Source organism: Ammospiza nelsoni, chromosome 4 (genome assembly GCF_027579445.1).
Source record: "Ammospiza nelsoni isolate bAmmNel1 chromosome 4, bAmmNel1.pri, whole genome shotgun sequence".
Taxonomy (NCBI): Eukaryota; Metazoa; Chordata; class Aves; order Passeriformes; family Passerellidae; genus Ammospiza; species Ammospiza nelsoni.
In genome coordinates this window covers 55,185,969-55,330,147 of record NC_080636.1, presented here as the reverse complement: position 1 = coordinate 55,330,147, position 144,179 = coordinate 55,185,969, and the positions used below count along the sequence as shown (strand labels likewise).

Here is a 144,179-nt window from a genome sequence, read left to right as displayed (position 1 = left end):
AGAACTTTCAAGCAATCCCATACATACATTTTCTGAATAATATTTTTTTGTATAATGTCACATTTACAACTACATTTGCTTATAAAGGTATAGATGGTCCATTGCATCCAAAACTAGGAAAAGAAGGGATTAAATATAACAAGATCAGTGCCTAGATCTGGTTGGTGCTCTGCCAGCACTTACTCTAGATTCTTAACAAAATACAAGCTATTAAAAGATATTTATTTAAAGTACACACTCACCTTACTTAAATCACATTACAATTAGACATAAGTTGCCTTGAAAAGATTAATAAAGGTGAAAAAAGATAATGTTTCTCTAGTTTGCCTCTGTAGGCCTAGATGATACCAAGATGCTTTAGAAAGAACCAAGCACTCGAGCTAAATAATAACTGGTGAGGTATTGATTTGATCAAAATCTGCATGCACTAAATGAAACTTCATCCTTCAGAACAAATACCTATGTCCTTACTGGTTTGTTTTTCTTCATTTTAATTTTCTAAGAGTAATAAAGATCTTGGGGTAGGGCATTTCCTTTGGATTAATGACTGGCTGGGGTTAATGGCCAGGATGTTCCTTGGGCCATCAACTTCTCTCAGACGGTCATTAATCCCCAGGAAATGCTCTGTGCCTCAATCATTATTGCTTAATTTCAGTGCAAACAAACTACTGTGGCAGACAGCGTGCTGTATGCTATCCCTTAAACACAAGCAACACAGATTCACTTCATTTTATCAATTGTTTACTGTATGGGCTATTTTCTGTAGCAGGAGGAAATCACAGATCTTTTGACTGTTCTATGAAATCTGTTGCTTGCCCTCATGATCATTTGATAGACTGGACTATTTCTGCATGAGTTATTCTGTTTGTCACTTACATTGTCATTGCTATTAGCTAAGAGCAAGAAGGCCATTGCTCACTTCATTTCCAGGCAAAACTCAAATAAATGCCCTAAATACTATTTGCAAAACATATTTTCCACTGACAGTGTTACCTACCCAAGCATGCACATCATCTTAAGTATGAGGTTATTAAATTTTACAGGATACCCTCATTTGACACATCTTGACATTTACTGTACAATTTCAGGCGTGCCACAGAGTTATTAAATTATCAACAGTAAAATATAACATGGACTTTCTCCAGGCTTGTGCTATACAAATATTTACTAGAGCACAGAACTTTGTTATATTTCTCTAGTCTACTTGATAATCCCCTGATTAGACATCCACATGCTTGGTGGAGCCAAAGAAAAACTGTAAATGGTCAAAGGCGATGCAGCATATTTGTTTTTAAAGGCTAATTTTACAATAGTTTGACTTCAGAAAACTATTTAATCAAACTGGCCAACTTCATTGATTTCTCAGCTTTGGGACTAAAACAAAAGGATTCAAAGAAGCTATTAGTGGTAACTGAAAGCCACCTTTACTAAAGCTTTAAGAGCCAAAAACTTTAGGAATTTGGGTATTGCTAACTAATTGGGGCACTTTTCTTCTGCCTTTTATGTGGAAAACTTCAAAATACAGACAATGCTAACTGCTTATGTTCAAAAGCATTTATGCTTTTCCAAACTTTCACTCTTAAGTCAAATTCCAGTATAACAATGATATTATGATAAAATAAGTGGAATGACATTAGTAGAATAAATCGAATTTAAATTTCAAGGACCTGGTGTATTCTTCACAGTTAAATGCATTTACCATGTGTTAAATTTCTCTGTGGTATGAAAAGTGTTCACTACATTTTTCCTGTAGTTATTCACAGCCTTACACTGTTCTGCTACAAACCTCAGTGATTTTTTCTCTGAATCCAAGAGAGGATTTAGCTGTGAAGATAGCAATAGAGATGGTTGGGTTATAAAAATTATTATTTATTTTAAATCATCACTATCTTGACTGGGAAGAGCTTGTACTACAAAACCTGAACAGATATCTAGGCTGCATTTCCAAACACGTTCACCCACCTCACATAAGCAAGCTGAGTTCCAGGAAAAATGCAGGAAGCTGAATTAGTACATTTTATCACTACTGCTCTGATAAAAAAGTTCAAGCCCTAGTTTAAACCCTGATGGTTTGCAGCATGTCCATTAAAAGCCTGGGCTGAAGTACTGCTAACAAACTTGAGTTGGAGGCAGTGAGGCAGGGAGGCCTCCTGCAGAATCTGTTTTGACAATGCCCTGACCATTTCCCCTGACAAGGTTGGCTTTTATATGGGCCTGCAGTTTAGGAGGTTGTTCCAGGCAATTCTGTTATTCCACATGTTAACACATAGAGGAGAAAAATATCCCCACAAAGGGTCGCCTTGTTTTTTCAGACTACAATGTAGAAACAGGAACCCACACTTCTAAATAAAAATAGTTTGATATGTACTGTGTTGAAGAAGGTCATTAGTCAAAAAGGTATGACAGAGCTCAAAGCAATGAGCTTTGGTAAGTACACAAAAAAAAAAAGGAAAGAAGTACACAACAGGCTGAAAAAAAAGCACCAACTATATTTCAGATCTAAATATGGCATTTTAATCTAAAAAATATGAACAATTGGTTGAGTGAAGTCACCCAGGTCATTCTATCCATACAGATGTCAGGTATTGAAAAACACTATTGCACTTTGATTCTCTGAACAAGAATTTCCAGTCTTTTCCTGCATGGTTTTGCTTTCAAGTATAAGCAGACCATGTTCATTAAAACCAGATGTTACTGTCTCTTTGCTCCACTTCAGTTATCAATATCATGTTTGAAAGATTCAAAACATTTTAATAAAAATTTAACTGTGTTTGTGATCACATCAGGCAAGGCTGGGTTAAGATGCCAAATACCATAGGCCTTCTTGCAAAGAGAAAAGCAAAAACTAAATAATTCAAACTGTACTCCCCCTTCTTTTTTAACACAGTTTTAAAATTACTTGTGCATTCCAGAACAAAACCCAAAACAAATAAAAATATCATCAAACCCAAACTAAAGCTAAAACCCTAGGTAATAAGAAAGCATATGTCATCTGATAGCACACCCTGCAGACTTTCTGTCAGCCGGATGAACCACCAGCCATGCTTTTCCCCTGTTTTCTTCTATTATGGAGGCTTCAGAGGAGGAAAATACAGAATACATCTACTTAGACTTTCCTTTTTCTTCAGTGGTAAATGCTATTCTAAGGGGATCTATTCTCTGCTTCCTGCATGGTACTCAAATAGCTGAAATGGAGGTGGTCCAGAAAAATCACATCTTCACAGCATGAATGCTCAGTTTGCAGCTCAAGCTCATTTTCATATTGTGAGATCTACTGGGCTCCAGGGCTTATGCAAAGGTCAGAAAGCATTGCTCTAATTTGGGTTATTATCATTATGGGAGCTTTTAATGGATTAGTGTTGAACATTTCCCTTGTTTGGGCAGATACACAGAGCATGGTTCTTGGCTGTGCTTTGAGCTGCTTCATTTCCATCTCTGCATTTCTCAGATTTCTTAGCATTTACCAGGTAACAGCTACAGTATTATTCTCAAGCACTTAATTGCTGGCAGTTGTTAGATATGGCTCCACAGCCTGTGCAGACCCCACTACCTTTTGATTTATGGATTTTTCTTCTCTTTGTTGTTTCTCTACCAAGCACATTTTCTTCCTTCTAATTGTGTTACAGATTCCTATAAAAAGAACAACAAGAACGGCTCCTCCATTTTTTTTCACATGTAATTTTTCTTTTCATTATGAAATACCTGTATTTGCAAGAAGCTACTGTCCTCCATGAGAACCTTGTTCCAGACCCAGAATCACTGGATCTGTCCTACTTCATTGTGAACACTTGTTTCCATTACAGAACAGCTCCTGAAGAAGAGAGTCTTGGCACAAGTGATAACAGCTGACACCAGTGAATTAAGCAGTAAAAATACTTGTTTAAGCCAGGACAGAATTTAATTCCAGAACTGGAAGAAAAAAAAAAAAAAAACAAAAACAGGACTAGGATGGCATCAAGGCATATTCATGTGGGAAGACTTGAAAATATGTCCTAGAAGTTGATTTTTCCTATGGAATGTCTATTTCACTTCCCACTCCTACAATAATACACAATGGATCTTGCAGTGAGGTTATGAGTAGTTGTATATTCCAATAACAGGTGATTCATTGTTCTTTTTATTTTCTTTGCCTAGTTTTAAAACAAAGCAATTTTATGCAATAAGGATAAATACGTAGTGATGCAAGGTAGTGATGTAAATTTACAGATCTTTCCTATGAGAAAGGTGTAATTGCCTTAAAATTATCTCATTTCGAAAAAGTACATTATTTTGAAAGCATAAGTTAGGAAACTTCCCTTGGAGAGGTCCAAAGATACTTTATATATTCATATGTTTCATATTTCAATATATTTAAATGCATATACATCAAAATGAAAAAGAATACAATGCATCTCTTAAACAAGAAGTACATTCTGCAGGTGTCATTTTAGACAATTCATTTTGAAATCATCAAGTGCCCCACATTCTCAAAAAAGAACTGAAAAATATAACCCCGATAGATTACAAAACTTCACTCATGAGCACTGTTAACTCACAGATTTCTATTTCACAAGTCACAATTCTGCTTAGTAATGTAGTTCTACCCCCAAATCACTTCTACCTACCAAACCACAGCTAAATGCTATAAAACCAGCAGCATTCTGTCTGCAAAGCTGCAAATTGCAGGTTCCACTGTGATTATGAATCAGATGAAACACACCTGGTGTGACTGCAAACATGTAAAGAAGTACTGTGTAGTACTACCTCTATGTTTTGTTCTTATCCACACTAAAAAATGACTGGGAACCTTGAGTAGGAGGACTCTGAGATATTGTACATTTTCATTTTCCCAGCCATGACATCCTTTTTCCAGCTGGAAGTTTTGCCTGGGCACACAAAGTGGACTCTGATGATTTGTCAGAGATTTACAGACAGCCAGAAGAGAAATGAAGCCTTACCTGTGGACTTGGTCTCTACAAACTCTCTGGTATCTACACATGCAGCTGATCCAATACAAATGGGCCTCACTGGGCTTTCCACATGTTCACTACTCAACACCTGTGCAAAGATTTCCCTTCAGAAAGAGTCAGACAGAAGTATTCAAAATCTTGGAAATCTTGTTTAGATTTAAACTCCAATGATTCTGAGAGAAGTGATCCCTGAGAGTGGGAATTTTAACCTTGGATAACTATATTGTTCTTTTTTTTCTGTGAGAGGTTTCCAGTCTCTCACAGGGTAAAGAGAAATAAATACTATTAAACCTACCTCATTCAAATGGAGCAAATAAGAAATAGGCATAGATGTTCCCCTTTGGATAAAGGCTTTCCATAGCTAATGGCTGCTAGTGAAATCTATTTGTCCATCAGGAACACCAAGGATCACTGGATGCTTCCTAACCACAGAATGGAGATCAGTATTTTCTAATGTCAGAACGACATAATAAATTCTCATTTATCCAGGAGGTTCTGATGGCTAGGCATGACTTTTTGAGGGATTTTCTTTGGATGAAAGTGAGAATTCTGAAAATAGAAGGCATTTTGTCTCACATGTCATGCCTTCAGGGTGTGGCCGCTCTTACTTGGAAAGCTTCACCTCCTAGATTAACTGAGATGATTTATGTAGCACAGAAGACAGTTGTCTAAATAAGAGAGAGGAAGGAAAATGACGTTGTAGGGCCACCATGATGGTTAAAAGAGTGGCCAAATTCAAACAAACTATCATACAAATTTTCCTGTTTATCAAGTAAAACCTGAGGTAGTCACATTCTGTCTGCCCAGAGAACCTCATTTTAAGGCTTCTTTTCTGCTGGTTTTTGGTGGGCTTAGAACTTTACCTACAAGGTCCTCAGGCATTCTGTGCTGCTATTTGTATCTCCTCAGATCACATGCTATATGTATTTGAAACATAAGGAATGCCAAAAGAGTCCTGCAAAGGAATATTTTCTGTAACAAGTACCCCAGGTACTACTCTCTGTATCCTTCTATTTATCCTTCTGTAGCATGATGTTGTCTTTGAGGAAGGGTCTTGAAACTGTGCATAACAGGTCATATCTGACACTTGTGCATCACAACACATTAGTAATTGTAGTGCACAAAGGAACCTGGCAGTTATGCTGGCCCTTGAAATCCTTGTGCATTTTAAAAAAATAAACTGTTGAATTGTCTGTACTGACAATTGAGGAGTCAAATGGAATTTTAAAAGCTCAAGGAATTTACTTTTCTGGGTTTACTTCTTGTCTAAGGGCCAACTCACTATATGTAGTAGGATGAATTACTAAAAGCACAAGTAAAATATGACACGTCCCCGGAAATGCTTCTTTAATTTCCTCGCACTGTCACCACTGGCATGTGTAAGTAAAAGCTCAACTATCAATAAAATGGCTAAAATTGCTAGACAGCAACAGATTAGTAAAAAATTAAGTGATGAGGCTGGGATTTCTTGACACTCCATTTAAAGCCTTTCCTTGTCACATGTCATGAAGCATCTGCTACACTGCATGGTGCTAAGTGGAGGCTAATGACCCCTTAGGTCCCCTGGCAAGTTCTCCTTGACAACAAAGTGTAAATGGCTTGCTAATACAGCCAACCCCCATTGAAATGAACCTTCCAAAGCCAACAAGGAGTACTGGGGTCTTCTTTAGCATGGCATCTCATGTCTCTGAGGCTGTAGTGAAGGTCCTAAGTTAGTAGAAAAATGTTTTAGGTAAGCTTTACAGGTGAGCAGTAAGTTCTGAGTTCCGTGGTTGGCTGTAAGACTGCTTGTGGGGGCAGCACATCTTGAATAATGTACACAGGAAGGTGAATCAGAAGGAGAAAATTTTTCCAAATTAAAAAGCAGAGAAGGTATACCTAAAAAAAAAAATCATCTGAATGCTATGAAAGAAAGTAAAACCTAGCCTATTTTAATTTGTACAGAGAAATCAAATGCCAAAAGAAACCTAGAAAATAACAGAGATACAAAACCTAGAATTTACATAGATGCTTTTGAATTTCCTTAAATATAAATATTAGGACACTGAGATGATTTTTTAGGGACCAAAAAGAAAATAAATAACTTAATTAGTCATTGAATGGAAAAATCAGCAGCAGGGCTTCTGACTTAATTTCAGATCTTCCATTATCTGGCTCTTTACTTCAGTTTTGTTATTTCTTAAATGAGAATGCAAAAATTAAATTATAAAGGAAATTTTACAGCTTATCCTTTGTATTATAATTTAAAGTTGAAACCCTCTAATATAAAGGCTATTAATGCAGAAGGTAATTTCCTTTATTGAACAGTTTATAGAGGTATCACATTGTCCATGGCCCCCAGTAAAAGCAAGACTGACAAACATACTCCTCTGGGTGAGTCCAGAGGAGGATCACTAAACTGATCTGGAGCACATGATGCAGCAGAAGAGGCTGAGAGTTGAATCTGTGAAGCCAAGTCTTAGGGTTTCTCTTGTTCAGCTATCTAAATGCCAGTCAGGGTATTTGCAGAAATGCAGAGTAAAATAAAAAAAATAAAATCTTAATCACGTACAAGTCAAAAAACATTAAAAAGAAGACAGCTATGCAGTGAACAAGTTGCTTAGAGAGGCCGTGAAATGTCCATTCTTGGAAGTACTCGAAGTTTTACTAGGCAAGGCACAGAGCAAGCTGACACAACATGGAAGCTGGCCCTCCTTAGAGCAGGGGACGGGACCAGACAACAATCAGATCTAAAAATGCATTAGAATTTAATATCAATGTACATGTATATCTATGTATATCTATATACATGTACGTTGATATTAAATTTTCATGCATGTTTCAACAGAATTTTATTGGCCAAAAATCCCCCTCAAGCCATGAAATAAACCTCACTTTAAGTGATTCAGCATAATATACATTGCTGTTATGATCAGTGATGAAACTCTTACATTGTCATTAACTACCATGAAAGACAACCCAGCAATTATTACCCTTCCTCTTTCCTAAGACCTTAAAGTGTCCTTTAAGGTATTATAGTTACCACCATATTATGGTTAAATTATAAGCAGACATGGGCTTAAATTAGAACTTCAGAGACCCCTCTGAACTTGTGAAAAGCAGGATCCAGAGTGAAACTTTGAAACCCTTAGCTTTTAAGACTCTGAATTTAGGAGGAGCTTATTCTGCCTAAAAGAAATGGTTTGTCCAGCAGGAAGCACAGGAGAATGAGATCTTGGCTCTGTTAAAATTACAGGAATTTTTTTGCAGTGAAATTAAAATTTCCTCAGTTTGTATATTTTGTAGTCTCAAAGTTTGTTCACTTCATTCCATCATCTTTTTGATGCAAATAAGCAAGGCACACAGAAGCTATCTTTGGAAAATGTCTCATGGTCTCTTTAAGATTTTTCAAAGATTCTGCCTTAAATCTCTGGGGACATTTATAAAATAGGTTTATAAAAATATACGCGATCACAAATTATTTTAGTCTTGACAAGAGCATATGAGTTTAAAGAACATGAGTCATAAAGACAAAACTTCAATCAGTTAGAAGAATCCAATAGAGGAATCCCATTAGCTTGCATGTGACTTTACTTGACTTTGAAAGAAGTATTTCCAGCAGAAAAATAGTAAACATTAATAGAAAAGTGTTCCCTTCTCCATGTTAAAGCAACATAATCTTCAGTGGAACGCTGAGGACTCTTTAAAGTAAAAAGAATTGCATCTCACAGTTCAACAAAACTGTGAAGTGTAGGCATCACTTCTGGAAGGTGTTTATATCAAGCAGACGTGGGAGAATAAATACAAAAAAAAGTTGGGGCTTCTGTTGATAAATTTCTATTTCTTCAACAAAAAACTGATGCCAAGCAGGATATTGCACAGAACTATAAATGAAACATCAGCTCAATGGTTTGTTGTAATGGCTCATTCTTTAAAAGACAAAAAAAAAGAAAAATTAAGAGTCTCTCTCTCCTGAGCAAATTTGTATTATCTTTGTGGCCTTCATGCAACTACTGGAAAACATAACTGTGCATGTGTTTGGTTGTTTGGTGTCACTGTCACCACATAGATCTACAGATTGTTTGGCTCAAATTTAGTGTGGAATATTACAGTATTCACTATCATATTTAGTGTACAAGGCAGTATTAGGTTTTTTTATATTTGAAAGAATCCTCTTCACTTTATAAAATTGATATTAACACTACCTGGGTTTTTTTCTGGGCAAGATGGTAAGATAGGTGGAACATAAACTCTTTTAAAAACTAATATAAATATTTTGGATTTATTGCTTTATTTCAGCCTACAGCCTGATTTCCTCGGTTTCTAAATCCTTGATTAGAACATAATTTAAAATGTCTTGAAAGTGGCAGGTTTCTGAACCTGTTCCTAAAATTGGTTTCAATGAGTCCACACTCTTGAATCTGCCAACAGCAGACAGGATTGAAAAAGATCCAATTCTCTGTTCCTAAAAGATGAGACATAAGGAAATAGCCCTAGATTTTTTACTATAGCACTATAAATTACACTCATAATTTAAATGGAAAATACTTTCTCTGAAATTAAAGACCAGCAAAAATCCCAGAAAAATGGAGTAGGAGGTAATTAACCCACTATCAAAAAGATGGAATGCATTTGAATGTTTGTGCTGTCTCACGGGTTTGAATCAAATACCTACATGCCAGCATTCCCTTTGGCTCCCAGCTGACACACAGAAAACAGCCAGTCTCTGCAAAATGGCAGGGCAGCCTGCTGAAGATTCAGCCTAGGAGGTGACAAACCCCTCTGAATGAGAATCAGCAGTCAGCCTCCCAAATGATTGCTGATGACTCTCTGGTGTAACATGCTACCTTTCCCCAGGGGCAGTCAGGTGGTATCACATTCCTGAAGCCAGAATCTTACTGCTATTTTGCACAGCAACAACAGAATGGACCCTGAAATCTCAAAAGAGGCACTCTGTGAAAGTGGGAAGTCCCACTGTCTTCAGCATTACTTGAGTTAACCAAGAAAAACAAAACACAGATGTAGAGTCAAATGCATGTACAGATGCAGACAGAGCAGTACCCATTGTGATCTATGGCTTGGCAGTGGTGACTCCTGCTGCTGTGAATCTTTTTCCTTTCCCATGAGAGCTGTTGAATCAATATTAGCTAAAAAACATCCACAACCTGCATTAAGTGTGTGTGTAGCATGTGTTGGGTGTGTGCGTAGTTATTTCTTAACTGTAGGAATTATCAGTATAGTCTCTTTTAAGTAAACAACTCCACACTCACACAGGAACGTGATATCTGGCATTTACAGAATCTTTCTTAAAAAATGGCAAAAAGAGAAACTTCCTGTTTCTTTAAATCCATAGGATCTCTCATGCCTTATCTGCAAATTCCTAAGTATATTTTACATAGTTACCTTGGACTGTTTCCTTTGGAAGTGAGAGGAACTAAGGTGCTCACACCAAAAGGAATTCAGCACTACTGTGGCCTTTCCAGAGTATTTTACTGTGTGGTTTAACAAAAAGCTTCAACGTCTTTTACATCTGGTTACTGTGTTTAGGACACAACATAAGGAGATGGACCACACTCCTAAAGGCAAAGTAAAGATATTTAGTGATGAGATTGATATAACAGCTCTGTGTGGCATGTTTGCTAAGAAACCACATCCCTTTGCTTTCTAATTCTTTGGTATTTTTTTTTAAGCTTTCATTGCTCAAAATTTTATAATTGAGATATTTTCTTGAGCTCTTTGGTATCTTTTATTGAGACATGGAGAAAAACTAAGCCATCTCACTCACTAACAGCAGAAGGTACACAGACCCAAAGTTTATCTCTGTGTTGCACAACATAAACTGTAACCTACCTTCAACATGGCATAAGACTAAAGGCAAGTTAGCTGAGTTTTCAGCTGCTGGTTCATTGTGGTCTCTCTTGGAATACTGCGTGGAAAACGCCTACAACATTTTTAACTTGCCATGGTATCAGCGATTTTCATGGGTTTTAACACTAAAGACTTCAATGGAGACCCTTATGGTGGCTTTGAACAGTAATAAATCCTGATGAAATATCTCCCACCCCTGCAGACTACCTTAATCTCTTTCAGGCATGTAGTGGATAACCTCCAGGAAGATCAGCACTCTGCTGGGATACCAGGAAAAGGGGAGAAAACCTGTGGAAGACAGTCCAGCTGAGAGATAAAACTCACCAACTTTCTTTGAAAATTATCTTAGTACACAAATCAAATGAGAATATTTTAAACACTGGCTTGTCCTATGCAAAACAAATGTCCACTTTCTGTGCCAAAGAATGAAAAGTTTGCAATCAAGACTTACCCCACATTTGAATGGGATGCTCCATCTGAAGAAAGAAATCACAATTTCTTGTAATTGGGATAAAAAGGGAAAAAGCTTCTTTAAGCAGGTAATAAAAGAATCATACAGCTTTTCATTATTTTAATGCTACTAAAAAACTGTTATTCTTTGAATACTTTCAAATTATTGCTTCCCACAAAAGCCTCAACTCTTTTTTTAAATTAGTACAGAAGCAAAGCTGACTTGCCTCTTGTTGGGAACTTCTCTAGCAGAAACCTCAAACTTAAAATTTAGATACAGAGAGCATTAAATTAGAAACTTATTTCTTGTATACAGTGGAAAGATCCTGTAGTAATTTATAAAATATGCCAGCAACTAGACTGAAATGGCTCTTCACTGCCTACTGTTCATCTTGTCCCTTTTGCCTCTCATGAATAAATACCTCAATAAATTAGAAGATAGGATGATGAAGCTCAGCTTTAAAATAAAAAAGCTTTCTAGCAATGAAGTTGTCAGGCATTTGCACATCATTGTCAGAGAATAGCAGCAGAACTATTAGGGAAGCAGTGCTCTAAGGAATGTGCAGGATCATCAGTGGCAGTATTCAACTGCATTAATTCCACAGCACATTCTTCTTGAAGAGATACTCACACCACAGTGCATACTTTTTAGAATGATATTCAGAAGATAGCAGGCAATAATGATTGAATAATATCTCAATGCCCATGCTCCATCATCCCAAAACTCTCACTGTGATATTTAGTTCATAAACTGTCTATGGAAAGCTTACAGGTGAAGTAACCTGAACTTTATCAATCAAAGATAAAGATTTCATGCTGGCAATTAGTGCCTGAATTGTAGAAACATCTTTCAAATTCCCCTCTTACAGAAATTCCATGAACCATAGAAGCTATCAGGTGGGTTTTGCTGCTGTAAGGCAGCTCTCCATTACTGGAGACTAACAAGTTTGTTTGGATAAAAGAAAAATGCTAAAACCCTAGCATTACCTGGACTGGGGCTTCAAAATATGTGCAATGCCAATTATTCTTTCACCTCAAAGCTGAGTGAAAACCAAATTTTATTTCCAAACTTTCAAAGAGTTTCGTTAGCTGAAACCAACAAGCAAAAAATCACACTTCTCCACATTCTGATCTCAGTTGGAAGTGGAAGTATCAAATTTCTGGAAAAGAGACTATCTCAGTGATATTTCTGACATGTCTGAAGGCAGAATACTCATGAAACACCCTGATGCAGGAATTACAGAGCAAAAGGTTAGGAGTTCAAATAAGCAAACTTTTTTTCCCTTTGCAACTTTGGAATTACTAGAACAGCCAAAACTATGCTGTTATTCTGTGAGCAATTTTCTCTGTATTAAGAGTAATATAGTAATCAATAATAAAAACAGGAGTTAAAAGTGGCACATGGATGCAATGGGAGTGACTTATTGGCTGCAAATCCCTGGTGTTCTATAGCAAATATAAATATATTATCAATAATTGACAGCTATTTTATATATAAGGAGCATTCTCATTAGCAACTTAGCTTCTTCGTTAAATCAGTTTAGGAAATATGAAATTTAACCACAATTAGTGCCTACAACTTGTAATGCATTGCTGAAAGTTTCCCATCATTGGCTACTACCATTTACATTTTAAAATTAAAAAAATGTGATGAATCTTGTAGTGGATCAGAGCTATGGTCCATCTTACCCTGGGATCCTGAAAAATAGCAACAGGAGATGCTGACTGGGGAGAATACACAAGCCTGATCTTTATCCAGAGTCATCCCTGTTCTCCAACAATCAACATTTCCAGATTAGGGATGTTAAAGAGTACCTCTGTCTATTTTGTTTAGTGTCTGTTTATGGACTGGATGTTCATGAATTCTTTTAAACCCTTTTGAACCCATTTATACTGTCTCCACAGTCTTCTGTCAAAGTGCACACAAAAATTAGCTATCTGCCTTGTAGAAAGGAATTATCCATTTTAAATGGATCTCCTGTTAGTTTCAACAAATGACTTCCAACTGTAGAAGTACCATGTTAGGAGCTAATTAACATTTTGCATTCATTTTACCTATCACCTTCATGTCTTTGCAAACTTTTATCATAATCATTTCCAGCTATCTGTTTAAAACATAGTATTTCAGTTGCTCTTCATAAGGCAGATTTTTCATCTTCATTACCTTTTAAGTCGCCCTCCTCTCTGCTTTTCACCTCCACTCTGCCTTTGAAACACAAAAGTCAGAAGTACACACAGTACTCAGCACGTGAGCACATCAGGGTTTTTACACTTAGGCTCTGTCCTGTTCTCAGGACCATTCCTGATAATGCCAGCAATTTGGCTTTTTTTGGCTGTTGCTGCACACTGTGAGGGTGATTTCAGGGAACTCTCAGTTACGATCATGGATTCCCTTCCTTTAGATGCAATTGCCAGTTCTGATGAAGCTTCATGAAAGCTTTACTGAATGCCTACCATATTGCATTTTAAATGACACAGTTCCTCAGGACTCAGAACTCAGATCTGCCTAGGATCCATGAACATGCACTTGCCTAAGAAATCCTATGCCAACCTTCTTAGTGGGTTGGATATTTCAAGAGTGATCTCTGTGGAGGCTTGCAAAGAACAGTGCTGCAAGACAAACATTTTTAGAACAATACTCAGCATCTGCTCCCTTCTGTGCCTCTCTCTGAGACAGGTAGGCTACAGACAGCTGCTTCTGTTTGCTCTCTCATATTCATGGGCTACTTGAGACAGAGATAGGAGCAGAGCCCGACAGAGAGCATAAGTGTTTTGTGCCAAATGGAGTGTTTTGCACCAGAGGGAAATGTGGGATCAGGAGTCTAACAAGTCCAAAAGGGTAAGCAAAGAGTTTGTGGCTGAAAGCAGCACGATATGTCAGCGAGAGAGAACAGCAGTCTTGCTGGCACTGCTGCTGGCCAGAGCCCTAATCTGTAAATCACTGTGCAGCCAACACGTCAAAAAAGTTTGGCCACCCTGGTGTACAGGCATCAGGCAGAAAAACAACCTACTGTGCAAACCTCCAGCAACAACCCAGGCCAGTGTGCAAAACACTGGCAGTCCTAGGAAGAGGAAAAGCAAAATGGCCAAAGTCCAATTGCTTTTAATCAAGAGGCCACAAGTGAAAAGATCCTGTCCTACAATCTTAAAAGAGAAAAAAAAGCCTTAAGAATATAGTCTGCAAATTTCCTCATCTCCATTTGGGAAAGCACTCTAGAATTTTTGGCACTAAGATGAGAAGTCAGTAGCAATTTAACTAAAATGTCAAATGTTACTGCCAAGTGTTGGTAGCTATTTCAAGATATAAATCCAGGTTGCCCTGAAAGCCTAAACTGCTACCTTCTTCCCCACTATCATCACTAGTATTTTATGGTAATCATTTAATCATGCCAGAGAGGTTCAGATTTCTAAACAAAACTAGAGATCTAAAAATTTAAAAGTCTCCTCCACTCCTGTGCGTGTAGTCAGGCCAAGTTATGTTCTGTGACTCATCACATCTGGACGCAGCACACAAGGGGGGCGCAATCTCCTAAGAGGACTAGTGAGTTCCCATGGGCAAGAATTCAGCACACCTCAATAAGGCAAATGCCCTAAAGAATCACACAGAGAGATAAACATTACATAGAATCAGTCAAGACTTCTTTTTTCCTACTCTCCTTTCTCCTCTCCTTACATAAATTTTGGTTTCCTAATTGAGAATGCCCATGCACTTAAACAACAATTTCTCAGGGAAACATACTGAGTGCTCACCAGGAAGTTAAATCCTGACCAGGCAGAATTTTCCAGCAAAATCTAAGGTCAGAAACCTCAAATTTGCACTAAGACAGGATATGGAACACACAGATTCAAACCACTGATTTAATCTGAAGCGAGAACATACAACTTCCTCATGAGGGGAAGGGCAGGGGCAGGCACTGATCTCTTCTCTGTGGTGACCACTGACAGGACCTCAAAGGATGGTCTGGAGTTGTGCCAGGGGAGATTGAGGCTGCATAGCAGAAAAGGGTGGTTGGGTACTGAACAGGCTCCCCAGGGAAGTGGTCACAGCACTAGCCTGACAGAGTTCGAGAAGTATTTGGAAAATGCTCTCAGGCACAGGGTGTGACTCCTGGGGTGTCCTGTACAGGGCCAGGAGTTGGACTGGATGATTCTTGTGAGTCCCTTCCAACTCAGAATATTCTGTCATTCCTGATAACGTAGACTTCCCAGAAGAACCACCTAACTACTCGGACATCAAATCAGTCCTTCCCAACAAAATTAGTATCTGTTGGGAAAAACCTCCAGCTTATTAGGACACAGGAAAAAACTCAAACAAAACTATGGTCTAGTAGCATGAAAGTTGGTTTTGGTGGAAAATACACCAAATAAACTCATGTTTTCATTGAGAAAATGACTCAAACTTCCTGTCAGAGGTCTACTCAAGAACTGGTTTGGTACACATCACTCTCCTGTCCTCATTCAAAAATACATACTGAAAGCTTCTGTTTATGTTATTTACTATAAAAATACTTGACACTACTAATAACAATATTTTTTGGATAATTTCAATATTGGGTTGCTGAACCTGTTTACCAGCAGTAGTAAATCCCATGCCTACCAAAGAAAACAATCTTTACTGCAGGTTTGCAATAAAGGAAACAGAAAGAAACAGTGGGGAAATACTGACATGAAATACCAAGTAATTGCTAACTTGTTTCTCATGGATGATCTTTCTGGAAATTGAATTTGGCTCTGACAGTTTCTTCTCTCATATATACTTGTTAATCTTTATTAATATACCTCCAGTAACCTCAAGAGACAATGACTTTGAGAAAGCTAGAAAGATGGCCTAGTATTACATGATTTGCAAAAAAATAATTTACATCTACTACTGTGACTTAGGCACAGTTATTTTTTTGTTGCCAGGCACGTATTAGTTGAATTTGTGCCATTTAAAGAAGTCAATGCAAACCTTCAAGAATCAGGATAAAAAGATTAAACCTTTATTACTGGGTTACAGTACTGCTGACTTGATTACTGTTCTTATACTTGTCTGCTTATGAAGTTATTTATAAAGTTATAGTACTTCTTCTTTGAGATACTGGATATTTACAAGTAAATCCCTTAATTGGCTGCTGAAGCAAAAGTTCTGAAATTTAACCTTATAAGAAACAAAGTAATCCTATAGCTTGAGATTGAATAATCGTAAGAAATCTGCATTAGATGCTCCATTTTTACAAAGCTTCAATGTAAATGTGTGGTTAAAAGAATTATATTTCAGCACCACCAGCCTCCAAATTTGTCCTTGTTATAGGTTTTTGTTATGTTCCCTCTCATGGGTGAATTCTGTTTTCTCTTTTAACAGATGACTGCCCAGGGAAATGGCAAGGACAAATCTAGCTCACCTCTTCCCAGCAGATAAGGAAAAGGTAAACACCATTACACCACCATAACGGGCATCCACTGCTAATCTGTAAATGAGATGAGAACCTAAGACAAACACTAAAAGCCAGATGGTCAAGCAGCAATATTTTAATAGTCAGATTTCAGGCTTTCTAAAATGTATGTGTCATCAAGGTCAGAGCAAGCACACACCTGCCTCACAGTACCAGCATCCCAACAAATACTTTTGGAACTTGGTTCAAAAAATCCTGAAAAGTTCTGTTATTCAAAGCTAGTAGGCATGAATAATACTGAGTGAATGTAATTGTTAGGACAGACCTTTTTTCCATGCCAGCTGACCAAGATTTATTAAGGTAGGTTCATGCTGGCATAAAAATACTCTAAAAATATCAAATAAATAATATTTTTTGAAAAACTTGTAAGACCCCAACATTTTGGCTAATATGCAAGCGTGCATAAATGAGTCAGACCCCGTTTTCTCCCTGAGGAGATATTACTTTAACTTAATTGAAAGCTACAGCAGAAATGCCATGAGGCTATGTCATTTTGCTCAATTTCAATATAAAGAAAGTGATATTTTAAATTAAGGAGCTGAGTTTTCAAATAATTTATCACATAGTGTTTTTATAAACACTGAAATTTGGAAAAGGCCTTCTCACTGAGAATTCTAATCCATTGTAGTAAAGCACAGAATTGAAAATGTATCACTGGTGCTCCATTATTTTCATCTAATTTGGAAAAAAGACATTGAAAAATTCAGAATTTCTCTGGTATAATCTCCTCTTTCTTAGTCACCTCTAAATAAATCTTAAATTAAAACACTACCAGGCAGAAATTACCACTGCCAATTATTTATCAGGGCATGGATTGAACCATAAATTTTAAGCAAGACAGATACCAATATAAGTTACCAATTCTGCAAAACTTCTATTTGAATAATATTAAATAGAACTATTAATTTTAAAAAATAGGAAATTTTTTGTGCATCCAAAGTCTACACCTGAGTCTAAATGGAGTCATTAATGGGTCTTTTTGGCGACAATTCTATTTCTTTTAGTAGTTGCATCAGAATTTAGCTTCATTTTTACTATGCTGGACCAAGAGTTTAATAAATGAAGCCTACCACTAGGCTTTATTTGTCTGCACTATCAGCTGCATCCAAATGGAGCCCTGCTCCAGGGCAGGATTTAGCACCTGTCTCCAACACCTTTATGCCTCTGTACATCTACTATTTCCCAAAGGAATTTAATCATCTTAATGATATTAATGAAAGGGACTCCACTACATTATCATAAAGGCTTTAGCAGACCACTGGGGCCTCGCGCAGACTGCACAATGGGACATATAAAAGATTACCTTGTAATGAGAATTTGGACTAATGCTACATACAGCAATATTAGTGGGCAGCAACTTGCACATTTGGACCCAATATGTACATCTTCCTTCTGGAAACTGTCAATATCCCTGGCTAAACAACAAGAACTGTCACAGGCTTTTCCTACAAAGTGGTCGTACGGCTTCTGGATTGTTACAAAAAAAAAAAAAAAACAGTTTATGTTTCTCCAAAAAGAGTTTTGGAATAATCTAAAACCTCTGGTACTGCTTCCTGCCTGTTTTCAGTCATTTCCTTCTCTCTCTCCCTCAGTCATTCACCCTTGACATTCTTTCCTTCCCTTACAGCTGCCATAAGCAGTTGTCTTTTTTCCTCTAGTTTTCCCTGAAAAAGACTGTTGCTTTCACCAAAACTGAAGAATGCAACTGCCAGACCAACCTGTTTCTTCAGAGCTGGAAATCTTGTTTAATAATCTTTGGAAAATAAGGCAAAACAGTGAATGATGAAAATCAGCTGTTGGTTATTTCCATTCTGCTAAGACTAGAGTTTGGGCTAGTACCCCATCAGTTTGTACATTTCTCCCCATTTAGAAGTGAGTCAGAGTATGGTCCAGCAGAAAACATTGTGGACATTTGCTGCTCAGACTAAATGACATTGTTTTTTAATGGTGATCTTCTTCCATACTTAACACTTCTCTTCCCTCCACAGAAGCTACTGCAAAATGAATTATTCAGCCTCTTTATCCACAAACTTAAGATTCACATCTTCCACCATTTCTTGTGGTTTGATGTGTTGTGGGGTTTTTTCCTGTTTTTTTCAGGTTAAAAATTTGTCTTGAATACTTACTGCCAGCAAAAGCAAAAATCATATGCTAACTTACAAAAAGGTTATTGACTGCACTATGAATATTATAAGCTTACCTTAAAATAAGTATGAGAACAGACAGCACTCTAAAAATGGCAGTAGAGGACCCATTGCATAATTTAGACATAACTCCAAATATAGCACCATGGTCAAGTTTGTAAAATGTTCTATTCAGAAGAGCCATGTGAACTTTCATAGTATAAGATGCTGTTTTTAGCACGTAATTATTATAAAATACACAATCTTTGAAAATAAAGTTTTGATCAAAATGAATGTCTTTCTGGCTCTCAAGTCATCTAGCTGACTGTAAAATGGTATCTTTTAAGGGGTACATTAGTTGTGTGGAAGCTTAGCTAAGAGACTGCAACTAATTTCTACCCTGCTTTAATAAAGTTTTAACAAAAGAAGTGCTTAGTTCCCACACTGTTTCTACAGTGAATATAGTCCAAACATTTCCCTCCCTGAGCCTTGTCTTTCTTAGCAAACACACAGCAGTGGCTACAAAGCATAAATCAAAGTCTAAGTTCTCTTCTGGGTTTGCCTGCTTGATGTGTTCATTGCTAGACCAACCACTTTTATCCCTCCTCTTCTCGTTTAGAGTTTTGCCTACTTACCTTGACAAGATATTAACACAGAAGTTCTTTTACCCCATCCATTAAAACAGTAGTCCTCGTTGGTCTAGTGGAGCTTGCAAAACCACTTTCATCTCTGCATAGGCTCCTAAGAACACTTAGTATTCCTCAAATAATAATCTCTTTGTATTATTAAGCCTGTTTGATTGATTGCCCAGTGTTGATACTCAGTATTTTATGGTATATTGTGTGGCCTGTCACAAAATCTGTTACTTGTCAACAAGTAGGCCACCAGCAGCAGCATGCCAAATGTTGTGGAATGACAAACATAATTACACATGGTGTTCTGAAATGCATCTCGCAGCTCCAGTATGGAGCAGGATTACCCATTTACTCAGTACTCTGAGAAAAGCACAGCGACAGAAACGCAGGGAAGGAATCTGGGAAGATCTTCAACTCAGAACATCAAAGGGAAGCCCATTACAGTTTATATATAATACTTACAATCACACTAAGATAAGCCAAGAACCAGCTGGCACCCATGTGGTAAGGCATTTAATATTAAAGCATGCCCAGCTACCCATTACCGCACCAACATGCTGAGATTCTGCAGAGGGAACAGCAGAGAGCAAGGGGAAAGGAGAAGGGTGTATGAACAGTGGATGGAAAGCACATTGCTTTCAGCTAGGAGAAAGATGAAGCACATTAAAGAAACAAATTGTGTGGGCAGACAAAGACATGATGAAGGAGAAGGAATATCAAAAGCACAAAAGGAGGAGCAATAAGAGGTCATAAAACCAAGTGAGTCAGATGCAGAGGTTCAAGCTATTGGGGAAACCCAGAGGAGCGACTGGAATGTGCTTAATATATTCCATGTGAATATATGTCTGCCAGCTCCCTTTCACCATCCTCTGTTTCCCACAGCCCACCACACTTCTCCTGTGGAAGAACCTGCTTTGAAAGGCCTCAGATGGAGGACTTCCCACACACCCTATGTGGCTCTTCCAACATACCCCATGCATAACTCACTTCACATATTCTAGGGCCTCTTTACAGAATCTGGGATGAAGAAACAAAAATATTTAAAAAGAGGGAAAGTTGAACATATGTTTCAGTGAAGTCCAATAACTCCTGTAAACAAGTACTGTGTGTACTATTTCAAAACTATTGTCCTATGAAAACCCTTAAATTGGAAATATCTGGAACGCAACAGTAATGGGATCTGTTCCCTCTGGCCCGTATAATCCTTCCTAGCTCACACCACCCACTCAATTTAATGTTGCTCTGTCATAAAATTGGCAAAAGTAGATGCAGAGGTCAAGATAATATATTGCTAGAAGATTGTTTGAATCACATTTCTTATTCAAGCGTCTAATTTCCTAATAAATATCCTAGTGATCTGTGGTTTTGACTCTTGCATGTGGTTCTATGAATACTAAAAAGAAATTGTCAAGTGTACAGTGAAGACTGGGTGGGCAATAATGAGTGATAATAGATCTAATGGCAATCAGGAACTAGCTGGAACACTCTCTTCATTCCTGGGTTTTCCTCATATTTGAGGTTTTAGAAGTGCAGATACTTTCAGTATGTACATTGCTCTGGGTTGTTGTAGGGGTCCATTAAAAGGCTTTTGGGTTTTTCCTAATGACCACCAACCACTGCTGTTCTGTATTTTGCTGGATGAGAGATGTGGTCCCAAAAGGGGAAGCATACAGTGCTCAAATCCAGTACCTGAATTTCAATCCTTCTAGGTAACTTTAACATCTTTTTTACTCTCTTTGAGTTGTTTCTTTGGATCTAACTTAGTTTTCACAACTCCTGTTGTGAAAGCTTGGTGGCAGTTGGTACTACATTATTTGAATGAAAGGAACCTTGGATAAGGTTGGATAATTTGGATAATCACAATGAAGAAATAACCTGTCATGATACACCATGGCATTTCAACTTCATGACATGGGACAGCATCCAGACAGTACAGAGTCAACATTTAATATTGGTATAATTAGAGAGGAAAAGGAAGAGAACACCATAGTGTTGATTGAAAGTCAAAAAACCCAACCAATCTCTTGGTAATGATAATTTAACCTCTTTCCAACTAAATTTATGAAAAATTACTGTGATCTATCTTATGGAGTTTTTTTCCCCACACAGAAACAGCACAATATATAACACATTATTTCTGGTAAACAGTCCCTTACTGACATGTCATTTCACTTCCATTGCTCTTTCAATCACAGCTAGCACGCCTACCTTCTTAAATGTTGTTTTTTGACCAGATTTCCCTTAAAAATTATGTGGAAAAAAAATTAGAGTTCGTGTCCAAAGCAGTCAGTACTGCAGATTGAGTGCTAAAGATTGTATTCAGTGATGGCATGAAATAATTGTTTTCGATTGCTGAGGCATAGATCCAGACATCTCCCTTTTTTCCCAGTAGTTTGATACAGAGCTGAAGACTGCAAAATACTTTCATCAAAACTCAATAAACACATTAATTCAATTACACAAGTAGACTTAAAGCAGAAGATTGGAGGAAATCAGAATGTTCTTAAGAAAAAGCAAGGAAGATTGTAATGTGAATATTTTTCGTGTTATGTCATAGGTCTTGCCTCACAACCCTACTGAAATTAGTTGCAATGAACTGCACAAACATCTAAAGAAAAGCAGGGCCTGGTCTCTTTAATCACATCCACTTCTGAAAACTGATGGGTTTCACAAATGTGACCGTAAACTTAAAATAGATTACTGTGTCTGTCATGCTCCCTGCAATTGCTGCAACCAAGGACAGCAGTCTTTGCAAGGACAGATGCAGCACTTTGAAGAGATCATCCTGGCAGGCCTCCAGCTACAGCTGCCTTTCCCTCTACACTGAAAATCTCCCCACCCCATGGTATCTCCTGGTTATGTGCTTTTCTGGCAACTTAAATCCACATATTTGTTGTAAAACTGTTGTCACGTTACTGATTTTAAATTGCTGTGTCAGCTTTGTGAGATTATTTGCAGCTCCACAGCAAATAATGTCACAAAGTACAAGTGAGATGCGAGATACATTGTCCCTGAACCTGAAGAACTGTAAGCACAAGGCAAATAAAAATAGAGTTCCTCATGACAGGATTTTTCTTTGCAAAATTACATTACACTGCAGTTCTGCAGAGACAACAGTGACAGTGGCTCCATTTCAGTTATACCTAAAATTGGGGTATAAGGGTAAGCCTTGTGTACAAGCTGTACACTTTATAAACAGTTGAATTAAAACAGGCTGTATCACAGTATAAATACCTCAAAACCAGACTACATCTAAACTATCCAAATTCCAAATCTAAGTACATCAGCATTGCCTTAGAAGCATGTTCTCTTAAGGAAGCAAACATAGGCTTGACTTTAGTGGCATCAGTGGAGCTACTCACACCCCCAAGGTGGTGCCTCACTAAATGGCCTTGGCCAGTGCTGAAGAGAGAACCTTGGGTATTTCTGTAGGAAATATTAATGTAGGAGTTAGTAGTAGTTTTAATTCTGAACTTTGATCTCTTTGGTTGAAATGCACTGTTGAAATCCATGTAGTCCAGTGCCTGATGTATGAAATTCTAGAAGTAAAAGTATTATGGTATTTGCAAGTCATGTGCTTCTTTCCTGTTTCATTCACCAATGCATCTCTGTTTTATACTTGATTTGAAATATCTCAGGTAAAGAATATGTCTAGCAGTTTGAAAAAAGATTAGCATCCTACATGTAGAAGCAGAAGCCCACGCTATTATTCTTTTAAGTAATAATTTGAAATTTCATTACTTTTCTAAGTGTTCGGTGATACAAAACACACAGTTCTTAGTGTGAATTTTGCTAAACTCAGGAATTTAAAAAATAACTGAGAAGTATTTCAAAATTTAGTTAAAAAGAAATCATTCTTGATGAAACAGTAGTCTAAATCCTATAAAAAAAGGCAAAACTTCCATTATATTCAGTAGTGGTGTAAAAGTCAAATGATTGGGCTTTACTGATACCTTAAAAACTGATGTTTTTAAGTATACTTTCCTAGAGAAATACCATAGGGTAGTGAAATCAGAAACTTCTGATTTCTGAGAGTATTTTTGCTTTATCTCTCAATTGGCCTGGATATAGAATTGCATCAATGCTACACCTCTGTTCTGTAAATATTTTCGAACCTCTTTTATAAACAATTGTTTTATACCAACAGAATATTACCTTAGAGCTGACAATTAGTAAAGCCCATTAGAGTGTCTCACACCATGCCTGTCATATCCTACTGTCCTTTCTTCCCCCAAAACAATTACTTTTCATATGCTCTATGTACGTTTAAATAGCTTTTTGGAGCATGGCCCAAAAATTAATAAACCTGAACTCCATCCAGGCAAAACTCCAGAACCAGAACCCTTCCAGTTGCTCCCTGTTTCTCCTTCATGAGAGGCTAGGTGCTGCTCTTTTATCTGCTCAGATTTGTTTCATAAAGAAAAAATGGGCATTGAAACATTTTTGTCTCACATGCTCCCATTATTTGGAGAAAGGCAGCAAAGGGTAATTGATGCTGGAACAGCAGATATGGCCTTTGTAAATTAAGCCCAGTATATTACTTTCTTATTTGAAACCCAACAGTGTATTGCTTGCTGTTTTCTTTAATTCAATAGATGTATGAGCATTTGAGAGAAAGTATTCCCCAGTATAAGATAAATTTGCATAATCCAGAGACATGACATAATCACAGAATGACAGAATTTTCAAGACTGGAAGAGACCTATAATAATCTACATGATGGCTTTAGAATGGCATTCTGCTTTTCTCCTTCATACTTAAACTCAGTAGTAGAGCCACAGGCAAAAAGGCAATCACTGTATTCAGTAGCCAGGATTTCGGCAGGACTGTATAATTTTGTTCTGTATCTCTCTTCTGAGATGGAAAACCAGGAATAAAATGAGACAAAAATGGAAGAATAGTATGATGTCCAGGACTTCCTACAGGATGAAAAGTCAGTGCAAAGGCTAGGAAAGGTACATGGCCACATGGGAAAAGACTGCAGATCCAAGAATATAAAGATGAAAATTTGAAAAAAAAAAAAAAAAGAGAACCCTTATTTTCCTGTCAAAAGAGAAACAAATATTGTTTGGACAAATATTCATTCTCCAATTAAGTCAGGTGTTGAAAAATTAAATTTTAATCCTGATTCAGCAAAATTGTTAACTTTGAATGCCTGTACAAATTATTCATCAACATTTACTAAATATGTGATTAACTGAATATATGACTAGAATTAAACCTCACACATATTAATGGGGGACACTACAAATCTCAGCAAAGAGTAATTAATTAAACTGGCAACATATCAATATGCAGAAATAAAAACAAAATTCCCATTACTGATTATGTCACAGATGGAAAATTTTGCCCAGCAATGACACCTTAATTAATACCACTGTCAGCTGCAAAAGGTCATCTATTTTCATCTGCAATAGCAGCATTGTACAAATTATGGTTGGCAGACTGGTATCTCCTTAATCAAAATAAAACATAAAGTGATCCTTAGTGGACCAACTGCAGCTGTCCAATCATAATAAACAAAATTCCTTAGTTGATTTCTTTTTCTCTATCTATGTTTTCTTCACCTTTTCAAGAAATTAAATGGATATAACAGAGATGAAGGAAAAGACATTTTAGGCTGATTTGTGTATGTGTTGGATTATCTCAGATACACAGCTAAATCTGGGTGTTAGCCTGAAAACTGTGCAGTGTCAATTTCAAAATAAATAATGGTAATGGTATTTTCAGGATCAGCTATTTTTTTTCTTTCATGTTCATTGCCAAAACATTTAGAGGACCCTGTTGTACTTGTAAGGTGGTGAAAAGATTTACCTCTACACATCTGTTATTTCTAGAGAACCTACTGCCTGTTGCTTGAGAGCACCGAATGCAAACATTAATATAATTAACCTTGATGCTGCTAGGATGTGAAAAAGAGCATTAAGCAAGGCACTTAAAATAATGGCATTACTGACTAAATACTGAGTTTGATATGTTTACAGTAATTTGCCCTGCAGAAAGAGGAAATAAAGCATGTGTTTTTTCCAATCCAAATTTGCTTGCACTAAAACCCTAAAGCCTTAGTAACACAGTAGCAGTTTACTGAGATATCAGACTCAGACAGTATTTACTAAATACCACATAAACATTTAGTACCAAGCATACAACAAAACACAAAAAATCCTGCCTCTAAGGTGTGATGTCTGGTCTACTGTAATCCAATAAGTGATAATAACAAGCCTTTGACAGCCATCACAAATGTGTTATTGCATTATGAACGGCATTTATCTCACCAAACTCTAGTAACTGCATCTGGTCTAAACACACAAGCAAAGCTCCATTTCTAGCAGATTCAGAGAGACAGGCACTTACAAACTATGATTTATCCTACCACAGTTTGAGATCCTAGATAAGACTATCATTAAACTTAAAACACGGGCAAAATTTTGATTCAATCTGGCCCCAACTTAAGCAGAATTAAATCAGTGTAATTGAGAATAGAAAGAATGCCTATGGAATATTTGCTAGGTTTAAGAGTTTTGCATTTATCCTGTACCTTCTTTCAAGACAGTCTCCAGCCACAGTTTGTCACTTTAGAGTTGTTCCATAAACTTTTGGTTATTATTCACAGCTAAGAAGTAATGACTAAATTAATGTCATAGCAGATCTGCTTTTAAAACTCTCAGGCAGAGAAAAGTTTTATTGCAGGTCTCACTTTAATCCTCCTTCTCAGAAGCTGCTGGCTTTTAAGCATTTTGATCTTTTCCTCAGCATCAGCTTCCCAGTAGTCCTGTGTCTAGCATCCTTAATTGGTCAGTCTCAAATGTTCTTAAAGTCCTTTCCTGAAGCCTCCAATACAGATCAGTAAAATGTCCCTTTGAGTAGAAACTCTAAGCAGCCATTCCTCAACCAAATAGTGAGTCAGACAAATATTCATTCCACAGTGATTCCTAGCAACCAGCAGGCCCTTTACAGAATTTTTGGAAGATAAATACCAACAACAAGCTTCATTTTCCACAACCTATATAAGAAATATTAGTAACTCATCATTTTACCTTACAGTTTTCTCACCTTGCTTTCTAATGCACTTTGGTTTAATTCCAGATACTCTGCAATGTATTGGTTGAGGAGCTGCATGTCAATAACACAGTTTGCTAAAGATCAGCCAGAACTAAGAAAAAAAGGATGATACATTAAAAAGAACCTGAAGTAATGATGCAGCAGACCTAAATTCCAATCCTAGCTTCATACCTGATTTGCTAGATGGTCCTTGTTTCTTGGCTCCCTCTTTCACAACTTGTTTGGAGTTCTGTACCATGCCTTAAACAAAGAACACCAGTTTAACGGGCTATGCAGCTTTTCTACTGTGCCCAAGACTGCATCCCAAGTCACACAGTGTAAACAGGCCACAAAAATGAGTGGTACAAGCTACAAAGTGAGGCAGCAGTCACTGGAAGAGATTGGTACTGTCACAATTGATCTATTGCCTGAAGGCAAGGAAATTTCCCAAAGGGAAGCTGCTAAAGGAAGAACCATCAAGGTGAGGTAATTCCATAGGACTGATTAAGCCAGTGGAAAGAGTGCTGAACTCAATGTATTTCTCCATACATTCATAAAATTCCACAAACACAGACTTTGCAGGGTTAGGTAACGTCTGTTCAAGCCAATGATTCTCAGTCATTTCAGATGTGCAACATACTTCAAATAAGATTAAAATGCTAAGGCATCGTTATGCTAATTTAATGGTTTTCTATCAGAAAGTATCTTACGTAAAAGCAAATTAGCCTTCTCTAGTTTTCATAAAGACTGTAGAAAAAGCTAAAAAAAACACACATGAAGTTCATGGCTTTATGTCTGATGATCTTCTCCATCTAAAAGGCTCCTTTCATAGTAGTAATTCAAAAAGTATACCCAAAATATCCACAATTTCTTCTGCATGAAGATCTCCCAGAAGCTTCTGCTACTTGTTTCACAGCATTTTGGTAACTTATTTTCTTGATTATTTTTTCCAATTAAAATCTGTATTGACACTAGAAGTGTGAGTGCTTTCATGGATAACACTCTTCATTATTATTTATTTTTTCTCTTAAATATACTCCTTAAAAGAAGATCTAATTAAACAATTGAAGATACATAATGATCTGTTGATGAAAGTATATGAAGACAAAGGATTTTATATTTCAGTTGCTGTTGTCCTCATGAAGGAGAAAATATTGGTGATATAATCCCTTAGGTGGTTTTAGAAAGGCTGAATCCTAGGAGGCCTTTTACAGTACTGTTCAATTCCATAGTGATAAAACAAGTACTTTTAAAAATATGAGAGAAGTTTTTTGGGGGGGGGGAAAAGAGATAAATTCAACAATTACCTCTACATCCTGCTCCTGTAAATGTTTGATCTACAAATATTTTCTTTATACCAACCACAGTAAGAGTATTTGTGAGAGAACTTCATTGGCCTCAAAGAAGCTGATGTCAGGGTGGAGGTGATGCTAGATGTTTGGGAGGGGAAAACAAGATTCCATTGCACTTGAGCATGACCTAGTGGCTGGTTCATTGAGTGGCATTTATGGTAGCAACAGAAAAGACTACTCATCTGCTCAGGGCAATTAATGTGTGCAGCAGCTCACTGAGGATTGGATAAAGGGAAAAAAGAGTGGCTAGGAAGGAGGTATGTAAATGAAAGACCCGTGGTCCTACACAAATTGGCCAGTTGGGACTCATGTGTCTGGTACTTGGACCAACCAAGTAGTCTATTTTGTGACTAAACAAAATGCGCAAGCAGATTTGCACGGAGGATCAAAATCTGTAAACTTTCTCATTCTTTCCAAAGTATTTAGTATAAAGCCTATTTAAACTATATAAAGGCTTAGTAGCTCACAGTTAGTATCACCATTAAACCAGAGGTTGGCATATTTATTATTTAAATGGAGATTCCAGTTAGACAGCAAGTAAAAAAATCTGCTAGTAAAATAAATGGTAGAAGAGTACATAATCTATATTGTTTACATGTTCAAATCATATCTATAGTTTGTCGAGGAAGACTGTACACTTGCTCTTTAGACTTATTAAATAGCTTCCTCAAAGTCAGCCAAACTGTTATTTAACTTGAGTATCCTGGCTAAACTATGTGGTAAAGGAAGCAACTGACATTATTGCCTATTCAAGAGTTACTGACGCTAGTTACATTATAAAAATTTGTTGTGATTGCCTTCAATTTGAAAAACATTAGTTTGCCTTAACCATGAAATATCCCACTCTAATATACTCTATATATTCAAGGCAATAAAATACAAAGCTGTTTGACCTGTACTAGTCAAACTAAAATGGTAAATTGAAATATGTGTTATGTTTTCATTATCAATTTTTAGCTAAATCCCTTGAAATGTAAAACAAACTCATGTTACTGAAGCTGAAACAACTTTAATACTGCTGTGTCAACAGAATCTGGATGCTTCTTGATGATGACTGACAGATAAAGATAAATATGTATAAAATATTATAACCCTTCATCCTCTTTATCCACGTCCTATGTCATCAAACAGGCTTTTGCACCTCTCTATGTTAATGGTCAAAACACTTAAGGCTTGCAATCATAAAAAAATTACTTACATGTGCATCGCATCGAGCTACATAATTGCTCTTGCTACTCCCTGATGGTCATTCAACCACAAAACATTCATCCTGCTATCCAGATCTGATCCATACTAAAGATGAAAGTCTTGGCTCTGATCTACACTTTCATTCGTTCTGCTGTCTTCTCCCCTAATATATCAAGAGGATTCAAAAAAAGGTATAAATTTAACAGTTCAGTCACACTTGTCTATGTTTCAGCAAGATACAGCTTGCCCTCATGATGACCCTTAGTTTAAAAATTTAGAAGCAAAGGGAGTAGGTATATAATTATGCTTGTAAATCATTAAAGCTAGGACCTATTACTTAGACTGTGAAATCAGATTTTAGTCTCAAAATTTTCTCTCAGGCTGCCAAAAACCACTTCACATAAAACCAGAAAATATACCATTTCAGTGATTGGTATATTCCTTTCTGAATAAACACGTATCTCTTTAAGAAGAACAGAATACATTGGGAGTGAGTAAATATATTCCAAAAAGAACTAAAATAACATTGTCTTTGGTCCTGATTCCTGAATGGGACATATTGAAAAGTCCAGGGGAAAAAAGTCAGGGACTATGTCATCTCCTGTTTAACTAATGAAAAATTATTCTTAGTTGAGATAATTCGTCATAACGCCACCCTACAGAGTTCATAAGCCAAATTTATATGCAGCCTTCTTGGATGAGCAAACTGCACAAGGCTACTTACTGTAGACAGGCTGCAAATAACATCAACCAAGGGAAAGGCAAGCCTACTGCACAAAGCCACATAGGAAAGAGGAGAAACCTCCACAACAGGAAGTTGTGGAGCTGCCTGTGGGGTGGAAAGCACATGGAACTAAGCTCCCTGCCACCCACACACTCAAATTTTACTGGAAGCAGGTACAGTATCTTGTATGATTTCCTTCTCTGTCAGTGCTTCAGTAACTTTCCTGCACAGGCCTGCATGCATAAAGAACCTACTCTGTTAATTGGCTTAGGGGAGGAAGAGAAAGAGAGGAATGTTTTGTGGTAGGGAATACCCCTACCTCCCTCCCTCCTTTCCCAGCTATCATTTTGTTTTGGTTGGATTTGTTATAATGAAATGGCCAATATTCTCCTGCACAGAACATCCACAACTATGTAATTGTCAAGCCTCTTCAGGTTTCGTATGAACAGAATTAGGCAGAACAAGTAAATCCATCTCAGAAAAGTAACCCCTGGATAGCTGTAGTGACAGACCAATATTTTCATAATTCAAATGACATCTAGTCATTACATAACAGTTTCTAAGGAGGGAGACACCTACACCTGTGTTACTTTCATATTTTTGCCCAGCACCTTCAGATTTTTAAAGCCCACATTCACTTGGTCTTCGATCCCACGTGTAATTTGCAGCTGGTGGCAGGAATTAAAGCCCACACAGTGCTTTTGCTTGTGCTGGACCGCCCACATCTGCAGCAAGACCCAGCCTTTCAACACCTTTTCCACACTTCTCACCAGAAGACAGACAAGTTCTTCTGCAGTAGAACTAAATAACTGCAAAAGAACCCCAGCATATCATCACAAAATTGAAGAGTTGTGTGGACTACACAAATAAGAAGAGCACATCAGGCCTTGCTGACTCGCTCTGTAGAACCCTCACCACTGATACTTGAGCAAGTGCTTAGCTAGGCAACTGTGGATGGCTTTTTGCTGTAAAAGGACAGTAGGCAAGGAAAGAGGATGAGAAGAAAGCAACCACAAATGAGCAAAGAACTCTGATTCATGAATGAGAAAACACTGATCTTGGCAGTTTTACAAAAGTAATATTTTCACTAGAATGAACTGTTCTCAAACAGTTTCTCCAACATGTTAGATACAAACAAGTTCTACTTCAGTATTAGGCATGCATGTCTTCTCTTTCCACCTCTTTTTTTTCAGTTCCAAACCCAAATTTATTGTAGCCAAAAGTTCTCAAAAAAAAAAAAAATCCCTTTCTCTGTTTGCATTTTAGCTGTGTTTCTCTCTCATGGTATACCACAGCAGTGATGCAGTATGAGATCTCATTCCAGAACAGTATTTTCCCTTTCTCAACCCCTGCCACAGGGAGGGGACTACCAGCATTTAGGGAGTTTCTATGGCAGTAGCACTCAGTTTTGGAAATAAATGAGATTTTATCTCTCAAAGATATTAGTAAGTCACATACTAATGCTTTGACAAACTCATAGTAACCAATAACATCTTATGGATTAGTTAAACCACAAATGAAACATTAACTGCCCATAGGAGGAAATGTGGCAATTGTTAGAACAGTGGCTGGCTTAAAAAACATTTAAAAGTTTAGACAAGCTGCAAAGTAAAGAATCAAACTTGAGAGAAACTTGAAAGGAGATGCAGACAGGCATCTGGAGCTTGGTCACTATAAACCCCCTTGCTTTTGTAGGCACAAGTTAATAACTGCATATGATGAACATCACCAGTTTGCAGGTCTGATGAAATCCAAACCAGCAGTTTTCTAGAGATGCAGTTCCACACCTTTTCATGGGGAAACTGAATATGGCCTTCTACTTTCAAAGCACTGCTTTAGGGAAATTTGGTATTGATTCAGATGAGACACCTGAAATTAGAACTTTTATATGTGAGGGCAGCCTGGATAGATAGATTTTGTATTTGAAAATTATGTACTATTTTTTTATTGCCTTGGGAAGACAGTGGCATTAGCAGCAAAGAGCTTCCTGTTGGATATCATGAGTGTGGATTCTCGTTATGTCTTGGGGTTGGGGCAGAACTTCCCCATGTGCTTTGGCTACATCTAGAAACTGAACTGGAGTTCCCTGAGTCTTGAACTGTAACAGGGGTCAAATCCTTACTATGGGAAGCTTTCTACAATGTTTAAAAAACAGTTTAAATCCTGTCCCTGGAAAGATTCTAAATAATCAGCAATTTGACATTGAAAACTCTTCTGAGATCACACAGAATCATCTGAATTAGCTTCTTGATTTCTGAGAGATGTCTGAGCTTCTCAGACATTCCATAAAGAATTCTTTCAGAATGAATTTGATAATGTCTTAAAAAGTATGACAATAAATTGACTATCCCCCATAATATTAAACCAACTGCCAGAAGCCTCCTTTCAGTGGATATAATTCCTATTTATTACTTGAAAAAGGTAGAAACTAGAGAAAAGTCTTAAAACAACCATTGAAAAAGACAATATTTCTAGAAATATTTTAGCATGGTGTTCTAAACTCTTGGTTTTCATTGCAACTTCAATTCAGCTGTTTCCCTATCTTTCTCCATATTGATATTAAATTTAACATGACAAAAGAACTTGGTGTGTGATGGTGATGTTTAGCAGAAAAAGGACATGTTTCAGATGTGGACAGTTCATAGATATAAGCTCCAATCAGGTAAATTAATAATTTTGGATCAAAATACTCTGTGAACTTATCAGCAAGACTTTGAACAATAACCTGTCAGATCACTAGTGTAAAGTAAATTATTGATGTTTTAAGAGATTTGAAGAAAACAAATTCGGAAATAAATAGCTATTAGAAAATCAGACAAAAATGGGACTAATGAGGCTACCACAAATATACAATTTGAGTGGGCTTGTTTGGGGTTTTTTGTATTTATCTGAATACTGTCAGGATGTAAAACCTGGCAGAGGGAAGTTTTCATGGCAGTGACTTCAGAACTGTGAGATTAACTGCAAGGAATAAAATGCCAGAGAAAGAAAGGAACACACAGTATGAAAATAGGAGTTTAGATAAAGATACTTGCTTGTCTGTCAGAGAATTTCCATTGTTTCTATCACCACATGATTCCCAGTTGTGGTAATCTCAGAGGTAAAAATGGGCTAAGTAAATCCTGCCTCTGAGACAGCACTACATCCACCCCCCCCCCCCCCCCCCCCCCCCAGAACTAACTACCAGTTGAGATGATGAGCTCTTTACATGTACTAATGAGGAAATTAATGAATGTCCTAAGGAAAATCACTATTGTCAGATCCACAAAGTACAGGTTCTGAGAATTTTGGCTGTAGTCTCCCAATGTTTTACAACAGCAATCTGCCACATAGTTTCCTGGCTAGGTAATAGCAAAACAAGTGGTATTACTTCACATGGCAGCAATGTAGCATTTTGCATTGCTGTATAATAAACGTGGGATGGAAAGTATGTCCTAAGCTCAGAAAGGAGTTTTGTCTAGCTTCTATAGTAGGTTTAAAACAGCAAACTCGCTGGAAATTTCTGAAGAGTTGCAGTCAGCATCACTATGTACAAGAAGAGCATGTGAAGAGTGTGAGTAAATTTAATTAAGTGGAAAAATTCACCCAGAAAGCTGCAGATTCAAGAGGATACCTTATTTGTCATGCAAAGCTAATTAATCACTTTCTGATATTTCATTTGCAAATTTGCTGATATTTTAAGTCCACTCAAACAGTATTTCAAATTACAGTTATATTTGTCTATGTATGGAGTAAAATACACAGCACAATGTATTTGTAGCAAGAAGAGTGAGCAGATAACACTGTAAGACTGTAAGGAAATAAATTTTTCACTGGGTGAGGGAAAGGTCCATCCAGCCCACTGCTCCATTTTCAACAGTGACAGTAACTGATGGGATTTGGGTTCAGTAGTCAAGCCTGGCCCTTGTTCACAGGTACCTATTTTTAATGCCTTGTTTTAAGGACACTGCCAATATTGCATACTGCTGCTACCCATGCTCATTTATTAGCTATCAAAAGGTTTGTAAGAAACGCTACACCACTATAAAAAACAGACTTGTTTGCAATACAAAGCAATAGGAATTCTTTAGGTATTTCCATTGAAAATTAGTGTGAGCAAAAATTAGCCTTATAAAAAATACTCCCAAAACTGATCTGATAGCACATATTTGAAAAGCACATATGTTTAAATGCCACAAATAGTTTTGATAAATTCTGAGTCACATAGCTATATTTAATTTATGAATGAATAAATAAAAATGTTGATTTAGATCGATATTTGAACACCGTTCATCAGCATTTTAGATGCTGCTTCCATTTTACAAGTGCTGCTAAAATACGATGGAATTTCAGATGCTCTCCACATTGACTTAACTCATCTGTTATGGAAATCAATTGGGAATTCTTCTGAATGTCCCATTTATGAGAGAACAATTTCACCAGCCCATCCTTGTCCCCAAAAGCCAGAGTTCCAGTGCAGTAGCTTGCTGTTGTGATTTAAATATTTCCATAAAACCAAATGTCATATTTTTCTGACAGTAGAATATGTAGTGCAAATTGAAAACATGCTATAAACAGACTGAATTACTGTATTATTAAGATTTCTAAGAAGGCAAATTGCAGGCTAGTCAGCATTTTAAAGATGCAGAAATAATAAATAATGGGATTATTCATGTAATTGCTTCTCAATAAATACAAGTCTGCTAATGTAGATCCAACTGCCATGGTCCCATTGTTTAATGACTTTTTAAAATCAATATTTTTTTGTCTGTAATTTCATTCACTTTATCAAAAAAAATGGAATATGAAAAGAATCTATCAAGGAGAAGTTCTAAAATAGAATGAAATGAACAGAGGCTGTGAAGCTTCCCGTGCTCAGAGTCACAAGTGCAGGTGGCTAAGCATGGAGATATAGAACATTTCTAATTAATTCTCTTCTAGCCTTTTCTATTCTACCTCAGTAAAATATAGTTGCATTCTTCCTGGTTTGATCATGCAAGTCTAAACTCAGGGAGTCCAGCTGAACTAGAAGCCTGGAGCTGAAGCAGACTATATGCTACATGGTGCAAGGCACAGAAATGCTTCTGGCTTCCTCACCATTTCTTGAGTTGCACTCTTCCCCTGAGAACCTCTGTCTCCCTCAATGGCAGTTTTTTACTCATCTGAACTGTGTCAAGATGATATTTTAGTATTTGATTGATCTGACTAATCTCACTGCCTTGCTTTTGGCAATGAAATAGGTGCATCCTTAAGAAGCCAGTAACAAAAGGATTTATAGAATCACAGAATCATTTAGGCTGGAAAATTCCTCTGAGACCCTTGAGTTCAAATGGTAAATTCATTGAATTAAGTTTTATTTCTAAGTCTACATTTTAATACATTAAAGTTCTAGTGGGACTCTAGGAATGGCAAGTAAACTGACTTCCAGTTTTAAGTCGGCTAAGGAGCAGAGCTCATCCTCATACCTTTGCTGGGTTTATCTGGACAACAGCTACCGGTCAGCGCAGTGCAAATAGGAACTTAACTTACTGCTGACATAAACTATATGTGTTTCATCACCAGAATAAAAAAGTGACATCAGGGATTACCTGACTGCAAATTCTAAAAACTAATGACTTTCCTGAAAATGCTCCTGTAACTTCAGTGAACGTAAATATTATAACAATTTTTAAATCACTCCAGTGTAACTATAACTCTTTTTTCCCCAAACATAAGTTTATACATAATAATAAATAATTACCAGTTCTCATGCTCTTACACATTAAAAACAGACAGGAGTTATGGTTGTTATTTCATTTTAACTGGGGTTGATGTTCTCATCAGTAATTTGAACATATCACTATGTCTATCACTTTGCTTTTCAAGTACAGAAAGAAAGCAAAAACATGGTTAAGAGCTTGATCCTGCCATTTTATTAAGACCATGAAATATCACAAAAATTATGACTGCAAGCTGTAGTTAACTAGAGGTTGTAAAATGCCTGTTCCCTCAGCATACTCTCTAACACACATCTCAGGAGATGCATTGTTCTCACAATCACCTTTCTCTAGCAGTACAACCTCCTATATTACACCTCCCTCCAGAGCAATGTCTGATGGAATGCAGTTGTGATTTCTTTCTATGAGGTGATTTGGAATTAGACAGTCCCATACTTGAATGGGAAGCCACTAGAGTAAACAGGAGGGTTTGCTTCAAAAAGTTCCGGTACTGAAAGTATTAATCAGAGAATTCAAGGGTTTTTTATTATTCAAACACCTAAACCAGGCCATATCTGTCTCCTAGGGACATTTTAAAGCCAGCCATACTGTCTATCTGTCTCTGACAAGTAGGCAGCAACTTGTCACTTTGTAGGCCTAGAACCTTAACAGCTATCTCTCTTCACACCCAGGACCATTACCACACTGACCAGGACTGTGTCTGTTCCAGCAGCCTGCTCCTAGGACCATTCTTGCTGTGTCTGGCACAAGAGGTATTTAGTAAAAAAATATTTATAATGCAGTTATTCCAGATGTGTACGTGACAACACATAAATACAACTGCCTTTGCTTCTTCCAACTGTATTTCTTACTTCTTGAACTACTAAATCCTTTTAATAGTTAATAGGAGTAATCATGTACAGAATCTGTTTTCTCCTAGGTGACCATGTGGGACACAGATTGAAATGTAAGCAAAATTTGCACTTTGCAAGCAAGCAAATGTGCAGGTGCACATTGCCATTGAAACCAGTGTCACCCAAAATATGACAAAGCACACAGCGGAAAAACACAGCATCCAGCCAGAGCCAAAAACCACTGAGAGTACTCTGAAATACCTACCTTAAGTACTCCTACATGGAACATCCATTTAAATATTTCACACATTCTTGGAAAGGCTTTGGTGGACTATCAAAGGAAAATTATTCTAAATGCGAATTGTCAAACAACAGGTAAGAATGCTGTTGTGAACTGTGATACACTTTTGAAAGATGAGCAAGGTGGACACAGTAAGTCCACTCTGCAAGCTGAAAGCAGCCTGGGTACAGTATGTTCTCTTGCTACTGAGCAATGAAGAACAAGAATTTCTGCATCTTCTGGACATTTCTGAGGATCAAAACAAGAGCCAAACACCTGAACTGAGTGCTTTTCCTCATTTTCATGCATTCTTTCAAGATTCCTGCCACACTGCTGTTTTGTGAGCAGTAAAGACAAGGGAAAACCTTGTGTCATCTCCTTGACATGACAAAAAAACAATACAAAATGCATACATGATCAGTAAAAGATAATTAGATCTACCAAATTGTGCTGACACAAGGGAGCAAAATGTAAAGTTTCGTTTAAAAATACTGTCCTATTAACATTTAATACTTTCACAATTTGCTTCTTTTTTATGGAACAACAGTATGTAGCAGCAATCAAGAAATCCGTTTTCACACTGATAAACTGACACAAAAGTTGGAAACTTATTATTAACATCTCCATGACGTTTAGTCAGAGTGATGTCATACTTTTAGTATTTTTCCAAACTCCAATTATTAGTTATCAAGGTATACACATCACACTCTTTATCAAGTGATAATCTAAAGACTGCCTGACAGTGATTGGCTCAGATTTCAAAACCCTTCTGAATAGAGACCAATAAACATACTGACATAATTTTTTTCCCTACAAGATAATTATTCATAGATGCTGTCTTTTATCAACACAAGGAAACAGGTGAAGAGAGTCATGCTTGTTGGTAAATATTAATGGGTTTAAGTTACTAACAGAATTTGTCTCTCCAGAAGTGTTTTGTTATGAAAAAAACTACTAATGTTTGGTGTGGAGAAACCCTGCACCTTCTAGTACCACGTTCCATGACAATTTTTTTGAATTATTTTTAAGTAACTTTCTATCTCCTCAAAGAATCAGCTGTCAATGATCAATTAATTTAATACCCCAAATTAAATATTTTTTAATATAAAATTTATTTCATCTCTAATTTACATATTTTGTTATGTCTTTTGAGCTGCCAGATTTACAACAAAGTGACAAATAGAGCCTCCTAAGGGATTTATTTCAATTAAGCTTGACTTCAGGGTGGTCCTCATTTCAGTCAAAACTAGAAAAGTGATGCATGATTTCCAAAGCAAAAGTCACACCAAGTTGCAAAAAAATAATTCATTCTAACATTTTACAGAGTTTCACTGATGTGCATTCATGGTATGTTCCATATTTTATTAATTGTTTATGTATTTTAGTTCTGTATTTCCAACAGCCTATAAAAAAATCTTTAAATATGGCTGTAAGAAATGGTACAGCTGACATATCCTTTAATTTATTTTCTGAAATAGATTCTTCCACTGGTGCCTCTTATGAGCAAATATTGTGGTTTTTAAAACCCCAATTCCTACAGAATACTATAAAACGTTGAAATCATTAATGCATTGCATACAATTAAAATAAACCACCAATACCTTTTCCAGTTAAGTATCACCAGACAAAGAATAAGGAATCAAACCAGAAAAGTTAAGAATACAGAAGATATGGTTTAGTATTGAAATGCAAATGAAAATCACAAGATTTCCTGCTTGTCTTAAAATTAGGTCCATTTCATTAAAATGTTTTTGAGCAAACATGATGGATTTCACATGAGCTGTCATGTTTCTAAACACCTTATTTTCTTCAAATTTGTCAGAGGCAAATATCAAAAGCTACCCTCCCCCATGTCCTTCCATTACAATATTTACACATTTGTTGAATCTTTTCCTCTCACAGAAAACATCAATACTATAAAAAATTACATTTGATTGGCCTCTCCTTTCACAACTGCATTACAAATATATTGGTAACAGTCAAGACATACTAATACTTCTCTACTAATACTTCTTATGTCAAGTAAACATATTTAACAATCTCAGCCACTACCTTTACAAATGAGTGTCACTTGTCACCTGAAAACATTTGGTGCCTTAAAATAGAAATTTTCTCTTTCTTAGGGACTAGTCAAGTAACTTTTCCAAAATGAAGAACAGTAACTGGCCACTGGATTTCTTCCATGTTTTAGTACATATAGCATGTGTTGCTGAGGTTTACCCTTCATCTACTTGGGTAGGTCTCCATACATATTTTATTTCAAAATTTGAAGTGTGTAAACTCCTGTTTGAGCTCAGAGGTTGTACATGCGTTTGAGCCAACCTGTCTAATGTGAATTACAATTTTTGAGCACCTTCAGAACACCACTCGTACCTCCCTCCCAGACAGCTCCAAAATACCAGTAGTTATGAAGAGGATAAGACACTGCCATACAAAGTTATAATTCACAAAAAGAGCCATTCCTGTGGCTGTATAGCACTGGTTAATAGAATATCATTGAAAAGACTCAGCAGAGTTGCAAAATTGTGTTCAAAGACATACATAGGCATATATTGTGTATGTACATAAATATGTTGGACATAAATTATATTTGCTTTTTGGCAGTAGTGTCTCTGGCTATTCGTTTATATTTAAATCTTTGTCTTTAATATTCTGCTTTGTTTGGACGATTGTATTGTATTTGGACAACTGCATTGTAGAAGGCTTGACAACATAATCAAAGTTAAGGTGATTAAAATCTTCTCTCTCTTTTTATTTTTTTCCTTTTTTCAGTGCTTTTAGATTAAACCTGTTGAAGTTAGCACCATGTTGCACACTGGAAACACGTGGGTACAAATGCTCCTATTTGGACAAAAGACTAAAACTGTATGAACACAGGAAAATTATGGTGCTGAAGATCCTCATTCACATAAAAAACAGATTTTAATTCCAACCCGTCATCCACAAAAGTATATGCTGTATTTCAAAGAAACCATTTGTTTTGTATTTAAATGCCAATGTTTCAGAAACCCAAGTTTTCAGGGACATGACTAAAACAGAATTACAGTATTTACTGATGTCAAAAACATGGTTATGTCAGTTTATGTCTTGCCACAGTTTGTAGAGCAATAAGCCCATTTGTTCATAATGGAGCCAAATAAACATTAATCTTAATTTTTGTCCATAGAAATGGTGTCTCACACTATATAAAATAGTTTGGTTTGTCACATAATACTTTTTCTGAAAGCAGATATTTAAAGTTTTAGCACTCATACTAAAATAGCATTCCTAGTGAAATGAAGGAAACAGAAATTTCAAGGCACTTTTGCTTACTGCAATTTACTTAAAAAACATAACATGAAGAGTAAATTATTAAAATCCTCAATGTTGCAGTACTATTGCCTTAGCAAGTGTCCTACTGAAAATAATCAAGCCTAGTAGATGCTCAAGCTCTCAATAGATGCTGTATTGAGAAACAGGTTTCAAAATGTATTATTACTTAAACTGTATTATTACTGTTTAACATGACTACACTTCAAGCTTCTGAAAATTGGAGATAACCTGTTCCATCATCTACACCAGTAATTAGTAATTGCATGACTTTATAAGCAATAATTTCCATCAGTTCAACTTCAGTCAAAAGAAACAAGAATTACTTTTCCAGACAAAAATTAAAACAGTACCATTGTATCCTATGATATAAACAGAGAAGCTCCAGGCAAATGCCAAAGAATGGAAGACATTTAATTCATGTTTCAAAACTAATTCTGAAAAAAGTAAGCCCTTTACACTTCTTAGCTTCCATCTTGGAGTGTTGGAGAATTTTGCTCAGAAATGGCTTATAGAGTTTTGTTTAGACATGCCATAATCATATACAGCTGATGGAAAAGTAAAAGGCAGCTGTGAGGAGCAAATTCTCACAGCCTGTTTCTGTAAACAGCTAAGTTCTCAGGCAGTCTTCTCATAACAAGTAAACATTCTGTCCTTGGCTGTTTTGGGAAGAGACTTGGAGGTTTTGAGGACCTTTCATATCAGGGTGAGAACAAAAATCTTGGTTTCAATAACAAACCACAGGTATTGAAAACAAAAGGAGGGGTTGGTGTGTAATCTGTGACCTATGATGAGCTCGGATTTTGCAATATGTATGAGCTTAATTAACACTGTTATAAAATATGCCTGGGGAATCAATAAATTGGAGTTTGATGCTGATCAATAAGGATGTGGTCGACTCCCTTCGCTTCAACATTGGAGCATAGCTTAAAGGGACTGAAATCAATTTTCCAAGTTGAACGGGGAGAATGATCATGCCTAAGATACAACTTAAAATATTTTTCACACCTTACATCTAAATAAATCAAACAGGAAGTTCAATACATCAGGCAGTAAAAAAACCAAATGTACTACAAATTGCTGCAATGGAAGAGAGCAACATTCTTTTGGTACTTTCAGTGAGCATGCCACATACATTGGTCAAGCACACTACCTTCACTCTACTCTAAGTGCTTCTGTTCCAACTTTTAACAGGAATGAGGCAACCATGAACAGCGAAAGTTAGCCGCCTTCTTACTTCAGCTCCGACCAGTAATGCTGCACTGTGTGTGCTGAGATATTACAGCTGATAGCTATAAGGTAATCTCACCCAGCCCTTGTCCATTCAGAAGTGCTTTGTGCCTTTCACTTATCCTCTATCATGAGTAGATTGAATGAATAGGATTTCTCCTAATTAGTAAGGAGATTTATTCTACAGGCTCCTTGAAAGCATTTTATTTTTCCCTTGATACATTCATCTTTCATGTATTCTACTTGTGAGCAGAGCTGTGAACACTCACTTCTCCCTAGCCTTTCTTTAGATCTGTACAATGCACAGTTCCTGCGTACATCCCTGCACACCACCCTTTGGTTCCTCTGTTCATTGCCTGTGGTAATTCTGTATGGACTGCATGGATTAGATAGTGAGCTCTGAGAGGAGACAACAACATCTCTGGTGCACATAGTGTCATTCTCTTAGGAGGTTTCTTGAAACAGACTTCTAATAAACTTCTATGAACATCCTCCACACAAAGCACAGATAAGATGACCAAAATTAAGGTCTATAAAGGAATCTGTTGAACAACAATTACAGCAAACTGAGGTTAGCCACTTCATAGCCAAAAATGCAACTTCTCTGATTATTCCAGGCCACAAATATCATGTAGGAGAGCCAAATATTTAGGCCCAGATGGTCCAGTTAATTCCACACTTCATGGCAATCATTAGAAAGGCTAAGGACTTCAAAGGGTGTCACAGGAACTTACGCTACTTGGCCAGACACCACAGGACACAATACTCTGGAAAGGAATAAATAGCAGAGCCTGATTGGAATGAGGTAACTGCCTTTGAACCAGATCTTTGCAGCTCTATGTACAGCCCACTGTGATGACCAGACTTCAGAAATTAGACTTCTCGTCCCATAGAACTGAAGCCCATCTAAGAAAACTATTGAGGACATAGATCTGAGTGTTTCCCAGGCTTTATATGTCTTCTCTCAGGTAACAACAGAAATATCTGTAAAACAACATACATGTAGGTAGCCACAAAGTTTGGTCTGTGTGATGTAATCCAAAGACATTTAAGTTAACAAATCACAACAGCTTCTTCAGTACAACCATTGCCTCTTCCCATTCTTCTCCAGAAAATAGGTGTTCAGCAATTTCCATAAGTCACAGGATGACAGAATGGTTTGGGTTGGAAGGGACATAATCACAGAATCAATCAGGTTGGAAAAGATATCTGAGAGCATCAGGCCCATCAAGTGCTGTGAACAATAGTACTTCATGGATGGTATTTTCAGGCTCTGATGAGGATAAGTCACTGAAGTTGTTGACTAGAAAAATGTGCCTAAGAAATAATACTGCTATGCATATTAATTTTGCTACCTGAGAGGAGATGAATAGAGTAGCAGAATAGTCAGAAATGGCTGCTGCCTGGAGAGCAGGCTAAAAGACTAAAAAAATATGTCAGGTATTAGAGAACTGTGCTTGTCTCAAGCATATCTCAAGGCTGGGCTGGAACAGATTCTACAGGTCCCAGAAACTACACCCAGGTATGCAAAATAGAGGTTGGTATTACAGATGCTAATTATATTCATACCGTATGTCCACTGGTGAAGGCACAGCTGGGATTAATGGAGTTTTCTAATATTTATTCAAGTCCTGCTGCTTGTCAATACCATCCTCAGAAAGTTGTCTTTCCTCAAAATTCTTGTGTGGTCAGTTTTCAGCTTTTCAAATCCCCAAGGCACTTGATTTGTTCCTCTTATTATTTGCTAGCCTTTTTAATTCTCCAAGTATCCTACAGGCCATGGATTGGTCAATGGACTATTAGGCTGTGCAGTTAAAGAATCCAGTGGACCAAGGACAACACTCATCAAAGACTTGGATGGAGGTGGCCAAAGGCATCACAGAACTGAGGGTGGGCCTGTTCCACAACTAAGCCCTGCATCGCCTCAGTCTGCTCAGTAATTCTTTTCAATTCATGCCTCCCCCATGGGGTAAGAAAGCTGGAGTAGGTGGCCTGCTGGTCCTCTGCCAAGCTTGTTTCCCCAGCTCCTACAAATGCCCAGACTTAACTAAGGGAAAACATACTGGCCAACTTACCAAGACCTCTTTGCCCTGCACAGTTCACCCATCCCACATCTCTAACATCAGTTTACTGCTCTTGTGCACAGTCTCACGGCCAGTCTCACTACCCCACATGCCCCTTGCATTGTCCTCTGTGTGTCCCTGATAAATCTGGTGCTGTTTCCAGTGTATCCCATCTCTCCTAACACATGCCTTCTGTGCCTCTGCTCTGTCTGCTGACCCAAAGGCCTGGATGAGCATGAGGGAATAATGGCTTTCATACTATAAAGTGGGCAAGCCTTGTTCCAGTTTCAGAGCCATGGTTCTGATCTTCCTGGGTGGGCTAGTCATGACCCTGTCTTGACAAGAATTAAGGACTTTCCACATGGGTTGGGCAATATTTAGGCACACGGCATGAGGGAAATGAATCAAAACAGGGATGGGTGGAGGACAGAAGGCTAAGTTGGCAGGGGAGAGTCAAATGAATGTGAGAAAAGCAACTCAGAAGGCAAGAGGACTTTGTAAAGCTAATTCTGCACGGCTATCTGAATTAGATGAATACTGCATCCTTGGGAAGTGGGATTAAGGTCAAGAGGAGGAAAAAAGGCAGATGACTTGGACAGCAGAACTTAATTACTAACCTTCACCTAACTAGCTAAAGAGAGAATCCTAATACTAATTTCAAGAATCTTTTCCAGGAAAACAAATTACTCACTCAGCTATACTGAAAATATAATATTGAAAAAAATATACACCTTATCTTTTAAAACACTGTGGTAACCTTGTCTATTTAGTGCCCTCTCCAATGTTCCTGGAAATTGGATGGTTAGAAGCAGGCTGCAATTTTCTGGGATAAATACTATTATCTCCTTACATCCATGAAGCTATATTCAATGAAGAATTTAACTATCTGTGATACCAACTATATTGCATTTGTCTCAACAAGTACTTCAATTATGCCCAAGGAACTAATTTTAAAACAAAGATCAATGAAAAACAAAACCAAGCATTTACATCAGAAATCAGAATTTAAGAGAATTATAGCATGTATTTGACCAGGACATAGTAGTAATCCCATATAACTTTTATGATAGTTAGCAAATAAAATAAAATAAACTTTACAATACTTTTTTCAAACACCAAGCCACACTACATTCCAAATTCATGAAATATTCTGTTAATACATTAAGCTTCAAATAACTATATTTAACCATTTCACCTGTTTATGGATATTCAGTGAAGATTTCTTCTCTTGGTGAATTTATCACTACTATTTTCTTTTGGCCATTCAATTTTACTCATGTTCAAACATAAAATGACCAATCTTATATTAAAAACACAACAGTTTTTCTATGGACTCATAAGAAAACTAGAGTAGGCCTACAGAGAAGAAATACTCCTTCCTCACTCCATGATACAATGCATTAACTTCAGAACAGAGTTTTCAGTTTCACTTACACTGATTATGCTGTACCCATTTACAACTCATTAGATCATTTTTTATTTCTCCATCCTCTGTAGACCATGCGGTTGATCACAATTCAGGCACAGTTTCACAGCTAGTTTCTTTCACAATCCATGGCCATGTTGCCACCAAAAGGGAAAGTTCTCCCTCTTTCATTAAGCCATTGGCCCCTCATTTGTGCCAGCACTGGATCAGATGGATTGACTCTATTCAGCTGAAAACTATAAAAATTAATTAATTAGTTTTCAGGCAGATCAGCTTTTTGATCTAACCAATTACCCAGCTGCCTGAATGTTGGTGCCAGCAGAAGAAAGGCATTATAACCCATGGCCTGGAGTGGAAAAGTGGTGGGACAGTAGCAGAATAGATTTAAACTGGTGTGCACCAACTGTGAAACTGCAGCCCTAAAATCACATGGAACTTTGCTGAACATACTGATCACCATCTTCAACAGCACAGCATTTTGAATACCAAATGATGAAGTAAACAATTGTTGATATGAAATGGTTGATATGTACAAAGAAGAAATCAACATATCACATTATCAAGCACTGAATCACCTGATAATTAAAATGCATACAATTCATATTTGCCTTAATGAAAAAGGGAACTTTTAGATAAATTTTTCCCCTCATCTATTCTTTTCTGCTTCATAAACATTAACATTTATAACTTGTTATTAAACCTAACCTAACAAAAATACCCGTACTGCCATTTCATCACCCAATGAAAATCTTAAATAAATTTTAACCTCATTTTATGTCAGGTCCCTTAAAAATTATTGTTATTGTTATTATACACATACTAGTCATACATTTTAAAAATAAATTTGAGACATATTATTTTGATCTGTCCAGCAATAATTAATATATTAATGTGCAGGTTTCATCTCCATCTTTACTGTTCATATGCTGTATTTGTTCCTGCAATTTTTAGCCCAATTGAAGGTCCTAACAGGTAAACCTAAATGGGTGTTGCATATGTGAAACAATAAAAACATATCAGGTAATGAAATCAGGTAATGTCCTAGGCAGTTGCCTAGGACATATAGCAGAAATTTTCTAGAAATGTATTATGCCTATCTGTTGAAGGTATTTTACTTCTAAAAGAAAAAAAAAATAAGCACAAACTCTCTTCTTTACTCCTTTCTTCTGAACTATACTACTATAACTGTACTTCTCAACATGGATTCCACCAATTTGAGTCAGTCAATAACATTATGACAGCCTTGCAAAATGTTGTTGCAGAGCTCTGCTGAAAAATCAGTGTAAGTTTTTTCAAGGAATCATAGAGACTATTGTCAAATATTATATACTTCCAGGGAGAAGTTTGTCCCAATACACTGATGAGATTTAGAAATGGCCAGCTTCTTTCCCTCAAATATCACATTCCTAGCCTTTCCAGCAAGAACTTCATCTTGCTGATTTCTCCCATGGACTCTCTGGACTACACTACCTAAAAATAATTAAAATCACAGAGCTACTTTACTATAACTGATATCCTTGTACTCTACCTAATTTATGAGCAGATCCCTAGAACCTGCATTGTTATCAACATATTGCAATAAGGAATTTTAAAATATTCTAAGCAAAAAAAAAAAAAAACAAAAAACAAAAAGCTGCTATAAAAAAATCAGAAATGTCAGGTTTTCTGGCTGTAGTTTTTCCATTTCACCTTTGAATGCCAGAAATCATTTGTCACTTCTATTGGATTACCTCATAGATGCCCAAAGTCCGCCAAGTGCTTTTCACTATTATTTCCATCAACCTTTCAGTGTGATGACTAATCTGCTGCAGAACTACGTGATGTAACACAATGGTTAAAATTAGTAAGGAATAGCTTTGCTTTCTTTTATTGCCAGTCATTTCCGGAGTTCTTCACGCCCTCATGTAACTTTCTGTCCTTATAAAATGAAAATTAAAGCAGCTTTCTGTCCTTGAGTAACACACAAAAGTCTGTTGCTTACACTACATTACATATATATATATACATATATAAATATATAAATGCATATGTGTAATTATACACAACAAAAATTGATACATTCTGACTATGACTTGAAGCACTGAAAATTTAGAAAACACTGGATATAGAGTTGTTGGTACAACCCCACTTAAAAAGCTAAAAGTGACAGAGGCCTTACAAAAATCTCAGAAAAAAATGGAATAATTCTATGTTTGAACAAGTACTTGAAATGTCTGTAACAAGTAGGGCTTGGAGCCATGCATGATAAGGGCAAAGCAATATATTTAATAACTGCTCATTAAGTGCATCCTGCATGAGGTAGGAATTCTGTGGAAAAATAGTGTAATCTCATAATTAAATATAAACACATAAGGGACCAAGTTTACTCCATCAAAACCTCCCAGGCTTTTTCTCATTCCTCATCCCTTATTGAAGCTCTGTTATGCCCAACTGTCCATGGCTCTCTTGTTCTTTTCCTAATTCCTTCAGGTTATTTATATATGTTTGTCTTTTCCCAGCCTGCATTCCACTGAGGCAACTCCTCTGTATTTCCATGGGGGTTCAAAACAGCAAAAAAAAAAAAAGAGAAAACAAACTTGTTTGTTCCAATGACTGGACCTAGATCCTATCCAGTTTCAAACAGTGCAGGAATACATAAGTACAAAGCAGAAGTTCAGTTCAAGGTTATTATACCTAAAGAAGAACACAGCTAAAAACTTGATTTTGTCTCAGGTGGAACTCTGGAACTCCAGTAATATTCAATCCCATGAGCCTGCCCACAGCATCAAAGTCACATTTTAGGATGTGTTTATCTGCTCCAAGCACTGTTGAACAAAAGTTGAAGGTTATGTAATTAAACATGGTGCATACACAAAAGCTCATATCCAGCTGCCCAGGTCATGGTAGTACATTAAGTCCTATGATTTGACTTTGGGATTTGAGAACTGTAACACTGTTCTTTTAATACAGGTTGTGTGAGTATATATGCCTGTGTTTGTACACAATATCTTTCACAATAAAACCAAATTTGATCAATAGTCTTGTACACAGTATCTTTCACAATAAAACCAAATTTGATCAATAGTCTTGATCTAGAGGAGGTGTGATTCACTTCTCACACTGCATTACACTACTTTGATTTCAGTGTAGTTGTTTCTGTTGCATATTAATCTGTCAGTAAATTATTGTTTCTTTTCATACATATGAAATCAAGTTTTATACATGCAGTCATATAGGTACAAGTACCTGCACACTCAAACATTAAAACAAAGAGAATGTACAAAGCATTTTATGTCTATTACATTTTGTGTATGGCCATGTCTGATGGCATGGGTTCTGCTATGTTTTCAGGAAGATTATCTTACTAAGATCCTAGTCAAGCTTGCTGCCAGAAAAATTCAGTTTAGCACTAAACTGAAAGCTGAACTAAGGCAATAAACTAAACTTACCCCTTACTCCCGGAGGGGGTCCAACAAAAAAAGGACATAAAAGCTGCTTGTTCAGCTGTGGCACTCCTCTTTTAAAGCCATTGTATGACTGCCTCTATTTCAATGACACATGCTGCCTGTCAGAAGGTGATAGTCTCTGTCATACTTATTAAAAGGTATTTTGGAACTAAGCGATCCTAAGTAACTAACTAAGGACTGTGACATAAATCATGTATGCCATTATAAGACACAAAAAATGGTTCTCGAAGTAGTTAGCAATGACTGACCTCACTATAAGATATTTTCAACAACAAAAATTATCAGAAAAATATTGTCTTACAGGGCAGAAGCTTCAAAACTTCTGAATGTTAAAAGCCATCACTCTCAGCAGTTGAATTTGATTTTGCCTCTCTCTGGTAACTGCAAAGGTATAGAATCCTGCAAGCTAGAAGCTTTCTGACAGCTATGCCTTTTCAGGGGCTCATGGAAATAGTTTCATCCAAGAGTTTCTGTATCTCATTAACTCTGTTATTTAGTGTTCCCAATTGCTGATCAAAATACACAATAAATTATACCTTGTTTTATCAGTACTTATTTACCATACCTTTTCTGAATGTAATCTTCTAATGCATCATTTTCCCACAGAAATAGCATAACATTTAAGGATGGTATGCCACTGCTAATTTACATTACAGAAAGGACTATACAAAAGACTGAAGTGCAGAGATGTCCAAACTCACTTTAAGCCACCTACAAGAAGACATCCTGCTGCAAGGCCATGGCCAAACATATCAGCTTATTTAGTATGGAAAACATGCATGTTTCTCCAGCAAGTTTTCTGCCAGTGGTTGAACTTGCTTATTTATACACGTATTTGGGTACTCTTACATTGTGCTAGATATGCAGGTCTAATTTACACATCTCTGGTCCTGCCTGCATTTAACAAGACTTCTTGACTTGGCAGCACTTGCCCTTTTGCTGCTACCATAAACTTGGAAAGTGTATTTATTTTGGACACAGCTAGTATGAAATCCTGGTATCACCCTAGTATGAAATCCTGATCACATACACAATCAAGGTTTATAAACACACTAAGCATTACTTTTCCCTTACTATACCGAACACCAGTGCATTGTTGGGTTATTTCATTAAAATTGGGGCAGGTATCACAATACTTTTTCTTCGGACACTAAAATACAAGGAAATACAAAATTCAAGGAATAAAATACAAAACAAATATTTTAGTAGGCTAAATATTAAATGTGATTGTGTCTATAAGAAAGGTGAACAATTACTTTGTAAAGAAAGGGAAAGGTGGGTTTGGGTGTGTAAGAAACTGGCAGGAAAATAAGCGACCCTGTAGAAGTTACTGCAGGCCTTGACATGAATATGAACCAGCAGAATCACTGTGAGAGCAGTGCTGCTCATTTCTCTCTGCAAAGAGATAGACATACATGTTCAACATATATTCAGGTACAGAGATATCAGGACTTCAAATTACACAGATAGAAAATGGATGGGTCTAAGGAAAAAAGAGATGAAAGCATAATGTACTGGCTGCACTACCTAACAGTTTTCATGTTAAATTCCATTTCTTATTTCTAAGGACTCCATTACCATTAAACTAAATAGCTCAATTTCTTTAACGGAATGAGAAGGACTATCATATCAAGAACCTATTTTGTCGGTAATCACTTGAAGTTTCAAACCTGAACAAGAAATTACTTTGAATGATTGCTGCTGACAATTGTTTGCTTCACATTATTTCTTGACATTGCATCTGGGTGGTAAACAGATCCTTTCCTTTTAAATTTTGAAATCTCAAAATGATTTCTTTCCCACATTAGAGTTAACCCCAGAAGTTTCAAAGTTTCCCCACATAAAAGCAGGGAAGACAGAGTCCAGAACAGCCAAAAGGCATCAGTTGTCAGTGTCCTTATTTTAATGTCAGAGCAGGAACTTAAAACTCAGCTTTCTGCAACCCAATCCCAGTGCTCCCTTTATTTTTCATATTTTTCATTCATTTTTTTTCTTTCTTCAACATTCCTAGTACAAGTGATCATGAAGTAGCATTTTCACAGGAAAAAAAAATTAACTCTCCTTAATAGCTTTTGTAGAAACAGAGAAGAAAAACAGCCAGGCATTTTGCTAGTTCTCAGTGCAACAAGCAAAACCAGGTATGTGAAGGAACATAATACTTTGCCTGATGAAAACATATTTGTTTACATCAAGCTGAGAATATTAATCTAGACAGTTCTAAGGTGTCAGGATGCAAACCATTAAGATATTAAAATCAATCAACATACTATTAACAACTATTCCAAATATTCCAGATTAAATTGGAAGTGATCAGACTAACATTATTAGCCAAAGAATTTTCACCACTCATATGAATTTGAATTATTTAAGCCAGTTTCAACATTTGAAGAACTTTCCTGCTCTCAAGGGAGATATTAAATGTATACGTCAGTAATTCACAGATTGCTGCTGCTGCTAGTCACAAGAATCTGGCTTTAATTCCTCACAGTTAAAATCTCTCTTCAAATTAAAAGTGTTTAATTCACTAAAAACATACCAAAATCAAACAGAAACTAAATGAACTTACTAATGATAGACAATTTTAAATGATACCTTTCCTTTAGGACCTGAGGAAGGGAGGTAATTCATGCCTGATTATATGAATTACCTGGAGAGTGAGGTGTGATCTAATTGACATGGTAGTAATGAGCACATAGCTTTCTAATTACTTCCTGAAACATTTGCACACTGAGCTGACAGAACCTGGAGTCCAGAGAGCAAAGAATATGACACTGCAGGGAAAAGGAACAGTCCGAGGCAAAGGAGGTTACAATAAACATTTGGATACAATTTGCATGGGTGTGGGGAAAAAACCTGGGTCATGGTGTAGCGAAAAGTTCAGTAGTTTTTGTTTTCCACCCTTCATACATTTTAGGGCTACTGTAGTACAGCACTGTTCTCAGAAGAAACAGAGGATGAGGTACTGGTCTTGACAATTCAGCCTGCCTTAGGCAGGGCTCTTGTTTGTTGTCTCTTCTTGAATGACAGTGTGGTTTCAGAATGGCCAGCAGAAGATGTTAGGTTGTTAATTTGTCCCTTTATTCTCCACAGCCATTAATCAGATAGACAGGGATTTGCTCTTCTGTTCCCTCTGAAATTCTCCTATACCATTCCTCAATAAACCTGGCTATCAAAGGTAGCTTCCAGAGCACTCCTGAGCCACGGAAGGGATTAATGAATCATTCAGTGCTACCTGATTACTTGAGAAAAGAGGGGCTCAAGATACACTCAGATGTAACACATTCTCCTCAGATACTGAAGCTGACCACACCACGAATTGCCAAAGGGATTTCAAGGAAATACAAGGTGTTCCCAGTGCTATGAAAGAATTCATTTACAGTTGCATTTATTGAACAGCAGGGTAAGTCATTCCTTTTTGATTTCTTTCCTAAAATGAGACCAAGTGTCAGCTAGGCTTTAGCTTGTCTGGCAACCTTTATTTCACACAGACTATCATATATATATGCATTTAAAACTCTCAGTGACAACTCTGGCTCCCCCAAAAATGTTGGGTTTTTTTCTAGGAAGTCCTGTTCTACAGATGAATCTGGAACTTTCTGTCAGGTCAGGCAAATAATGCTGCCTCTATCAGTCTTCTAAATCTATGTGTGGTTGCACACTTCAATGTAATAGATTTAACCTCATTTCTCAAAAAGAACCAATAAGGTAGCTTAATTATACACTTCTGCCTGTGTTAAATTCTTACAGCTGTTTCACTGAGAGGGTCTTCAATCTTCCTTCTTTGAAGGACTTAAAATTTGGCAGGATCCTTTTCACTGTCACTATGCAGTCTCACCCTGTGCAGACATGCTCTAAACTTCTGAGAAAAATCAGGAGTTTGCACGTGCTTGATGAAAGCTTGCTAGAGGGTATCAAGCAACATTCTTTACAAAGCCTGTTTTCACATTTTGTCTTCCACACTGAACAGAGCTTTTCCTTGCAACAGCTCCTCATGGCTGCCAGAAACAATTATGGCACTGGGCACTGGAACAGAAAAGAGGCAAACAGTCTTCCTGTGTTCTCAATGTTCTTCTTGTTATACACACAGCTCAGAAAAAGAATCACTTGGGTTGGAAGACGCAGCGCTCATAAAAAAAGTGACTTAAAGTGTATGGGAAAACTTGACAGCAGAAAAGCAGAAGAGGCAAACTGTTGGGAAAAGTATGAAAAATATTAATTAGTACTACTAAATACAACTACTTCCCACACGAACCTGGAACAGGACACATAGTTCTCAGTTTTTAAGATTCCTCTGCTGTAGGTATCCTGTTGGGAAAGTCACTGGTGAGCTGCATGAATCTTCTCCGCACTGTGGTCAACCCACAAAGGAGATGACAGCTTATGGCTGTTGCCAAATATTTCATTTGAGGACACACAAAAGCCTCTGCCACAGGTCAGTAAAATTTCTATTTAATACCAAGACAGCAGCCTGTGTACCTCCACCTAAGAACAATTCTATTTTCCAGGAAGGTCTTATTTCCTTTCCTACATTCTACCTTGTCAGATAGGATGGGACATTAAAACCCAGATAAAATATGACACATGCTGCAAAATCTTACTCGAAGTTTGAAACAGGTCAGCATTATCTTCACCTGTGCAATCTTTAATTGCTTCCTGTGCAAATAAAGAATTTTTTTTAATGTATTTGTGATCCCTGCTTCACTCAATAGTCAGGAAGTATAGTGTTTAGGGAAAAATTAAAGCCTAGGCTTTGAATAAGGATATTGTCATCAGACTTTTGCCTTATTTCTTCCGAAATGCAGACAGTACCCTGAAATGAAGCAAAAGCAAAGATTAGTCTTCTCTTCTGAATGTGAATTTAGAAGTCCCTGTTGAGCTGAATAAGAGGAGATCCTGAGGGAAGGAATAGCACTCAAGCCCTTGAGGGAGCAGCCTATGTCAGGAAAAAGGTGAGGGAAGAGAAAGCAAAGTCTCACTCATGCAATGGAAGACTGCTCTGTTGGAACTGTTTTGCCTCTGAAGTCTGCTAGAAGACCTGAACTCTTACAACATTGACATAAGTCAGGAAGATCTCTGCTTTTCACACTTCAAGCTCTATAGGCACCTCAAAACCCATTGAGCAATCAGGCCTAAAGTCTCCTGCATTCTGAGGAATAGGCATTCATGACAAAACAGGATTCACTCTCAGTCTTTCAAGTACACAGCTATTTCTGTGGGGGGCATAGAAAAGAGCTAATTTCACAAAATATATTGTTTCTTGCTTGCAGAAAACTCACTTAATATAGCAACAATTGCATAGAAAATCCCACATGGAAATTAGTTACTCAAAGCAGGGTTTGGCCAGAGGTTACAAACAAAGCAGAAGGGGAAAACATTGATTATGCAACCACAAAGCTATGCTGTGTTGTCAGCTCAACTGAGGTATATTTAACTGGAGCAACACAGCTCCATATACGGATAGACATGCTCGCCTGAGTGACAGACACTGTGCCCTCTGGGACAAAACACCCTACTGCCCAACAGGGCTAGTAAGATAAAGGACTCCTGAATTAATTAAAATAAAGTTATTGCCCAGAATTTGCTTGATATTCCTGTAAACAACAGGTGCATGCTAGGAACTAGGATGCAGGGCTACAGGAGCCCAAATGGCTGAAATACCCCCGCTTTCATGTCAGTTCAGAAGCAGCCAGGAGAAGAGTCTCTGCTTTTCTAAAGCATGTTTTAGTTGGGAAGTAGATGAATCTTTAAGTCTTTGCCCTCCATTAAAATCTGTTGCACCAGAATATAAAACCAAAACACGTTTTATTTACACCTTGAATAACTTTGGAGACACAGAATGGATTTCAAGTCTGTCTCTTATGGACAGCTGTAATTACATGTCATTTCCTCATAGAACTTAACTTGAAAAGCACAACCAGTAACTGATTTAGTAACCTATGTGACTCAGACAGGAGAAAATATTGCAAAGAGTCTTGAATTCCCAGAATATTAAACTCATGAAGGACTGTCTTCATGTCTGAGGATCAGATTCTTAAGGCCCAGTCTGCGTAAATGTTGCTTACATGGCTCTTGGCTCAACAGGGGGACCACAACTGTTGTATACGATGGAGCCACTCAACATAATCTGAAGAGAACATTTCCTTCAGTGTAGCAGCAAAATACCATAAATAGGCATTCCCTCTGCTTCCTTACAAGAAACAAAATCTCAGACTTGGCTCAGTAAGACATCTGCTTCACTTGGGGGAGAGAATCCCCTTTATTTCTTTCCTACAACTATGACTATGCAATAGAATCAATACTTCGAACAAAAGGGACGAGTCTGCAGTATGCTCATTTTCTCTGACTTCATTATCTGCAAAAAAAGATTACAACACTAAGCTGGAGTAAATTTCCCTCCCTATATGCCCTTAAGGAAAGGTTAATTCACTGCAAGTAAGGGGACAGAATAACAGGGAAATCAAAGGGCTGTTATAACCACTCTCAGTTCTACTTTTTCCAAACACTTCACAGCTTAGAAGCTAAGCTAAGCTAAGCTGTTTTTTTTTTTTTTTTCTATGAAGTGGCTATTGACTAGAACAGATTAAACTGTCATGCAAATTATTTAGGTATATGCATTATAGCAATAAGAAATACACATACATGGTTCCCTCTGCTACTGAGACAATTGATGCCTACTACCACTGGTAAGACTGGAGACTGAGTGCCCACGGCTATTCAAAGTACAGTGTTGCCTGTCCTTTCTCCCTCATTGACTCTAAATTGCTATAAAATTAGTTATTCACATGTCAAAATAACACTCCTGTAATGAATCTCTAACCTGCAATCTAGTTCCAGATAAAATGCTCCTTTGGTTTTGAATAAAGAAAACATTTTCATCTATTTTAATTTTTCTCTTCCTTCAGACAACAGTTGAAAACAATTAGTGGATAAAACATTTCTTGCTCTTCGTTCTTTATATGCAAATACCACGGACACAGTGAAGATACTAAACAGTACTGGTGCCAGTGGAGACCCTTGAGGGACACCACTCATTGCTGGTTTTCATTTGGACACTGAGCCATCGACTGACTCTTATCTGCCTAATGGTCCTTCCATCAAATCAATGTCTTTCACAATTTAGAGGCAAGAACGTTGCAGAAGTCCAGAGAGGTGACATCAATAGCTCTTCCCTTGTTCACTGATGTTAATCCACCCTTGAAGGCTGCAGGCTCAGTCTCAATTGGCCCTTGGTGAATATTTGTCCTTGGTGAAGCCATGCTAGCCACCCCTAATCTAACTTCTGTAAAATGTTGGTGTTTTAATTAAGAATATGCCTCTGTCATTTTAATTTAATAAAACATATCCAATGTGTGATACCATTTTTTAACACAAGACTTGCAGGAAATGTGGTTTTCAAGCAAAAAAAAAAAAAAGTTCCAGCAACAAAGGTTTGATTTCTGATTGTTCAATGAGAATAATGTGAGATACTATAGAGGATTCCTTGGTTTTCAGCAAGTAGCAGACTATTATAATACACACCACCCAATCATAATCTTTGGGAGCCAATGAGGGGCAACCAGAATTTTGGATTTGCTGGTAAAGCTACCAAAATGATCTTCTGTTTCGGAAATTGAGTCCTTGCACATATTGCAACCGAGAAGCTTGTGATTCTTTTACAGGACTGTTACTCCAGCAATGCCTGCAACTGACTATATTCTGCCTGTGGTTGTGATTTCATTAAATCAGGGTAACAACTCTGAGAATAAATTTTTGTTAGAAAACATGAATACAAATAGAAAAATCTAGGCCCAACCTTTGTATCACAGTAAGATGCAAAAATTTTGACAAACCACTGTTCAATGGGTAACTATGACCTAAATTCCTCTAGTTGAATACTTTCTGCAAGCCAAACAAGGAAGAATTTACCAGTATGAAATATACCCCTTTTCAAACCCACTGGCTTCCCAGGACTTCATTGTCTTATCCATAAAGCTTTGCACCCTCTTGAAATTGCTGTAATTAATAGTGTGTGTCTGGTACCCAGTAAACTGGTTCTGCTGCCATTTCCACTGCTCCTGTTTTTTCCATTGTGGTAACAGAATTATCATTGCTTGTTCTCAGTTCTGTACTACTTTTTCTGGTTTTCAACCAGCTCCAAAGACTTGTTGCAAGTCTTTATCACCTCTGATTCACCATCTTTTCATACATCATGTGTAGTTTCCTCATGTGATGTATTTATTTCTTTCACCAGCATTTTTTATCCTCCAGTGCCTTATCCTCCATTTTTCTCTCCATGAACACTTCTCAAGACATGAACCCTGCAACTATTTACCAGATATACTTAATAACTATAAGTATGTTTTGCCTCACTTAAACTTTATCTCTTTTTAAGTAAACTTAATCTCTTTTTAAGTCCTTCTACAATATGGCCAACTGGAATCATCAAGTAAAATTCAGTTTCACTTACAAATAGCTACCCATAAGAAGTTATTTGGTTTGTTGCTGTTTCTGTTAGATGCTTCAATTCAGTTATTTACTCCTGAACAAAACTTTTCTCTAGAAGTTGGCATATGTCTAAATTACTTCAGCTGTTGTCTTCCCTTCCACCTTTCTGTCATCATCAGTCATCTCCCAAATATAAGACAACATTAGGGAAGGCAAAGGAAGACCAAGAGGGTGTAGGACAGTGAAGTAAAGTGAACACAGCAGAAACTGAAGAGAATTATCAGACTGAAGAATACGGGAAGAAAATTGAGGAAGGGGTGAACACCAAGGGAAGACAGGGGTGAATCACTGTGAAAAAGAGAGCTGAGCATGAAAGGAGAAAAGAAGGCAAAGGAAAGAAAGACTTGGGGAAAACACCATAGCCATAGATAGCATAAAGATTAGACAATAAGAAAGAACAGGCAAAGAGGAGGCAGAAAACAAAGGAGATTAATCAAGACAAAAAAAAAAAAAAAAAAAGAACCACCCTGGGGAGATGATCTGTATCAGAAATAAGGGGTGTTTTTAACCAAAATTGGAGATGCCTGTTATAATGGGGAACACTACAGCCCAGAGTAGGACAATAAACAGAATTAATATTTTAAAATAAATGAGCACAGAGTGACTAGAGCAGTTGTGCTGCTGTACACTCTAAACTGGAAAGAGGTAAATTATGAACATTAATCTGGTGTTTCTCTACAACTGAGAAGGAAAGCAGAAAGCTAAAAGGAATAAGTATAAAACTAAGACTGAATATTATGGAGGGTTTTTTTGCTATATGCTCTTGATACCTCTATGTGCTACAGTATATTCAGTAAGAATAATAAAACCACGGAGCTCTGCTGTCATCACACAATGACACATAGTAACTGTAAATGTACATTTTACATTGGGGTATATTGCTTCTGATTGCTTATTTCAGCCTTTTGCCAAGCTGTAGTCTGCCCCATTCTTGCTCAATCTTATAAATATTTTTAATGGAAATGGAATACACATCAAAAGATGTGATATAATTGTTTTATGAGGCACTGGTTAGGCCTCATGCTTATTTGGGCTCATTTTGCTACAAAAAGGCAATTATTCTTCAACATAATGGAGTACATGGGATCAGTTCAGCTTTTGAGATAATTTCTTATGAGAAATTGCATATTGGCAGATGCACTGATTTCAAGTGAGGCACCCATCTGCATCTGAAAGCACAGGATTCTCCAACAAAAAGAAACCTGCAAAGTAACCAAATGAAACCCTCTGAAATTATATTGTCAATTTGACAAAATGTACTTGATTCTTAGGGTGATTTTAATGCACAGTGCTTGGTTATTACCTTCATGCTCATCTTGTCTAAGGAGAAAAGACAGCGTGACTTGACAGAGGACACTTGGCAGATGCAAAGCCTGAAATAATCGCATAAATTGGTAACATCAGCTTTGTTGAAGTTGATATTAAAATCCTAACTATCTCCTACTGTCCCAGGGCTTAAGCACAGTTTTCCTGTCACAGTTTTTTTCTCTCTTTATTTATCAATCTAACCAGGAAAAATGATAATCCCCTCATTCTTTTAGGGACAGGTGGCACCTCCCACTTGTAGCATCCTCTTTGAAGATTGCTGAAAGGACAACTATCCCCCCAGACAAGTAGCTGTGCTGGGGAAAAGGAATGTCTAAAGTGCCAATCTTCTTTCCTTGGTGGACATAGCCCAACAGTTGGGCTTCAAACACGGTTACGTATCTGAGCAAGAGATAACATGTGCTTGTGAGGGCAGTGCATGCCCTTACAGGCATTTCCTAGCTCCTCCTTGGCAAATGCAGCAGGCCAGATGGAACTGTTCCTTGGGCTGCCAGTTGGACCACCCTGGTTTGTACCAAACAGGATTTTGAAAAAACCCAAGGGGATGGAAAAAGTCTGAAAATTAGCAACTAAAAATAAACAGGAAATGAAGGCAGAACTGTTTCACATGAAGTGCCATAAGTAAATGAAACACAATTGTCCAGTTGGAATTATCAAAATTATGAATTTAAGTAAAAACATTGTCAATAGTGAAAATACTACCAGGGCAGAAGGGAAAGGAAGAGCTAAATTGAAACAAAAAAGCCAAACAAACACAACTACAACAATGCTATCAGTAGAACCACACCTGGATATCTTCAATGTGAGGTAAAGGAATGTGTGAGAAGTATGGCATTTTGAAGGTCTGAAACATGTTAACTTCAACAAGTTTCCTGTATATCCTTTGAAATTCCTTATTTGTCACAGCATAGTCTGTTGCTTGAATTTTTTTTTTCCTTTAATAGCTCTGAAAAATTACGGCTCAGGCCAAGTACATAAAGGAAGCTTGTGTTCTATAACTTGTAAGGATGAGCAATTAGATAGGAGAAAGTCAATGTATAATAACAACAAGAATACTTCTCTATTTACCCAGGATCAGTTAAGATTTAATGCAGATTTTTTTCCAGATGAATGTTACGACACTGTCAGTCTGTGAGGACACATCATTTTCAAAAGACATTATTTAATGGAAATATAATGCCAAAGAGAAATAGCACCACCTACAATTTGATAATACTGTTTAAAGCTCAAGAAATCAGAAGAATGTCTCAAAAATGCAAGGCACAATCTCTGTTGCTGAGATAAAAAAACTAGATGATCTACACATGACCTTTTCCTCCTGTAGGTTCTGGAACTGCAAGGAAGAAAATTGTTTTCTGACTGTTCTATTTAACAGTCACACCAGCAAAACATAACACAGAAAGCAAAGCATAAACAGATATTATTTACACAAAGTATCATCTATGCTAATATTGAGATACTGAGTAAAATTCTTCAATATGCAAATCATTTTGGTATTTCAATCATCTGAGACCTTGAGACACTAAAGGCTGTGTTTTATAATTTTGGAGTTTTACACAAATGCAGGAACTGGAGCACTTTCATCATCTAAACAGTTCCCCAAGAAATTTAAACACAGTGAAGCACAATCAAGCCTTATCAGATAGCTTATTAAGTAGGACTTGCTGGGATACTTGAACTGTTAGCCAAAACAACACAAGCAGCCGTGTTTGTGCAGCAGTCCAGGAGCCATGAAAAGTCTTGCTCTTTGGCAAGGTGAGTTCCACTGAGCAATGCTTGGTTCTGCGGGGTAGCTGCGGAGCTGGGGAGGGAAACAACAACAGAACAAGAACAAAAAGGAGACACTCCTTTCCTGCAGGACATAGGGAATGTGAAGCATCCAGGACAACAAACTGAAGAAGAATCACTTCAGAATTCTTTGGATTTGGTGCACTCTCCCTCAGTTAAGGCAGAGACAGAGTCAATCTCGGGTGTTTCCACACCATCTCTGTCACCACTTTTAAGGGCAGCTGTCTCTGAAGTGTCACCAAAAGACCTCTCAGTGGTCATGCCTACCAAATCTCCTAAGTTAACAGGGGAAACAGCACAAGGTTTAATTTTATTTTTTTTTCACATCCCATGACTACAAGGGTAATCTTTTTCTGGTTCACTCTGCCTTATGAGCACCAACAGTATTTCTATATTTGAAATTTAAGTAATATGGAGAATCACAGAATCACAGAATCACAGAATTTTCAAGACTGGAAGAGACCTATAAGATCATCTAGTCCAGCCGATGTTCTAACTGTTCAGCTAGATCATGGCAGCAAGTGCCACATCCAGTCTTTTTTTAAATTCTTCAAGGGATGATGCCTCTACCACCTCACTGGGTAAATGATTCCAGTTTCTGACCACTCTTTCTGTGAAATATTTCCTTCTTACTTCTAACTTACATCTCGCTTGACGCAGCTTGAGACTGTGTCCTCTTGTTCTATCCGTTGTCGCCCGGAGAAAGAGGCCGACCCCCAGCTCACTACAGCCACCCTTCAGGAAGTTGTAGAGAGTGATGAGGTCACCCCTTAGTCTCCTTTTCTCCAGGCTGAACAACCCCAGCTCCCTCAGTCGCTCTTCATATGGCTTGTGTTCCAAGCCCCTTATTAGTTTCGTTGCTCTCCTCTGGACACGCTCAAGTAACTCAACGTCCCTCTTAAAGTGAGGGGCCCAGAACTGGATACAGTACTCCAAGTGAGGCCTCACCAGTGCCGAGTACAGGGGAAGAATGACCTCTCTGTTCCTGCTGGCCATACCATTTCTGATACTGGCCAGGATGGCATTGGCCCTCTTGGCTACCTGGGCACATTGCTGGCTCATATTCAATCGACTGTCAACCAGCACCCCCAGGTCCCTTTCCACCTGGGCACTATCCAGCCACTCCATCCCCAGCTTGTATCGGTACAGGGGATTATTATGGCTAATTCAACATAACAGAGGCAGGCTAACAAAGAGGACATCATAAGACTGTTTAAGAAGGTGGAAGGAAATTGCATCCTGATTTAGTTGGCAGGCCACCTTCCTTTCTTTTGCTACCAAAATGCCACTACAGTTTAATATCCTGAAGTGATAATGGACAAGATGGAGCACAAAGGATTTTGTTGCTGTTTTCTGGGTATGGCTTTTTTTGCCTCTCAAAGAAAATAACACAGAAGGATCTTTACTGAAAGACCCTGGGGCAGATTTGTAGTTAGAAATTGTTCAAACTGAAATCAACAGTGACATGACAGTTTCAAACAGCTGATGGGCCTTCTCTTCTCCATACAACTGGGACTTGAATGTGGCCCTAAAAGGATCACAGGAAGTCCCAGCACAGAATTTCCATGTCTCAAACATCAAGTACAAAAATCTCTGCTACAGGTTTTAATGAAGCTTTTTCTTCTTTAATTCTTACAGCATGCGCACTTCAAAAGCAAAGAATTTTGCAAATTTTCAGTAATTTAGGAATTTTCAATCTCATAGAGAGCAAAGGCTTATGTTTTCCTTTCACAAAGTTAAAATTTACATTAAGACCCAAGCAACTAATTAGTAAATGAATCAACCTATTAATTTAACATTTTCTTTTCTAAAAAAAATAACATTAAATCTTTACTAATTTACTTAGAACTATTCATAAGGCAAAATCAGGAAATCACCATTTAGAATATTATCTATAGCTCAGAGTTCACACCAGAGTTCAACAAGTCTCAATTACTGCCCAGAGATGTTTAATTTAATAATAGAAGGAAGCATGCATTTTCTCCATATACAACAGTACCCTGATAAATGTTCCTTCTACAAGCTCCATATTTCCTTAGTTTACTTAAAATTTACTCTATTGTTATTCTATAGACTACTGTAATATGAATTAAATGACAAAATCAAATGCAGATTGCCACTGTGCGGGGGCAACATACAAATACATTTAAAATAAAAATGGAAAATTAACTTCCAAAAGGCTTAAAACAAAAGACTATAGTTATATTGAACTAACTTACATAATGAAGATTTTTTAAATAATTGTATTCAGCTTTCTCTTTCATGTCTTATTCCAGTAGTAAGCAAATTTCTAAAAGCAGGTGATTCAGACACTGTTTTACCCATCACACTATGTGAACATAAAATTAATTTTGATGCACATTGTACCAAAATGTCAATATAGATCCTGCAAATAATGTTCTGTAGCAATACGCATATTTTTCAGTGTCAGCTAAAGTGTTTAATGAAAACTAATTACCCATTCTCAGTATGAAGCACTGACGGAGTTGGCGGTGGATCACACTTGGGTTGCAGCACTCCTCACCATCTCAGCCAAAATCCACACAGCCAAGGGTGTTGGCTACCTGTAAAGCAGTGATTTCATCATTTCCAATTGTCTCCTTTCTACAGACATGTAAACAAACCAGAGCATCAACCAATACACCTCTTTGGAAAGCTGTGTTTCCACAAACAAAGCAAATTCAAGAAATTTCATCTCCACACTCTTTTACATTTTATTTTGAAAATGTAAAACTGTAACCATGAAAAAGAATGTATCTTTTTCATTCATTGGAACAGGAATATTTGAGTATTCATGTGCTTCTGACATATAACAATACAACAGATCCTCAGTTCTTTTCCATCAGGACAGTAATAAATGTTCCACAATGTTTATAAATTGTGACTCAGAAAGCATCAAACCTGTATGACAAAGCACAAAATCTCAATTTTTGTTGCCTTCTGTTGAAATAGCTTCTCAGAGCCCTTGATACCAATGAAAAAATGCATGCTTATTACATGCAGTAATTTAATAACACAAACTGCAGTGTTCCTTTCTATTTTGTGGGTTGCCATACACAAAGACTCTATCTTACATGCCAAATGAAGCAATGAAACATTATTCTCATTTAAACACTACAGAAAGTTACAGCACAGCCTGGCTAAATAATTTTCTGGGAAGAGTTTAGGTTTGGGAGTGGAAGAAAAATTCCTATTATAAACAAGTACTTAGCACTTAAGAAGTGCTTTGCATCTTTACAAGGCTCCTCAAACAAGTACATAAGGATTGTGAGCATTGTACAAGTAAGGTCATTGAAATGGGCATCTTTAAGAAAGATTTAAAAAGAAGTGTTTTCTCAAATAAGAATCAGAGTACACTGCAATGGTTTCTGTTTCAGAGCTAACCAAAACCCATGGCTTCCCCATAGCTCAAAAGTAAATTGGTACATGAAACAATTTTATTGTCCTATCACTGCATGACTCAAAATATTCCATATCAATGTAAGATTAATGAGTATAAAAAGAAATGTAAGTAGGTAAGTAAACAAATAATAGCTAGCTGACATCTTTGCACTCACAAGAAATAAAGTATCAGCTGAAGTTCAGGCCCAGAGGAGAAGGATCTCCACAGTGAGGGGAGGATCAAGACAGAACAAGGGATAATGACTTTAAACTGACAGAGGCCAGGTTTGGGTTGGATATTAGGAGGAAATTCTTTACTGTGAGGGTGGTGAGGCACTGGCACAGCTTGCCCAGAGAAGCTGTGGCTGCCCCATCCTCGGCAGTGCTCAAAGCCAGGCTGGATGGGGCTCTGAGCAATCTGGACTGGTGAAAGCTATCCCTGCCCATGGCAGGGGGGTTAGAACTGATGATCTTCAAGGACCCTCCCAACCCAAACCATTCCATGATTCTATGATATGACATTCAGGAGAACCTGTTGAATGAGTTCTGGATCTAGCCACAATGGAGAGGATGATGCACATGTGAAGGAACCTTGATTTCATTACTCACTTTTCCTTCTTTATTTTACCACTAATTGTTGTTCTTCCCTTTTTTCTTCAGTATTTTTTAGTTATGGTCTCATTTTATTATTATTCATAAATCTTAACATTCTTCAAATAAAAGATAATTACCTAGTTCTACCTATCAGTGAGTGAATGGATGTCTGCATTGAGAAAGGATGTTTAAAAAATCACAATTAACTCATTTAAATGTTACACCTTTGCAGAATTCTCTCATGCTACTGGATGGATCCCAAGATACAGTGTGGAATCCTATTCCAGAAATCTCTAAAATAAGGATCAGTAAGAAGGAAGCACAGGACTGTATCCCCATCAAGCTGTTTTCTAGAGGTGTCCTGTTTTTGTCCTACATTATTCCCTCCCTGCAGGAAAGCAGAAAGATTAAATTGTGATAATTCGCAATTACTCTGTTATCTTCTTGAAATTACATTTTTAACATCTTGTTCAAACCAGTATTAGAACTTTAAACTCTGTCTTGTATCCAAAAATACTGGAAAATTTAGAATTATTACCTGCCCACTCAGCTCTGTCAAAACAATTTGATTGTGCAGACTTCCAGACTAGTTCACTGATTTCTTGGTACAACAGAACTCTCAGGGAACATGCAGCTGTCACTTAGAATTGTTTCCCAAAGTTTTGTCTATACAGATTACCGCCTCCTGAGACATGCAAGTGCCCCTGGTGTTAAAGTTCAAACCCTCTGGAAAGCCACGCTTGGTGGAGCGATACACAAACCTCCCAGAAGAACTGAACATTTGGCGTGAGGTTCTACTAAGAAAAACCAGAGGTCCAGAGAGAACAACCCACACAGTCCCTCTGCTCCTTCAAGCTGCCAGAGGCACAGGATTCAAATGTCCTCAGAGCCTTCCTTCCTTACATATATTCAGATAAGTTTATCATAAACAGTTCCGCAGAAGTTCATCTCAGACTCTGTATTAGAAAAAAAAAATAACTGCTGGAATCAAGTATTCCCTCGTGAACACCCAGCTGATCCCTGAGTTTCCAAAACATGTTGAGGGGCAATAGAAACTCATCTGACTCACACTGATACTTGACTGATTTGCTAGCAAGATTCAACAACCTGTCCATGGCATAGACATTGTCCTGCAAACAATGTATTTCCATATTCAAAATCACTAAATATCATTATTCCACTGGATGGGTCTCAAAAAATTGATGCCTCATGAAAGTCAATACTATATCTGAGTGGTGACCTATACCTACTAATCTTGTCCCAAAGACAGAAAATAGTCTGTAATTTTGTATAGTCCCTGGAATGCTATGATTCTGTTTTACAATTTAGGCTTTATTCTAAAAAATTATATGGGGAGTAGGAAAAGTTAAAAAGCTGGAATATTGATGAATTTGAGTCATATTCTTGCCCAAATTAAAACCAAATCTCTGTCGTAAGGGTTAAGTGCAGTCTGTTTACCTCATTCAGACAACATCCAGTCTGCAGTGACCATTCCTTGGGAAATTAGGGATTCCCTCACATCTGTAACAAATTACATGGAGCAATACAGCTCATCCTTAAAGTTCATTTGATAGTGATTGTAATACATGCCTTAAGGTTAGGATGGAGTGCTTAACTCAATCACTTGATTATATGCAGAATTTCAAATGCTGCAGAAGCCAGGCTGCATATGGACGTTCTGGGATTGAGGACAACTCACCTGGAAATCAAGGCTGTTATTGCTCATATCCTACCACAGGCAGACCACATTCATAGGGAGAACACTACTATTTAATGGAGAAAGAAACATGCAATAGACTAGAAGGAGTTTCCTATTAAAGCTGTCCAGGAACAGATGGTTCTAGCATCTGCTATTGTCTCTCCTTATCCTGGGTAATTTATTTATTTTTTAAAATGTGGTTCGGCCTTAAGTTCAGTCAAAGTTCATCTGGCATCCACATCAGTTTACATCTTTATCCAAAGATCTTCTTTGTTCATGCATCTTACAGTCAAATGAAAGAAATTACTCACACATTGCCACCTGTGTGTGAACCCACCACCTACTTAGATTTATTTCTCACCAAAGTTAATGGACTCTCTACCTCAAAGTTTGAAGAATTTACACAGTCTAATCTGTCTTTGAAGACTTCATTCCTGGCAGAACAGTATGAGGCTGCAGACCCAGGGAGTCCCAAAACCTGATGGTTTGACAGTACTCTGTGTGAAGCAGCTTTCTTTATGAGCGCATTCTAAGCTACTGCCCAAACGAGTGCTGGCATTCCCTTTTAATTACTTTGAACCTGAGCACGGTTTCTTGATTAAAGGTTCATAATCTAAGATTCATAGGCTTGAAATTTGCAGTGCATCACGGGGGGGGGGGGGGGGGGGGGGGCAAGCAGACCAAACTGAGTGCTGAGTGACTTCAGTGATAGATTCCCAAAGAATACCCTCCGTAAGAATTAGCTTTTTACAAAATCACCTGCTTCCACCAGCTTTTTCTTTACATGACTGGGACTCAGGCTACAGCTTTAATTGTCTCCAGACTTCATCTGGTCAAGATTCAGGCTGGTAACACAATGTTCCCAATGACCCTTCAGGAAAACAAGATGGAAAAAGTGAAGAGAAGAGAGGGTAAAATTTGCAACCACAGGTCAGTGGAGGCTGGAAGGCACCTGGACACGCTGGCCTGATGTATGTATGAATGACACTGCACAGGAGTGCACACCAGCCTGCAGAGCACATGGGTGATGCCAGAAATGTGACGCAGCGTTCGGCACTGCCTGGAATCACTTAACGTGGCAGAATGACTGATTTGGGGCAGGCTGTTGGCACAGGGATGGACATGAGGGTCAGGTACACACCCTGTGTGCCAGGGCCCTGGGCAGCTGTCAGAACAATGCACCACAAAGCAATTGTAATAGAGCTAAAACTCCTTACTCTCCAAAAGATAAATTATGGTACTGAACTAGAGACGTCTTTCTGAATGCTGCATCACACATATGAATTGGACACATGCTGTTCCAGAAAAATATATGGCGATGGTTGCTGACTCCACTTTCCATTTTGTATGAGAAAAGTTTTTTTATTGTTTGTAAAGTAGTCTCGAGTTAATTTAGCATGTATGCCTGATATGCAGCAATGCTGTACATGGTGCCTTACCATGCATTATACAAAAGCTACAACGAAGAACTTCCCCAAGCTTCCACATCAAATTGGAATTGACTCACACCGATCTGGGAACAAAGGGAAATGCATATGCACTGCACCAACACAGGGAAAACCTGTGGAATTCTGTCTGACATCCCAGTCATTGGGCAGCTCACAGCAGAGCCTCCTGACAGTTTACTTTGAACACTGCCAGGGGAAAATTTCCATCTCCACACTCAGCAGGCTACAAAGAATACTAAGCACAAATATTTAAGTATTATTTAGTTCTGGCATGCACAATATCCCTTATTCAGAAAGACCTTTATTGCTTTGGTAAGTATTACAAGTATTTCAGAGTTCCCCTGTTGACATCTCATGCAAATTGTTCCTACAGCAAGTTATGGATACTTCAAACACTGGAGCAAGGCACAACATACACGTGGATTGTAAACTGCAGTACAGAGTGGGATTACCACAGTCCCTGGCAGGAAAGAAAGATTTTTCCCACAGCAGCTTCCTTTGTCTCTTTGTAACAGACATAAATAGAGACCCGCTGTTGAGGTGAATTACAGCAGGTAGTGAAAGTATGCAGGCTATAGGCAAGAGGGCCTCTTGAGTCTTCATTCCCTCACAAAATGCTTTATCTGCCTCCTAGTTAGACCAGCCCTCATTGCAAAACTGAGCACGCGTAATTGAAGGTTTGTGTTAGCAGCTGCCGTGATGTGCTAAAACAATCTGCAGGTCTTAATCCCTGATGAGCCAATCAAGTGGAGTTAACATCAGTCCAATACTGCTTTTGTACACAGATGGGAATCAGGGTTTTTTGAAGTCTTGTGTAGAGAGGAGACCCATTAGTTTACAGACTCAAATGGTCCAGGTGGCTTCAGCTGGGTTAGAAGATTTGTAAGAGCCACAGGGAAATCTGTGGTAAAGGCATACCCTAAAAACCTTTCTGTGACTGTCTGGGCACCTATTTTCCCATAAAAAATATCCTAACAAGTCCTGTTCATTCATGCTATACCAGCTTTCACACCTTGTATTTGTGGTATGCAGAGACAAGCAATATGTTATTCTCAACCCCATGAAATTATGTGGGCTATAGAATAGGGTGGGGAGAGCCAACCAGAAATGTTTTGACCAACTGAAAAAATTCTGTTACATCACAAACAGAAATATAAGCAAAAATATAATGGTTTTATAAACTTCTGACTAACCACAAGACACTTTAATGAAACCATTCCAGCAGTTTTCCTTCTTCATTACCAGAGGAGCTGCTACAGTGACTGGACTTGTGGAGTTCACAGCTGTGGGGAACTCCTGCCATTAGTACTGTCCCAGAGTCAGAGTTTCCTGATATTTCAGTTCTCTGCCCTGAAGCCACAGGAACCCTAGCCCCAGTGATTCAGCCCAGAGCCAGAAAAAACTCTCAGCTTTACTTCTAATAGGACTCTCAGGACATTTGGGCTTTCACCCAAAAAAAGCCAGAAGCACAGGAGCCCAGACTGCCAAACCTTGAAACTCCTGCCCAAGTCCTCATTCCAAATTCCCAGATTCCTCTGTCTCTGTCCATCTAGCTGACAGAAAACAGGGAGATGGGAACTTGAAGTTTCAGGAGCCGCAGCTGAGGCAGGAGCCTCAGAGCTTGGGCTCTCAAGCTTGGTGTTTTTCAAAGTAATTTAAACAAACTGTGTGACCTCTAGAAAGATTTTTCTGCTTTCCTCTCTAAATGAAACATATAACATTTCAAATTAAAGGCGATTTTTTTTTTTTTTAATAATTGAATCTGGAAATGGAACTCTAGTTTTGAGCATCTACAGCACAGAATCCATGGCTATTTCTTACTGGTCTATGACACAGAGTAATCCCAATAAGACCACAGAATTTTAGAATATTTTAAGTTGGAAGAGATGCATACAGATCACCAAGCCCAACTCCCTGCTCTTCAGAAAACTACCTGAAAAGGAATCACTGGATTCACAAGACATCCTACAGTATACGCAAGGACTCAGAGAAAAGTGTAATGGTAAAGAGATATGGAGAGATTTCATCCCCAAGTAAGTGGTTCTGAAAAAAAAAGAAAAAAGCTTTTTTCCTCTTTACAAAATAAATGTGTTTCAGACGTTCAACTCAAATTCCAATTAAAACAAGAGCAGAGTCACTCTCCCAAGAACCAAAGTCCATCTGCTTTATCTACTGTGTTCTTCATACACAGGGGCGATGCATCCCCACTGGGACCTGGAATACCACAATTTCTCAGAATATTGTAATTTCACAATATCCTAATTTCCAAGCCTGCTCCAACACTGCAATATTCATCCTCATGGCATGGCAGGTATTTGGCACCTATGTGAAAGGTTGGAATTTAGCTCTGATGAAGACACATGTCACTCTGCATGGGCTAAGCTTTTCACAAGTGAGGTGACCACATGGAAAGCTTCCCTGTGAATCACAAGAATATGTAAATCTGTGCCATCAAACAACATCTGTGGGCAGTTTATGAATAATTTGATGCTACTGTTTGCTTCTATCAAACCTGGTGCCATGAAATCACTTTGCCCAGGTTCTGCACCTGTCTGTAAACTCCTGTGATAACTGTATTTCCAAAAGGGACTCTAGCTGCTACACATAACTACACATTTCCTCTTTTGTACAAACTGCTGGGGAGTCCCTGGACCCAGAATCATAGAATCATTAAGGCTGGAAAAGGCCTCCAAGATAACCAGTCCAACCTTTGACTGGTCACCACCATGCCAATTTAACTAGAGCACTAAATGCCACGTCCAGTTGTTTCTTGAACACTCCACAGACAGTGATTTCACCCTCCCTGGACAGTCTGTCCCAATGCTTTAACCATCCTTTCACTGAAAATATTCTTCCTGGTGTCCAACAGGTCTTCAAACCTGAAAGCAAGTTTATTGATGCAGCTGAATTCCCTTGCAAAATATGTATAACATAAAATAATTTGAGAAACAGTAAGTTCAAGTGCATGCCACAGTCAGCCTCACACTCTTGACACATTCAATCCACACAATACAGGTACCCAAGGACATATCATTAGATACACAATAATACCTATTAGTTACAGTAATGGTGTAACTAAGCACACTCTGTTTATCTCCCAGGCAAATCTAGAACAAAATCTAGCTACACTCAAACAGTGTGGCAAAAATAGCTTCACTTTTTAACACCTTCTAACCCTTTCACACATAACTGAACTGTAACCCAAAAGATTCTTACTTACATCCCATAAAGATTCTCATTTATATCCTACAAAGATTCTCATCACTTCTGAAGAAATAAAAGAATTTATTCAGTTCTCTTATGGCATCATCATGCTTAATTATTTCTAGTAATGAGCCTCATGTGACAGAATCCAGGTGGCCTTAAAAACTGACGTGTTTATTATCCATATTTCCTATGTGTATGTTTTTACTTCGTAAGTATTCCCTTATCTCTGTTTATCAGGGGCTGGGAGTCACCTGAAGTTAACACTCTGAACTGGTATATACTAACACTGATCTAAACTCTGCATTATTTAAATTAAAATAAAATTCTGTATCAACCAAGAAAAATGCTTCATTAGAAAAGAGGTCAACTTGTACTGTTAAAGAGTGGAAAGGAACATTAGATTAAATCAGGTCTTCTTGCACAAAACCCCGAGAATCAGCAATTTCTATTCAGAGGTTTTAAAGAACATTCAACCTTCTTCAAGGTTGCTTATACATCTTTACATCACCCCATCACTACAGAGCTTGAAGTTTTGAGCACTTCATATTACAAGGTCAACAGCACATTCCACAGACTCTCTGGGAAATGTCTCCATCACAGATCCAAGTAAAATTTCTGTGTAGAAACAGCTCTTCACAAACTGTCACTTCTTTCTTAGTTTGGCAGCTTGATCTAAAGCCCATTTTGGGAAATCTTTCTCTAATGAATATACCCCAAACTCACCTCCTTTGAGAACCAGAACAGATATTTATGCTCACGCAGGAAAAGAGACACACAGACCTCCTGCTCTGTCCTTAGGCCACTACAGTCCTGCGGCCACTACAGTTCTGCCAGTGTAACCCCCTGTGAGGGATCTGCTTGGGAATAAAAGTGACTTTATTATGATACTGTTATTCTGCTGCAGACCAGAATCACTTTCTTTTCAGAATGATCTACACAGTACCCCTGAGCAATGCAAAAGGCACAGCTGCTGTCGTAGAACTGCACTGCTACCGTTCTGCCATGTCAGGCTGTTTATGGGACAAGTTTGTGTATTGCAAAGCAGAACTCTTCTCTAAAACTATAAAGCAAGGACACTGTATCTCAGGAGTACACCCTTATTTCACTTACCAACACGAGAGAGGAAGCCCAAGCTGCACCACAGGCCTTCCCTCCTCAGGTGGATGTGGCACAAGCCTTGGTTGGGAAAACCTTCGGTCAAATGAGAGTCAGTGGCAAGACAAGAGGTAGTTGTGAGTTGAGTTCAAAAATGCACTTGAAGGGAGAGGAAAGAGTCTTTCTGTCTTCTCAGGAATTTATCTGATGTGCTATGTATCCACGCCAAACTCCTATTTAGTTCAGTGCTGCTGTTTAAGAGCTCAAGCGTAAATACGAAGAGACTCACTTTGTTTGGTGAAAAACAGGGCCTAGTTGGTATAGAGACACCAGTGCTCATGAGGAACTAATGCAATACTTCTTCCCCCTTCTCCCTCCTAAGGGGACTCTTTGGGTACATGCCAATTTTTCCTCAGTTTCTGGGATGAGCAGCCAGTCCCTGGTAAACCCACCTCTGACTTTGGTTATGCAGGTGCCCTTTGCTTCCAAGTCAGCGGCTGCAGCTGCACCTCAGCCCCTCTGAGGGCTCACCCCGGGCTGGGCTTCTCTGGGCTTCTGTCTTTTCCCTCCATTCCACCCCTGCTGGCCCTCCCTTTCTGGATTGCAAAGCAATTGAAATTGAAAACTGAAATTGACTCAGAAATTGAGTCCTGGCCTCACAGGCGCTTTCTTGCCACCAGGCACCAGGTACTTGGATCTTCCTGCTCTTCCCACACACAGGTCTCCCGTTGTCGGCACACCGGGACCACGCTCACCCCTCCACGTGCCACTCCCTCACAGCTGCAGAGATGGCGCCGTGCCGCCATCCCCAGCAGGTTGTACCTTGGTAATGCCGCCCACACACCGAGGGTCTGACAGCTGGCGGCACCTTCGGGGCAGCCACGGCACCGAAGCCCGGCTGCAAGAAGCCACCGGGAGCTGAGGGCAGCTCCCGCCGTCGACGCCCGCCGCGCGCCTCTGGAACCTTCCGTGGCCTTGGGGACGAGCTGTGGGGGCAACGGGCGGGCGCGGGCGAGCCGACCCCGAGGGAGCCCTGCCTCGGGCGCCTCGGCCGTCGGGGGCGCAGGACCCACCTACGGCGCTCGCCTTCCGCCGGGCACCGCCGCGATCCCACCCGGTTCCCGCCGAGAGAGGGGAGCGGGAAGCCGCCCGCCCTCTCTCTCTCTCTCTCCCTCCCTCCCTCCGCCGGCCCTCCGGGAGGCCCGGCTCCCGCTCCCCCGGGGGGAAGGGGGCAGCCGGACCCCCCGGCGGGGGGATCTCCTCGGGGCGGGGCCGCCGTCGCTCCCTCCCGGCGGGCGCGGTCCCCGCGCCGCTCCCGCTCCCGGCGGGCCCCCACGGGCGGCACGCGCGGCCGGTGGATGCCGCCGGGTGACGTGCAGGGCGCGCGGTGGCAGCACCTCCCCGCGCGCCGCTTAAAAAGAAGAAGAAAAGAGGGAGCGAAACATGAGAGCCCGGACGAGCCGCAGCCGCCGCCGCCGGCAGCAGCAGCAGCAGCAGCGGAGGGGGCATCGCCCGGCCCGGCCGCCGCCGCAGTCCCGCCGCGGGGACACCCTTCCTATGGGACGACAAGTGAAGGGCTGCTGCCGCCGCCCGCTGCCCGGCCCGCCCCGAGCCTCGGCGCTTCGGCGCGGCAGCGGCAGCTGCTAAAACCTGTGCCGCTCGCACAACTTCGCCGGATTCGAACATCCTCCCGCCGGGCTCGGCGGCTCGGTCCCCCCCGTTCCTGCCTCTTCGCGTCCACCTTTTTGGAAGAAGAGGGGGTGGCCGAGGTGCTGTTCCTCCGTCGGCTCTTTAACCGCCGCTGTTATTATTCTCCTCCAGACTTTCCCCTTCTGGGGGAGGGAGGTGGTTTCCTGATCTGAAGTGCAAAGAAAAGTCAGTGGGATTCCCCTCCTTCCTTCTCCCCCCACCCACCCCCCCACCCCCGGTCTGGGTGCATTCACACGCTCCCTCAGGCATGATGCTCAAGATGCTGCCGTTTAAGCTGCTGCTGGTGGCCGTGGTTCTGTGCTTCTTCGAGGGGGATGCCAAGTTTGGGGAGAGCGGCGCCCGGAGGAGAAGGTGCCTCAACGGGACCCCGCCGCGGCGGCTGAAGAAGCGGGACCGGCGGGTGCTGTCCCCGGAGGCCCCGGGCGGCGGGGAGGCGATGTGCCGCGGCCTCTACCCCCGCCTGTCCTGCTGCTCCCGCTCCGAGGCGCAGGGTCTGCCGCACCCCGAAGCCAAGGTAGGCACCACCTGGGGCTGCGCCGGGCTTTGCGGGAGGTTTTTGGCGTTCTGAGCTGGTTTTTTATTATTTTGCGCCGAGCCGCGCACCGGCCGCGAACCTGCCGCGTTCCCACGCGGGCGGTGGGGGCGATGCCGCGGCGGGGGGCGAGGGCGCGGCGGGAGCGGGACCGGCCGCGGCTCTGACGCTGCCGCGGGAGGCGCGGGGAGCCGGCTCCGCTCCGCAACCGGAGGGCACACGGGCGCCCCGCGGGGGGAGCGCGGTGCCGGCTCTGCCTCCCGGTTACTTTCTGCCCGCAGCGCCCGAGGGTCCGGCGGCGGCGCCGTGCCCGTGCAGCGCGGCCGGGCCGCCCGCCGGTACCGGGGCTGCTGCGGGAAGGGCGGAGGAGCCGGGCGGCAGCGGTGGCAGCGGAGGGGCTGCGCGTTCGCCCGGCGGTGCCATCCGGGCTGGGCTTTTCCTGGCGTGAGAGATCGTGTCCGGTTTGCTCCACATGCTCACTTCGGGAGGGGGTTCGGATAGTGGCTTGGTGCCGGTGTACCGACATTCCGTGATCACCGGCCGCCTCGGGGCCCGTGTGCTACTCACGGTTCCGTGTGTCAGCGGCGAAAGCTCCCGAAGTGTCCGCTGTGGAGCCCCGGTGTCCCGGCTCTCGCCCAGGGCCGGTGTCTCACCAGGTGCCCTGAGATACTCTGTCTTTGCACATTACCTGGCAGCCTCTCTGCCCAATTTCAAGCTGCGGTCATGTGAAGGGAAGCACCTCCTCTGCTCACCGATTTTTTAAAATTGTCGAGTTCTCTGCATCCTTTAGCAAGTTAAATTCTGCTTATCAGCCTGTTGCTTAGATTTTCAAAGGCGTGGGTACCTAACCAGGCAGGACTGTGTTTGATAAGCTGCGCTGTGCTGGCCAGTGCTGCATCCGGGGGTATGCACGGGGAGGGAAGTTGCTGAATAATGTCATTAAGAATCACTGCACATGAAATAAACAATCAGGTGCCTTTTAAAAAAATTATTATTACTTTTCCTTTTCTTTTATTTCCTTTTGTTATTTTGGGGGGTTTTTGTAACATTTCATCCTCCTTTAGGTTTAATTAAGAATTCCTCAGTTACAACTCTCTAGTTGTCAAGGTCTGAGAGACTCTTGGAAAACTTGTGTTTCAGTCTTGCTGGCCCAAGCATAATAAAAAAAAAATACCCAGCCTGAATCGAATTTTTATGCTCAGTTCACGGTAGATTTCACTCCATTCTCATGTAAACAGCTTCTACGAATCAACATATGTGTCTGGGTGGTATCTCTCACTTTGTTTTGTAACAAAAAGCCATATTGCATCATTTAATTTGCTCAAGTCATGCAAATAGGAAAAAATCAATAGGACAAAAAGGGGTCGACTTATCCTCCTCCCCACTAAACTGCTGCCCACACACAGAGTCCTGTTGCTTATGGCAAAAGAATAACAACAACACCATTGTGTTTGTTAGTTGGTTCACTAATGGGTGAAACTGGAGAACATCATTCTCCTTCAGTCCCCAGCTCTGTCCAAATGTTCATGCCTTTTGAGGGAGCATTTGTCCTACCCCCTCTATTCCCAGATGATTGAGAACTGTCTTACTGCAGGTTTTCAGCTGCAGATCTCTCTTTATTCATACCATATGCAGCAGCAGTTTGAGATTCAAGGCAGATATATTTCTTCATGTTGTCTAGAGACAGTGTCATTAGGCTCCTGTGTGATGATTGAATTAAACTATAACCACACACAGATAACCTGAAAGATCTAGCTGGGGAAAAAAAAAGGAAAAAAAGAAGGGAAAAAAAAAAGGAAAAAAAATAATAAGGACTGGAAAATATGTCCTTAATTCACCCTGTTTGCAATGTCTCGGTGGCATATATACTACTGAGATTATTCAGTGCTTGGAGACCCTTGTGGTAATTGGTTGAATGCAATAAACTGGAAGTGCAATTTTGGTTAGTTTTCCATCCCCAGGCAGTTGAAGTGTTTATTCTCTTCTTACTATTACTTTAAAAGATCTTTTAATTCCTTTCCAGTGTGTTTTTTTTCTTACTGACGATACTAAAAACCTGATGTAAATGTGAGGAAGTGACCACAGTACCTATTCCTGAGCTGTTGAACCCATTTCATAATTTCTTTAAAATATAAATTACATTTTTAAAGCAATGTTATTGTACAGGGTTGTAAAATCAGACTTTTTCCCCTGAAGATTAATTTTAATGAAACTCACAAATCTGCTTTATCATATCTGATAAAGATATATGATTAAAAATATGTGAAAATATATGTAATTTATAGTTAACAGAATGGGGTGGTCATTCTGTAGAAGACTTGGCATAGTATTATGGTATACATTTGAATGTAACTTTTCTAAAAGCACATTTTTTTAAACTGTGTTCTACTACAGTTCCCAAACCAGCTTTTTTAAACTCCATCATCTACCTACATGATGGAGGGGCCATGCCATTAACAGAAATCTGAGCACTGCGTCTTTTTAAAAAAAAATAAATTAATTGACCATGCTTAGTAGACATTCTAATAAGAGCCTCTTGGTTAAGATGCTGGGTCTGTGAGAATTTTTGACCAAATTATTGATCTGTGCTTATAAATGAAAACACCACCTGCAGTTTTGGGAACAATAATGAAGCTCCCGTAAAGAGCAGATACAACACTGCACTGGCTCAAGAAAAATATTTGCATCCTGTTGTTGACATTTAACTCTTTTATTTTTCTGGTAATATCCCCTTGTTTATGAAGGGCTGCTACATCCCAGCCAAACATTGCAATATCAATTTTTCTAAAAGTTTGCTTACAGCCTGACAGGCAAAGAAGTCCTCTCTACCTTGGATGGTTTCACAGCCAAGGCTGTCAAGGAATGGGTGAAAAGTAATTGTTTTCAAGTGTGCCCTTTTACAATCATTTGTTTGCTCTGGCTCTTTCATGAACAAAGGCTATTGTTGAACACATCCAACTAAACAAATAACTCATCTTGGGGTCCCTTTAACAGCTGCCTTAGTACAATGATCTATTTAAATATTACCCTAAAATTGAAACTGAACTCTTTAATGACATAATCCAGCACTGTAATACAGAAGAGGCATATGTTCAATTCAACAGCTGAACAATCTCGTCAGCACATGATTTTTAGACATAAATGCTTGTATATCAAATATGGCTTAATGCAATGACTTATTTCACTGGTTTCTTCCTTCTGTTAGCATCAAAATTCTACTGCCTTTCTCTAACTAGATATGGCAGAGTACACAAAACAGATGACAATATTAGTCGTAAAGAATTTCTGTCTGTCTCTTGTGTCATCTTCTGTTTCTTCTTCTTTGCATTCTTCCTTCTGTTGATAAACCAATTTAGTATGCTGTGCTTTCCTGTGCATTCCAGGATTTATCTTACCTTTAGTCTACCCGTTCCACTTTCATGTGGCTAGAGATTAAAGGATGATCTTACAGATGTTGTAAATTAGTCAGCAGCAGGCATAATCATTATTAGGCATGTTGCAATAAATGTTTGGAAGTTTTACATATTTTCCAGAGCGCAGTTAGTTTAAACCACTGCAGTTTGATGGTTTCACATACGACTTTAAAAATTGAAGCAGGAAATTAGTTTACATTTCTTCAAAAGACCAAAGCCATTGTCAACTTTAAGGTCATTTTCAAAGTAGACATCCAACCAAAAAAGCTTTATTTAAATAAGTATTTCAGAATATGCTTAGAACTGGTTTAGTATACTCCAGGATAAATACATTATTGATTTACTGAAATTCAGAATAGAGACTTGTCCTATCTCCAAGCCAGTACAGAGTTACACATCAGACCTCACACAGAGCAAATGTTACCACCCTATTTTGCTTGAGCATTCTAAAAGTTAAGTAACATTGTACTTGATTTTCAGATAATTGATTGACTCTCATTCCTTAATCTTCCGATTAGCTATTATATGACCAAGACTCATTCCAGAAATGACATGAGGGGGTGAATTCCTGTGGTTAATTCCTGGATAGCAGCTGCTCAGGGGGATTAGGATCCTTTTGTCTTAACTTTGAGGACTGAAATGTTGGCAAGCTTGTATCACCAGGCAACGTCAATTACGTTTTCCACAAGAAACAGTAAATTAGCTTTGCCATCCTGTAATTTATTTTCCCCCCCCTGTTCACAATGTGTTCTGGAGCCTTCCAGTAGAAGTACAGTCTTCTATCTGCATCTCTGTGGAGTTAATTCAATAAACACACTGAATATTTACCTAGTAATACCTTGTGTTTACTTGTACTTCTAAACATACCATCACACTGTTACCACAAGAAAGTCTGAGATGAAGTCCCTGATGAAAACTTCTGAGACTTCTGCAAACCAGGTGGTACTACTGCATGTAGGCAAGTACTTTGAAGGGTCTGTACTCACAGTCCTTTGATTCAAGCACCAAAATGGGTCATTTCATCCTTACTTCAAGAGACAAGTGACATGATGTTCTTAAAAAGTAGCATTTATGGATAGTGGTTTTGCTCATCCCTTGTTGGCTTCAGACTTGGCCTGTTTGGCAGCCAGTGACCTGCTTGAATTATACAGGCCCCTTCCCTGTGTCAGAATCACAGCATCCCTGAGGAAAGTTCAGCTAGTGCAGAACATGCATGGATTGCTGCAAACATGTCAAGTCTCTTCTCTACTACCTGAACTGCAACCCTCAGCAGTATTCAAGTTGCAAGTTTTAGTTGTTATGTATTCTGGTTATAATTTCTAGTAGTTATTATTGTATTTTTACTTCTTTCATCAAGATTTACCATATCTCAGAACAACATTTGAAATTCAAGAAAGAAGACTGAGGTTAAGAATTCTACTGCTATGGCCCAAATGGGCAACCTAGCAAAAGGAATCTACACTTTTTCAGGAGAGAAGAGCCTGTGGCATGGAAGAAATTCCGGAAAGAATTCAGGACTAAGGCAAACCTTTTGCCATACAGGCAACACGCACAGTTCATTTCTGTCTGATTGATTACTGTCTTAAAGCTTAAAAAAAAAAAAAAAGACAAACCTTTTACAAAATATGTGGGATAATTACATTCTCAAGAAAGGTTTGAAGAGAGATAATAAACTATATGTAGCAGATGTTAACCACATTACTTGCCTGCAGGTGCTATGAAGCTGAGGATAGTTTGACAGCAGATAGTCTGAAGAACAGAACATTTATTGCATTTAGTGATCCTGGCAATCCTGGAGGAATTCTTTTTGAAGCCAGTGGCAGCACATCCAGAATAAGGGTAGAAGCCAAATGGTGTTCTTTTAATCAGTGGTCCAACTTACAACACTAAACTTTAGTGCACATTTCAGATGGTCTTTTGACAACATATGTATGGTAAGACTAAATTTTCCTGGATAGACAATGCCCTCTAAATTAAGGTTGTTATAAATAGGATGTTGTTTAAATGTATGGGCCATATATTGTGTCATATTTTGAATACATACCTGTTTTAAACAATTGAAAGTGCATTTCTCTCAAGCATTTGAGGTCTATGTAATTATGCCCTGTAAATAAAAAGCTGAGTTCAGACCTGTGTTATCAAAGTACAACATCCTAGAAGAGAGCTGACCTATGAGATATCAAACTCAAGCATATCCAGAGTGTTCCTGCACTAAATAACTTATTTATCAAAAGCAACTTAGATAATTCCCTTTAATGTAACATGGCAAGGAAATGACATTGGAAAGTCCTTCTGTAAATCAGCCCAGAGATACAAACTTGCTAGAAAAACTAGCAATATTTTCAAATGTGTTGTTTGTAAATATTTACAAATTTCATACAATACATATATTTATGACATCAATATTTCTTAACATAAGTGTCGTACAGTCTCTGTTTATAACTGTGTTATATAAATAGCAGAAAGAACCTGAGCTTTGTTTTTGCACTGGAACAGATTCAGACCCTCTCAAGGGAGAGAACACTTTTCCCACTGCCCACCATTGGGATGAATGACCAAAAAACAATCCATGTAGTTAACAATAGATTAATAAAGTACACGCATTCAAAAGCTAATAAAGACAACTACGCTGTTTTCCATTATTTTTCATGATTTGATGACATTGCACTACTTTGGCTCCTGTGTTTACTTAAACACATCATCAGTTGTGGTTTCGTGCCTCTTTAAGTGCTATGCATCCATAATATATGCTTTTTTAGAGGACAAAGTTACTGTTTCCATATTGACACAAACAAGACATTACAAATTCTACTTTTGCACTTAAAATAGAAAAATGTCTGAAAACATACACACCTCCAAATAGTGTGCATTAGAAAGAGCAAAAAGCAGAGCAACATTTAAAGCATGAAAAATCCATGGTGCCTGCTGAATTCCACAGCAGTCATTTCAGCAGCCAGGCTTTGTGTTGTTCAAGATACACCCATTTTACAAATACCTAAACATGGTTTTTCTGATGTGTTCTGATGCAAGAATTTTAAGTTTTAGTCTCTAAACACTTGAGTAGGCTACCTTACAAGTTAGGATTCTAGGTATTTCTTGTCAGAGAAGTGGGTAGGCCTGCTGGTGTAATTCCCTCTTGTGTAAATGATTCCTCTAGTTCAGAAATTGCCTATGTGATGGCGGGCACGGGTCCTTAAAATAACTTGAGTACTGTTGTTCTTCTCTGAGAAGCAAGCTCAGATAGGAAATCTTATAGAAGATCTTGTAAGAAGCCTCTGTAAGAAATCAGAGAAATTAAAATCTCACTGTACCAATGGCATATTGCACGTTTCATAGTAATAACTTCTGCACCTCCAGAACTGTGACATGAAACTCGATGCATTGACAGTTACTGTATTGGTTCCATTAGCTTTATTTATCGCATGAGGCCATGCAATCTTTCTTTGTGTAGGATGGGGACACAGGTCACAGGTTTACTTGTCTCTGGTTTGTGGCTTGCAGGTCCTTTCTGTTACCAACAACACAGAATGTGCGAAGCTGCTGGAGGAAATCAAGTGTGCACACTGCTCACCTCATGCTCAGAACCTATTCCACTCACCTGAGAAAGGGGAAACTCCTGAAAAAGAACTAATGCTTCCCTACCTGTGCAAAGACTATTGTAAAGAGTTCTATTACACCTGCAGAGGTCACATACCAGGTAAAACTCATAACAAAATATGGGGCTAAATGATGTCCTGATATGTTGATATTGTCTGAGCAGTTGTAGATCCAGCTTCTAACCAGGAAAAATCCCCACTGATATCCAGGGGATTTGCCCAAGCAGGGAAAGAATGTCTTCCCAGCACATCTTGTGTAGGGAGGTAAATAATTTGAGGGCTTTCTTGCCACCCTCCTGTTAAACTCACCATGAAACACACATGGTTTGATTGTTGTCAAAGGCACCTGAAACTGTTACCTTTGCTGAAATATTATTGTGTTCATTCTGATCATGCAAACAAGCAGCTGGCAATCCAGGAGGCTATTCTAAATGATAGTTTGCTTTAAAATGCAAGAAAAAAAGGTCCTGGCTGTTTGCTGTAGCCTCTAAAAGCTGATGAGTAAAGTGTTTTTTCTGGTTTTGTTACCCTAGAAACTGATGTTTTTTCCACAGGGTTTAAAGCCCATTGAAATCAAAGGGCCCTATTTGATAGACTTCTGTGATCTTTGAATCACTTCCAGCGTGCTGTTAACAAGCAAATTCTTGACTTACCTAACACTTCCTCGCTGTAGTCAGTGGAGTTAGCTGGACATAACCAAAAGCAGAGTTTGCCCTGTGCTGTCTGAGGCAGTCACCAAATGTGTGCTATCACTTGTAACTATATCAACAAAATAACCACAGAGGATGGCTCTTTTAGAAACACTGTCTTAAGACACTATTATGTTAAATAACATCTTTGGTATTCCCAATAGTAAATTATTTATATGTTTAAGACTGTCATTTTTAAACTATGCTTTTTTCCCTGTCCAAACACTACTTATAAACAATGCCACACAGGAGAAAATAATTAAATAGGTTAAGATTTCTTTTTTTTTTTTCCTTTAAACTAGCAACACAGACTGGAAAAAAAGACTTGATAATGAAATGAAAAATGAATTTGTGAATAGTCACTTTTAACATATGAAGACAGTTTGTAATATAATATAAACATATTTGAGTAAAGGGGATAGTTTAAGTGGATGGGATTTGCAGGATAGTTTTTTAATTGCATGTTTGCAGTGTGTACTTGTTTTCTCTGAAACCCCAAGAGTGCAGGGATTTTTTTTGCAGTGTTCTTTTATTGACTTGAGAAAACATTTTGAATTGACTTACTTTTTCGTTTTACTGTGGTTTAACATGTATCTCAACCCATTCAAATATGAAAATATTATTATTGTCTTTATAAACTAAGAGATGTTTCTAAGGCTTTCTTAAACCAGCTGTTTCTTGCTCTTTATCACATTCCCCAAAGCAAAGCAGAATAGGTCATAGTTGCCAAGACTGCCTGCTGAACAGCGATAACAGATTAGATATTCTAAATGTTTGGCCCATATAAGAAGTCAGCACAAAGACATTTTTGACATGAATTTGTAGCTAGCACAAATGATTTTCATATTCTGCACAACGAGACCCTCAGAGTTGTTTTGTGACATTCTACGTTTATGAGGAAACAATTTATTTAATTGAAAAAAGTGAAAGAGGGAAAAGGGGGAAAGAAGGAGGAGGTGGAGGGAGGGAGGATGAGAAAGGGCTGAGCAGCACAGGAGCTACAGCCACAGGAACCTCGCTCCTCAGATCAACATATGTGGTGACGAATGACAAATTTATTTTTCTACAAAGTTTGTGTATATGTAAAACTGCTGAAGTGCATCAAGATGTCAAGTGCTTTTTGTGACCACCCAGGTTGCCTTGAAAGATAACCAGATGAAAGCATAACTTTAGCACTGGGCAGAGCACTGTGCTTTGCAGCAAAAGAGCTTACATACTTTAGCATCAGTTAAAATAGGATTTTTCCTACATCAATCAGATGCTAATAATTGTTCTAAATACTTGTCCTGAAAGTAGGTTGTACTAACAAAAACTTGTTGCATGCTTACATCCACCAACAGGATTAATTTGGTGAGTTGACTGGTACTCATGGTTGTTGATACCTATTCTTGCATTTCCCAAAGGTATTCATTAAGATTCAGGTCCCTCTTTTTGAGAAGATGACCTATAGTATTTTAATATAGTTTCATAGTCTTGTACATTCTGAAACATAAGTAATTAAAATAACTTATTTGGGGTTCTGTTTTCCTTGTGAGACTTGTATATCCGTAATAATATTTATTGCAAAAGAAAGAAAAAAATAGAAAATGTGGAAGCTGTGTTTTCAGCTTAGCCTTGAGGATTTTACAAAGAGTTGAAAATTAACAGGCCCCCAAACCCAAGGTCTCTGGCAATGATTCACTGTGCATTTGTTAAAATGTCGAATAATTACTCTTCCTCCATTAGGGAGTGCTAATTGTTTCTGAACACCAATACAACAGAGTTTAAGGAAATTGCTGATTACAAAAATAATTTTATCCCTTAAGTCCTGTGCAAATGAGAAATATTATTAACATTTGAAGACACAAGCATCTTTTCTGGGATTGAAATGTTAGCAGGACATATTAACCAAGAAGGCTGAGAAATTATGCATCAGTTATTTTCATGAGTTAACTTCAAAAATTCATTTATGTTCTGTCTCCTGCAAAGATGAAAACTCTAGCAGATCCTTGGTTAACTCTTTTGAAGACAGCAGTTTGCCCACCAGTTATGACTGAATCAGAACTTCCACTGACTTCCTAAGGAATATTGAGAGAAAAAGTGGACCTTATTCCTTATTCAAGCAGAATAATATCAGAAGCTGTTAGGATTATCTGCATGAGCAGGAGGGTGTAATGTTTCACCAAGACTTTGAGATTAGAGCTTTTCTGGTTCATTCCAGATAACTGTTCTGATTATTTCTCATCTAATCTTTACTTCAAGCCTCAGTCTAAGGGATTATTGATGGAGACACTGGAGTTAAGTGATTTAATGAAGTGTCTTCAGTCAATATGAATTTTAAGTTTTCCCTTTCCATAAGGGAAGACTGTGTAATATTTATTACTAATACAGATAGTAAAGAAAGCCACAGCTGATTCTGCTTTTAGACATAGTCAGAAACTCAATCCGTGCCATTGGAAGTGGCATATTCTAAGGAACAAACCCGTGCCACAGCCATGGTGCCATCCAAGGACATGGGAGAAATTTTGAGCTATCTGGCCTCCATTATTTCTATTTGAAGAAATGGGTTCCAGATGATTGTGGGTGAATTCAGATCCAGGCCCAGATCTGAATCCAGACATTACCAGAACAGACGTCTGATAGGATTTTTCAAGCACCAAACAGGGTGTTCCAAAATGTTGGAATTCCAGCTGAAAACATTGGAATTCTAAGAAGTTCTACAATTCACAGAGCACTTCCAGAAGTTCTAACATGGCTGATTAATGGTCACAGTCAACCTGCAGAAAAACAGTAGTGGGTGGTAAATTTGCTACTGGTAACAAGAGCATGAAGGGGATCAACCTAGCCCTGCCTGTGTGCAGGAACCTGCAGTGTCTGGGCAGGAGACGAGGGTCACCAGTCTCTTGAAAACCAGTTGGAAATTATGTGAGCTACCAGTGGACTTAGTACATTTTGAAACGATCTGTCTGAAATCACGTCTTTGGTTTGGTTTTTACTGGCAATTTGAGAAGAGAGGAGAATATGGGGCTTCTGTGAACAAATTCACATCTAGCTGTCAAAGGTGCAAATCAGAAAAAAAATCCCCAAAAGGTGAAGGCTGCTTTGACACAAAGTTAAACTGTATGCTCAAGGTCACAGCAGAAATCAAGCAGGTGAGCCTGATTTCCAGATGCCCTCAAAGGCAGTGCAGGTTTCCTCAGATGAGTGGATGATACTCAATCCTGTGTGCAAGGCAAAGTCTTTGACTTGCTGCAAAGTCTGAGATGTGTGCTGCCATGGCACTGGAGTTGTGTGTCAGAGAGAAGGGGAAAGGGGATGGGTAATCAGGGAATCCAGCAAAGTGGAATTTGGTGAAGATAGGACAGGAAGGGAGATACAGTGTGAGGAACAACTGGCTGCAAATACCAGTGGAGAGAGGAGGTGGGGATCAGCTGGGAGCAGTTTTCCTTTGAAAAGGCTTTTAATCTTGCAATTTATTCCCACAGTGTTTTATAAAGGCGAACACAGAAAGCCTTCACTGTAGCTGCCTTAACTGAAAAGCCTGTCGTTGGATTCTTATTTGCAAGACAGAGTTTAGCATAGAAATGCAAGGCTGTGCAAAATCTGACACTTAAACATGATGTTTAATCATCCTTTGTGATTTCAGTTTTCTTTGTTAACACAGGCACCGCTCTGTCAACGCGTACACAGCTGGTAGGAAATTTGTAATAATATGTATGAGTCTTTTAAAATAAATTAGTTAGTACAGAAATTCACACAGGACCAAGGGTTGCAGTCCCTATTCCTTTTTTTTTTCCTTTTCTCCAAACAATTCTAGTGCTTAGGGGCACTTGTCAGGGACCATTCTTCTGGACACTGTACAAACTCTGAACAAAATGGCAAACTGTACACTAAAGACCTTACAATCTAAGCATGAGAAAGAAGATAATAAATGGCTACAAGCAGATAGGAGTGCACAAGCAAATGTTTCTCTAAATGTCCTCTGTTAAGCCGTTAGTATGTTAAATAGAGCATATATAAGACATGGAGGGTTTTTTTTCTAAATTACTATGTTTTTATAGAATAAAATAGCAATATTCCACCCTTAATGCACAGGTGAAACTGTATTTACAGAGGTTACATTCCTCCCAGTAATGCAGCATTTTTCATAGTTTAATTCTAGCCCCACTTTTTTACAAGTGTTTCTAATGAAAATGGTCCATGAGCCTTATCCTTTCTTAGAATCTGCTGATGGATTTGCTAAGCAGCAAAAGGCAACTGCAGTGCACCATGCACTTTAGTGCATGATAAAATATTTCATGAGGCAAAGGGATCAGTCTTACATACAAGAAAAGGCATTGCTCTGATCAAGTGAGTTTGCATCTGATTGTTATTTAAAATTGACATTTTCTTAGTGAACAACATGATCACAACCTGCTCTGGGTTTCCCTGACTAAAGATAACACTCAAGCCAAGAGAAGTTTATCTTTAGTGATTAGTAAATTGTATACTTGGAAAATTCTAGAAATTCTTAGTAATCGTACACCTCTAATTTGCTATTGCATTTTTTCAAATGACCCACTGTGCCTAGAGAAATAAATTATTAAAGACAAACCCCTGTATTCTTAAGTCAAATAATTCAACAGCAAGATTTTAGATTACCTTTGATTTTGGCATTATATTTACAAGCCTTGGAATACTACTCTATGATTATATCAGAATTCCTCTTCAGTTGTTCCACTTGAAATTACATCTCCCATTTTCTCCAAGTAACTACTATAAATTAAAAGCAGGTCTTCAGAGATGAAGTTTACTGAAGCTCCAAATCATGGTAATTAAACTTTTACACCACAACACACTACCATGTGTTTCCAGATATTATTTTATAGAAATCAAAGGCAGACTTTGTCCTGTCATTTTTTCCAATATTTTTAAAGGAAGGTATATATGAAAAGAAGTATAGTTGGGTGGGAAAGGCTTTTCACTCCACAAGAATTCTGGGATCCAAAAAATTTTCCTATTCCACATAAGGAAGAAATTGAACTCTTTCGAAATTTTCCATGAAGAAAGCCACAGAGAGACCACCCCAGGATAGCTAATAAAGTTGTTGTTAGGACATTTACTTGGGAAATGGGAGACTTAGGGTCAAACTCTTGCCTGACAGATGAGGGGCATTGACCTGAATATTCCTCTTCCTAATGAAACACCCTAATTACAAGACATTGGAGTATAGTGATACAAGGTTTGCTGTCTGGTTCTGTCTGTTTCATTTAGACCAGAAGTTTGAGCTTGGACCAGAAACATCATGCTAAGTAAAATTTTGTCAAAACTGATAATGTTTCTGAAAAAGCTTTGCTTGTAAGAAATTGGCATTTTCCAATGAAACACAGCTGTCCCTGATCAGTTCTTATTGTACGTTGTAAGCCAGAGGTTTTATGGCCAAGATCTATGGATTACTGCATTATTCACAAGTGGTAAAGCCATGCATAAATTAGGCCTCTAATTCCAATTAAGTGCTAATTCTGTGTATCCTATGAGTTATGTCCTGGACTATAGTACATCCTAAGACAGTTGCCAGTAATGCAAACAGGAACAAAGGTAACTTAAGACATATTATCTCAACAATGTTCTGGTGAAATGGTGCATGTATAACTGGCCAGACTCTGTCTTCTTATATTTAATACTCATGATTAAAACCTGGATTGAAATGAGTAGAAATAGGTTTGTGAACAGAAACAGATTTTTTTTTCAACCTCCTTTAATAAAATGCAAGAAATTAATAGCAATAGTGGCAGGGTTTTTCTTCAAAGGCTCCCATTTTATCAACTTTGTGTTTCTCTGGGTCTTCAAAATCCTTCCCATTTTAACCTAAAACCTAAGGACCACCTTTTATCCAGTGCAGCATGAGACATATCCCCTTTTCAGGGGATGGGGCTGAGGAACTGGGCTTCACCATGGGACACTGCTCAGCTACTTTAATGCTGGAGAGACCACCTGGATGTCAACGTGGTGCAGTTTTCAGCACTACTTCCCACTTCTCACCTCTCCAACCAATGTCCTTTGCTGGCAGCATTCCACAAATCTTTTACTGCATGTCTTTTACCAGAGTCTTCACTGAGATTCTGACTAGAACTAATCACTTATTTTAAAAAAATTAAACAGAAGCTGCTCAGGCTATTTAACAGCAGATACTACACTTGATTGATAGGGTTAAAATTAGGGAGAAGTGTGTCACAGCCTCAACTCTGAACTTTGTCTCTTAATTTTTTAGTGAGTGAACTATTGTGTCATTTTGAATGAAACTTAAGCACACTGAAAATGAGGTTTAATACAAATACAGATGAATAAACTGCAAAAGGCAATGCTCAGTTTGTGTTTATACATTTGTGTTTATTCAGAGCAGACTCTCTTTTTGCAGATAGCCCTTTGTTTAAAATGTCTTTTTCCACTATAATCTATTTAAAGATGAGTTTGATGACACAAAACTGCAGACATGACAACACACTAAATATTTGTATGCTCTTTTGCATTTTTAAGGTTTCCTCCAAACTACAGCTGATGAGTTTTGCTATTACTATGCAAGAAAAGATGGTGGTGTGTGCTTTCCAGATTTTCCAAGAAAACAAGTGCGAGGGCCAGCTTCTAACTCCCTGGACCACATGGAAGAATACGACAAAGAGGAAGAGATCAGCAGGTTCATAAAGATAAATGCTGTTTAATGCTGAAAAAAACCCCCTAGCAAAGCCTGTGGTTTTCACAGTGAAACAGCTCCGTGTGTGCTTATGCTGAGCAGCTGTGTTTTCCAGATGTGACTTTCCTTTGCTGCTGCTAGAGTACGTCAAAAGAGAAAGTTACACGAGCTTCAGCACTTCAGTACCATTTGATATTTGCCTTGCTGAAAAGGTGTTAGAATCCTGCTCTGATCCACCCTGTGGATCTTGGTTATTGTCCAGCCCATGGATCATTCATAGTTCTGGGAAGTAATCTGTACCTAAATTTAATATTACTAAAAAACAGCAATAAGTTTATTAGTAAATTTATGTCATCATCTTCAATTTATTTCATTTGTGGAGGGTTTTTTTGTGAAAATAATTAAATTAGATTATTCCATCATAAGTCATTATTTTAAAATGGATATTAGAATCCAAATTAAGTGATGAAATTTACTCTGTTTATTTTATAGTAGAAATTCTGTATTTCTAAATTATTCTCTTCTTTTGCCAACTTTTTTTCCTCTCCCATTGCTCTACATTTTGGATCTAAGTTTATTTAATGTTCTCATTTTTGTATGTAGACCAGATTTTCCTCAACTGAAGTTAAAGCTGATTTTCTGTATTATGTGCTTGCATACATTCAAGGGAATAATTTATCCACATTAATATATTTTAAATGTTTTATTATAAACCTGTTTTTAATATTATTGCACAACAATAATTTTATCTTTTTGGGACACTGTTGTATCATGGTTACGAGAAAGAAGAAATGTCTCACTATTTCTTTAAATTTCTTTAGAAAACACAAGCACAACTGCTTCTGCATTCAGGAGGTTGTGAGTGGACTGAGGCAGCCTGTGGGAGCAGTACATTGTGGGGATGGATCCCATCGCCTCTTCGTTCTTGAGAAAGAAGGATACGTGAAGATCTTCACTCCCGAAGGAGACATACTCAAGGAACCTTTTTTGGATATACACAAGCTTGTTCAAAGTGGAATAAAGGTTGGATTTTATACTTACCTCTACCTTTTTATATTTTAGCATGTATATGGGTGAAATGGGAAGAATATTTTTTAGGTATAATTAAATTTAAATAACAAAAAAGAGTAACAACAAGAGACACCACAGTTCTTTATGGCAAAGAAGTGAAAACTCATAGTGGGAAGGGAAAACAGCATCTTGTAACTCTTATCGAACTATTTTCTTTCCCTTCATTTTTTCCTCACTTTAAATTCAAATGAAACTATTCAGCACCAGCATTCCACAGCAGTATCTTTGTATTTTCTTCCTTTGGGCTCATTTCCAGCCCATTGAATTCAGATGAGTTTTGCTGCGGTGGCAATGGGAGCAAGTTTGGCTCAGGGCCTCCCCTGCCCTCCAGGTGCTCGGTGATGCCTGGAGACCTGGACACAGGAGGGGGCCTGGGAATGGTCAGGGATGCCCTGGAGAGGAGCAGGGGTGCTCATTCCCTCTTGGCTCAACCCCAAATGTAGCCCAAGCTTCCCTGGGTGGGAGGCTGCTCTAAAACTGTGTGTGTTGGAGGGGCACATAGAAGTGACTGTCCCTCTGAATTCAAACATGGGGGTTGGTGGGATGAACAGCTTCCTTCCTGTCCACTGGGAACACTTTTGTGATTGGGGCAGTGAGTGGGGAATGGGCACTGATGGGAATGTGTTGGAAGGTGGAGGTGAGAAATTACATCTAGTTATGGGGTAAGTACCAATGGAAAACTTAAGTCTGTTGGAAGATATTTTACTTCTGGAATGCTGGAATTCAAGTGTTGTTCCATGTTGATTTCTTGTCACAATTCAGAGTGGTAATGCAGGTAAAATTCAGCTACATAAAGAAGCTTTAAGTTGTAATCAGGTTATGCCTAGAACAGTCAGGACTATGTATCAAAAAGCCTTCATGGATGAAAGTCATGTTGACACACTCTTGACAGAGGGATCTTAACTGATAATTGTGACAAACCACGTCAATTTGGAATGCATAGCACATGTTAACTAATAATTTTGTTTCAGCTGTAAGGGCAAGAGGCCAATTAGGATAGAGTTTTCTGAGAGAGAATCTCAGAGGTTTTTAGTGTGTATTGAAAAAGAGAGCAATGAAACATATTGCCCCTTTTTCAGGAGAAAAAAAAACTACTTTATATGATTATGTATTTTGCTGAATGCTTCCCTTTCTGCCCCTGAAGATAACCATTATGTTCAAGATATCCAAACAGAAGGGACTTATCAGGGGTGGTTTTGAACACCTAAGGCTGTTTCATATTTCTTAACCAAAAGTTCTGATCACTTGTACTTGTGGAAAACTGACAGTGAAATTTCCACAGAACTGTTATTGGTCCCAAAGGAACCTTTCTTGAGGAAACTTTTACAGCTGCAACTTAGAGACAAGGCTAAATGGAAAACTGATTTTCCATGCTTCTGAACAGGCACTAACCTGCTTGATATGACTCCCAACAGGTACACTCAGGATCAGATACAACTTTCAGTTCTGTTTTAAATCCGTGACCTGATCTTTTTAAAAAATCATCATGTAATGGTCTACACTGGATCTGTTTCAACTATAACATTTTATGTAAATAATTTGATGTTTCTAAGCTAGAAAGTCTAATTCAATTCCCTGAGATAACAGTCCAGTGACTGAGCATAATTGTGTTGCAGTGTTTAATGCAGGCTGGCAAGAATGGAGGCTTTATGTACTTTGCAGGGAAGGAGAAAGGGAATGTGCCTAGGAGCAGGACTCCAGCTCTTAAATAGAAAGAGTAAAGAATTTGTGGAATGAGTACATTACATAAAATAATAAATAAATCAAAACCCCCAAACCTCCTATAACATAAATTATAGTTTTAAAACAAGGGTTCTTAAACATTTTTACATTTGCAGTCTAGTTCCTATAATCATTGTCCATGGTCCCTTACCCACAAGGATGGGAGATCACTGTGGCAATGGCAGCATTGTCACTACTTGACAGAGTATTTGGTTTTACTTACCTGTTACTTCAATACTAGAAATCAGTAATGGAGAATACTCTGTGGACAGATGATTTTCCAGCAGGCAGTGCAGAACAGGCAGCAGTTACAAAAACCTCAACAAACCACTCTGTAAAACACTGCATCCACTTGCACAGTGCAAACATCATGGAATGTGTCCTCTGTGCTCACTTAGGAACCATGTATAGTGCCAGAATTTGGATATACACACTTTGAAGAAAACAAAAACTGCTCATCTGTTTTCCAGCCTCAGAGCAATAATACCAAGAAAAGGCAAACTTTTTTTTTCCCCTAAAAAGAAGTGTAAAAATTTTCTCTCTTACACTCAAGTGTCTGAAAACAGATGCTTCTGCTATTTTCTTTCTGTACCTGAAATACAAACAAATACTTAACTCCAGTGACAGTAAAAACAGCAAAAATACTTTTTCAGAATTTTAGAGACATATGTTGCACCCAGTAAATAATTAGAATAATGATAATTACAATGCCAATAATGCAGCTGTGGTTGAATCAAAGGTAATATAAATTGATGCCTCTGAAAAGAATTTTGGACAGCTATCCCATTAAGATATTTATAATACCAATAGATGGAATAATATAGTGTTGGCTAATTTTGTCTTCTTTTTTAATGTCAAGAGGAAATTTAGCAGTGATAAAATCATTATATTTTCATAAATTAGCAAATCTGTTCCAAAGAATCAACTTAAAACTATCCTGAAGCTGATATAACCAAGAAACTGAAGTGATATATTTCCTTCATAAAAATAATCCTGGAGGTTGGTTTTAATTTCACAAACATATTTCACTCATTACAGTACTGGCAGTCAGATAAGGAGAAAGACAATATACAAAAACAGAGGAAGAGAAGTGATTGCATAGTACAACAAAAAGTCATGTTTCCCTCCTAAAAAGATGCCTTTTTATTTCTCTAATGGATCTGCTGATCCCTGTATTGGTGAAATTCATTTGAAGCCCCTAGCATTGCTCTGAGCACCTTTGTAGGGCTTCTTCATGGGCTCTGCTGCCCTAAGCACATAATTCAGATTGTCTGGGCTTCCTTCTTGTCCATCACTCCTGGGAAGGTCTGTGGATATAAATAGAAAGTAAGTGAGAAGAGTGGTGCAACTCTTGCCCAAGTTTTATTGGTCCTTTGGCTTTTAATGTTCATTGAAGTCACTGAGGTTCTCTGCTTGAAAACTCTTGCTGCAGTGCAATTACTGACAGTTACATGATTGAATTTTAGGGAGTTCAAATTAAAAAGGAGCAGTGATAATTTTATCTGCTGCCAGTATCTCAGAAGGAATGAGCACAAGTGCGGAGAAGCATTTCATAACAGAGATACACTTCATGAATGGATGATAGTGACTTGTGCTTCTTTGTGGTCCTGCTCAAGAGAACATTAGATACAGGATTCCTGAAGATTTAAAAAAAATTTTTAAAAAGCTTATGAACCAATTTTTCTTTGCACGTCTCCTAATTTCTGCACAGTTAGCAGGAATGCTTTTTTGATCTCCTATTTTTTAACTTAGTTGTTGGAAGCCATGAATGGATATTAATCAAGAATTTGCTAATTCAACATCTGTGGCCTTCTCCACTGCATTTTATGTCACCCTGGCTACATAAGTATTGCCAAGTGTGGACACTTGGCCAAGCCCCTCCTGTCACCTCCTCCCCTGCCTCAGGAATGTGGTGACAAGAAAAATCCATGTACCTTGGTCTTGCCTCAGAGCTGAGCGAGGACATGAGTGAGACAAGGACCTGTAACCAAAATCTAGGCCATGCACCTGGCTCAACTATCTAGGAATATCTAGCCCAGTGTAGTGGAGAAAATATCAATTCCATCTCCTAATATTCCATCTCCTAATATTCCATCTCCTAATAACGTGCCCATTAATATTGCAAACTACCCTGAGTGTATACAGAAGAATGAACCTTTTACCAAAAAAAACCCTCATAATACACCCAAACTAAAAGTCTGCTTTCCCTGTTTTGGTGATTTACTGCTCCATTGTTTTGTGGTGAAGAGAGCTGTTAGTTGCAGAGCAACATTTTACAGTTCTTCCTTCAAAGTTATGTAGCAAAGACAAATTTTTAATGAAAATATTAGAACACATTTTTTCTTTGTCTGATTTTCAACTGCTGTTATTTTCTTTCTGTTTTAAACTATTGCCAAGTAGAAAAGAGGCAGAAAGTTGAAATGAGAAGCGATTGAACTAATAATGGTAACACTTTAAGCGGCATTTAAGGAGACCTTATTCAATTATCTAGAGAATTTAGACCTAATGTGTCTGAATCTCTTGTCAAAATTTAAGTAAAAAAATTAAAGGCTCCAGAAGTATCATGCAAATCTGATTTTATCTCATAATGCTCTCAGCAGGGGAAAAAAAAGTGTCAAAACAATCCAAACACTTGGATTTAATGATTTCCTGAGATGTAACAAGGCTGAATATGCTGTTATTATAAGATCAGTCCAGTCACCTGCTACTCAGGATTGTGTCTAACTTACAGAAAAATGGTCAATGCTGTAGCAGTTCTCCAAATTTTCATACTCCTTTGACTGTATTTTATCTTATTAACTGTATTATTTCCTAAGATTTGGAAACCTTTAGGTTAGCAGCAATCACCATAAAATATAGCACAACCTATTACATCAATTTTCACATACTTTCTTCTCTCCTGAGCCCAAAAACCTGTATTGGTCTAAAATATATTGTTCAGAAGGGAAGGCATCAAGGTAGGGTTTGGCAACTACAAAAAAATTAGGAACTTACCACTTCTCTTGGGAATTAAATGCTATAATCACCTTTCAGGATACTTTCTGAAAAGCTAAGTAGCTCTAGGGCTGCAACTGTTGGTCCTTAAATCATTTTTGTGGTCCTTCCATATAATCATTCCACTTCCCCAAATCCTTTTAAAACTAAGGACCTCAGAACTGTACAAAGTAGCCAAGTTTACATCTTACTGCTGCCAATGGTAAAATCAAGTCCTTGTAGTTAGAAGGTCATTTTCTACTTATAAATCCACTGACTGAACAAGCTCTTTAGGCTCAGAATTGCAGCAGGGCTTCATGTTCAGTTGCTTGTCATCTCTGATCCTTAGGTTATTTTCAGTTTATTGCTTTTTTGTTTTGTTTCCTTTTCTTTTCTTTTTGATTGTGACTAAGCTCTGGTGCAGCTCTGGTGTGTATCTGCTGGCTACAGGGTCATAAATTGCTCAGCCAGCAAGAACGGCTGCACTCTGCTGCACTTTGCCTCACACAGTGCTGAGAGCAGAAACCCCTGCAAAATGGGTGTCCTTAAATTTGCCATTGTGCAGTTACCACTTGCACTGGTGTAGAGATTCAGTTATTTATATTTTTTTAGCTAGTAATAAAATATTTCTCATGTATCTCATGGGAATATCATGATAAAGAGCAAAGTCTCTGAGGAAGGAAAGGGCATGGCAGGAGAGGGAAGGGAAAAGGGACAGAAAATTTCAGTTAAGTGATATCAGAGTTCACCATTGAGAACATATGAGTTAAACTCTACCTCTGTCACCTTCTCTAAGATTGTGGTTTTACTTGTCAGAAACATTTTAACAGAAATTTCTCCTAAATTTTGAGCCATAGTCACCTTCTTAGTTCATCTTGCTTTCAAACTAATACCAGTAAGACTACTTTATGTGAGGTTTTTTAATTCCCAAAGTTTTTAAAATGCTATATTCCTACTTAATTCCTTACAAATATTTTAACAGTCAGTTCTCTTTGCAAGGAAAAAAATTCCACAGAAATATTTGACAATTTTTTTTAAGTGTATGCTCAGCAAATTTCCCAGTAATAGCCTTTAGATGAGTTACAAGTTAGATATATCTCTTGCTGTGTTTTCATAGTTTTTTAATCAGAACACAAGTGCATTCAGTCCTGCAGAATCTTATTAATGAGTGATCCAGTGACTCAGGTAGGAATTTTCTGTGATGCCATGAAGACTGCTGTGGAACACAGCAATTCATATGTTCAGTATAAGGCTATGGGAGTAGACTGTCAGGCATTAAACATGTTAGCTGTGCTGCTCTGAGCCAATTATTCCAGAGTTTCTCAGGACCAAATAAGCATCTGGTCACCACAGGCATCTTTTTGCTGGAATGCATGATTGGTAGTGGAACATCTACTGTGCCTTCATGGTTGTGTCAAGATATTGGAACAGACTGCCCAGGGAAGTGGTGGAACCACCACCCCTGGAGGTGTTCAGAAGGCAGGTGGATGTGACACCTGGGGACGTGGTTTAGTGGTGAACATGGTGGTGCTGGGTTCATGGTTGCACTTAATGATCATAGAGGTCTTTGCCAAAGTTAATGATTCCATGATTCTGTGACATTTAATCACATGAATATGTATTACTCAGGTCATTCAACATATAATCAAATAATTTTTTCGTTAAATTGCCACTACCTCCAGCACTGGAAGAGCCTGCTCCAAGAAGCTTATAAGAGGTTGTGCTGTCTTTGCAGTGAGGAGTGGCTACAAAATCTACAGTAAGCCAGGGATAAAATCTATTTAAAACTTGATGTGGGAATCAGATTGTGTTATTTGCTGAATTGCTCAGTTCTGTCACTGATAAAACTTCTCACATATTCCTCTTGACTGGATGTGTACATTTGTTCTTGCATCTTGCTGATGCACAGACAGATCTAAGTTAACACATGCACTGTCCATTGATATCCACAGGATTTATGTTATTGACAGAATAATTCACATAATTCACATAATTCATGCTAATCCTTCCATCCAAGTCCAGTAATTTCAATTTATTTCCCTCTGAACACTTACATGGATGAGGCTGAAATCAATGGACCTTTCTTGAACTTTTTGCCCTGACATCACAACAAGCTGTGCTCTCCTCCACTAAGCACTAGCTTGTACTCTCCACAAAGGTTATTTGCTCTCTGCTCCCTTGAAAGCCAAACTTACAGTGGCTACTAAATTCATGACCAGTTAGTCCTGAAAGGGATTATTTTGATGTATGGAGAGAAAGGGGAGCAGTGGAAGGTTGTATTTCTCTCTGGACACTGGAAGGACAACTGAGAGGTCCTATATAAATTTCTTTTTTCTTCAACCCAATGAGCCTGCAATTCTTCAGAGTTATTCAGAAACAGATTGTGAAAACTCAGATAGTAAATTCTAATTGTCCTACCAGACCAAGCTCTCAGCTCTATATGAAGAATGGGGATAGTCCTTTAAAATAACAATGTTGAGGCACAGAACATTAAGTATGACATATATTCTATGAGGAACAAACCAAGATTTCATTTTCATTCCATTCTACAATTAACTGCACCAGTGCTGAGTGCAAACTCTCTTTGCTGTCCTGCTCCTGTACTTCTAAGAGTAATGAAATGGTAAATCCGTGTAAGGCATGTGCATACACCCAGGAAGTGGGGCAAGGTGAAAGAAATTATTGACATACAGCAGTGATACCTGTGGGGTATTTTTGGTCGTCCTGGAACTCCTCTTTCAGTGTATGAAAAGGGGGATTCCAGCATGTCTTTGGTGAGAAACTGAAACACTACATTGCCTGTGTTGTTGCAAAAATGACAGATCTTGGATTTCTCCTGGAGACTGCAGAGGGAAGTGATGACAGGGAAGTGAGGTAGACTATTTTTCAGCAGGACTTGCAGTTGAAGTGATGTCAGGTCCCAGGACATGAGGATTTCTCATCTGAGACTTCAGAAGAACAGCAGTCAGACCTGTGGCACAACAGACATAACTTTTGAGGCCACACCTCACCTGTGAGCTGCCCACTAGGCACCACAATTAATTGCTTTTAAATGTCTTCACATAATTTGAGCAGAAAACTCGGAAGGAAATAATAGTTAAGGTCTGAAAATGGCCAAATGTGAAAAAATCAGGACATTTTAAAGAGAAACCACATAGAATATCATTGTTTATAGTGACCTAAACAGTAACAAAACAGACACAATATTCTGCATGAGAATTCAGCCTTCTTCATGAAGAGGAAGATTTTTTTTTCCTTAATCAGTGATAAGTTCTTTGTAATTTTCAAGAGGGCAACATTGCTATTGTGAGGATTTAATATACTTTAACTTTGTTCAGAATCTGTAAAATACTGCATTTTAACCAAAGATTGTATAATGACAGTGAAATGTGCCTGGATTTCTCATTAACCATTTGCAGATTTTGGTTCTAATCCTAATAGGGACACAACAGGCCTTTGAAAGAGATTGTATCTTAGCACCATATAGCTTTATTAAAAGTGAAGTTTTTTACCATCTAAAAAGCATGTGCCAAAAGCTCTTAGAGACCTCTATTTTTGTGTGAGAGCCTGTACTAGATAACCATACTGGAGCTAGCAATTGTGGAACAGTGCAGTGGCTCTCAGGTTGTAAGCTGACCAGATGAAGAATTGCCAGTTTATTCTGAGGAAATTTGAATCAACAAAACATAATTGTGTCTGTTGATTTTGGGTAGCGTGTCTCAGATTTGAGGAGCTGAGAGGGGAAAGAAGATAATACTTTATCATTTTACATGCACATGTGTAGATTTTAATGTTCTGTGTTTCCTTGAGAGGAATCCCATGGTGCCAATTAACCTAACTTATTCCAAAACAATTCTCTGTTTGGAAAGAATAATTTTCATTGTGGGTGTTCCATGAAATTGTATGCCTCATACCCTGTTATTACTGAGATGTGTGCAGTGCAATTGAGAATGCCAGTTTCTTTTCCATGCTCTGTATAGATTATAGCTGTATCCCACACACAGTGCTAGATAATCCCTACTCTAATTTTGTTATGTGTACAAATCCTTTTTGAACACTTAGCGGTTTAAAAAATGTAAAAATCCATCATCTTCTGAAACTACATTTGTTAAAACCAAAAGCTGAATTTAGAAGTGATCAAAACCAATGAATAACATGGCAATTATCTAATTAAAAGGAAATTATTGCTTTTGCTGAAATATAACAGGCAGATCATGATAGCCAACACAAAATGGCAAAGAAGGAATAAAGTTACGCAGAAAATTCCATGGTTTTTAGCCAACACAGTTTCAACCACATGTTTTTCTTTATTGGGAGGAGGTTTAACAGTCCACTTAGGCTCCAGGATTCATCATCCCTTTAAGCTCTTGGACACCCCAAAAACTGTAATGAGGTCCTAAGAATCCTTCAGGGAATCCATGACACCCCAGAGCTCTCAAAACCAGTCTGTGTCCTTGGGGCTTCTTCTCTGTGCTCTCCTGTCCACCAGAGCTAGGATTTCCTTTTGTTACATCCCTTGTACTGTGCCACATGGAAAAAGGGTCCTGTGTTTGTCTTAAAAGAGGTGAAAAATTGAGTAACACATTTATTTTCATAGTTAATACAGCCCAACTGCTATTCCTATATATATTTCCCCCAGATGCCACAGAACAATTTTCTTTTATATCCTCTTACACACATTTTCTCACAAGTTCTTAAGTCTTATTCCTTAGACAGGATCAGCAAGTTGGGCTGAGGGAGGAACACTTCCTCCAAGGAGCACTGGTATATTATCATGTTTTCCACCCATTTTATCCCCTCTGCAGTAAAAGTTGGACAAATGATCTGCCCCTAATTAATGGTTTATATATAATTTTAGCTTTTAAAAGCAGTCAGAACTAATTTTTCCCATTACCAAAAACATAAAAAGCTCCAAAAGATGAAACCACTTAGTAGCTAACACTTATTTTTCTTCATTGTCAGTGTCTGCCTACATTCTCATATTGCTGGAATTTTTAAAGAAATTATTCCATAAATCTCAATAAAGTAATATTCTCTCTTAGATTTAATTTGGAAAATGGAATATACAATCTGTGGGAGAGAGGTCTGCAAAATACTTTCAACCATTTGTTTTTAATTTACAGCAGATACTTTTTAAAACCTTGATCTATCTTCACTGGCTTTGGACTGCAATCCGTACAGCTGAATTGCAACAACTTTAATTTATGTAATAATCATTATTTTTATGCTTACTGAACGCCTTGAAAAGGAATAAAAGAGGGAGTAAATCATCCAAAAACTTTTATATTTTTGGCATTCTTAAAAATTTGGTGAATCTCCTTCAGCTGGATTCTCAGTCACTGTAATAGCCCAGAGACAACACACAAGTGGTAGCAGATACATGGATCTGAGTGAGCTGTAGTGTTTGAGAAGAGGTTTATTTAATATCAAAACACATAAGAAAAGTACTTACTTGAGTTCTTCCTTAAAGAAAATGGATACCATAACAAACTGGATGCTTAATTGTTAGTAATAAATGTAAAATGGTATTGTGCACCTCACAGAGGCCTGGTTGAAGACGTGCCCAAGCACTACTGACTCTCTTTATCAAGTAGCACACCATATATAGGGCTGTTAAAACCCTGAGCACTTCAAAGATCTCATCAAATCAAAAGGATCTCAGATCAGAAGAGAGGGAATGTGGAACTTCCATTGCTGCTGTTTTCCTTCCCCATAATGGCCTTCCAAGATATGGCAGGACAATATTATCAGGACAGGATTGCTCCAGTGACTATTTGAGGGAAGGAGCAAGAAGTCGCAGTGCTCTCATGTAACAAGCAGGTGTGTGCCTGGGTAAATAAACCAGGAGATCAAATAAACCTTAACAAGCCACCTAGGAGATCTCTCCAGTTTGCCCCTACAGTGTCTTACAGATCACAGCCCTGCCAAACCCAGGGTGGTTCCAAACATCATATCCAAAGTCTGAAGCAGCAGACAAATCCAAAAGTAGGAAATATTAGGGAACTGCCTCACAGAAACCAGCCCCTCTGGGGTTTTACCCCTCTCCTAGTTCTCTCTAAGTGGGAAAAACCAAAACTATTTCAGAGACAGGATCCATGTTTCTCCAAAGGCCCATGGGGCTGGGAGGACTGCAGGTACAATTGGACCAAACCCTTTATTTACAAATGTTTGGTAAAGAAATGTTTAATGGATTACTTAATTCAAAAGTAATGTCATCCTTGAAGCAGAAGCATTGAAAACTCTGGTTTTTCTGTAGTTTAGTGAGTCAGCATTTTGTAACTTGCAACATTTAACACTTCTTGTAGAGATACATTCTCCCTACAAATTATATTGTCTATTAAAAATTTTTGCTTTTAAATGAGTTTGTTAAACTTTTACGGTACAAATAAAAAACCAAAAGGAACATGGTTCTATACAATCCATATAATTCTCTGTTTTGTATAAAATGCATATACATTTCATCAATGTGTATATATTTTATTTTACCATCTGCATAAATATTTCAACAATATTTCTAGAAGTAAGTATCCTATGGAAAAAAAGGTAGCAAATGACAAAGGGAAGTGAACTTAATTTGCTCCTTACTAACCTAGTAACTTCTGAAATCACTTTATATCAATGGTCAAAAAAAATTGCAAACAAAATGCATGAAAGAAAATTACTTTCAATCTGAGCAGAACTAAAATGATTTTTAATAGGGCCTGATAATTCCTTTATTCAATAAAACAAAAATGTACCTTCAACAACCCATGAATAATTTAGGTGAATTGAAACATCATGAGCTACAGTCCTTGGTACTGAATTTTATTTACTTGATTTCCTTAAGCATTGTAGTTCATCAAGGTAGAAATTACAGATGATTTCATAAAAGTGAAGAGAATGTCTTATCTATATGTTAGATATTCTAAATATGCAGCAAAGGGGAGGTTTTTGGAAAAAAAAAAAAGGAGCTTCAGAACTGAAGCACTGGGTTTTAAAACAGTGTCAGCAATGTGCTGACTTGGTTAGCAAATGTGATGGCCACTGAGCAGTAAGCAGTGATAAAGCAGAAAGTGCAGAGGCTATTGCTGTGCTATAGTGTCACTCTGTCTGGAGCATTCAGAGGAGCTCCCAGGGCTGGACTGCACAAAACTTGCACTTCTTCCATTATGTTTCCTTGTTTTCTGTGTGAATTCTGCCCATTTACAAGAGGGTAGAATAGTGTTTTCTTAATGCTGTCCTCAAGCACACAATTCTTCATTTGATCAAAAACTAGTGGAATTAGGATTTGTGTTCAACTGATTAAAGGTCTGGGTCCATGATACTTTGTTTCAGTTCTAACTGTTTGAAACTTTATCGTCTTAATTTTGAGACTGAACATACACTGTGTTGTTCTAATTGCACTGGCTTTTTGCAAAGAACTTTGTACTGTATTCAGCCAAGTTACAGGGTTTCCAAGATCATGGTCTTGGCTCAGGATAAATGGAGCCAATGAGCTAAACAAATTCCTGCTTTCTTGGTTCTTATAGTACGAGAAAAATGGAAAGAGCAGGATACTTTTACTGCTTTGTACAAGTGAAACAATCCTGGAAACTGCAAAAATGTAAGTTAGCTGTGTTTATGTCAGAAAGACACACTATTTTAGAAATTATTTTTAGCTTTCTTTCAAAATGTGAACCACAAATTATAACATCAATGAAGCAAACCTTTCTTGGAAAATTTAAGAAAAGTTCAATTTAAAATTATCAGTTTGGGATTTAAAATAATAAAGAAATTGTGTCTAGTACCAAATATTGTGTTCTCATAACATGTAATAGTAACAGCTCTGTGTTGAACGAGGATACATGTCTATATTTGTTTCAACTTCTGTTATTAAGAATGCTTTTCTAATGAGATAGATTTTAAAACTGGGGTTGAAATAAATGAGTAATGGAAAAAAAAAAAGAGAAGGGACTTCTAATCAGGAAAACAGTGTACATTCTTTCAAAGTCATGTTTATAAGTTCAGAGAAGCAGTGGATCTAGTTCAAAGACAAACCATATTTCAATGTGCTTTTCAGAACTACCATATAGTTCACTACTAAACATTGTTTTCAGCTGAATCTTAGCACAACAACAACTGATTGCTTGAGATAGATTACTGGGCATCATCATGGGCTTTCAGTCGTAAGGTATCACAATTTCTATGGAATACTGAGAGGGCAAATCTAGTCTTGATGCAGATCTTGAGCAAAATATATGAGTTGATTCAGGAAGTTAACGTGGTTGAGCTACTAAATAAAAGCGACCATAATGTAATTAAGCTCAACATCCTCCCGTGGGAACCTACCATAAGGTAATAATATTAAAGTACTTTTCAAAAAAGGAAGATTTTTATATTGAGGAAGTTAGAAATAGCCTGAAGGGGAAAGTTAGGAAATTAAAATCCATAGAAGCAGCATGGAGGTTCTTTAAAAGTAACTTATTAGATTCAGGGAAAATATGTATATACTGGAACAATCAGGAATCAAGAAGGTGAGAAATATCACAAGGTACAAGGGAATGTTCAGGCCCCCAAAAAATAATAATCCTGTAATAAAATGGAAATCCAACTCAAGTGGCACTAATAGAGCAAAATATAAATTCAGAACACCAGAGTAAGGGTTATATCCTGCCATTGTTTCACTGAAAGAGTAAGTAGGAGTTTCCCATAATATTCATGGTAGAACAACATTCTGAGGTTTGAGAGGAAATTTAAAGGACAAATAGGGAAAAATACAAAGAATTTTAAAAGACATCATAATAGAAGAACTTCCTCAAGCTAAGTGATGATCTTTGGCAGAGGCTGGTTAGGTGGACCAATGGAGTATAAAAGGAAAAGATACAACTTTATTTCTTTCCATAAGAGGAACTGAGAAAATAACATCCTATAGTTGGTGTTTGACATCTGCTGCTTCTCCACCTGTAGGATGAGAAGGGGGGGAAAAAAAAAGAGGGAGAATAGAAATCATGGAAAGCACCAGCATAAATTACCCTGAAAATAAGTACTCAAAAGCAACTGAACATTAGAGTGGTTAAGGTAATGAAGCTGTGCTATTTGTTTTTACAAAATTTCATCTTTGAGTCTGGCTTTTAAAGGGCTCTGAAGGTCATCCTGCAAATAACAGAGCAGGGAGAACAAAAAATCCTAGATGAAAAATTAGGAGAATTGTGAAATTAGGCCCAAAAAAGCATCTTGTTTAAATGTTGAGTTCTTGCCACAAACGGAATGCTGTCAAAGAATCTGTAAGATAATGAAGAGAAAGTAATTTATATCTCTAGAAGGTTTTATTTGGTGTTTCTGAAGAAAGTGGTATGAGGCATTGCTGCTCTAGCAATAAAAACATGAGCTGTTGTGGTTCTGACTGCACTCAGGCAAGAACTGCACCATACCAATGCCTCTGGACATATCTCCAGTACACTTCTAAATTAGGAGTGAAAAACAAATAGAAGAAATAAATAATCCATATCTTTAAAATAATTTTTAAATGTGTAATCTTGTATTGCTTCCAGAAAATCAGCTGTTACTTTGAAAAGTTCATAACTAAGTGTCTGAATTTGCTGGTGATACAAGATTGAGTGTGTTGGAAGGAAGTCTAGAGAAATTTTTTTAAATATAAGTAATGAAATGGCACAGTAATTCAATATAACATAAAGAATCTTTCAACACACAAAGAGCTCTCTGACCTTATTCTGTTCTATCCTGGAAAAAATATTAGTGTCAGTGACAACTCCAAAAATCTCTACTATAAAACTATAAAAAACTATAAAAAGCAGTTATTGAGCAGTACCTAAAAGAGGTATTTGGGTAATGAACACCGTCACTATTTAACTCAGCAGCATCCTCAGCAGTACAGCAAGATACAGTTGAACAAAATAATATTGAAAAGGGTTTTGATGGCATCTAAAAATATATTTAATTTGGAAAAAACCAAGATCTACCAGAAATAGGTGAAGTGATACATTTCAGAGAAGGCAATATTGCCTTTTTATTCTGTTTTTTCTTTGATTAAAAAGTTTAACAAATTGAATTGTCACACTTGAAAGGAATGACATTTGAGCAGCATAATCACTTGTCTGTTACATGCTCTGCTTTGATGGTTTTGATTCAGCACCAATTAATGAAGTATTTGCCTGTAGCTTTTCTGCTGCTATAATTTATTATCCAATTGCTTACAAAAAACACAGCAGCCATGGAGCTTTTCTGGTAGGGAACTAGGCCTCCTGTCAATAAAACTGGGTGCAGGTAGGTCCTATGTCTGCTGGTGTGGTAGCCTGTAGAACAATCACCTTTAATCTTTGCTTCAGATTCCTTGTCCAGAAATAACATAGTGCTAGTGTTTGTCTTCTGTGTGGGGCAGAACCAAGCAGCTCAAAATTAGCTTCTATGTGAAACTTGAGGTATGCTGCAAAGCTTGGTGACTTGATAACTCATTTAGGCTGCCAGACTCACATGTACAGGCTGGTTTGTATCAGGGCTGGACGCAATAGAAAACATTTCCAACAGAAACTAGGAATTGTCAAGATATACTTCTGGGGAAGCTTATAAAACTACAAAATATTGGACACAATGTACAATAATACAATTAAATTCAGAGAGGCAGCTTCAAAGGCACATATAAAGTCAATGGTCCTTGCTCACAGAGACCTGCTGTGCTACTGCATGAAATTAAATATTGTTTGGTTAAAGGGACACATTGCTCTATATAGATGAAGGACATTATCCAGGATAACCAAATTGAAGATTGTAGTCCCTGTCATTAATCAAATGCAGAATTCCTCTCCTAATCCTTACGAAGGTTGTTTGAATCCTTCTCAGGTAAAGACTAGAAATTCTAGTAAAAACAGAAAAAGAAAAGGAGTAAAAATCCGTAACAACATAAAAGTAGCTTGATAGGTTAAATCTTTAGATTAGGTGCCTGAACTGTTTTTTTTTTTTTTTTTATATTGATTATGGTTTTCCAACAGTACCTGCCACAGAAATGTTTTGCCAAAAACCCTACACTAACATTAGAGTCACAGAGTCTTGCCAAGGACAATTACATTGGGGATGTCATTCTCTAATGTCATTGTCACACCCAACTGCCCCACTTGCAGAACAAGGTCCCAAAGCCTTCTATTCCCTGGGCTGAACAGGGGAGGAAGAGGCCACTCTGGTGGCCTCTCTGCAGAGGGCAAATGCTCCAGTCCCCAGCCCCCTTCACACTCTGGTGTGGTGACACCACTCTGGTGCTGAGGGGCTGCAGAACTCAGAGCTACAGGTGTAGTGTCCCCTCTGCAGCCTCCTGAGTGCAGGGGAAGGGAGGATGAGCGGTTTCTCTGCTGTCTGTGCTTGTTAAGCAGCCCAGCCTGCTGCTGGGCTCTCTGCTGGCTCACGTTCAATTCTGTGTCTGCCGAGACCCCACACTCCCTTTCAGCAGAGCTGTCCCCAGCCAGTCAGTTCCCTGCCTGCATTGTTGCAAATGTAATGGGATTTGGAAAAGAAAAAGTCTGCAGGGATCTCTATCTGTAGCTCTGATTCATTCCTTCTGGCTGGGCTGTCCAGTCAGAGGTAGTTCTTCCCCAGCACAACGAAGATCCAAGGTTTCTGTTTAAAAACTAGAATCCAGAGATATCCTCCCCAAGATATCTTTCTTATCCTCCACTCTCTCTTCCCACCATAAAACCCATCAAGCTGCTTTAAACACTGTAAAGTTTAGAACTTCATATCAGGCTGGCTCCTCTCTGTCATAAGAATTACTTTAATTCCTCAAACAGCAGTATTCAAATGAAATTTGCCAAAAGCATGGATGTGCATCAGAGTTCAGAAGTAACAGATACTGTGATGTTGCTGACTTAATGGCTGTGAACGGCAGATGTGCACAGAAGGGTGTGAAAGAAGCCTCACCACTCACACTACTTCCACTGAAGACTGTGTCCTTTAAGGGGTTGATTTTCAGAACTCTTAATCACTGCTGTAACCAGATACTTAGACTTGAATATTTATTATATACGTAAGGCATTAAATACTTATTGTGATTTATAGCTTGGGTTAGGATGTTATTTTTAAATAAGCCATGTAAAGTACCTTCAGTCCTGTCCATTCACACACATGAGGCAGACTCCAAAATCATGAAATTGGCTTAAAAGCCATGTGCCTAAAGAGTTCATTTGAAAACAGGGGGAGTGGAAATTCACTGCCTCCTTACTTTTTAGTTTGATTTGTGTTCTCAGACTTCTTCCTGCAATCAAGAAGTCTGAAGGTTTCAAAATAAAAAGCTGAAAACCTGCTTGCAGTGCTTTATTCTACTAATTTCAGCTTTCAATACACCTCTTATACTTGCAGAGCTTCTAATTTAATTGCGGGCATTGGCTACACGACATACTAAGATGTGTGCACACAGCTATGTAATTCCACAACATAATGAAATATTAGTTGTAATTAACAAGAGACTGGATTGCTGAGGTTCTGTGGCATGCCTGCAAATGTTTGAGCCCACATTCCTTCCATACAGTCAGCTCTGAGGAGGCTCATAAGTCCCTCATGCAGGGAGGCTGTGGGAAGAGCCCATCTGGGCAGGGAGCAGGGGAACCTGCTGGTGTTCTGGAGAATATCAGCTCTCTTTCAATCTTAGAGCAGAAAGGGCAATTTTCATATTACACTTATTACATTTGGTGTGTCCCTGGGAGATTTTCCTCTATCAGTTCCAAGAACAATTGCAAGGAAATATTTCTGAGTTTATGAATTTGTAACGGAAGTGAATTTACCACTTTTAAATATGTTTAAGCAGTTACATTTTTATTCCTCAGATATAGCAAACTCTGTATAGCCTGCCATTTTTTCAGAAGTTACTGTTCTTTTTCTCCTAAGGAACCATATTCCTATAGCTTTAGTGAGGCTCTACTAATTATTACATACCTCATATTTCTAAAGAAGAAATTATGTTTATGTTAGCTATTTTTCTTTCAGGAATCGTTCCATTCAGTATGTAAGTATAGATTGCAAATGTGTGAATTTCCTATTCCTTTTTGAGGGGGAAGGGAGAGTAATAGAAAATGTTGGCATTAATGAAGGAATAATATATCAGTGTATTACAATATTCTGACAACTCTAGTAATTTTTTCTACTTTGAATTTGAATAAGTGTCACATTTAGCTAATGTCCATTCAAATGCAAAAGTGTAAATAATGACATCATTTAAAACAGATGCCCAAGTCTTCCAATGACAACAACAAAATCAGGAATAATGAATAATATTTACTTAAATTTTAAGTTTATATTAAGTAATGCAATGGACTTTTGAAAAAGCTGTCAGGGGTCTTTGGATTAAATGGGTCCACATCATTTGTGTACTGCATATCTTTGAAATATGACTTGAAAGATGTAATCCCAGTTGATAATTCCATTACAAATTAACTCAACTGGCAGATATTTGTCTAAGGACAAGGATGCTGATGAGCCAGTCATGCTGAAATAACAAAACATGAGTCCATGACTCCCCTAAAACTTTTTTTATGTTTGATTCCAAGAAGCCTTTGCAGACCAACTGTGATAAATGTGCATTTGTCACATGGAAGGGGAAATTGTTTCCTACATAAAACAATTATGATGATGGTTATTTCTTTTAGGAGAGAGCCACACCAAAGAGCACGTTTCCTTTCTTCATGTGAGCCCTAAGACTCCGGACTAAAACTTTGGTTCTTACAGACAATCACATTTTTGACAAATTGCTACTGCTGTACTCCTATCATTCCTGGACTGTTTGGGGTTTGGTTTTGTTTTGTTTCAAACAAGTTACAAAGATGGCTTAACTTCAGAGAGATTTTCTTAATGAAATCCATTCCACCCAGAAGGTGTTCTCTCTAACAAATGGGAAACATCACTAAATTTAACCTAAAGTCTGAGCATATGGAAAGCTACATAGATGATGTCAGACATTACAAATATTATTTGTACTTGCTAGTTTACTTCAAGGGAAATTATGAGAATGACATCATAATGATGACTGACTAATTTTTATTAGTGTTTTCTCTCTGAAACTCTACACTTAGGGTTATAAAGAAAAACAGCTTTTAAAATGCCGTATCTGTTATTCTTTTCTAACACTTTGTGATTTTCTTCTTTATAAAAGATATTCATATTTTAAAATACCATAGATACTATCAGCTCTCATTCTACTCCTTTGACATGTCAAATATTTTTTGTCAAAAAGAAAAAAAAATATTATTTAATGCTCATAAAAGATAGGTCGTGATCACATCATCTTTTAAATTAATTGCTGCTTGGGTTGGCCTACAAACCTATAAACTCTGCTGGAACACTTGTAGCTAATTTCTTTACAACAGCTTCTTACCCTGGGAATGAATTATGCTGATGAAGGGGTGATGACCAGCTTAGGAAAAGCGATATGTTCCTGCAGTCAGCAAAGACAAATCACAGGGTGCCACAACTTTGGAAACCTCCAAAATCCACAGAACCCGTAGAGCTGTATTTTACAGCAAGAACCCCGGTGATGCAGCATTGCATAAGCACTTTTTGCAAAGGTCTGCTGGGTCATTTTGCTGAGGACCTCTTACAGGATCAGCTCCAGCTCTGCAGGGCTGCTCAGGCACTCTGTTATCTTCAGAGCTGGAGAAAGCAGCAGCCAAGGACACCAATAAAACAGCATCTCCCACAGCAAGGCAAGGAACATTCTTTGAGCCCAGACAAAGGGCATCCCTACAGGAATACTGGGAGAGTCATCAAGGGATGAGATACGATGATTCAAGTCAGCAGGGACTCCACAACTAAAACTTGGTGGGTGGCACAGGAGAATTGTAGAGAATTCCCCTCCCTATTTTTAGGAACTTAGTACCACCAGACTGCATTCCTGGGCCCTTTCCTGAGGACAAGATTAGGCCACAACACCACAAATCTCCATGACCATATTAGTATCTTTCTCCAAACGCTCTTGCCCCATTCAGCACTGTGTTTATGGTTGACCTCAAAGGCAATGGTCTTATAAATGTGTTTATGGTTCAGCATGTTCATAGATGTTATACATATTAGGACCTTTGTTTATCTGTGAAGACTTGTTTTCATGAGAAATTAATATTTATGGTATCACAGTGCTTACACACTCCAGGGTAGCTTAAATGCTGTGCCCCAATGGAGCCATCATATTCATGAATTAATTTAATATGCAAAATTCAAGGATGAATTTAGCATCAATAATCCCTGCCAGATCTGGATATTTGGCTCTGACTTCTGGCATAAAGCGATGCATTGTCAGTCGCAGCTCCCACATGGATATATTTACATTAGGTGTGCAAAGGCAAGCTTCACAATGTGACTCCCATGGCTGAGTTGAAGTCCCACTGGTAAAGCCTTTAAGAAATTACCCCCTCTCAGTCTTTTCCACCCTCTTGCCTTAGCAATGCTGAGTGAGTATCTAACTGCTCTTATTTCATTCCAGTGCAAAGCAAAGAAAGTTCAGCAAATAACCAAGGATTGGTACCATCACACAGCATTACAGAGTTTTACTTCCAGAAAATCCAGCAACATCTTCCATAAATGATGTGTATGTGAGCTCAAAGATATCCCAAAACAAGAGGTGTAGGTTGTATCAATGGCATCATTCAGCTGAGCACAAAAGGAAAGTCAGTTCTGAGACTGATTTGCAGAGCAATTCTAAAGAGAGCTACACCGCCATGTAATGGGCCTATACTCCAAGGAATGCTCCCCTAACCAGCCCCATTTGCAAATGATTTTCAAGATAAAAATGAGCAAATGATCTGTAATAGATAATAAACAGCTAATCATTACATCACACACACCACATCAGTTAATACAGATACATTTATTAAACCTCTTTTATATAAGACTTAACGTTAAAGCATTCTATTTTATCAAGGATTCAAAGGGATTAGAGTTTAATTTGTTATTTTAGTATACTATACCTTTAAATTGTTGACATATAAGTTGTATAAATAGAAACACCATAAATCTCTTAAAAAATGTACCATAAATTTTTTATGTATGACCTTTAAGTAACAGCAGTCTGTTGCATAACTCTGCAGGGGAAGTCACATGGTGGAAACCTCATATTTCCTTAAATTTATGGTTGTTTCTTGGTGGTCTAAAAGACTTCTTTCCTTTTTTTTTTTTTTTTCTAAAGTTGTAATCTTAGTAAATTGTTTAATGTTTGGTCTAATGCAGGTCAGTGTAAGTTCTTATTTAGATTTATAATAGGAAATATATAATGTCAGATACCAATGAAGCCTGGCTAATAAAGTCAAGGATACCAGTGTTATGTTTCATTATAATGATGTGAAGATAATGCCTTTAGCTGCATAACCACCACGTTAGCTACAGACCATAAAATAATCTTTATGAAATCTCAGGGTAAGATTAATTAAGAGAAAATTCTCCACTTTTTTCCAGTACTTTTTTTTCCTCCTCAATCAGAAGCACTTTTGATTGATAAACTGCCTCATCAACATTGTATCAGATCTCATTTACTGACACCAAAAATCAAGTAAACACTGAAGCAGAGAGAATTGGCTACCTCATGTTATCCTTTTTTGTAGTAGAAAAAAAAATCAGTGGAGTTTGGGCATGTGTCTAAATACTTGCTGAATTAGGGCCTTATGAAACAAAATTTTATATTAAGGTAATGATCATTGCTATTACTTAGAGGAAATTTTACTCTTTCCAACTCCAAAAGAGTTTGGTTTACACTCACAGCAGTGTTATCAGCATCAATAGAAAGGGTCTGCCTCAAGTTAAAACATGCAAGGGAATATAAGTTGCGTGAACAAGAAGAAATTATTAGTGGTTTTCCACCTCCACTGAAATCCTCAGAATCCAAAATAGGAATTTACACCACTTGGCAGAATAAAAATTAAACCCCACTCAGAAATGTCAATATTTAAAATACGTAGTACAACCATAATTTAATGAGTTCTTTAAAAATACACAGGGCACATACATGAAGTGCAGTTTTCAAAACCCTTTTTCCCCAACAATGGAATTCAATGTTGCAGGCATAACAACATTTGTTTATTCTATACCATAAAAAAAATCCTTTTAGATAATTCAAAGACCATTTATTTAAGCCTTAAGATATGCAAATCAAGCATGTGTGCACTGTTTATATCCACTCACGTTCCTCTTTTGGGGCTACAAAAACCAATGACATTCTATGAGAATTTAACCTACAAGGCCTAGGAAAACTGAATTTGTCTAAATGCTGGATGCAAGTGTATGTAGTGAATATGTGCGTAATACATCAGCATAAACAGCTTGGAAAATCCAAGCCCTGCACAGTCATAAATCCTCCCCCGAGAGGCAGATGTGCAAGGCAGATGTGCATGTTCCACGGGAGATGCAAGTGAAAGCAGTGCTTTGTATGTCCAGCCTGGCAAAGGATGGGGGCAGGTTTAGATTGGATATGAGGAAGGAATTCTTGACTGTGAGGGTGAAGAGACACTGGCACAGGTTGCCCCTCAATCAAAGACACCCCGTGGTGTGCCTTCAGTGTCTTAGGAACATTTGGTTCAATTGACTTCTGTCATCCTGTTTAAAGTTCTCTCTCAGGTGCTATGCAAGTTCAATGCCTACTAAAAAGAATTGAAAATAAAATAATGAAAATAATGAAAATTCTTTTTTCCCTTTTTTGCATTCAGATTTCTGGATAAGTACTAATACAATTGATACATGTTAAATAAATACCTCCAGAAGTGTTTAAGAGTGAGAAATCAGTTTTGTTAAAAATCTGCTGAAAACCAAATTAGGACCAAGACACAACAAGAGCCATTTTACTGCCATCGTATGAGCATTGCTCAATTAACGAACAGGTAATTTGTAAAATGAGTGTCTTTGAGCCTGGAACAGGGTTAATCCAGAATCCTGACAGGCATGAAAGCTTAGCAAACCTTTTATTTTCTCAACAATTTTCTTCAAAAAGAGCATTTAGAGCCTGAACTTAGAGGAAGGATGATAGTACTCAAGGCTAGTCTGGAGCAGAAGGCAAATGTACACCAAAAAGAGAGTCCAGAACTTTTTCCTATCCAAGGCAAGGCATTCATTATCCTCACAAATAACAGAAAAATCAGCACTGCTGGGGCTTTCACAAGTAGATGAGGGTGTCAAGGGAGAGGCAAAAATCCATCCCGCAGGCAGCGAGTCTTAGGAACCTCAGAATGCTGGCAATGGCTTCGTTAGAAACCAGAGAGCCTTCCTATGCCAAGAACAGACACTAAAATCTCAGACAGTTAATGCCAGAACAGGATAGAGAGGAGTGAGAATATTCTGAGATTTTGAAAACATACTCTCACCAAGTGTGGACTGAAAGGTTCTCAGAAAAGGCCAAATGAAATATTTCATTTCAGTGTTGACATTATTTTAACTAAAACTAATTTCTAAACTGAAAACAACTCACTGAAATAATCAAAATTCCCACTTTTACACGTATTAGAACTGGATGTTCCAAGAACTTCAGAACTATTTCAGTTTTTGCCCCCCAAACACAACATGTGTGACAAGCAAACCTCCCTTTCCATGAGGGAAAGCGGGGGCTTGGACAAACCAGCATTTTCCAACACTGTCTTTACTGAGAGAGCTTCCAGCCTCTTGTACTGAAGACATTTTTCATAGTAATTTACTGGTTGTCTTAGGGCAAATGAGTTCTGAAGTTGTATGTCTGCATCAGCTATTGACACACACAAACATATTCCTCCAATTATTCCATATGCATGCAGAGCCTCACCCTATTTCATTTTTATAACTGAGCATGCTTAACACATTCCTTCTTTGCAATGTCCAAAACTATCTTTGCATTCTCAACAAGAAACATATTTCTCATTCACACATCTTGGGCCAAACCCAGATGGTATTAGTTTCCTACAAGGGTATTTCCTGTATGTCTGAATTGTCAACACGGCTGTGGATTGCCATCATTCTCCTCTTATATACAGATCCTAGTCATGGAGAGCAAACCGTATATCCTCCACCGCCCTGCTTTTTCCACTTGGCACATTTCATGAAAATATTCACGTCTCTCTTCAAAATATTAATATTTTTTCTCACTATTTTAGTTGAGAGGTAAAGACAAGACCTGTATGAGGGATCCACAAAAAAATGATTATTTTGATGATTTTAGCTTCTGGTGTCCGCAAAACATCTGTGGAAAAAATCTGGATATCTCTGGATTTATTTACTCATGATTTTCAGGTAGCTGGCAAAATACATATATTTTACTGAAAGAACTAAAATAATTTGATTGGTTAAGGCAGTATTTAAAGCCAAGCTTAACTGCAGCAGTGTGAGGATGTGCTCACTGGTCTTTCTGCCCTTGGGCTGCTCAGATCCTGGGGCACTGGGAGGTTGAAGGGATTGGCAAAGAACTGGGAAGAAAAATCCTTGGGCAGTACCAGAGAATGCAAACGCATTTTTCTTCCCAGCTGCCATTCAGTACCTTTTCAGAAATGTGAGGGTTCAATGCTTAAATGTGTTTCTGACAATGGTACAAACATGATCCATGTGCATGATTTTTGTTGAAAAAAATGAAATCATAGCCTTTTTTGGATTATTTCTGGATGCATTTGTACCAGGACTCCAAAAAGTGCAGTCCTTATATTTCAAGGAGTTTGATTTTAGATAAAAAATACAGTTCCAATGCTCAGACTCACATATGGAAGCTTAAAACTCAGTAGCAGATACTGGACATCTAAATGGGTTTTCTCTTTGCATTTGTGCCAGTTAAGACAAGACTTTTTGGAACAGCTGAATGGCCAAAGAATGTAGGCATAAACAATTTCAATACTGGAGTAAGAAGACATAGAAGAGTGGCCTAGCCTTCATACAGTAGTGCTGCTGTATGTCTACTGGTAAAATCTTGAAGAACATTGACAGAGCTTCTAAATACAAATTCTGACTTTGCCTATTATGTTTAGCTCAATAATTACTGAGAAACCAGCAACACATGCAACCAGCACTTGCTTTGAAGATATGACACGTTATTATCAAAACTATGCTGAATGCTGATGCCAAATAGAGGCTGAAATATGCCTTGCCATGCATCCAGATTTCAGAGTCCAAAAGTTCTTTGGATATTAGAGAGCAGAATAGCATTCGCTTTATCTCTAGGATTTGCACACACATTTTTTGGCAACTGAGAAACAGTGACATGTTCCCATCTTTCAGGCCTGTAGGCAAAGCCTCACGTTCTATGTGGGGTCTGTGCCCTCAGGAGAGAACCTCAGACAAGATCATAGGTGCTATATAAGCACAAATTGCAGTAAACCTTTTTTTATCCTTCCTGTCTCTCTACTGTGTTCTTTATGCTACTTGAACTTCTATCCTTCAGATTGTCTCCCATTCCCCTACTAAAATCCATTCCGCTAATGCTATTTTCCAGTTTCTTACAATAAGAAAAGGAGATTTGAAATATCTTGCAAAAATCACTTTAAAGCCTTTCCTAAATACCTTCAGAGCCTTAGTGACAAGCCAGAAATTTACTTAAGAAATAACCTTCAATGGAGAATATTACCTTCATATTTACAGCAAAGATTGAGCAATATTTTGATAAGCCATGGAACTCACTCTTCTCTCAAAACAATGACAGAGCTCATAAAGGCCACAGTTTAATCCAGGTTATGTTGATTATCATGGTAATACTTGGCAAAGGAATAGAAAAGGTGTGGACTGAATGAAGCTCCTCTAGCTCTTTATTAATCTCTGGCAAAAGGTATCCTGTTGAAGGGGTGGTTTTTAGAATTCTTTTAACCATTTCTTTTGCAAGATACAGACTGCTAGCAACGTCTGGCACTTGCTGAGCAGGTTTTTAATACCCAATAGCATGCAGACAAGAGTAAGGACATGGAGACCAATCTAAGTGGAAATCTAAAGCTTTTTTCCTTCAAGCTGGCTGTGGTTTTCTGTGTTCTCTCCCAGCCCCACAATATTTAAGTACATAGCTGATGTGAATGTACTGTTCCTTTTGCAAGCAGAAAAAGCAAATACCTGCTCTCACAGGTGACAGTTCAGCACTGGGAGCCAAAGGAGAAAGGCAGAATTGTTTGTATGAGTAATGTCATCATGGCATATTCCCATTTGCATCCCTCTTTTTTGAAACTAGTTATTTTTAATGCCTACAATTAGACAGATCAACATTTCTGGTTTTAATTTAATGCAGAGAGTATGATAATTACTGTTATTCTGTTCTGAATTATATCCCTAAATTTCCATATAAAGTGGTCATGGTAAAACAGCATGAATTTGTTTTTGATTATCAGAGTATAGAATTTGATGCAGGTTCATTCATTTTACATAAGCACTGTCAAATTTGCTCTGTGTCACTGTACATCCTTTTTTTCCCCTCTCTCAGCAGAAATGTCTTATAGCTCATTTAAAGTGTTATAGACTTTTTTGTAGACACTTATTAAAATTAGCAGCCGAAGAAGATCTTTGCATGGTAGTAGGATTTTTATTTTTCCATAGCATATTTTTATCCATAGGAAGGACAAAAATGGCAGCAGTGACTGGCTGAAATGTCATGCCATAGAAAAAGCAACTTATGTATTGAATTGTAATTCTTAAATTTGTAATTTTGACAACTCTCTGCCATTAATCTGCATTTTAAACAAAATGAAAAATTGTATTGAACATGCTACTGAAAAATAAAGATAAGTTTTATATACATAGTGAGGGAAGGAGAGCATGAGAAAACCAGAACAGATGGCTGAAAGGATCATAGTCAAATCAGAACATTGGTAGAAGAGGAAGTCACTAAGAAGATTTATTTGTATTGTTTCTGTATTTACAGAAAAATAAAGTCAGGTAGCATCAAAATAGGGTGTAAGTTTTAAAAAGTCATTCTTGATTGGAAAGGGAAAAGCCCCAGTTTTGGTGACTGGGAAAAAGAATTATTGGTGTCTTGTCATCATGTCATGTATTTGTGAATGTTAATGGAACATAGTCTGTTCTCTGTGGGGCATCATCTGAGCCAATTTTATTGCACTGCCCACTGAAAGAGAGTTGTAAAATTTGCCTTTATCACAGAAGTGGTGTGGAAAGGTGGATAAAGGTTCAGAGCAACAGAAAGGAGGAGGAAAAAATACAAAGGTCATCAGGTCTATTCTCCCCTATTAATGAAGGATTTTCATGGTCAGTAAATTTCTGAACACTTACTGCATTCCCATTCACTGGAAGGAAGCTTTCTCTGCTATCCTGGAAGGCCAATTCTGCAGCACAATAGACCTCAAACCAATCCAGCAGAAAACCTGTCAGGGAAAGACAGTCTGCTGTGGAAGAATGCTGAAGAGGAAAAGTGTAGGAGAGCAGATATGCCAAATAAATAAATAAAAGAGCAGAAAGTGGAGGCATGCCAGGGAACTGAGAAGGAGCATACTTATTTTTTACCTTCCCATAGTGGCCTCCGCTGGTGAACCACTCACTGAGTTGCTGGTGGAATGTAAAGCTTCCTTGAAAATAAATCCAGCTGGGGACAGAGGTGGAATCACCACCTGTGTTCCCAGAGGATAAATGCTGCTTACAGCTCAAGAGGCCTCTGTGGTGCAGGAAAGTGTGTAATTCACACCTTCCTGAGCCAGCTTTACTGAATGCAATAATCATCTGGTCTTTATTTGAATCTCCCTCTTCCGGGACTGATTTCCACTGTCTTCTGTTATTCCAATTCTCCTAAAGCAGTGCAGTACATAAAGTTTCTCAGTCCAGATGCAGACCTCACATGGGCTCATGGCCACCTCCTTGCAAGCACACTCGCAGCCCTGTGTCGCTCTGCCCAAAACTTCTCAATTATTGGCTGGCTCTGGGCAGTCTCAAGGCTTTCGGCTGCTCCCAACCAATAACTGGGAGAGCTGGGAAAGCAGGATTCCTGTTGTACCAGAAGAGTGTGAAGGAGGCAAGCTGTGGGTTTGTGTTGGGTTGGCATCTGCATTTATAAGTTTCGTGTACTTTCTTTAGGAGGACGGGAAGAAAGAATTGTATTATCAGGGGACGAGGATTGTCATTTGGATTAAACTAAAGACTTGCCCAGCAGAACAGCAAAATCTGGAGTTGAGAAATTAAAAAAATAAGTACAGAGGACTAGGACTAGAAGTGAAAGGTCCTGCATTTAGTGACTGGTATCTTCAAAGGACTGTGAAGGTAAGGAAAAGAAAAAAATGATCCCCCCATGTCAAAATTTTGTCTTTGCTGCAACAGAAGTAAGAAGAAAAAAAGAATTAGGTTTTAAGTTCTAGTGCTGCCAAACATCAGAACAGAAAACTTTGTGATGGATGCACTTTGGCCATTTTCAGCTAAATCCTTCCCTGCACCTAACTGAATAAAAGGCATCTCTAACTTCAGTAGGTTTTGTGCTTAAATTCCAAGCCAGAGTACAGTCCTTTAAGTATTTCTCATGTATAAATTTAATTGTAACACATTCCTGTACCTAAAGTTATTTTAAAGTCAAGTATTAAAATAGTGCATTTGTTGAAATCAGTAAAAAATAATGAAAATATTTTTTTAAAAATCCTTAGATAACTGCAAAGCCCTTTATAAACAAGGGAAAAAGCAAAGCTCTGCAACACAAGAGGAAAAAGGAAATGCTTTGGAGATAGGGTGTAGTGTGTAGCCCATACCGAGCCATGACATCAGTGTAATTATTTTCCCCTAAGGTAAATGTCTAATGTTACAAATCCTTCCCTTGCCAGAGGCCTCAGGCCCCACAGATAGCAAAGCACTGGAGTCCTCAACACCCAAGAGGTCTCACAGAGCTCTGCTCCTGCAGCCCAGACAACTTCTGCGTGTTTGCTGATTTCCACCAGGCAGGGGCAATTCCCCCTTGGAGCTCAGAGTAGGTGGTGCAGCTTGAAGGGCAGGGTGTACCCCTGCAGCAGACCTGGGCAGCCTTCTGCTCCTGCTGGAGTCTCATTTCTGTCCTGTGCTGGGGCCAAATTTCCAAAACATGGCAATTAAGCAAACACTTCCCACTGAGAAGAATACCTGACACTGATCTTCAGCCCTCCTGCATCTCGTTCTCAAGAGTTCAGATGGTGCTGCCTGATAAGAGGTTTTACCCTTCACCCATGTTTTTTTACAAATAAAACTCCTTAAGATCAAACACTTGGTAAGGCATATTGGTTATGCTATTTATTACGTAGGAAATAAACTAAATTAAAGGTGATTATATTACTTCAACAACTTACCCAGCACTTGTGCTATAAGAATAGATGAAAAAAAAAGAGATAAAGATAGTACAGTTAAAATATTGGGTGTTGAATTTGCATATTTAAGCACAACCCCTTTTTAAAAACGTTGTTACTCCATTCCAACATGACAGTGAGTTTGTCCAGAGAAAAAAGTCAAGTATAAATACCATTATATACCATATATTTATATATACCATCACATTAGTACTGTTAAGTATAAATACCATTATTTTATAAGTATCATATAAAGAGTGCATTTCAAAATCAGTTTTAAAGGAATATGCTACCTACATTGTTTACTTTTAAGCCACACAGAGTAATAGAAATAAATGGTCACGTCTGGTTTTGCTTACTAGCATTAATTACTACTAAGGATATGTAATTAAGGGTGATACTTACAATATGATCTATTTTAAATTAAATAATTTAAAATACCAGTTAAAGCATTCCTGTGTATTTCTCTGTATTTACTATACGTAATAACACATATATTGACATAATTAAATGGCAGCATGTCTTAAAAATAAGTGCAGCATATGTTTATGAATTACAGAAAAAGTATAATATCTTAATAATATAATAAAACTTCTGTCTATAATACCAGAGTACATTTGAAAGCACACAAATTGGAAGCAGAGCCCAGCTAAGGAGTGGTTACATGAAAATAGCTCCATTCTATTAAAATCCAGCATTCACATGCCTCACATCCAGTATTCACAGGCAAGTTACTTCTCTTTGTGTTAGGTCAGAATACAAAGTGGGTAATTTTGTGCACTTGTTTACATTTTTACAAGTGTAAATATATTATAGCAGAAATTACAATGCAAAAAGAAGTATCAAAAATATCCTTCAGTTGGGAACACATACTGCTCCAATATACTTTCAGAACTGACATAACCTAGCTAAACAACCCTTTAGAAATGAAAAATATAGAAACACTTTGTTTTAATGTTTACTTGGCTTTGTACTGACTTTATGGAATTCTGATTAAATTATTTTCATGGCTCTGGTCTTAAACTAGACCAAACTGGGGTTTAAAGGTCCGAGGTCCCTGGCCTAAGGCAATCAGTTTTGGAAAAAAGTGTAGTATTGGTGCAGAAGGTGTCACAGCCACCAACAGGAGAGGGGAGCCTTCAAGCTACAGAGCAGCACAGGCAGACATCGAAAGTGGGAGCTGCCAGATTTAGTTACGACACAAATTTCACATTGGCCCCAGTCCACAGTATGTTTAAGTAATTAATACTCATTTCAGCCAACCATCATTCTTTGTCTTCAACAGACATCCCAATGGAATACAAAGATTTGTCTCATTCTTCTTGCCCTTCCTTATACAACTGACAAACATTAATGGTTATTTCATCAAATAGTGCAGTGCAGAATCTCATACAAGCTGATTTGTCATCTACAGTTTGTTGGTGCTGGTTCCATCTAAAGGGAAACTTTCAAAGAAAAGGATGTCAATAACCTTTTAAACTGCCAAGAAAAAGATACAACTATTTGACATGGTATACACAGGAAAGACTGTAAAGCCTGGGTGCTGGTTTCCCATCAAAAGTCCATTGATAAAAAATAAAATAGAGGAATATTCTATAGAGAAAGTCTGAGATTTTGTACAGAATTATTTGGTTTGGTAGTACTAAAATTACTACTCTAAAGGGATTTTGCTGGGTATCTTTCCATTTACCACGCAGCATATGAGACAATACTACAGAAAACTATATACTTTCTGGCACATAGAGGGTATTTTAAAAGCTATGGAAGTGTGGCAGGGATTTGGTTGGGAAGAACAGGTTTGCCAGTTAGTGATAAAGTTCAAAATACACATGAAGAATTGGTTTCCAAAAGCAGGAAAACTAAATATGGAAAAACTCATCTGGATTTCTCGTTGAACGTGAGCCAACTAATGTCTTGATGCTGCACTGATTTCAGTATCTTGGAGGGATATTCACAAAGTTTTTATTAACTGCATGAGTAAATAGACTTTTTAGAACAAAATGTGTCTATCTGACTGTGAAAAACAGCAATATAACATTTCAAGAAGCAATAGAAACAATCTATAAAGTGATACACTGCTCTCTAACAATCATGCAAGGCAGCAATAAATAAAAGTCAAGGCCTGATCCTACAAATGCAACTTGCCATAGTTACTACCTTGCAGGTCCAGTGTTTCATTCATTTTTCACATTCTTGCGTCATTAAAAGCTCTTAATTTAATTTTCACCTGTTTACGCTTTCAACAACTTCGCTTTCACACTGAGACGGCTGCCATGGCATCAAGCACTAAATAAAATCTTCAGCTCAGTAACAAAAAGATCTTTTCTTACTAATACTTTCAATAACTCACCTTGCATGGCAGACCTAGTGTGACTCACTGACATTCCTGAGCCCTTAAATGAGTTGAACTCATCTCTCAGGAGAAGAAATAGGACTGTCTTTGTCTGGGCACAACAGACAGAATCATTCCTCAGGAATCTTTGAAATATGCCTTCCTGTTCCCAAAGCAACTGATTTGTCTGCCTTTGCTTCAGACTTTATCAGAGCAACTTGGTCAAAGCTCTTAGAAACTCAAACAATAATATCTACAATCAGTTCAGACTCAGCTGCAGAATTATTTTTGGCTCATAAAGGAGAAAGAGCTGGATTGGCAGTCCCTTCATCCATGATGACTGCAACTGATTTGGCAGCTCTAACTAGACTTTCAAAACTAACCTCTCTGATAACCCCCTGAAACTAAATTTTTCTAGCAAACAAACTAGCAAATTTTGTCTGCCTCTAAATTAGCAGGATCCAGATTTCATTGTACAAATCTGTTTGTATGGAAATCTCTTGACCTATTTACATCTCCATTTCTGACTCAGGTTTCTCTTTGGTGGTTGTGATTAAAAAGGAAGTACAGCAATCATGTTGAATTAAAATAAATTAAAGCTGTGCACTTTCCCAATTAGGCCCTTTGTGGGATGACTTTCAACAGGAAGACAGGCCCATCCATCACTCTGAAGTGCAAATACATTTTAAAGCTTCATCCTCTGTTATAATTTCAAATTTCATAATTACTTATCTTGGGTGTGGTTAGAGTTGCAAAACGTTGTCTCCTTATGGGTGCAGAGCGAGAGCACTTGAATCTACAACAGAGTCACTGGTTCTAGTTTTGAAGGGCTGGCAAGTCCTGAGTCAAACCCCAAAACCTCTATCACTTTGTGAATAATCACATAATTAATTGAATTTGAATTGTTAACTACGTGCTGTGTTTATTTCCGTGCCTCAGCTTCGCTCCCTGTATTGCCTCAAGAGCAAAAAAAGAATCTGAGTTTTATTCTTCCTTTATACAAATACAGTTTTAGGCATAGTAATAGTACATACATTTTTAGAAGCTTTTTAGAAACCGAAAAGCCTTCTATTTAAGTTGACAGGGTATTTGCATTGTCACAGTACATTACATGGATTGGATGCTTAACATATAACTGTACTGTTCTTCATGGCAAACATAATAACAAAAGCAAGTTGTTCTGAGATTTTTCTAATTCTATTAAAAAAAAACCAAAAAAACCCAAAAAAACAAAAAACAAACAAAAAAACCCAAAAAAACAAACAAAAAAAAACCAAAAAACCAAACCCAAAACCCCTTTCCAGTGAGGGACCATATGTAAAACTATGGTTTCTCTGCACACAGACCAAGGCTGCTTATTACCTACAGTACACCAGCTATGATGAACAGACCACCATAGTTGTGACAACTGATGTTGCTGCCTCCAGGGTAAAACAAAGGTTTACATATTACACAAGCAATTTAACTGTTTTCTAAACATATTGCCAAGACAGTGGGAGTTGGCAGCCAGCACTGTGTTTTAGGTTTTGGATACTTGGATTAGAAGTGACTGCTGATTATAGACCTTTTTATTCATCTTCTACGAATTACAAGCAACCTAGTAACCCAGCAAAGAATCCTTCACAGCACTTAAACTTGTCTTCATGGCTTCCCAAAGATTACATACACAAATCACTCCACAAAAGTGGCGTAACAGACTTGTGCATAGATAACTACATAAGGCAATTGTCTTGTTCTAACTCTTAAAGACTTCCCCAAAGTGAAATGTTTTATAATCCTTTTTGTGCAGTAGTCAGGAAAGAAATAAGAGTTTGGGCAAAGATTATCCACAAGAAAGAAACTTTTTTTTTTTTTGGGTTCCAGCTGAAACACAATAAAGAACATAATTAACTTCACAATTCTTTGTGTTTTTCATTTGACTGCAGGGAGGAGATGAAAGAGGACTGTTAAGCCTTGCATTCCACCCCAATTACAAGAAAAATGGAAAGCTGTATGTGTCTTATACCACCAACCAAGAACGGTGGGCTATTGGACCTCATGACCACATCCTTAGGGTTGTAGAGTACACAGTATCCAGGTATCAGTAGAAGTCTAAAATTAACAAACTCTGTATTTCTCAGCAACCTCTGCACTTTAGTATTTCTGATTTCTAAAATGAATATAAGTTTACAATGTATAAACTTGGGCACCTGCAGAAAACCTATTGTGGATTTTATTTCAAATAGTAATTTTGGAATGATAGGAAGAGCATAGTTTTTTTCTTTTTAAGACTTTTTTTCAGTTATTCTGTCATTTTTTTATTATGATTACTTCCTACTTATTGTGCATAGGCAGCAAAGTAATTGTTTGTGAATGCTGGAAAATTGAAATGTCTCAGAAATAACTGTTAGGCATTTTTCAGCCAAGTTACAACATCCACATCTCGAAGTATAATTTGAATGAGTCAAGTGTATTTTCAGAAAGAAGAACAAAGATAGTGAACTGTGAAAACTGTGTTCGTATCTTTAACTTGCAGGAAAAATCCACACCAAGTTGACATGAGGACAGCAAGAGTGTTTTTAGAAGTAGCAGAACTCCATCGAAAACATCTAGGAGGACAGCTGCTGTTTGGCCCAGATGGCTTCCTATACATTTTTCTTGGAGATGGCATGATCACTCTAGATGACATGGAGGAGATGGATGGTTTAAGGTACAAAAACTACCAGTGGATAGACTTCTATTATTGTGCTCAAAGACCTCTTTGGCTCAGGAGATTTGCAGGTGCTGCTGTGGTTTTTAAAATATTTCTTAAGTACAACGGTATACTCAAAACCCAGACCAGAGGGCAATTGTAGTACCTGGTTTTAAATTAATGGAATGGAATTAATTTAAACATTACATCGTTTCATGTTTATGGTAAGAGTGTGCTCCTCTACTTTCCTTTCCTCCATCTCAGTCACAAATGTAAGTTAAAACACATTTTGGTTTCTCCTGTTTCTTGTAACGAGAAAGTTCTGAATCCTTATAAAAAAGTATCAACACCTGCATTGAAACAATATATATTTTCTCACTTGCTTTCTATATAATTAGTCTTTGGATTGTATTGTGACTAGAAATCGCTGAATTCAAGAGTAGGATCCAAAGTGTGAGCAAAAAGCACTTTGTAATTACGAAGACTTTATATCCAAAATTACTCTAGATGACACACAGTATAAAAGACTTAGTAGCCTTATATTTGAGGCCCTAAATCATTTTGATGTTTAGAACATTATTCTTATGATCAAGTTGTTTCCCAACAACATGATCAGAGACATTTTGGTCTGCACATAACAAGGCAAGGTATTTGCCAAAGTGAATCTCTGAAAGGCTCTGCTACACTTCTTTGGACTTGCATCCACCACGATGGACTTGCATCCATCACTACTGATTGATTAATCAGTAAAGTGGCTTGTTTATTTTGCTGGCTCACTCTAGTATTATATGGATTACATTTGCCAGTGAAACACCTTTAAAAACCCAATTATTTTACCCTCCAACTCTCTCAGTGATTTTACAGGTTCTGTATTGCGCCTCGATGTCAATACTGACCTGTGCAATGTCCCTTACTCCATCCCACGGAGCAACCCACACTTCAACAGCACCAACCAACCTCCTGAGATTTTTGCACATGGACTCCACAATCCAGGCCGGTAAGTGAGTTTTTGCTAAACTGAAATTGCTCTGGAGCAGACAGTTTTCAACCCAGCTTGCTTTTATACAGACAGGCAGCAATATTTCAGTAATAAAAGCACTCGTGAACTTTTTGAATCTTCCACTCCTCCACCTCCACACATATGTCACAGTTAGAAACAAATGTACATTGGCAAAGGGGAAAGAGAAGAGCATGCACAGCTACTACAAGTCAAGACCAAAATGACAGAAACAAAGTACAGAATTTTTAGCTTTAATTAGTAATAAAATTACTACCTTAGTGAAAGAAAAGAGCTTAAAGGAGAAAGCTGGTAAAGTACAGCTGAAATGGAAATCTTGACTGGGAAAAAAAGGCACGTGGAAAACAAATGAGAACATCTGGTGATATCTAAACAATAGCAAGGAGGAGAACAATGCTTTAACTAAACAACACATAATTCAGCAAATTAGGTGGGTGGTAGTACTGAAGTGACATTTAAAGTCTTGGTTTGAAAAAAAATCAGAAAGTCAAGTTGTTCAGATAAGGACTTGATTCTTGGACTTTTTAACAGTCCAAAATTCCTACACCATGTAAGTTCATTTAGCTTAAGGCACTATTCTTTTCGGGTGCTATATTGCAGACTACATTATATCACCAGGGAAAATCGTTTTATTTCACATTACATAGAAATGTGAGGAATGGGAAATTGTCTTATCTCCTGTGCATAAATCCAATGCGTTTCTCAGGTATTTTGACTCAGCATGAAAAAGGTCCCTCAAATGAAACAATAGGCACCACAAAGAAACAATAATGCTTTAAAATGTAATGCTTCATATTGATAGTTACATGTTATGAACTCACCTTTCTCATGGATTTTCTCTTTTTTTGTTGCTGTTTTAAAGGTGTGCTGTGGACCGGCACCCAACAGATGTAAACGTCAATTTAACTATACTTTGTTCAGATTCAAATGGAAAGAACAGATCTTCAGCAAGAATCTTACAAATAATAAAGGGCAAAGACTATGGTAAGTTCTATCCAGGGTAAAGCTGCTGGCAATAGTCAGGTTCTGTTTCCATGGAATAATAAACAGAAAAAGAAGAGAATATGTAAAGGCCTGTATAGCCATGATAGGAAACTTACAGCATAGAGACTACTTATCTGAGATAGAAGCGAAATTTCTATATTTTCAAAAGAAATCTTCAATGTAGAAGCGGATAAAAGATGCAGGCCAAAACCAAATGGAAATGACTCAACTTTGTTCTTGTTGGTGTAGAATATCATGTAAATAAGATTTAACAAATTTGACAGTTGCTAGTCTGTCAAAGATCTCACTGTTGCTGCATATTTTGGATCATAAAGAGAATATTTTGGAATATCAGGAAATGATGGAAATGCATTCTTAGTTTTCTTAGTATTCTTAGTCTTTCACAAATAACCTTTTGAGAGAGAGAATGGAAACCTCATGTAATGTGCCTCTTATAATGGAAAAAGTGAGATAGACAACAGCAGACCACAACCAAACAGGGAAATGACTGAGCTCTGTTTAAATGTTACTAAAAATAAAAAACTTAGAAAAAGGCACTATGCTGCTACTTCATAATAAATTACTAGTTTAGATTAGATTACAAAAAGATAAGTACACTCAATTCAGGACTTTAAAATATTAAAGTGCTTCATGCTCTCTCTGAATCTGTATGATTGCCAGTCACAATTTCAGTTTGATGTTTAACTCTGGTGCTCACCAAGGTCCCTTGCAAGTTCAGGCAAGCCAGGTGATACTTCCTGTGAGCTATCACCTGCCTTGACTGCCCATTTAGCACCTTGTAAATTCCTGATGGTAACATGCGATAAATGCCAACGGTGTCTAAAGGCATTGAGAACTGGCCTGTCTCCTGGAACGTAGCATTTCCCTTTTTAATCACATCCCTGGGTTCTCCCACCTGTACTCCCCTTAAAAGCAAAGCAGCTGGGCTGGCTGGCACAACAGGACACAATAGCATAATGCAATTGTACTACTTCAGTTATTGCATGGATTTTCTGTGTCCATTTTATGAAAGCCAAACCAAAGAATAATATTTGGTTAACCACTGCTCCAATGGAATTTTGACTGCATCCTTATTGCAGAGTAAACTAACAATATTGTGTCTGTCCCGAGCAGCTTGCCAATATTAATACTACGCTGTGGGTCAATGGCTTCAATAAAAAGAGTTCATCACTGTTTTCTCCCCCATAAAATTTCAGCTCTAACTCATGTAGAACACTCTGGGAAATGCATTTTTCAAAGGCTTGCAGATAGCCCGCTGACTAAAAAAAATTCCTATTAAAAAATGGTCAACTGGCTGTGGCTTTCTTTAAAATTATGCAGCTAGCATGTCAAATGGAGCCTGCTTGTACCCTAAGTGGTATTTGGTTGCATGATTAGGAACATGTAGACTGGAACTTCCTTGAAGAATTGTTTGATAGGACTAAAATCTGTGGTTTTGTGAAATAAAAAAGCAGAAAAGAAGTACAGGAATAGCAACTAATACAGCAGCATAAAATAAATTACCATGAGAAGATACAGCCAGTAATAGTAGTGTTTTATGGGATATAACACACATACCATCTTTAAAACTGTGAATTGGGAAGTTTCTCAAACCATTGAAAGGATTTCAAAACTAATTCTACTGAAAATCACTGGAATTTCTGCACTAGACTCTACAGTGAATGGGGGTTATTTTGTTCCTGAAGTTCAGGAGATCCAGTCTGCAGACAGATTGACATGTAGAAATTAACAGCAGTAATCACTCTGGTTTCAATGGAACTTCAGCCTGATCTTTATGTAGTTTTATTCTCCCAGCTTGTGCACATGGAAGAAAGCAATTATAGCCTCGCCTTTTGAAATCTTTAATGGATTGTTTCACAAACAGACTTTGTTTTAATTTTCTGATTTTTTTTAATATCTCATTTCTGAGATGTTAACGTTGCAATGTCAATGCATCCTGAATTCTGAGGACTCTTTAAATGGAATTAATCTTTTTAACTGAGGCAGTGACATTTTCCTAGATGTGCATCAATATGAAAATGCATATGATCTAATGCTACGGTAGTTCCTTTTCAGAGAGTGAGCCCTCCCTTCTAGAATTCAAGCCCTTCAGCAGTGGCTCCCTGGTTGGTGGATTTGTGTACCGGGGCTGCCAGTCGGAGCGGCTCTATGGAAGTTACGTGTTTGGAGACCGCAACGGGTACGTGTGTACAGCTCACTGCAAACAGCAATGCATGGCAGGTGGATTCAGTCACTCAGCTGCCTGTGTAAAGCCACACCAACAGTCTTGTATGATGTGTCACTTGGCCAGTTTAGCAGTGGGGTAATGCAGATTAGATTCTAGATTTGGGAATAAAATAGCGCAGCATTCTAATGAATGGTGACATACAGAACGTACCTAATCCTTGGGAAAAGGTACAGAAGTTGTAAGACAAAGAACTGCACAGATGTATCTATGATGCTACTTGCAGCAAGTGTTTACTTATTTATATGGACAATGAAAACTCTCTGTTCAAAATGTAATATAACTCTCTTTTTTATGTGTTTGTGAATGTAGAAATTTTTTAACACTGCAACAGAGTCCTGCAACCAAACAGTGGCAAGAGAAACCCCTCTGTCTTGGCAACACTGGCTCATGTAGAGGTTTCTTTTCAGGCCCTGTCTTGGGATTTGGAGAAGATGAATTAGGTAAATACTAAAAGAGTTTTTCTTAAGTTATAAGGCTTATCAGTAATTTCTGCAGCGGTATTCATAATTAAATGTTTAAAAAGAAGGCTATCTGTCCTACGTCAAAGCTGCTTTCACTGCTCTCAGCTACACCTCAGCAGCCTTGTAGGAAGAACTGAGAAGAGAATGTGTCACTGGAAAGGGCAAAAATCCTTATTGTGTCTCACATGCTGTGAACCTGGCACTCACTATGACACAATGTATAAAATACTTGCTTTTATTTCCAGCATTACAGAATTAAAGGGCAAAGATATGAGCAGACTGACCCTTCTTCTCCCTTCCTCACCTATTTAATTTTTTTAATCAATTCTATACTATATGAAAAAAAACCCTCATGATAGAATGTTCTTCACATTTTAGCATCCATTTGGGGAAAGTGCTTATATAAATTTTCAAATAACAAATGATTCCTTTGTATATTTCAGTGTTTCTTCTGAAGTTTTTTAAATCTCATTTGGCAAATACAACCAGATCACAAAAGTCATGTATTTAACATCTTAGGAAAGGAGAAGTAATTTATTCCACTGTTTTTCCTAACAGGTGAGATTTACATATTATCAAGCAGTAAAAGTATGACACAGCCTCACAGTGGAAAACTCTACAAGATCGTTGACCCAAAAAGGTGAGTATTGCACTTCTTTTTGGGATCAGCCTTTTCCTCAATAGGTTAAAAACCAGAAGGTAACTGCAGTTCTGTTCATGTGGCTGAATTATGCAATACTGTTGTTCAATAAAAAGGAAAATTCCTGATGCAGGGCGCTCCCTAAAAGCAAATGTTCCAGCAGCAGCAAGCAGAATTGATTCACTGTCTCAAAGGAAGTGAATGTAAGAACAGCAGAGGGGTAACCAGCGCTAACTTCTGGGAATTTTTACACTTTGACATTGTGCTGAAAGCTGCACTTTCCCACCTAGATGTATATTCTTAGTGTGTTTTCATAGAGAAGTTGACCTATTTAATTTGGAACCATATGGACTGGAAGAAGATGCTCCTGGTAGTTCTGAAGCCGAGTGATTTGTAAGCACCACAGAAAGTTATGCAGCACCAGTGGAAGGCAATTGCTGGAATTCTCCCCAGCACTGCTGCTTCCTCACCTGCCACTGTGGTGGGACAGAGCACAACAGGAGCTGCCTCCAAAGATCAGCACTGTGAGACAAAACCTGTTCTGTGTACTAAACAGCAAGTACAGAAAATAACCTGTGAGTCCTAGCCAGGGTTGGTTTGGCTGTAAGTAAGCTCTAAGGGACTCGCTCAGTCTTTCCCAAATATCTCTTCAGTCTTTCCCAAATATCTCTTCTCCAGTTGTACAGGAGATACCACCAATGGACAATAATAGAGAGGACTCATTTCTCAGTAGGTGTGAGTTGTCACTGCTCACTAATATTGAACATACCCCTTCCATACCCCTTCTATTACATATCTCTCCCTTGGCAGGCTTGGAGCACCAAGGAGGGAAATCCTCTGTCCTTGGACTCTGTGCCAGAAACACAGGGAATTCTTTAACTATTCTTAAAGAACTGCTTCCAAAGGGCTTATAAATCCCACTCAAGTGATTTATAAGACATGGAATTAATAGGATTTTTCTAATTATTGAGACTAATTTACCAGTTGTAAAATGAGGATAAATGAAAATTATCAAGGCAAAGCTCCTCAAGGCATGATCTTTGCAGAGCAGCTGGATGTATGAAAAGATTAAGGAATCTGGAAGGACTGCAAAAAGCCAGTTCCCAACATGACCCAGGGGCCCCAGCAGCAATAAGAGCTGATGATTAGCAGATAGATACTCACTTTAGCTGGAGGAATACCATGTTCTCCATGATGGATCTTGCTGCTCTATCAGACCAAGTTCTGACGTGTAAAAGTTGCACATCCATCCTGCAAAAGAATCAGAAATCAACACAAAAGGAGTCAGCCATCAGAAGTGAAGTTTGTTGTATAATTACTTTGACCCCATCACACCCTACAAAAGCAGCTGCCTATTTGTTCAGCATCTACTTCAGCATGTTCCTCCATGGGTATCAGATACAGTCAGACTTCCATTTTTGGCTTTCCTATTAAGGGAGGAATTTATTTTCTTGTCAGACTTAAATTCTAGACATTGTTAGTGGGATAGCAAGGGAATACAACAAGAAAATCATGACACTGGTTGCACACTGTACTGTAAGTTAGAGTTTCAGGGGTAGTAGACTTTCAGTGTTTTATAATTGTACTACCCCAAAACTACAACAAATAATTTGGAAGCAGATGTTACTGCAGGTTGGTGCAGTCTGTCAGTCAAGGTTATTATGTATGTTTTATTTATGCTTTCTGGTATTGAAAACATTTTTTTAGAACAAAACTTGCCATTCTTCCTAGGATTGTTTAGTCTGTTGGTGTATGGTTTTAAGTGAATTTTACACCCTAAATCCACTATTAGTATCTAATTACATGGGGCTGCCTTTTTTGACCTCAGCTTTTTGTTCTTGTTACCTCTTCCAGTAGGGTGGTCTTCAGCTGACATACCTGAAAGGCCAGACCTCCCATTGCTGCACTCATGGTTGGCTGTTCTCATGCGTGGAAAAGGGTCAAGACTGTGTTTGGTTACTGGTGAAAGTAACCAGAAAACTATAAAATACTTTTGTAAATTGGCACACAGTTGAAATTAAACAGACTGTGGCACAGGGATATAGTTTTTGGTAACACTTCTCAGAAACATGGGATAATTTTCATTCAGGCAAAGTTTTGAGTTTTGCTGTCTTTCAATCTCACACCACTGCAGCTTTTAAGGGAAGGATAATGAGTGACTTCCACAATGGAGCATGGGAGATATATTTACCATTCCATGCTGAGTTCATACCACCCATGTAAACTCCATGGCTTTGGCAAATGTTCATGTAAAGTTTTAGTAACAAAATAATGTTATTTACAAGATAATATTCTTTTCCATGTTAATATTTTGTTGCTTCTCCTCGTGGTGTGCACCACACCAATGCAACAAATATTCACATAAACCCTACCACAATAAGCTTTGTAAAACACAAAGTAAGGATGCTACAGGTGGACTATGAGTAGGTGGTAATAATAAAATAATGAACCTATTGATTTGTCATGTCTTAGAAATTCATTACTTACTAAAAAACCCCTGTGAGAGGTGGTCCCTGGCAGACCTGTTAATTTGCAAAATAATCTTCAATGCCTGGGGCAGTGTAGAAGAACAAAATTATCATGCCCTAGAGTAGCCCCTTGCTGGAAATTAACAGTTCCATGCAAACCCAACCTTCTTCTCCTTGTGGTCATTTGTAAGCTGCTGCAAGCTTACAAAATTATTATTTTATTTTAAAAAATAAACATTACATGAAGGTGCAGGGCTTTATTTCTTTTGATCTTTTTAGAATCATAAGAAACATTAAGGTTGGAAAAGACCTCCAAGATCAGCAAGTCCAACCTTTGACAGATCACCACCTTGTTAACTAAACCAGAGCACTGAGTGCCATGTCCAGGTGTTTTTTGGACACCTCCAGGGATGGTGATTCCACCACTTCCCTGGGCAGTCCATTCCAATGCTTAAAAACCCTTTCAGTGAAAAAATACTTCCTGATGTCCAACCTGAACGTCCCCTGGAACAGCTTGAGGCCATGTCCTTTTGTCTTGTGGAAAACTACTGCATAATCAAACAAAACCATGAGTCCTATTTTTCTTATCTCAAATGTAGCTTAAGACAGAAATCTATTACTTGGACATAGAAAAAAATCAAATAAGGTGAGCAGGTTAAACATTAGGAGATCAGAAGATGAGGGTAATCCAAAGAACTCTTTGCATTAGTCTTCAACACTCAGCAATGGGAAAGTCCCATTCTACAACAATCCTACAAGTGTAACAGAAATGAAGTGTTTAACTGAGGTGATATATGGTAAATTTATGAACATGATCCACACAGAGGTTCTGAATCCCACAATTACCAAAGCAGTTTGAAATACAGAATTCCAGGTAGCACAGTAAAAGTTCTGTTTAGCTCTTCCAAATACTTCATATCAATAACTAAATAGACCTGCATTGAAAGCACTGAGTGAAATAATCCTTCTCTTTGTAAAAAGGTTGTTATAATGATACATTTGTGCCTGAGAGCTCACAGACAATGAAATTATTTAAAAAAAGCCCTAAGCATGTGAAGTGCTGCAAAATATAGGTATACTACATTTTACCAAAAATCCCATAGAGAAATGAGTATAGCCAACAGCATATTTAGCTTTGAGGATGGAGGAGATGTGGGAAACATTAAAAATTACAGGCACATCAAATCAACATTGGGCACATTAGTTAAACTGGCAGTTGAGAGACATTTTTAAGTTAAAACTGTCTCTGAAAAATATTTCCATTTTTTGAGGATTATCAAAAAAACCCATTACTACTACTTTCCAGGGTTTGGAACTAGTGAGGAAATACAGGGAGAAAGACTTGTATTCTTCTAAACTAAAAGGTAGGGTTAGTCAGATATCCTGAAGGTCAATGCAAATACTAGCATTTTATAAACTGTTTTTGTGACCAAACACCAAAATCTCTTTATTTTGTAGTTTTCTACTTTCTGTTTATAACTTTTCTATCATGTTTTCTGTTTCTAAAAATACATACTAATATCAATCACAAGTGTTGATGAACTGAAAAGAAAAATCAACTAAGTAAATAGTGATGTAGAAAATGTACAGAGGTCAAAAGATTCCAATTAGTCAATAACAGAGAAAATAGGAGACAAACCCATTAGAAAAGAAAAAGCAATCATTATTCTAGCATGATGAGAGGAGAAAATCAACTGTGAAAATGAATATTTAAATAAGTAAGATTTGTTGATAGGTCCATACACTCTGTAATTTAAACATTATCACTAGACCAAGAAGTAAGAAAATAAACTTTGTATGGTGGAAGAACAGCCATAAAGAGGCTTTGTAAGTTTTCTTTCAGAATATTTATAATATGATCACTTTAATTTCTAAGGAAATTACAGATAAAAGGAAAGATACCCAGAGAAGAGTCTAGAAGTGACAGACAATGCAAAAGTTTTCCTTTTAAAAGATGTGCTGTGAAGTTTTAAGTGTGAAGCTTTAAGAGTTTGCCACCATCCATACAGTGATTCCAAAGGGGATGAGTGACTGTTTTGACCAGGGTGGCTCACTGAAACCAGCAGGTGATTTTTATGAAGGAGGGCAGAGCCTGAGCAAGTGTTCCTGCACACAGAAGAAGATTTCCTCTTCCTCTCCTCGTAACACCTTATAGATCTGGATTTCAATGTGTTTCATATCAGCAGCCGGAATTGCTGCTTCCCGTTGGATTGAAACTTGAACTTGATTCAAACCACCTCACTCCTCTTTCATGCCCCTCCAGAGTACATAATTCCACTTATCATCCTTTCCATCATCACCTTCTGGGGTTTCCGCTCTTGGAGAGCATTTCCAAACAGGCTGATTTCAGACACCAAGGGACAATATCTAGGCCGTGCCTCATTTTGACGCTGTTCAGGCTCTTTAGAAAACCATTAGTGATTTGATTTTTTAACATGAGTCAGGAGTGTTTGGTGGTATGACAGAAGAAAAGCATTTATGAAAGTGAAGCTCTGTTTGAGCCTTCAATTCCTGTGGAAATGTAAACACACAGTTTTAGAGTAATCTGCATCAAGATACTCAGTTCTGATGGTTATAGATAAACTCCAAAGCTCCTACTGGAAACTCTCTGTAGAAGGAGCCAATTTTGTTGGTGAATGCCCTCACCAACCCAGGTGGGCCATATGATTTCTTTCTGTTCAGAAAGTTACTATCCCTTAAGTCATTTGAGGGAATGGAAAGCCAGAATTAATGTCTAATTATGTTTAGTTTAGCCAGAGCATGCAAAATTCTTATCTCATTTACCTACCCACATGCAGTTACTGTTCCCACAAGAGACACTAAAGAGAAATTAGAGCTTTTTGCGAATACCAGTCCAGAGAGTTTCACTTTACAGAAGTACTTCACAAAAACTCCTTTGTAACCATGATGGAAAAACCTAAGGATTTTTTTCAATCACATCACAGCTCACTGACTGTAAAAGTTTTTGTTTTGGTTTTGTATTTTTTTCCCCTTTTCTTAAAGTCTTTCTAGTATTGGCTATTAAGGAGTTCTCACTTTTTATCACTTTATAAGGAAAAAAACAGCTCAGTTTATCTTTTGCTTATTTTCTGGAGCCTGCAGGAAGCCTCTGCCATCCTAAAGAAAGTCACACATAATAGAGCAGCTTTAGCCCAGTAAGCCAGTCGTTCCCAATTCATCAGTCAAAGTGTTATGCAAGTGGCCCCCTAAATTGATAAATTCCCACAGTGCCTGTTGACCCAGCTGCCAAGTGCTCATGCAGCAGGTGTTGTTTTCATGACCACCCTGACAGTAATACAAACTGTTTAGCAGTTGCATTGACCTCTTAGCTATTAACATTGATACAGGCTTCGCTAGGGACTAGTTTTCAAACATGACAGAATTTCTTAAGACTAGAGGTCATGAACAAGTATACCATATAAGAATAAATTTGATATGCTGCTGAGTTTAAATCTTAAAAGCCGTGAGTTTTTTCCACATTATTCCCATGTAGTAAATCTGGAGACAAGTAACGAGCTTTTGGCATCTCTCCCAGGACTAAAGGTATAGTTTTTAATTTTAGAAGCTGCACCTGAAGAGATGCTATATTTATTCTATGACAAGCAGTAAATTTAGGTTATGACAAGGAGTGAAACAAAATTATTTTTTCTTGACATTTTCCCTTATAAAGGAAAAAACCTCAACAACTGATGCACAAATGTTAGTGATATACTTAAGTATCATTCTAATACCTAAATCTTATATGCAGGTAATTGAAGCACAACATTCAATATATTTTGTATCAAGATTTCTCCTGTTTGAAATCTGAACATCCAAGAATTTTGTCTGCATTTTTTTTTCCTTCACTTTAGTAGGGAAGTAGAGATTTTTGATGTTGTGTCAAAAGCCTGGTGGAGGAATTGTTTTCTGTTCAGTACCATTATTTTACTGCAGAGTTTGGCCCTCCATTTGCATTGATTTATGCACATCTGAGTTACAGACAGCACATACAGCAACTAACCCACTCTGTGTGTTCCGTGGAGCCGCGAACAGAGATGCGCTGAAGAAAGCATGAAGTCCTTAGCTATGCCAGAATGAGTTTTAATTATTAAAGCATGTTGGACTTTTAAATGCATCTAAACAGTAGAGACAGCTTTCTTCTACTAGCTATGGTAAGGCAGCAAAAATTATTTTACACATTGCAGAGTCAAGAATTCCCGGCTCACTGCACACGTCAGCGAAGGGATCCAGCGAGGCCCCAGCCCCCAGTACAACTTTTCCTTCGTGTTCCATACATTTAGAGTTGTTATACAGTTTCATGAAAGCCTGTTTTAACAAGCAAGATATACTGTACTGTACTGTATATATGAACAGCTCTTTAAGATAACTAGAATTGTACAGACCATATAAATAGTCATTATCAGCTACATTTTTGGCTGACTTTCTGCGGACCAAATAGTGCTTACTGTAAGAGTAATCAAGCTGTACCCTTTAGAGTTTTATAGATTGAGGGATACAAGGAAAAAAATTCTCTGCAGCCTGGAGTGTGGCTCCATCTATTCCTCTCCATTTTCCACATCAGGAGACACAGAGAAGCACTGGTTATATAAACAAAATCATGGTCCTGTCTAAGTGCAGGAGAGATCAAGACCCAAGAGTCGGTTTCAGGACTTGCGTTATCTTTGTGAGACTCACTTCAACTTGTGCTCAGCCTGAACATTTCCACCTCTTCCAAGCCCTAAGAATGCAAAGTGTGAGTGCTGTGGGGCAGAGGCTTTCTCTCGACACGTCTTGGTCCCAGAGCAGCGCTTGAATGCTGAGAAAGAAGTGTGGCTTTTCCCAGAGCACAGCTCAGGGAAACCAGCCATTCTCACACGCGAGGATTCCACTGCAGCTGCATTTGTATTCGTCTTCTCCTAAGGCACCTTGCCAACCAGAATTTTTTCCATCTTTGTTTCTACTCCACCCCACCATTAATAAATATTATCCAAGGCTGATGAGTGCAAGTTCTTGATTGATGGTAGAATAAAAGGCAAGGTTATATTCACAAGTACCGAGAGCGGTAGAAAACTTTAAATCATTAAAGTGACCAACCATGCTCAGCTGGATACAAAGAAGTGTGACTTCTGCCTTCCTAATTGCATTCAAAAAGAGCTATGTATTACAGTGCTATCACAGACAAATATTTCACATCTATTAATAAAATAAATCATTATCTTCCCAAATAAAATACCTTTGTGACTAAAGAGGTCATTCTTTGCTAAAGATATGCCACTGGAGCTCTTTTCCAAGAGATGCTCCAGGAGCCTGAGGTTATGTTTCCTGCTAAACTCTGTACTGAAATTGTGCTTGAGCAAGAGAAAGAGAAGCCTCCCATTTAAAGTAACTTGAAATAAATGAGCTTTAAGTAGTGACAGGTAAAGAATGTTGCATCCTGTGCAGTTGGCCATACAGAAATAATTTCAAATGCAGATTTTTCTTCCAGATGTAGGAATTAGAAGACAGATTCTTTTTACCTTAAATCTGAAAAAATCTCCACTGAAAATCATATTATTTTCTAGAACCATTTCCAAAACATCGTTGCATATGAATATTGCTAATAATTTTTTAAGCGTAGGAACTTTCTTAACCAGAACTATGTAATACAATCATTGCTCATTACAGAACTGGAAGTCCTTACAGGTCAAAAAAATAATGCATTCTATTTAAAAGATAGCTGTGGAAATATGTAAACAGTAAAACTGAAAGGGTTTCAAATATGCTGCACCAAAGGTGTCAAAACATGTTTCAAAGCCCTTAAATAATACAGGACCTTCAGTCTGATTCTCAGAAATGCTTTGGAAATCAGGACTTGGTGCTATGCTAGAGAAGCACCTACACATTCTTTCTGTCCTTAACCTCTTTGGGGAACCAGTTCTTGTGTGTGGATGTTTAAATAATCATGGTAGTAATTAAGACTGAGCAGAGAAAGTGCTATGCTGAAACAAACCAGTGGGCCTGTACTCTATTGCCCTGTTTCAAGGAAAAATGCAAGAAACCCTGTAGTGAACCATTAACAAGATGCATGTCAAAATGGGAGGGGGAAATGTAAGCCCAGTCAGCTGGTGAGGGACTTAGGTGTGAATTCTTATTTTTTAAAAAATTATTTTTATCCTATCCAATATTACTCTGAATGGCGCCATTGCACACAAAAATATCTATTTAAAATCCTAGTAGAACATGGCCTTCAGATATCTTTTGATATCTTAGTAGTCACAAGTTCAGCTAGTTAATTTTATTTTCTTTGGCTTAATTTTTTTCCCTTGATGTTTCTTCTGATGTTGAAATGGGAGATAAACAAGAATGCCAATTTTTTTTCCCTATTTTTCTTCAGTCACCGTTTTCTACATCTCCATCATACCCATTCTTTCTCAGACCCCAAAAGATATCCTTTCCTCTGCACAGGAGTATCAGTCTAAGAATTTAATATGTGACAGAGTAATCAGTGCACAAGCTGCTATTCCAGCTATTTGCACATAATTGGGGTGTTAATACTGATGCCAGTATAAGGAACAATGTCTTATTCTATTCTATTCTATTCTATTCTATTCTATTCTATTCTATTCTATTCTATTCTGTTCTCTCAGAATTTTATTTTGGTTTGTTTGGATTCTAGCTGGACACTTAGCCAAGGTTTCTCTAAGCTCTCCACTAAACTATTAGAATCTTTTTCCTGCTCATTTCAGGCTTAGTATGTATGGCAGTAGTTAAGATGATTTCCTGGGGAATGAGTAATTTTGTATTTGTCACTAATTAACTTAATTTTCCATGATGCTCCTATTTCAATTACTTGATTAGACCACTTGGGAGATCCTGACATTCTTTTCCAAACTTGTACCTGTGCAATCAAACCTACAGCAGAGACACAACATGGTACCTGTACTGGGAACCTGTAGCCTTTGGATGGTCCTATCATCCTAACCAAAACATCCAGTGTCAGAAATATTTTAAGCCATCTGAAGTAGAATTTCCTTTGTGCACACATTCCACAGAATCACCTGATGGTGAATGGCTGAGTTTGGAAGGCATCTCTGGAGGGCACCTGGTCCACCCACCCTGCTCAAACAGGGCCTCCCACAGCCAATTTCCCACACAATTTCTGAGTATCTCCAGTGATGGAGACTCCACAACTCTCTGGGCAACCTGTGCTAGTGCTTAGTCACTCTCAGAGTGAAAAAGTCTTTTCTGATGTTCAGATGCTTAAATAAGCATCCAGAATGCACAATCCAAATATCATTCTGTGGAAATGTGGAAATAAAAAGCCAGCAGTTTAAAGCTGAATTCGTAGACAGAGGAAATACTTCTGTAAAATTATTACACATCACAATGCCATAAAACTTGTTCAGGTTACTCTTCCCCCTTTCTTAGGGGAAATCTAGATCAGCTAGAAATGAAAAAAAAAACACCATCACTGCCTGCAATAAGCTGGCAGCTTTATGAAGATAAACCTTCAGCAAGCTGCTTTTGGCAGGTTCATGCTTCAAGAATTCTCAAGGAATATTGCTTAATCTTGTGGAAGATCTCTGAAGGCAGTTACATAAAATAATAGAAAATTGTACTGTATTTTCCTGTAATATATCATCTCTAGGCTTACTTCTTTTTCTGAGGAAAAGAAATCTCATTATTTTTCCCACTGATAATGTTACAGCAGAGAATCAGGCCTTTATTTTAAAAATCAAAATTTTTCTTCTTGATCCTGACTTTTAATTCTGTTTGGTTTGTATGGGTTTTTTCAGGCCTTTAGTCCCTGAAGAATGCAAAAGAACAGCTCAGCCTGCACAGATCCTGACATCTGAATGCTCAAGGCACTGTCGGAACGGGCACTGCACTCCCACAGGAAAATGCTGCTGTAATCAAGGCTGGGAAGGAGAGTTCTGCAGAACTGGTTTGTATACAGATCCACAGCAACAAGTGGAAAAAGCAGTGACATGTCATAGTTGGCTTTTAATTATTTGCTCAGAGAAACTGTCAGTATATGTTGACCAATATATTGGCCTTCAGTTGTAAGACAACATTAGAAAATACCGATTTCATGAGCTGCAGGAGAACAATAAGTCTTTAGATGAATGCAACTGCTAAAACATCTAATGCATTGTGAGCCAGTGCAGAATGCAATTGATAGCATAAACATGACAACAGTATTTTTTTTTCACCAAGATTTTCCAATGAACGGAGGTGCAGTCACTACATGTCCTGTGTTTGGACATTCACCTTCCACTTCCAGTATCATCACTGTCAGTGTCAAAGAGAGGTGACTTGTCAGGAAAGATGGTAAAGAAGAACTGCAGGTCTCCATTGCATCTTTTGCACTTCACTAATTTAATGCATATATTTTAGTTTTGGTACATTCTTGCTTTTGATCCTGCCAAATGAAATGGCTCTACCAGTTTGTTGAGGAGAATTCTCTGTACAATATATCATGAAACAGCAAATAATCAATGTTATTGTGATCCATTATTACAGTGATTTCATCAGGTCCTATCTTGTTGCTTTAGCTTTTAAAAGTCACTTGGAAAAGTGACTGTGACTGAACTGAGGTGATGGGTGTGCCAGCCAAGGGATGGGGTGAATGAGCCTAGAGTGTCCCAGCTGTGCCATCGCTGTCTCAGAGGCTGTGGCTCTGTCTGAGCTGTGTCATTTTGGCCAGTGCAGCTGTCCCAGAGCCAGCCTGGGTAACAGGAGATGTTATTACAAAGATTTTATTCCTCAGCATCAGCAGAGGCCCCTGACCGGGCATATTTTGGACAGCAACTTTGACCAGATGAGAGATTAACACTGAGATGTCCATATTGTGGCAGCAGAACTCAAAGAAATAGCAAGGACTAAGGGAAAACAAGGATCCCACAATGGATCATGGATAATTCAGGTTGGAAGGGCGCTTAGGAGGGCCCTGGGGAAGCAGGGTCAACTATGAAGTCCATGTAGGCTGGAGTGTAAATTTCAGCAACCTCCAGGTTTTTAGTGATGAGCAGAAGTGACTTTGGAATGAAATGAAATTATTAAACCACTAATAAAATATCGTTCTGGCAAAGACTCATGAGCTGACCATTCCCAACCCAGCAATGAAGGCAGGTTAGAGAAATGGATGAGCTCATCTGGCCAAATATCCCAACTTCAATTGTCCTCACTTTCCAGAGCTGTCCTGCATTTAGAGAATGAGGACCATCTACAGCCTTGGTCCAAGTGGAACTAAAAAGTAAAAAATGCCTCCAACATGAACATAAATGGGTCTTGAATAAGATGTTTTGTTTTAAAAATCACAGCTTTATGATAGATAATTTGATGGACATGATGAGCAAGAAAGCCACAGAAAATATTTAGACTAAGGATCTTTCTTCCCTGTATCCCACACAACAATTAATAGGGATGGTCTAAGTTGAACCTCAAGTTACTATTATAGTTTAAATAAGAAAATTTACCTTACAAGGTATGAGTTTCCTTTTCATGTAGTTAAGAAATTCTTAGAATCAAGAAAACCTGCATATCTAGAGTGTAGTATAAATATCCATAAATCCATATTAAAGTTCATTGCAATCAATAATATTAAGCAGCATAACACCTGCAGAAAAAGAAAGATATTTTATATACATTATATATATCACAGTCCTGTGACTACTCCAGAAGAAAATACTACCACAACTAAAGTCATGGATTATTAATTTTGCTAACACTGGCTACAATTTAAAACAGGAGCTATATTTGAAAGACTGAAGCAAGCTGATTGACCTAATTGACCTAGAATTCTATAGATAAATCGCCAGGCATCTGCTAAAGAGAGGCGAAAGCTTTGAAACTTACAAAATTGATAAAAATGGTTGAAAAACACCCTGGCTTTTTTTTTCTCCAATAGGAATTCAGTTTTGTTCCCAGCATTGAGTGATTCAAGAGCTAAAGGAGTGCACTGGGTGCACTGCTCAGGTGTAGTGTGCTTTGCTAAGGCATGTGTGTCGTGCAGAATTCTGAGTATACAAAGGAGTGTGCCTGAGATTCCTAAATGAAACCTGAATATGGGAATTGGATATTTCATAAAAAATCTGTTATTTGAGTTTATCAGTCTTTCCCAGGTAACATCCTCACAGATATACAAAATTACTTCCTCCTTCTTATAGTCTAAACCTTTAGAAAATGTGCCTTCAACACTCCTAATATTTCATCCTTTCTATGTTGTTTGTAATTTATATGCTTTATCACTACAAGGTTAGAAAAGCTCTAAATGAATGTGTAGTGTATCTTTTTTTTAGTTTGTGATGATCTAAACAAATTAGAAAATCTCTGGTTTTTTCACCCACAGCAAAATGTGACCCAGCCTGCCGACATGGAGGTGTCTGTGTAAGGCCCAATAAATGCTTGTGTAAAAAAGGCTATCTCGGCCCCCAGTGTGAACAAGTGGACAGAAACATCCGAAGAGTGACAAGGGCAGGTATTCTGGATCAGATCCTAGACATGACATCCTATTTGCTGGATCTAACCAGCTACATTGTATAGTTTCTGGGACTATTTGGAAACTCCACTTTCAGCGGGCATTTGTTTTGAATCCTGTCGTTTTTGAAAGACTGTTATCCTGCAACAAACACCGGTGATTTGATTTCCTTTATTAATTTAAGTGTAATATCCACCAATGTGCAGAAAAATCCCCTGTATGTGTGTAAATATTCCTGCACGTCTCCACAGGCGTCCCGATATCCAATATGTGCACACATACACACGCAGCCGCTATCACAAATACGGTTTTGCAGAGAGTGGAATCTTTTTTAATATTTATTTCTTCATGAGAAATAGTTTACAAAGCAATTCCACTGTAAAACACATTTTCGTCAAAGGACTTTGCTGATGTCTTAATGGATTCTTTGACATCCCAGAAATCTCGTTCCTGTACCTATCTGATTATAGCAGTGAGAAAGCAGTTTCCAAACATGGCTGTATAAACTGCTGGACTTAATAAAATCCAGTTGTAACAGTTTCTAAGGTAAACTGAACTCCATCATGAGACAATATTTCAGAACTGCTTAATGCATTCCTATCTAGGCAATTCATTTTAAGACTGTAACCTTCACTTTCATCAATGTAACTCTATTACAGAATGTTATTTCTTTATCTAGCATAGATGCAAAAATCTGGTTATCGCAGCTTAATATCAAGATTGTTTCAAGTGTTTAATAATTAAATTATATTCGCATATTTCAAAACCAGTCATCCTAGAAGGTCTGTTTTTTATCATATATTTTATTTAACGATGGGCACTGGGTTCATGTTACATATTTATATTATTTTATTTTATTTTTATAATATAGACATCACCTAGATGAGACAGCTTTACCATGTCCTGTAAAATACTAAAGTTACATTTTTCACCAAGGTAATTGGAAAGACTGGGAAAGAGGGAGCAAACACACACTTCAATGTGTTGTGGATCTAATCTAGAAATGTACCCTTGTGTCAACTTGTGTTCATTTACAGTGGATGAGAAAAAAAAGCAAACATCCACCAACCCTAATAAAATTGCAGCATGTGTTTCAAGTGTCCATAAAGTGATTTGCACTGTAGCAGGGCAGTGCAAGAGGCAGACTCTGCCCATGCCACACTGAATGGGGTGTCCCAGGGAAAGAGCTCTCATGAGCATGGGCTGCCTGTGCACGGTGTCACTTGTACAAAACCTACAGCAGCTCTTGCCAAATGTGGTTCTAAGTGTTCCTCAGAGAGCCAAGAAAACCAAGTGTTTGTAAATGCATCAATAAATGTGGTGTATGTGCTGTAGCCAGGTTTTCTAAGGTATTAATTAATTAGATGTATCTGCAGAACTGGTGCCCTCTTATCTCCAGCTCTACTGCCAGTTTCTTTGTTCACTGCTTACAAACTATCAGCTTTCCTTTGCACTACCTGCAAACTACCTACTGCAGCTTTTACAGAATCTTGCCTAAGAAAAGAAAGCAGAGCAGCCCCAGTGTGCACATCCTGTGGTCCTTAGAAGCAGCTGCTCATGCATCAAAGATTGATAACACTTTAGTCAAACAGATCTAAAAGACTTTCCTCATGTTACATTCTAGTAGTAAAATCACTCTCCAGGGCAGCAGCATGCAACAAATTTTCCTTTTCAGAAATTTGTCAGTGTTCATTTAGCGAGTATTAAATCTGAAATTACAGCATAACCAATACTTGCATTTCTGTGTCTCACACATTCCAGCTCTGAGGAACAGACAGTTCCATTTGCCTTCCATATATGTTTGCCTGGGTTTCAGTGACCTCATGCCAAATGGAAATTGGTTGAGAAATCTTGGTTAAGTGCTCAGAGAACAATGGTCTGCATTAAAAAGTGCATGCATAATTTTGCACAATGTAGATTCAACTGACAGTCCATTGAAAGACATCTTGGGATTAAATGAGCATGAAGACCAAATTGCCCTCTCACCCCAGAAAAGGGTGGTCCCTTATAGTCACACGAACACTTCATTGGCTAAGCAGTGTGACCAATCTTAAAATGAACCCTGTGGTAGCATCTGTAGGTTAATAGCAGCTCTTTGTCTCCACTGCTTTCTGCCTTTAGTCTTTTCCCTGAATTCCATCACAAAAAGTTCTACAATTAAAAAATGTCCTGACAACCATTTTTGTAAATTGACCTTAGCATCTAATCTTTCCTTATTCAACGTGGGTGACAAAAATGTGAACTTCTCATGAATGAGCCAGCTGTCTAAATCTGTCACATAGCATGGTTTTATTACACTCTTCATAGTCAGCAAGGCAAGAAAGTCGCTGAAGTATTTTAGCAACGTTGAAATATCTGACAGAGATAACATCTTTAACACTTTCTTCAATGAAATATATTTAAAAATAAACCCAACTTTAACTCTACTGTGACATGTTGTTTTCAGCAACCAGCTGGGGAGACATGATAGCTCTTTTCTCACTGCTTAGTGCCTTAAAAAATACCACAGATGGCACCTAAATTGGAGTTCACAATAATATATACATGCCACAGTCATGCAGAGAACAGAAAACAATGATCTTGGAGTTTTGATCTTAATAATAATGAAAATTTAGTTTGCTAGTGAAATCTGAAAATAAAAATCCAGTAAGAGCTAAGAATTAAATCCAGGCTTCATTCAAATCAACAGCAAAAACTCACATCAACTGTGCTGCACCCAGAAAATCACTTTCAAATTTAAGCAAAAATTTAAGCAAAATTCTTCAGGTTGTTTTATTTAAAAAAAAAAAAAATTGCTCTGAATCATTCCATAAAAACTTCAAAATTAAGGAATAATCTAAGTGAAGTTCTGAAGGAGAGAGGAGATAGTTTGTGAAACTGTTTTGCTTCATTTTTAAATCATCTTTTATATTGTGTGAAAGCAGGCATCTGCATTAAGCCCACATGTTCATAGGAAGTCCCAGTGGAAAAGAAGTATTCTCATAAAAAAAAAAAAAAAGAAAGAAAAAAAAATCCTAGCTGCTTATTTATCAAAAGAAATTATACTATTAAAAAGAGTGAGCAAACCCCAGGCCTAGCCACCCAAGATGCTGATATAAAAAGGGCAACTGCAGTAATTGCCCTGAGAATTGGCATACAAAAAAAAAAAAAGAGTCTGTAGAAAGCCTGTTGCCAGTTAGGTCATTCTGCAGCCATTCTCACACAGCCTCCGAGAGTGTCCCAGAATAAAACTGAGCTTATAAATGAAACTAGATAAATGAGGCAATTAGATAAGGGCCTCCAGAAGGGATTTTATGTATGTGTTCAAGTTGTCTCTGTCTCTGTGTCTCTCTCTCCTAATCTTTTATTCCA

General features: G+C 38.1%; 1 protein-coding gene across 1 annotated transcript; it reads left to right on the top strand.

Annotated features, from left to right (window-relative positions):
- The first annotated feature begins 73,006 nt into the window (after window positions 1-73,006).
- Window positions 73,007-143,930, top strand: HHIP (hedgehog interacting protein). Its single transcript, XM_059470759.1, has 13 exons — window positions 73,007-73,273; window positions 80,206-80,401; window positions 87,485-87,641; window positions 88,460-88,661; window positions 121,826-121,977; window positions 122,416-122,589; window positions 123,425-123,568; window positions 124,452-124,573; window positions 126,650-126,773; window positions 127,131-127,261; window positions 127,841-127,922; window positions 138,145-138,293; window positions 140,700-143,930. Exons 1-13 carry the CDS (start codon window positions 73,007-73,009, stop codon window positions 140,891-140,893), a joined length of 2,094 nt encoding a protein of 697 aa, XP_059326742.1. The 3' UTR covers window positions 140,894-143,930.
- Window positions 143,931-144,179: the final 249 nt, after the last annotated feature.

Coding starts and splice junctions, on each gene's coding strand:
- HHIP (XM_059470759.1), top strand. CDS start 73,007: ATGATGCTCAAGATGCTGCCGTTTAAGCTGCTGCTGGTGGCCGTGGTT. Junction 87,642..88,459: donor AAAGAGGAAGAGATCAGCAG/GTTCATAAAGAT, acceptor AAATTTCTTTAG/AAAACACAAGCACAACTGCT. Junction 88,662..121,825: donor TTGTTCAAAGTGGAATAAAG/GTTGGATTTTAT, acceptor ATTTGACTGCAG/GGAGGAGATGAAAGAGGACT.